We start from the raw sequence: 127,387 nt of genomic DNA on the forward strand, positions 1-127,387 counted from the left end.
GAGATTTGGATAACTCACTGGGCATCCTCTCCCTCCAGCAGGCGGCGGTAGGTGGCGATCTCCTGCTCCAGACGGGTCTTCACATCCAAGAGGATCTTGTACTCTTGGTTCTGCTGCTCCATCTCACAGCGCAGCTGAGCCAGCTGCTCCTCAACGTTGGTGATGAGCCCCTGGATCTGTGACAGCTGGAGACAGTAGCGACCTTTGGTCTCCTCCAAGCTGTTCTCCAAGGAGGCTTTCTGTGGATGGAAAAAAGACAAGTCTGGTCACCAAGGGTGGCCACTCACCTCCCATCTAGATGCTGAATTCACCCACCAGTTGCAACTCTCAAACCCAGGTTCCCAAGGCACCTACCATGCTGAGCTGTGACTGCAGTTCAATCTCAAGACTTTGCATACTGCGTCGGAGCTCAGAGATCTCGCTCTTCCCACTCTGCACCAGTTCGCTGTTGGAGGCTACCTCTCGGTTCAGCTCTTCAGTCTGAAATCAAGGAAAATGAGAGCTTCTCTAGGACATGCCTGATGTTAGGATCTCCTTTTAAGGAAGAGTCTTTTCTCCTCCCCTCAAGTCACTCTAGCCCCACCTACCTTGCTGAAGAACCAGTCCTCAGCATCCTTTCGGTTCTTTTCTGCCATCTTCTCATATTGCTCTCGCATCTCAGCCAGGGTTCGGCTTAGGTCCACGCCAGGAGCTGCATCCATCTCCACATTGACATCTCCACCCACTTGGCCTCTCATAGAATTCATTTCCTACAGATAAAGAAACAGCCTGAAATCACAAGTCTCCAGATAGATATCTCTCAATGCAACTTCCCTTATGGTCTGCGGACAATCATCTTTCTGTCATGATTTCTTCCTTCCCACCATCTCAAATTTTCATGTTCCCTCAAAATCTACCTACTCAGAGGCAGGACAATGGAAACAGAGGCAGTGGAGAGAGCATTGTCTCTTTAAGAGTCCTGAGTTCAAATCCTGGGTCCAGATTTCATTTTTGGTACCCTAATGACCTTGAGTAAGTCTGTTATACTTGATAGGCCTCAGTTTCCTCATATATAGAATGAGAGGGTTGGATAAAATGGTTTCCTGAGGTCCCTTTTCTAGATCTATGATCATGTGCCACTCAGGGAGTCTTTCTTTTGAAGTAATCAGGGCAAGTGACTTGCCCAAGGTCACACAGCTAGTAAATATCTGAGGCTGGATACCAGCTCAAGTCCTCCTGACATTCGGGCCGGTGCTCTATCTAGTTATCCCCGCTCAGAGAATCTTAATGATTAATAGTTCTTCCTCATGTTTATACAAGAATGAAGTAAGAAAAATTATCTTGAAGTGGCAGCAGGCTGATTTGAGGATTCCCTGCAGCTAGCTGCCTTCTTATGTCCTTGACTCTCACCTCCTCATGGTTCTTCTTGAGGTAGGCCAGCTCCTCCTTCAGGTTCTCAATCTGCATCTCCAGGTCAGCCCTGGACAGGGTCAACTCATCCAGCACTCTGCGTAGGCCATTGATGTCAGCCTCCACACTGAGACGCAGGTTCAGCTCAGTCTCATACCTGTGGTGGTCCAAGAAAGAAGCAATGAAACCTCTCACCTAGCCACAGTGTGTACATTGTCCCCTATTCCTTCCAATACTCTAGCATTCCCATCCTTGGGCTCCTCATGGCAAATGGTTAGGGAATGAATCATCAACCTAGAAATGGGAGTGGGTGGATAAAGATGCCTATTGATAGTTCAGGCAAGTCTGGGTGCCACTCAGTGAAACCTAGGTGATAATAACTACCTGAGTTGGGAGGTTCTGTGGCAGCTACAACTTTAACCAAATTCTTGATTTTTCTCTCTTGAAAGGGATAAGGATATGGACTGTACCTGTGATTTCAATGATACAGGAACTCCCAAGTGAGGAGCCTCTCTACTAATGCAGATAGGCACCTTCTCTGTAATTTATGGTCTTAGAGAGTTTCTTAGAATATTCAGAGGTTAAGTGATTTGCCCTGGGTCACACAGCCAGTATGTGCCAGAGGTAACTTAAACCCAGGCCCCTGAAAATAATTATCCCACTTCCACAAAGACTCTCAAGAGTGGGGAGTTTATTCATCTCAGTTAGGTTTGGGGTATATACAAAGATAATATGAATCTTTTCTGTCATGGAATTTACAGTCTTCTGCCTCTACAGAATTTAGAGCTTCTACTGTGATAAAGGTGGATTTTCCATGTTTATTATCGATGGACTTACTTGGTCCTGAAGTCATCAGCAGCCAGGCGGGCATTGTCAATTTGCAGGAGAATTCTGGCATTGTCTACACGGGCTTCAGATATCTGGTACAGAGACCAAATCACACATTCATAGAGGTCAGCACTATAGTCCACACACATCTCTTCATGTATCTTGCCAAAGTTTTCCCTTCCTCATCCAAAATTTCCTAGGGCCTACACCATGAAGGACCAAAGGCAATTTTCCAGGCAAGCCAATTCTGCCTATTGTTTCAGGACTTGGTGGCCTTCACTTCCTCATTTTCCAAGTGAACTGAGCCTGGGTTGTGAATAAGAGATTTCACTGCTGAAACCAACCATTCCAAACAGAATATAAACTCCTTGAGGACAGGGACTGTTTCTGGGTTTATTTGTTTGTTTTTGTGTCTTTGAGGTCTATCATAGTGTCTGGCACACAGTAGGTAATTAATAAGTGCTTGCTGCATTAAATTTAATTGTATTGAATCCAGGCCTGGGGAGAGGTGAAGAAGAGTATGCAACAGACTTAGAGAAGAGACCCCATTTGGGGAGAGTCTTCAAGGAGAGAAGGGAGGGCCAGAAGAAAACTAAGCAAAACTTGGATGGCAACTGTTGCTCCTAAGCTTTGGAAGAGGTAACAGGGGACTCAAACCTCTCCCACCACCACCATCATGCACATGTGTATACACACACACACACACACACACACACACACACGCACACACACACATACACAGAGCCAAGTCCTACAGGGAAACCTAAGCCTCAAAGGATTCCACAGAGTTGGGACAGACAGGGTAGGGCTAGGGTGGGTGGAATGCGGGGGAAGGGGCCCCACAGGGAAGAGGGAAGTGGGGGAGGGGAGGGGAATGGGCAGCTCTTTTTGCTGCTGTCTGCGGTTCACCTCTGTCTCCTCACCAGATCTAAGAGATGGCGCTCTTGGTACTATGTGTGCCTATTGGTGCAAAGTGCCAAGACTTTGGGCAGTGCCTGCCAGATTAACTGAATGAACAAATGAGCAATTTAGGCGTCTCTCTCTTGATCCCGTTACTCCCCGATTCCTTTGATATGGCAGAGAATAAAACAGAGGAACTCTATAAGTTCCTCTCTACTCTTCTTCTGGTTCCAGCCTCTTTTCCTCTTTACAAGATACTCCAGCAGAAAGGAGGCAAGTTTTTGTTAATAGATTTAGAGCTGAAAGAGACCATAGAGGTCATCAAGCCCAACCTTCTCAATTTACAGATGGGTAAACCGAGGCTCATAGATTTGAAGTGGCTTGCTCAAAGTCACACAAGTAGAAGTAGCCAAGCCAGGATTTGAAGCCAGGTCATCTGAATACAAATCCAACACTATTTTCACTACCATATGAGCCCTCCTAATGTACCAGGAATTGATCAAGTTTTGGGTGGCTTGATTCCTAAGCTAAACAAAAGCCATCTCAGCTAAAACTCCAGAGTTGAGCGTGACCCAAGTTTGAAGCTCCCAAAGGGATCAAGTATAGGATACCCTGTTCTGATTATCCTCTGCCTGGGGCCTACCTTGTTCCTGAGATCCTCAATGGTCTTAAAGTAAGGGCTGTAGTCTCTCTCTTCAGTCGGCCTCTGCCTCTGGTACCAGTCTCTGATCTTCACTTCCAGGTCAGTGTTGGCCTCCTCCAGGGCCCTCACCTTGTCCAGGTAACTGGCCAGACGGTCATTGAGGTTCTGCATAGTCACCTTCTCCCCACCAGCCAGGAGGCCATCCATACCACCATAGCCACCACCAAAACCACCACCAAGGCCCCCACCAAAGCCAGCTCCACCTCCATAGCCTCCACCAAAGCCACTGCCCAGGCCCCCTCCAAAGCTGCTGCTGCTACTGAAGCCCCCACCGTAACCTCCTCCCAGGCCATAGCCTCCCCCAGAAGAGAAGCGGGAGGTTGTGACTGACATGCCTCCAAAGCCTGAACCCCCATAGGCACTAGGGGCCCTACAGGAGCCACCACCCAGCATGGAGATACGGCTGGAGCCACCTCCAAGTCCACAAGAACCCTTCATGGAACTGGAAGAGGTGAACTGTCTGCTGCAGGAAGTCATGGTGTCAAGAGAGTGTATGAGATGTTCAGAGAAACAGATAGCTCAGAGAAGGTGCTCAGAGAGGATGAGAGCTGCTGCCTCAGAGACCCTGGGTCTTTTCTTTATAGGTTCACAGGAGGGTGGAGCTGGGCACTTTCCATTCCCTTTGGCTGCCAAACCCACCTCCCCACCCCAGCCCCAGGTCTGCGCCAACAGGATCACTTAACTGCCCCGCCTCTTTTATGTCTCTGTCATACTTTTCTGGAAACTCACTGCTAGTTTGGAGTGGTTTGGGGGGTGGGGTAGTTTTGGGTTTGGGGTTGGTTTTTTTTTGGCTTTCTTACCCCACCAGGTGTGATTCACCTTGGGGAAGTACAGGGCTATAGGCTATACTTTCCCATCACTCCTGGAAATCCAGAAGAATTCTTGAACCTGAATCCAGTTCCATATCCCAGGGGGAATGAGACAGCAACTAGACCTACTTATAAAGATAATGACCTGTCATTTTCCAATTAACTACATGGGTCTCTAAAGTCTGCTTAGGTCTGTGAACCTAAGTGTGCGAACCTAATCTGTGTCTTATGTCTTCTCTGAGGTCCAGAGAATGGGCATTACATCCATCCTTAGGTCCTTCAGAGACCAGTCTCTCTTTCCCCCCAGGAGGAGTGATTGGTTCATTCATCCAGGGACTCTCCCTTTGACCAGTGGAGTTTGTGTCCATGGGCTTTGGGGCTGACCTACAGGCTCTTTTCTTCAGGGGGAGAGAGCAACAGCAATGAGTCCCTGGGATCTCTGCCCTTTAGTATGACATTGTGCCTCCATTTCTGTTCTGGTCCCTCATGGCTTCTTCCATGGTCTTATTGCGTTTAAAGGGACATTCCCATGGTAGTCGTCCAGTCCAGGAGCATAAATGAGTAGCACCTCCAGATTCACCCCACTTTGATTTCATGTGACCTCCGTATTTTAGGGAAAATTGAGGCAGGCGGAAAGACTGTTAGCCCCAAGTATGGAAACTGAGGCCCAGAGAGCACTTGACTGAAGATAGAACAGCCTATTTTAGGCAGAGTCTCAGTTTGTTTTCTCTTGGCCCTAGAGACACTATTTACTTACTGATCTCTCATCTCCCACTAAAGCACTGTTGCCTTTAACCCTAAGGTGGGAGAGGGCAAACCCAGAAATGCTATCAGATTAGCTTATTATGCCTTGATCCAATTCCCATAGACCATATAGATAAGTAGAAAGCACAGACCTCTGTGTTTGAGGCCAAGGAAATGATGGTAGTCCAGAGCACCTGAGAAAAGGGCTAGGACTATACAGAAGGAGTAAGCAATGAATAAAGGCTGGGTCCTTTGGGGAGCCTGGAGACTTAGAAGGTGTTAAGTGGTATCCAGTCATTACCATGGCTGGATAATTTCAATGTAGTGCTTGTGCCACAGAAATCAGGGCAGTGGCCCAGGAGTTGGTGATAAAGCATTTCTTTCTTGGACTCTTCTAAATCCAGATTCTCATAGCCATAGAATGGAAAGCAGCTAGGTACGACCCCTCCAGCCAGTCCTCTCCTTTGCTCTCCCCCAGGGCCTCCAGCATTGTCTCTTTCCTCCCTCCTCCACTCCCTCAGTTCTTGAGTCTTAGGGTCCCTGGCAGGCATGTTGAGAGGAATGTGGTCGTGTCTGGGGCTGTCAGCAACTTCCCATTTCCCCAGACAGGCCCCAACAGCACAGTCCCTGCTCAAAGGCTGTACTGAATCTTCCTGGGATCAACCATTTGCAAAGGGAAGGATATAACTCCCTTCTTTTTATCCCACCAACAACCACCTCCCCCATTCGATCTCATAAGCACACTGAAGGGGGTGGGGGAGTGCAATGATCCTAATCCCTGGAAACCCACCTCTCCTTTGCTTAGGTTTAAGAACTCAGAAAGGAGAAGCTGAGGCCTCAGCCCAAGTCTATGGAGCTAGTCCCCCAATTCTGCAGGCGCTTAGGGTTTGGGAGGATGTGAGTAACCTGGGCGTCCTGCCCCACCCCACCCTTCACTGACAGAGGCATTTGATCTTCTGCCAAAAAATAGATCCCCCACCCCCAGGCCCAGCTCAGCAATTTCCCCCACTGAAAAACACCTGGGCTTTTGGCTAAGAAACAACTTCTGCTGGGAGATGTTGCCTCTTTGGCTTCCAGAGGCCCAGGCTCACTGGGGGGAAATACTATGTAGAAAGGAAACTGAGGGCACATGCATGGATGCAGAACCCAAGAATAGTCCTAAGGCACTAAGTCCAGTAAGAGATCTCAGGCACTAAGTCCAAAAACAGACCCCTAAAAGAGGGTAAAGGATTCGAGGACAGACCTCAGACACTCAACCTTGAAACAGACACCAGGCACCAGACTCCAAAACAGACCCAAGGCATTGCTCCAAAAACAGACTACAGGCACAGTCTTCAGGCCCTGGACCCCTGGCATTGATCCCAATGATTATACCCAAACAAAACTTAGACCTGGAACCCAAATGATCCGTATCCCCAAAACAGCCACCTCTGGCTAAAGAAGTTCCAGTTGTTAGAGTGACGCTCCTCCAAAGTCTCGGTTCCCCTAGCATTCAATCTCTGAGTGCAGAATCTGGTAGGAATGTCAGTGTGCTCAGTTCATCACTTTCTCCTGGGAAGTGCAACTGTCTCCAGTCTGGAATAATAATGAAGTGATTCTTTCTCTCCAGCTTGCCTCTGTGGAAGGGCGGGAGACAAGGGGACTGTGGGAGGTACTGTTAAGTTTGGTATGTTCTCAACTGCCAACCAGAGTCAGACCAGCCAGACGAGTAGAGAGGGCACAATTTGGCAAACAACACGAGTAGGGAGAAGGCAATGAATGTTAGGACTGGGGCACAGTTTGGGAGGAAAATCTGGAGGAAAGAGGAGACATGGTCTCTACCTTCAAGGCACTCCCAGCTGAGTGTGAGAGACACAGTTTCCCTGCCCTCTGGAAGCCTCTAGTCCAATGGGAAAAACATAGCATCATAGATTTACAATTAGAAAACTTCTTTGAAGACATAAAGTCTAATCCCTTTATTTTAAAGAGGCAAGAACCCAAGCCCAGAGAGGTTATGATTTGCCAAAGGTTACACAGGGATCCCAGGTTCTCTGACTCTAAATCTATATCTTCTGCCACAACAGGGAGGGAAAGGATTGAGGCAAAGGTCATAGAGCAAGACTAAAGTAAAAGAGTCAGGCCTCTGACCTCTCATGGGTTACTGTGTTCCCTCATAGCTTGGGAAATGCAGTTGCCCATTGGTCTTGCCACACCGTGTTCTCTCACATAACCTCTACACAGAGTGAAACTCCTACTTGCTTCAGTCATGTAACTGTGCTCTTCTAGGACAAGGCCCAGAAGGAGCCCTAAGTTTATGTCAGCTTTTCTTAGGTCAACAATGGGAAGTAGCCAAATAAGTAGGGCGTAAGGAAGAACCAGGAATGCAGCCCAAGACAATAAAGAACAGGGAAGCATCCATCCAAACCCTGAGGATTCTTGGTTATGTTTGCTTCCCCTCCCTGTCAAATTAAGTGCCCTCTGTGGGCAACGACTTATGCTGGGTGCCCAGGAAGACACAATGAAAAGAAAAACACCAGTCTCAGTCTGGCTTCATGTCACTCCCCTGTTTAATAGCCTTCAGGGGCTCTCCAGTACCTGCAAGATAAAATCCAAGCTCAGCCTAGCATTCAGGACCCTCTGCACTCTGACCTCACTTGAACTAGCCAACATTGCCTCTCACTGTTCTTCAACCAGAACAGAGGCAATGAAGTACAACAGAAAAGATGATGGATCTGGAGACCGAGGACACTTCCTACCTGTGAGACCTTGGGTAAGGAAGTCACTCAGCTTCTCAGCTTCTCTGGGCCTCAGTTTCCTCATTTGTAAAAAGGAGTTAGACTAATGATCTCTAAAGGCCCATGCAATACTAAATCCTATAATCCTACAGTCATTCAACATGACATCATTACCTAATTGCTTCATGTGTCTCTATTATCCCTCTATCTGTATACCCCTCTCTGCACCTGACACAGGGCTTTATAAATAACTAGCAATCATTAGCACGCTTACCTATATGATTGTTTTTCCTCTTCTATTGTAACATAACAGACTTGGATTACATGGTCATTAGAATTTGATTTAATCTGATTTTTTTCTTCCCAAGCAAATCAAAAATACCTGAATCTTTCTTTTGTTTGTTTTTTAATTGACTCAATGCCTAGCACAGGGTCACATAAGTGATCATGAGAGTAATGGGTCATAGCAGAGAAGGCAGGGGTCGAAATCCTGTTTCTATCATTTTTCATTAGGCAAGTCACTTTCTCTGTCCAAGCCTCCATTTCCTCATCTGTAAAATGGGATGTACCAGTGGGGTACCTCCCTCAAGATGGGGTATGTGTTCATCCTTTGTTGCCAAAGAAGACCATAGTGTCAGAAAAGTAATGACATGACTTGCACTTGACTTTGTTTTGAGTGAGGGAGGGCTGTGTAGGTCACCAGCTTCACTTCTCCTCTAGAGCCATCTGAATCCAGTGACCTATTCATCAGGATGACTGGAGATGACCCAGGATGAGGCAATTGGGGTTAAGTGACTTGCCCAAAGTCACATAGCTAGTGAGTGTCAAGTGTCTGAAGTGAGATTTGAACTCAGGTCCTCCTGACTCTTGCACTGGTGCTCTATCCACTGCACCACTAGCTGCCCCCTCAGGATGGGGTATAACTCTGGTGGATAGAGGGGCTGACCTTGACATCAGGAAAACCTGGGTTCTGCCAGTGACATGCTCCAGATCATTAGCAAGTCATTTACTCCATGCTTCAGGTAAGACAGCGCTGGCTGCCTACCCTGATGACTGGAAGGCACTTCCCTCTCAGCTCTGGCTCTCCATGGTCTGCCTTCTGCTTAAAGCTTTTCCTCATCCTTACAACTGTTAACAGTTAAAATTGGTGGCACAGTGAATAGAATGCAGTACTTGCAGCAGGAAGACAAGTTCAAATTCAGTCTCAAACATTTAATAGCCATATTGTTGTTTTTCAGTCATTTTTCAGTAGTGTCCAACTCTCCTTGGCCCCATCTGGAGTTTTCTTGGCAAAGATACTTAAGGGCTTGCCATTTCCTTCTGCAGCTCATTTTACAGATGAGGAAACTGAGGCAAACAGGGTTAAGTGACTTGCCCAGAGTTACACAGCTAGTGAGTGTTTGAGGCCAGATTTGAAATCAAGTTCTCCTGATTCCAAGGTCAGCCCTCAATCCACTGAGTCAGTAGCTATGTAACCCTGCACGAATCACTTAACCACTGTCTACCTCAGTTCCCTCAACTGGGGCAAATAAGAACATCTACTATGTCTTAGGGTTGTGTTGAGGATATAATGAGTCAATATTTGTAAAACACTTAGCAATTTACATGGGGCAGCTAGGTGGTACAGTGGATAGAGCACCAGTGCAGGATGTAGGGATGAGTGATGAACACTTGTTGACTGATAAATTAGTTGACAAATTGTAGCTGAGTAATTCATCTGCTACAGGTAGAGACAGTTTTCACCCTGGGAGTTAGTCTTCCAATTCCAGTGAAATCATAGATCAGGATCCAAAAACAAGTGCCTAACTCAGAGGCTTTTATGAGGCTCAAATAGGATATTGTAGATAAAGGGGTGTGAAAACTTCACGGGACCACATAAATGTTAGTTGTTATTTTTACTTAATAAAGATTGATTGAGTGAATGAATGCTGTAGGAGATACTGGATAAAACACAAGGTCTAGAGTCAGGAAAAACCTGAGTTCAAATCCAGCCTCAGATACCTACTAGCTCTGTGACCCTGAGCAAGTCACTTAACCTGTTTACCTCAATCTCCTCAACTAAAAAATGGAGATTGCAAAAGCAACTACCTCCTAGGGTTGTTATGAGGATCAAGTGAGACAATAATTTTTAAATACTCAGGACTTTTTATTTTTTTCCCAATTACACATAAAGACAATTTTTAACATTCATTCTAAATTTTCTCCCTCCCTCTATCACCTCACCCCTCCCTCAGATGATAAGCAATTTGATATAGGTTTATGCATGCACAATTATGCAAAATAGATTTCCATATTAGTCATGTTGTGAAAGAAGACACAAACCAAAAGAAAAAAAAAACATGAAAAAAGTAAAGTGAAAAATAGTATGCTTCAATCTGCATTCAGATTCTATCAGTTCTTTCTCTGGATGTGGATAGCATTTTTCAAAATGAATCCTTTGGAACTGTCTTTGGATCGTTGTATGACTGAGAAGAGCTAACGCATTCAGTTGATTATCATACAATATTGCTATTACTATATGCAGTATTCTCCTGGTCCTGCTCACATCACTTTGCAACAGTTCGTGTTAAGTCTTTCCACGTTTTTCTGAAATCAGCCTGCTCGTCATTTTTTACTGCACAATAGTATTCCATTGCAATCATATACCACAAGTTGTTCAGCCATTCCCCAGTTGATGGCATTCTCTCAATTTCTAATTCTTTGCCACTACAAAAATAGCTGCCATAAAATATTTTTGCACAAATAGGTCCTTTTCCCTTTTTAAAAAATCTTTTTGGCACAGATGTAGTGGTGGTATTGCTGTATCAAAGAATATGCACAGTTTGGTCATGCATATTTGAGCATAATTCCAAATTGCTCTCCAGAATGGTTGGATTGTTTCAGAACTCCACCAACAATGAATTAGTGTCCCAATTTTTCCACATCCCCTCCAACATTTACCATTTCCTTTTCTGTCATATTGTTAGTCGGATAGGTATGCGTTATTTTAATTCGCGTTTCTCTAATCAGTAGTGATTTAAAGCATTTTTTCATATGACTACATATAGTTTTGATTTCTTCATTGAAAAACTGCCAGTTCATATCCTTTGACCTTTTATTAATTCAGGAATGACTTGTGTTCTTATACATTTGACTCAGTTCTCCATGTATTTGAGAAATGAGGCTTTTATCAGAGACATTTGCAATAAAAATTGTTTCCCAACTTTCTGCTTTCCTTCTTATCTTGATTGTATTGGTTTTATTTGTGCAAAACATTTTTTTAATTTAATATAATTAAAATTATCCATTTTATGTCTAGCAATGCCCTCTATCTCTTGTTTGGTCTGAAATTCTTCCCTCCTCCATAGATTGACAAGTAAATTATTCTTTGCTCTCCTAATTTGCTTATGTTATCACCCTTCTTGTCTAAATCACATACCCATTTTGACTTTATCTTGGTATACAGTGTGAGATGTTGGTCTATACCTAGTTTCTATCATACTGTTTTCCAGTCTTCCCAGCAGCACATAAAAAGACTTTTAATAAATGCTTTTTCCTTCCTCTTTCCCTTCTCATGGAATCCTCAATGTGATCAGGAGTGGGGAACCTGCAGCCTCGAAGCCACATGTGACCCTCTAGGTCCTCAAGGGCAGCCCTTTGACTGAATCCAACTTCAGCCTGTAGGGCCACATGTGGCCTTGAGGCCAAAGGTTCCCCACCCCTCGTATGTCCTCATAGAGCCTAATGGGAGAGATACAGTGTCTGTCCTCAAGGAGGTCCCAGTCTAGCGAGGATATAAAAGAAACAGACAGAAAGACACAAAAACTAATTCCAAGGAGCTCAGTGAAAACTGATGGTGAGCACAGAGGGGACAGTCAAAGAGTTCTCAGAGTGGGGTGGTGCTCAGAGAGCACTTAAGGGAGAAGGTGTGTTCTAAGTCAGGTTTTGACACTGAAGAGGGCCATAGGTAGGTGGAGATGAAGAGAGAAGACATACCCAATTCCTGGTCAGAGGTGTGTTGTGTGTGAGTTCATCAAGGCCGTGAGGTGTGCAGGACACAGCAAATGAGATTGGCTAAACCGCAGAAGCTCTATCAGGAAGTAATGAGGGATGAGTTTGGCAAGACCTGAAGTATGTATGTGGCTGGGGAAGGGGCGGGTGGGGTCCAGGAGAAAGAGAAGGTGTTAAAATGCTTTCTCACGCTTGCACACACCTCCTCCTGATTTCTATAGTCCACCCCATCAGCCTTGGAGACTTTGGGAGGAAAGCAGAGAAGGAAAAAGAAAGTGAAAGGAAAGAGAGAAGGAAAGAAGAAAGGTGTAAGGAAGGAGGAAAGGCAGAAGAATGAAAAGGGAGATAAAGGAAGAGAAAAGGAAAGAAGAAGAAAGAAGAAGGAATGAGGTTAAAAAGAGATTGAAGGAAAAGAAAGTGGTAAAGGGAAGAAGAAAAAGAAATGGGAAAGGGGAAAGGAGGGAAAGGAAGACAGAAGAGACATGTGGTAGGAGGGAGAGAAAAAAAGAATCGTAAGATTATAGATCTGAAATGGAGGGGTGCTTAGAAGCAACCAAGTCCAACCCCCTCATTTTACTGATAAAGAAACATATCCAAATGAAGTGACTTGCCTGAGGTCACACAGCGTCTGAGGTTACATTCAAACTCAGGTCTTCCTGAATCCAAGGCCAGGGCTCTCCTCCCCTGTGCCACCTGGAAAGGGAAGAAGAGTGAAGGGGTGAAAAAAGGAACCAAACCTATGGCTACCCACCATCACTCTACATAATCTAGACTGATAAACATTTCCTAGACTTTCTCTGCTGTTATCTAGCTGGGTGGGCATTGATCTCTCTTCTCCCTTTCAGAACCAAGCACCACTGAGTTCTAAGCAAGGATTCAGTAACAACCAGGGAAGGGCAAAGTTTACATCACCTTCATGGCAACATGATACAACATGTATCTAGCAGCCAGATGTAGTAGAAAGAATGATAGATGTTAGGTTTGAATCACTTCTAATATGGTGAGTGGTTGTCTGACCATGAGAACATCACTTAATCTCTCGGACCCTCATTGTCTTCCATCTGAAAAATGAGAATAATAGCACGTACCCTGCTTCCCTCAAAGTTATTATCAAGAAAGCACTATGCAAACTTTAAAAACAATATGAGTTCAGATTACACAATAGTAAAGCAAGAAATCCATAGTACTCAAAATTAACAGAACAGTATACCTGACAAGTGCTATGCTTCTCCAGAAGGGGAACCATCTTTAGCTAGGAAATATAATATAATAACAATAACAAATAAAATAATATAATATAAATAATAAAATATAAATATTATATGTGTATATATAATAAAAATAATTAAATGATATAAATTAAATTTTAAAAATAAAACCATAATAAATATGACAATAATAATTAACATTTATATAATGTTTACTATGTACCAAGATGATGCTAAGTAGTTTACAAAAGTGATCTCATTTGATCCTCACAACAACTCTGGAAGGTAGGTGCTATTATTATCCCCGTTTTACAGCTGAGGAAACTGAGGCAAACAAGTGAAATGCCTTGCCCAGGGTCACATAGACTTATGTCTTGCCACTGGACTTCAATGACTCTGGAGGAGAAAGTGAGGCTGATGCCTCTGCAAAGTTCTGCTTCCCTTAAATCCACACACAGTGTTAGACATCAACCTCACACTGTCATTGCTCCTCTTTGGGAAGAAAGGACAAACAGCCACAATTGCTAGTTAAGTGTTTGAGGCTAGATGTGAACTCACTTCTATCCTGATTTCAGACCCTGTGCTCCTTGCACTATGGCACCACCTAGCAGTCTCAGTGGGTCTTCATCCCTGGCACCCATTGCTGTTTGAGGTTTGATTAAAGGAACAGGGACTGCTTAGACATAGGGAGAACATGACGATTATGAACAGATGACTCCAGGGGTACAAAAGCTGCCTTCAAGTATTTTAAAGGCCACCTCACATAAGAGGGAATAGGCTTGTTCTGCTTGGTCACAGAAGGCAGAACTAGGAACAATGGGTACAAGTTTTAGGGGCAAATTGAGGCTTGATGTTAGGAGGAAAAAAACAGAACTATGGAAAGAGGGAATGAGCTGTCTTACAATAATAATATCTAGCATTTACATAACCTTTTAAAACTGACAAAGCACTTTACATGGTTTTCATTTGATCTTCACAACAACTCTGTGAAACAGGTCATATTTATCCCTATTTTACAGATGAGGAAATTTCCAAGTTTGAAATCCAGGGATTTTATTATTTTTTACCTTGCATATTCCAAGCAAGCAAACCTTAGTTTCTATGAGCACTTACTCCCTTAATGCTCTCTTTATGCAGATGACCTGATGAGGCTCCTAGGTAAAAATCACAATTAATCCCCCATTTCCAGTCAAGCTACAACAATAATCATCATATTGTATATATAATATACTCATAATTATTATATGTAATAACATATATTCTATAATTATTACATATAACACATGTTATATATTCTGTAAAAGTTACACATAGCATATCTTCCACAATTATTATCTATAACACCATATGTAATGTTACATATATTATATATAATATCCTATTATATATAATAACATATATTCCATAATCATTACATATAATAATGTGTTATATATTCTATAATTATCATACTATATAATAACACATTCTATATTCTGTTATATATAATCTGTGTTATATGTTCTATAATTATTATATATAATAAAATATATACTATAGTTACTATTATATAACATAGTATATTCTATAATTATATAAAATCTGCAATTGTATAACATATAGTATCTATTCTATAATGCTTGCTATATATAGTATATTGTATAATTATTCTAGAATTACATATAGATTATATTCTATAATGATTATCACATATAAGAACAATCATGATAATCACTAAGGTTTATATAGTGCTTTCAGGTTTGCAGATCTCTCAGTCCTGGACTGCCCACTGTTAATGATACTTCTCACTTTCCCTACTCTCTTACTCTGCTCCCATCAACAAAGCACCGTAGAAACCTGTGAACAACACATCGGTTATTAAAAGCAATGTCTGTTACTGTATATACCACTCCCCGCTAAAGTTCACAAAAGGAAACCCAGTTCTGGACAGTTTTGGACATAAATAGCCAAAGAGGAAAGGGCTGGTTGCCAAGTCTCAGAGTTCAGGATAAAAGTGATATATGAAGGTCATGCCAGAAGCTTCCTGGGTAATAGATTGGAGGAGAGAGGGATTGGAGCAGAGGGACCTAAATTCTAACAGTCAGAACTAGAACAGCAGCTATGGGAATGGGAAGAAAGGGTGAATTTATTCTCACTTGGACCTAGTGAGGAAGTAAGCTTTAATGAGATCTGATTGCTAATTTTTTCCCCACTGTATAGAAAAGTGAAACCCAGAGAAATCTGTGATTTGCACAATGTCCATTAGTGAGAGAGCCAGAAGCAGAGTTCTGGGGCCTGATCCCTCTAGTTCCCGCAAATTTCAGTATCTTTATGCCTGTCTGATTCTTGAAGATTTATGGTGACTCCTTATTTCAAGTTATAGATTATACATCATAGAACCATAGACTTTTGCAGCTCAGGAAGACCTTTGAGATCCAGTTTAAATAGCTCTAAAGAAAAATGAGATGTGCAAATTTAGAGATATCTCTGCCTCAAATGTTCACATGGACTATTTGTGCCCAATCTATAGTAGAGCCTTCCAAGTTCCTACTGGTCTGAGCAGCCAAAGTCAGACACACCATACCTTGATCCCAATATAATGATGTCATTTTGGTCCTGTCCAAGAACAAAGGATGGTAACCAATCAACCAACAGAGGAGGAAACAGATCCAGAGAAAATGACTTGTCTAATGCCATAGAGACTCTTCATCTTTGGTCTGATTATTATTTCCCCTGTACCCATTTCAGAGTTGATTAATTAATTCCATATTTTAGATTAATTTTATCAATATTTTCTGTTTTTATATCAAGTACATTTATTAGCATATCCTTCCCTTCTCTGTCTCCAGGGGAAGGGGGGAATCAGCAAAACTAACCAAAACATCCAAAAAGTTTGACATTATATTCAGCATTCCACATGTATAGCACCCCACCCCTAACCTTCACCACAAAAAAGTGGGGATGTACCTTCTCATGTCTCTTCTGAAGTATTTGAGTCTCATCTCCCACTAAGGTCCTTATCTCATCCAATACATGTGATCCAAAAGAAAAATGCATTCACATCACACTCTAGGTCCTTTTACTGCAAGAAACAGAAAGATAAACAAGATATTCTATAACCTATCACTCTTATTATATACTCTCCTGGGAGAGAGGAAAGACTTCCAGCGTACTTATGGGACTAATGAACAGGTGTTTCACATTCATCTCAGATGTGTATTGTCTGAGCAGCAACACAAGGTTCGTATCTTCTGGCTAGCCAGGCTCATTCAACTCTCTGTCCTGGCAATGGCCTTCTTCTTCAAGAAGTATGTAGCTACAGAAAGCACTTCCCACTGGCCATGCAGCACACCAGATCTCTCAATGACTTTGGACCTTTTGAGCTCAGGAAGTAGCCACCAAAGCTAGGAACATCCATCTCAAGATCAATGTTCAGTCACCTGTGTTCAGAGAAAGGAATGCAAAGCAGAGGAGGAGCCAGACTTGAAATACAACCTCAGTCTCCTTTGGAAAAGCACACACTCTCACTGACATGCTCATATAACCATCATAGCTGCTGCCGAGGAGGAGAAAAGGCAGACAAATCCCTTCCCTTCCACTAAAAATCCAAGGATAAACCACAGAGAGATAGAGATATGTATAGGTATATAGATACGTATATAAAACACTCTCCAGTGTCAGACTGAATGACAACTCAATTTAAAATATTCTATGTAAATTTAGGTCTTCGTATTTCGTTTGATCCACAATCCTCTCTATACCTGGAGTATTTGGCTCCTTCCCGGGTGCCAAAAATAAAAGGGTATTTTCCATACCAGAAATTCCCCAGGCCAATTTAGAATTGGTCTACCTGGATGTTTTGCATCGAGTTCTTTCCACTAACCTTACAAGACTTATAAGGTTCACTCTCAGCCAATCAGAAAGCCTCCTGATCACAGAGGCTTCTATGTCCCACCCACATTCCAAGGTAATCTCTTTGGGAACAGAATCTAAAATCACAGAATCTTTAATTTGGAAGGGACCTCAGTGGTTTTCTAGTCCAAACAATACCTTAACAAAAACTCTCCATTTAGTGCAAGCAGCAACATGAAGCTCACAAACCCACAAGGCAGACCAGTCTATTTCTATATAGTCTAATTATTAGTAATTTTTTCTTTGTGTTGAGTCAAAAATCTTTTTTCTACCTGTTTCTCCCTTCTTTGGTTTGCACCCAAACTGTCTTTAACCATGTCTCTCTCTTCAGATACAATTACACTCTGCCACCTCTTTAAGAGCGTATGTGCCTTTTGACCACTTGCAGATTATAATCTGATTATTGAAAACATTTGTTTCATTTTTATCTATATAAAATTTAGATAAAACTTTGTGATTGTTTTAATGAAAAACACCTACATGTTTTTCAAGATATTTTGAATAATCAACTTTCATCACTTCCATTTAGCATGCTTTTTTTTCTTCTTCAGATGCATTTTATGTTAACAAAAGCCTTTTATTTTTATAATATGTAATAACGGTTGGATTGGAGCACATGTAACCATCTATCTCTCCTCCTGGAGCCAAAGGTATGAGTGCCCAGTTCCTTGGGAAGGGCTCCCCATCACAACATATTTGTAACCCTCCACCCGGGACTCCCACACTCAGGACTTATGTGGACCAATTTAAATATGTCTCTTATTTCTAAGGAGAGCCTCCATACCTTCAGGACTCCTATATTTATCACCCCTCCACAACCCTTGGTGTATTCTAGTTATTCCTCTGTGTTTGAGCAACTCTACAATAAATCTTACTGAATTCCCTCTTTTTCTGAGTGATAAAGGATGTAGCAATAACCCTCCCCTCTGCCCAAAAGGACAGTACTATATGAAAAACTATCTGATAGATTTTCCATTTCCTCCATCACCTCAAAAGAAAGAGAAGGAGGAAGGAAAGCAGGAAGGAGGAAGAGGTGAAGAAAAGAAGAAGGAGAAGGAAATGGAGAAGGAGGGAGAAGAAGAAGGAAGAGGAGGAGGAGGAGAGGAAAAAGAGGAAGAGGAAGAAGGAGGAGGAGGAGGGAAGAAAGGAGAAGGAGAAGAAGATGAAGAGGAAGAAGAAGATGAAGAAGAAAATACATCCCCCAAAGAATTCATGCTACTACCAGAGTTATCTTGACCAACCCACTTCTAGCTCCCATTTCTTTAACATACCCCAGTCAGAAATGGATTTTAGACAATAATTTATTGTGAACTTTACTTTAAAACAATAAAAAACTTATTTGTTATAAAAATTATAAATTTTACATTATAAAATAATATACTATTTTATATAATACATACTTATAAAATTATTAAAAACATATTTGTTTTATATATCTAATATATAACTTATTTGTTGTTATTTGGTCATTTTCCAGTTGTATCCAACTCTTTGTGAATCCATTTGAGGCTTTCTTGGCAAATATACTGGATGGTTTGCCATTTCCTTCTCCAGCTCATTTTTACAGATAAGGAACTGAGGCAAATAGGTTAAATGACTTGCCCAGGGTCACACAGCTAGCAAGATTTCATGAAAATGAGTGTTCCTGACTATAGGCCCTGCACTCTATCCTGTACACCACCTAACTGCTCCAATTAAACTTATATTAACTATTATATAAGTTTAAGGACTTTTAACATGCAGATACCTATGATAGCACCAGCTGCTCTCTCCTGCTGAGTGGCCTTCCTTGCATTCACAATGGTATTTGTGTATTTCATTTTATCTAATACTTGTCAACGTGAATAGTGATCTATTTCATCTCCACAATATGCTCTGCTTTCTTTTATATTTTTTATATTATAGTTATCTGTGCATGCCTCTTATCCTCAGACTAAATTGTAAGTTGCTTGCGGGCAGACACAGGGTCTCTCCCCTACCATCTAGGATAGTTGTCTACATACATTATATCAAACATTTATTGAATGAATGTCTTTCTCATTAGACTAGGCTCTCTCTAAAGGTAGATCATCTGTCTTTCTCACCAGACTGGGAGCTACCAGAGGGTGGGGGCTGTATTTCTTCTTTCCTTTACATTTTGCAAGCGCTGAAAACAGCATTCTGTGCAAAAGAGGTACTTAGTAAAGAATGAGGAGTGAGTATAGACTGACTCACTGACTGATCAGTCACTGTGATCTGAGGATGACACCTGAGAAAAGTCCTCTCCCTGACTCAGGTCTGGCCCTTAGAATGTGGAAGCTTGAGTCAGTCCCAAAAGACCTCACCCGCATTTCTCATCCTCATTGTGTGACCTTTGACAAATCACCTCCTTTCTCTGGGCCTCAGTTTCCAATGAGGGAATTGGGCTGATTGTGGTCTAAGGTCCCTTCCACTTCTAAATTCGGTAATCCTATGCCATATCTAGGCCTCACTCTCATCTGTTTAAAAAGAAAAAAGCAGACATAGGTCTAGATGTGCTCAGAGATCCTTTCTTGCTCTGACACTCACTGACTAGGCTAGCTTACCCTTGATCTCAAAGATATGAACCCTAGGGTCATATCCCTGAGACCCCTGCTTTGGGGGATCCTGAGGTTTGTTTCAGGGAGGCAGTAGGCAGAATGGAAGGTAGAGAGGTTCCTATCTGGTACCAATACCAATCTATAACACACATAGGCACACATATTGTCATCATGATTCTCATCAGAGCAGAGACCATGTCCCCTTCCAACATCCTCCCACTAAGGTCACTCCCCCTTTTGTGAGCTCCCCTCCCAGGTAGTTATTTTGCCCCGGACATGAACTACCACCCCCTATCAGGGACAGTTCTGCCCAAAGGTGATGCCCAGTTGGGTCACCCATACAATTTCTTCCCACCAGTAAGGATCTGAGTGACCAGATTCAGTTGTGTCTGACTTTTCATGACCCCATTTGGGGTTTTCTTGGCAAAGATGCTGAAGTGCTTTACCATTTCCTTCTCCAGCTCATTTTACAGATGAGGAATTCAAGGAAACAGGGTGAAGTGACTTGCCCAGAGTCACACAGCTAGAAAGTGCCTGAGGCCCGATTTGAACTCAGGAAGATGACCCTGACACTGTGCCAACCAACTCACCAAAAAGATATAAGCTGCACCTTGCCCACCATCCCTCCTTCCCATTCTCAATAATGAAAACGAAAGTGAAGTTTGCAATAACCAGAAAGCCAGCTTTATTAGACACCTATAGGAGGAAGGGTTGTACTCTGGGGGAAAGAGAGATAAAGTGGGAATACAAAAAAGTAGCAGAGGTTCCCAGGCCCATGAGCCCTGGAGCCCAGCTCCTCTCCACCATCAGGAGGTGCGAATGACTGGCTGAGCCAGGGGGGACAGGAAACTAGGCTTGCAGTCCAGCTATGGCAGGGTGCACAGGTCAGTTCTTGGTGCGCTGGCTTTGGCTGTGGGTGGTAGACACAATCTGCTCCTTGATGATGGGGCGGGTCTGGCGGCCGGAGTGTCCTGTAATGAGGGAAAAAATTGAAAGTGAGAGGAGCCCATAAAGCCGGAGACTGAAGTGGGAGCTAAGGAGAGAAAAGGTTATGCCGGGCCCCCTTCTGTCTGGTTAAATAAACAGAAGGAAAATCTCAAGCAAGCCTTCCTCAGAGGTGCAGAAAAATAGATTCAAACAAGGCCTTCCCCCCAAAAGAGCAGTGCCCATCTGGGCTTTGTTTTTCTCCTCAATAAAATGAGGGAGAAGGCCTAGAAGAGGAAAGAGCATTGGACAAAGAGTCAAGAGAACTCAGTCCGAGTCCTGGCTCTGCCCCTCAGTCACTATGTAATCAAAGGTGCATCATTTCACCTCTTGGAGAGACTCAGTTTTCTCTTTTGTAAAATGAAAAGACTGGACCAGAATCAGAAGTTCTTAACCTGAGGTCTATGAGCCTTTAAAAAAGTACTTTTTGATAACCATATTTCAACATAACTGGTTTTCTTTGCTGTCTTCTGTATTTTATGCATTTAATCATTTTATTCTGAGGAAGGAGTAGTAGGTTTCACCAGATCACCCAAGGGGACTATAGCACAATTAAAGGTTAAGAATTCCTAGAACCTCTAAGGACCCTTCTGGTTCAGGTACCCTATGAGTCAATGGGCTTTAAGAGGGAGATCCAAATGTGCAGACAAACCCAGAGAACCTTACCTTCCTGAGAGGTGTAAGAGGACTGGCCAGATGTGTACTGGGTAGGAATACTGTAAGCAAAGGAAAAGTGTAACTGTTAGAACAAGGCATTGTGGGTAAGGGAAATCCAGGATAAGTGGGGGGGAGTCAGGGGGAGATCAAGCTGAGAGGGACTTAGCCACTCACTGGGCATCTTCTCCATCCAGCAGGCGGCGGTAGGTGGCGATCTCCTGCTCCAGACGGGTCTTCACGTCCAGGAGGACCTGGTATTCCTGGTTCTGCTGCTCCATCTCGCAGCGCAGCTGAGCCAGCTGCTCCTCCACTTGGCCGATGAGACCTTGGATCTGGGACAGCTGCAGACAGTAGCGGCCTTTGGTTTCTTCCAGGCTGTTTTCCAGGGAGGTTTTCTGAGAGGGGGAGAGAGGAAAAAAGACAAGGAATTCAGTAAGAGTAGGGTCACTCCTTCAGGGGCCACACCACTGAGAGGGAACATGGAATTCTAGTCCCAACTCAGTTCTGCCACCAACTTGTGTGACCTGGAGCAAATAACTTCACCTCTCTAGGCCTTGGTTTTTTCTCTTATCTATAAAATGGAGCTAATAATACCTACCCTAACTACATCTTAGGCAGTGTTATAAAAATAAAATTAAATAAATGAAAAACATCTGTGAAGGGATATCGTTGTTATTGAGGTGGTAGTAACTAAAGACAGAAAAGTAATGGAATGATAGAAAGAGAAAAGGAAGGAAGGAAAGGAGAAATCCAGAAGGATAAATGGATGGATAGATGGATGATTGAATGAATGAATGAAAAATTATTTATCAAGCTGTTACTACATGAGTACAGAATTTGGCATCAGAAGATGTAGATTTGAAACAAGACACCTTAGAGACTTGGGTAGTGGATTTAGACAAGGTTTCTCCCATAATTCCCTTGGGGGCAAAAATTGGTTTTATTTCTGTCTTTCTACCCTGGCCCAATGCCTTCCACTTGATGAATGCTTATTGAGTTGAGGTGAATTACAATGAATCCCCCCCGACTCCCACCGCCATCACCTCCAAAGACGGCTATACCCATCTAAGCTTCAGTTTTCTCTTCTACTAAGTTAGGATCTAAATGGGAACAGATGGTGTCTTAAATGACCCATGATACCAGGAGGCTTGGTTCACCCACCATGCTGAGCTGGGACTGCAGGTCAATCTCCAGTGTCTGAACGGTTCGCCGCAGCTCAGAGATCTCGGTCTTGCTGCTCTGGACCAGTTCACTGTTGGAGGCTACTTCCCGGTTGAGCTCCTCTGTCTAAAATAGGAAGAAAAGTCAGGTTATTTAAGAGGTGGAAGTCATAAAGCCTTTTTATAAAGTAGGCTTACTCTTTCTCCAGAGGGCTCAGGAAGTATGGGTACTCACCTTGCTCAGGAACCAGGCCTCAACATCTCTGCGGTTCTTCTCAGCTATTTTCTCATACTGGTCACGCATGTCATTCAGCACTTGGCTGAGGTTGATACCAGGGGCAGCATCCATCTCCACAGAGACATCACCACCGGTGTGACCCCGCAGAGCATTCATCTCCTATAGAGAAAGAGAGACTCAGTTAGCTATGCACTATGTCCTAGGGGAGGCCAGAGTCCTCTTCTTGGCTTCTTTCCCCTATCCTCACAGCTCCCATAAACACTGAAGCTGGTTCTCCTAAAAGAAAGGTTTTTCCTGAGTCTCCCTATCCCCCAACCTTAGCTAGGGGTCAAAGGCTTCACCTCCTCATGATTCTTCTTGAGGTAGACCAACTCCTCTTTCAGGCTCTCAATCTGCATTTCCAGGTCAGCCCTGGCCAGGGTCAACTCATCCAGTACCCTGCGCAGGCCATTGATGTCGGCCTCCACAGTCTGTCTCAGGGCCAACTCATGCTCATATCTGTAATGGGAAAGAGGAGAGACGTAAGTGTTCACTCAGGAGTTGCCCAACTCCTTCTGTCCTCTGTCCTTCCTTGGGTTTTAGAAATTTCAGGAGTAGCCATCTCTTACCACCCAACCCAGATACTTTAACCTCTACCAACTGCCATCTTCCACTCACTTGTTTCTGAAGTCATCAGCGGCCAGCCTAGCATTGTCAATCTGCAGCACGGTCTGGGCATTCTCAGTTGTAGCTATCAAGATCTAGATAGGGGAAAATAACCCAGCAAGGCATGGTCCACCTCAAGGTCCACCAGTCCTCTCTGCTGACCACCCATCCCTAAGTTCTGGAAAGACCTATTCTTCTGGGCTCAGAAGGGGAAAATCTCAGCCACATACTGAAAAGTCAGGAAGAATCAGGATACAATCTTCTCCAGATCCAGAAATGCTCACTTCTTGTCAAGTTCAAAGCTAGACTATTTCAGGATAACTAGAGATGTTCTGAGAGGCTAGATCGACACACTTCCTCCCCTTCCCACTTTTCTAACATCTGAGCATTTAAGAAGGATGAAAAGCAATATACATAGTATGCTGAATTTGGAGTCAAGAAGATCCAGGTCCAAATCCCCTCTCATGATACAAATGAAAATGTGAGAAATTAAGTGACTTACAGAATCATCTGTAAAATAAGAGGCTTAAGCCAGCTGGCCTCGAAGGTCCCTTTCAGCTCTAAATCTGTGATCCTATGACTGGCAGAGACCTTCCCTCCCAATGGGAAAAGGTACAATTCTTTAGTGCTCATAGGGGCTGGGTTGATTATTATCCCCTATTATCCCCTCAAGACAACACAATAGGACAAGAATTGGATACAAAGTGAAAGAACCTGGTTCCAGTCTCAGTTCTGCCACTTTACTACCCAGGGCAAATTACTTCATCTTTCTGGGCCTCAGTTTCCTCATCTGAAAAATAAAGGGGTTGGCCCAGGCAGATGCTGTAGTCTCTTCTACCTCTAAATTTATGAACCTATCATCTCTTCTGATGTCCTTTTTTGTCCATTTATGTTCAGTTCTGCTCTAGATTCCAGAGCTGAGATTAGATGAGACAGGTAGGAGTACCAGGCAAGGCCTACCTTGTTCTTGAGATCCTCAATGGTCCTGTAGTAGGGGCTGTAGTCCTTGATCTCAGTTGGCCTCTGCCTCTGGTACCAGTCTCTGATCTTCACTTCCAGGTCAGTGTTGGCCTCCTCCAGGGCTCTCACCTTGTCCAGGTAGCTGGCCAGACGGTCATTGAGGTTCTGCATGGTCACCTTCTCTCCACCAGCCAGAAGACCATCCATACCACCATAGCCACCACCAAAACCACCACCAAAGCCCCCACCAAAGCCAGCTCCACCTCCATAGCCTCCACCAAAGCCACTGCCTAGGCCTCCTCCAAAGCTGCTGCCGCTGCTGAAGCCCCCACCATAACCTCCTCCCAGGCCACAGGCCCCCCCAGAGGAGAAGCGGGAGGTTGTAACTGACATGCCTCCAAAGCCTGAGCCGCCATAGGCACTAGGGGCTCTGCAGGAGCCACCACCCAGTATGGACACACGGCTAGAGCCACCTCCGAGCCCACAAGAGCCCTTCATGGAACTGGAAGAGGTATACTGTCTGCTGCAGGAGGTCATGGTATCAAGAGAGAGTGTATGAGATATTCAGAGAGACAGAGATAGCTCAGAGAAGGTGCTCAGAGAGGATGGGAAAGGATGAATGATACTGCCTTGGATCGCTCCAGCCTTTATATACCCAGCTTGAGAGGGTGGCACCCAGTCCTCCTGCTGACTCCCCGTTCTCTTGAGTATTTCAACACCCCTAAGGTCCTATGCAACTCCCAGCTACTGGATTATTCACCTCCTGGGTCTACTCCCAGATTTGCCATGTTTCCCACTCAGGAACTCCTACCAGCTAAGGGCAGCATTAAGACAGTGAGAGAGAAAGAAACATAAACGTAGAGTCCTCCCTGACTCAGGCTCGCAACTCGAGTTTTCCGAGGCCCCAGGCTGAGTAACAGGGAAACTGCCAACCCCTGCCCAGACTCCATTGTAGCAGATGGCGTCCTCTGGCTATGAGTCAGCTCCCATTAGTGCTTAATTCCCGGGTCCTTCAGTTTCATCTTGAGCTGATGTGGGCCCATGGGGAAGGATTGACAGCTTCATCTGACTCCATCTTGGGGCCATTTCTCTGCCGTTTCTGTTTCCCCAATGCCATCCCTTCACTGAGTCCCAGCAGTGAATCCCTCTCCCCCATTGGATTCTGGCCATGAAGACCCATTCACCAAACACCTACCCTGTTTCACCAGCATTGTTACCACCCCTCATCCCAGAGTCTCCATTCTGGTCAAGATGATAGCTTCTATTCTACTGACACTGATCTCCATATCCTTACACAGGTCTCCATCCCATGTTCCCCAAAAAACTCCCATTCTGGACGATGTCCTACCCTCTTTGACAATCCTTATCCTGATGCCCCCCAAGATCCCATTATTCTGGACTCAAAAACTACCAGAAGCTATCATGGGTTAACCCCATCCTACTCTTCACTCATCCATATCCAAATCTCCCAGATCCTGCCATTCTGGACTCAAAAACTGCACTCCACCAAGAAGCCCTCCTAGATTAACCCTAAGCCACTCTGATGTCTCCTTTACTCTGGTTGCCTATAACTAGGAAGAGCCTAAATGATCTCCAAGAACTCCTATAACTCTAAAAGAGGGGGGATCATGGATAGATTTTAGGAGGTCCATGAAGTTGAGTTTTTAAAAAATATTTTGATCACTATATTTTGATAAAATTGGTTTCCTTTGCAGTCCTATTTATTTTATCTTATGAATTTAAAAACTTCTTTTGAGAAAGGGTTTATAGGTGTTACCAGACTGCCCAAGGGGTCAAAGACAGGAAAAAGGTCAAGAACCCCTCCTCTAAAAACAAAGTTTTGTGAAGTTTCTAATTCATTGCTGAGTCAGTTTAAGTTAAGAGGCATGTACCCAATGCTCCCTATTGTGTTTAGTCTTCCCTCATTAAAATATAAGTTTCTGGAGGACAGGGACTGTAACTTTTCAGTTGATTTTAGCCTGTGTTTAGCATAAAGGCTGGAACACAGTAAGCACTTAATAAATGCTTATTTCCTTCCTCCCTTCCTTCTAAGGCCATGATCACTGTAATTTAGTGGGAAACGCGCTGGACTGGAGCTCCGTGAAACCTGGGTTCTAATTCTAGCACTGTCATTAATTCACTCTGTGACCCTGAGTAAGTCACTTCCTCGGAATGGAGGGAAAGGGAGAGGAATGACTGAATTTCCTACTCTGCAAAATGAGATTAGACTCCATGATCTCCAAAGTCCTCCTTCTGGATCAACAATTCTATAGTGTTTCTAAACTATTTTACTGTCTTCCAAACTAGATTATAAATTCAAGGACCACGCATCTCTTAGATCTATCCCTTCCAATGTGCCTACCCTAGCCCTTGACACCTAGAAGGCTCTCCACTCTCATCAAGGTGCTGACAGCCCTGAGAGAAGGGAGAGTGGTGGGATCGAGGTGAAAATGCTTCTGGGGAAAGCTGAAGTGCATGAACTGACCAAATAATCTTACTTTGGTGTATTGACTGAGGGTCTGAGCAGGAGGACAGGGCTAGGAGACAGTCCGAGTCTGCCTGAGCTCAGCACAGGAACACTGCCAAGAAAGGTGCTGTTAGAAATTCCCCCATCTCAGCACTTCAGAGATCCAGGGCTTTGTTCCAACCAGCTAAAGTTACTTGTATCTCCCTGGGAAATGAAGAGTAATCAGGGCACTCCCCACCAGACACACACACCCACAAGCTATCAGTCAGTCCATCACGCTCACACTTAGCCTTCCTCGACTTACCTCGCAGTTACCAGGCTATACTGTGCAGGTAGTGGTTATAGCTACAGCTACTGAAGACTCCGAAAAGAATATTCTTGTCACCAATCCTTAGCATTGGCAAGTGGTTCAACATCAGAAACTGATAGTATTTTATTGGTGGAAATGACCTTAAACAGAGGGCATTAACATTGGCTTTGCTGCTGCACACCCTGAGGACTACGGGATTTTTCCCATCTGACTTACAACCCAAAGTTTTCACGAGTATTGTTTCTCCCATTAGAATGTGAACTTCTTGAGAAAAGGGACTGTCTTCATTTTCCGTTTTGGAATCTCTGATGACTCTTAGTACAGTGTTTTGCACATAATAAGCACATGATTAATATTAATTAATTAATAATAATAATTCATTCATTTATCTGTCATAGGTTCTCCCCTTTCTTCCCCACCTCTCTTTCTCCATCCTCTGCAATCCCTTTCTCCTTCCTTTCCATTTCTTCCTCCTTTCCTCTTTTCCCCTCCCCATGCCCCAGCCTCTTTGATTTTGACATGTCAATGAGCCCCAGAAGACTGATACTCTAATTTGTGGAAGAGGGTCCCCTCTATAGCCTTCCTTCCTTCTTCTTCGGTATAAATTCAACTTCAGCTGAACTGATGAGATTATCTGCCCTTTCAAAACCCAGACAACCCTAGGAATGATCCAGAGGGGGCAAGAGGTCTTATTTCTACTTTTACCTTTATCCTCCCAATCAGCCATACTCAAAATCTCTGTTATCTTTGATTCTTTCCTTTACATACAAATAGATGCCAAGACCTCTCGAGATGACCTCCATATTATCTGTTTCTTCCCCTCTGAGTTCTAAACCAGCTCAAGAGGCTTACCAGCTGGTGACTCTAGACACATATCATAATGTCTGTCTGCCTCAGTTTCCTCATCCATAAAATAGGGATAGTAATAGGAGCTACTTCCCAGAGTTGCTGTATGTATCAAATGGGATAATATGTCAAACACTTCATAAACCTTAAAGCGTTATGTGAATGTCATCCATTATTATGATTCATCCTTCACAGAGCTTCCACAATAATCTAACCATGTCACTTCCTTGCTGAAAAACCTTTAGTAGCTCCCTATTACCTTCAAGATAAAATAAGAACTCCTCTGCCTGATATTTAAGGCTCCGCAGAATCTGGCTTCGATGTTACTTTTCTGTTTTCTTTCACATTATTCTTCTGGCACACTGATTCTAGCCCACCCCATCCCCATGCTTAACCCTCTGTTCTCTCTGCCCTTCATGTCACTCCACTCACCATATCTGAAAATCTACCTTCTTTTCTCTGTCTATTAAAATTCCTTTCCCTCAAGATGCAGCTCAGGCAGTGCTTCTTCCATGAAGCCTTCCCTCATCCTGCAACCCTCCAGATGAAAATTGCTGCCAGCCTGACCCAAACATTCTTAGAGTCCTTTCTTGGCTCTCCTCTTTCCCCCATCACATTCTACTACATATTGCATTTATTTGTGTATCTGCTGTATCACTCTACTACATGATAAACCCCTTCATGGAAAGGACCATTTGACTATTCATTTTTGTATCTCCGTGGCTCAACATGGTACCTTCTTCACAACAGAGCTTCATCAATGTATGTGGAATTTAACTGAATTGAATTAACTGAACTGAATTGAATCAAGGAAGGTGGTACTGTGTGAGAGATACAGAGGTGCAGATTCTGATCTTGGTCCTAGGGCCAAAAGAAGGATACAGGACTGGGGAAAAGACTTTTAGTTCTGATGGGGGCAACCTTGGTCATTCATTCCCTCACTGGGACTGCTCACTACCCAATGAGTCGGTGAGAAGAGAGGATGTTAACTCCATAGGACAAGAGAAAGAGAGAAATTACTGGCTGTTCCCAGAAGCTGCTGAAAGGAAAACAGAATGTACAACTATTTCCCTGCCCCGCCAAGCCACACCTGCCACTGTGTCTCATGTTATGATGAGCAGCAAAGGCTCCTTAGGTCCCCAGGTCTCTATGAGCAATGCCATCTTTTTGAACCAAAGTGATTGCCCTTGACGGCCCCCTTGGAGAGCTCCTGCCCTGTATCTGAGGAGTAATTCAGGAAGGGAACTATTTGGGGGGAGAGGATCAACAGGAATGACTCTACCAACTAATGCTACAAAGGTTGATATATAGCTCAAAGCCATAATGAGGAACCTTAATACACAGGAAAGTACCACAAATCAGGGACCCAAGTCACAAATGTACCCAATGCACCTTTAGTTGGAGGTTTGGGAAGATGGAAAGCCACCCATGGAGTGGAGACATGGATATTCTCCCCTCCCCAATAATAGGGAAGTCACTCACAGAGCAAAAGAGGCAGTAGAATATGAGCTTCTGGAGGGGAATCTGTTTCCTTTTTTGGAACTCCCCAGTTGGAGCTTAATGAATAAATAAATTGAGTAACTGAATGATTAATTGATTTGAGGGAAAGGGAGGAGCTCACCCCAGTCCATCATTTAGCAACTTCCCATTTTAACTAATTATTCTTACTAATCAAATGCTGAGCTCTGGGGTTTCTAGAATGACTGCAAATACTATCATCAGCCCCTAAATTCTCTGCCTTCTAAATGCAGTCTCCTGGAACAAAGCTCTAGTTGCCCCACCCTAGTTAACAGTGTTCTAAATCCATATTAACATCATATACTGCACCTCTCCCTCCTCACATGTATTTCCCTAGGCTCACTTTTGGGAACTTCCTTTCCTCCCTGCTTCCTACTCTTCTTATTTGTTAAGCGTGATTTCACATAAATAGGAATGTGGAACCAGAAAAGCATTACACAGTAGGATCCCACAGTCCCAGACTACCACTCCCTGAGGACAGCTCTGGACCCCACTACAGGTAGCCTTACATAGAGTATGTATTATTCTGGGCTTCTCAAAGCTGGCCTATCACAGCAACCCTGTGTCCTGAGGCCTATGCCTCAAGGGGGAATGCCAATGATTCAGGACTTCTGTACTGAGATGCTGAAGATATGCCTAAGATAATCAGAATTACACAATTTCAGGGGCAGTTAAGTGGCACAGTATTGTCTTCAGTGGAAGAGGGCTTAGCTCTGTTCTGCTTGGCTTCACGGGGGGGCAGATAGCAAAGTGGTAAATTTAGGTTTGATATAAGGAAGATCTTACTAACAATCAAAGATCTCCAGAATAGCAGTGGGCTGCCTCTGGAGGTGGGAGAGGTTCCTCATCTTCATCTGAGGTCTTCAGATGAAGGCTCGATGATTACTTACTAGGTATGATGTCTAAGGACTCTTGTTCAGGTATGTTATACTAGAGGGCTTCTGAGGTCCCTTCTGGGTTTGAAATTCTGTAAAATTTTTTGAAGCAATTAGGTTAAGTGACTTGCCCAGGGTCGCATAGCTAATAAGTGTCTGAGGCCAGATTTGAACTCAGGTCCTCCTGAACCCAGGGCCAGCAGTTGATCTACTGTGCCATCTACTACTATGACATGAGTTCAGTCCTATCTCCAACACATAATGGCTCTAATACCCTGAACCAGTCATTTAATCCCTTACTGCTCTATCAATCATCAAGTATTTATTAAGTACCTGCTATGTGTTGATTGTTGTAGGTAACTGTAAGACTATAAATTACAGAGAAGGTGTTAACCTACACTGATGAGGGGGGTTTTCTCACTCTTCTAGTGAAATCACCAATCTAATCTCTAGCCTTATACAGTATAAATACAAAAATACAAGATTATATTGGAGAGAAGGTCACTAGTAGTTTGTGGGATCAAGAAAGACCTGACACAGAAGGTGAAAAAAGCTAAGTTTTGAAGGAAATGAGAGACTCTAAGAGGTAGAGATGAGGAAAGAGTATTCTAGGCAGCAGAGTGTGCAAAGTTGTGGAGATAAGAGATGTGGTGTCATGTGTGGAGAAGAGCAAGAAGGCTATTTTGGCTGGACCAGAGAGAGTATGAAGGGGAACAATGTATAATAAAGCTAGAAAGAAAGATTGGAGTCAAATTGTGCTGTTGTTCAGTCATTTCAGTCGTATCCAACTCTTCATGACCCCATTTGGGGTTTTCTTGACAATGATACTGGAGTAGTTTACCATTTCTATCTCCAGCTCATTTTATATGTAAGTAAACTGAGGCAAACAGGATTTAAGTGACTTACCTAGGTCACACAGCTAGTAAGAGTCTGAGGCTGGATTTGAACTCAGGAAGGTGAGGCATTCTAGAATTTATGACCAAACAAGAGATAGGAAACATTATGAAATTTTAAGAAATGGATAATTTTGATTACAGTCAATTCAAAAGGTTTTGCACAAACAAAGTTAATGCAACCAAGATTAGAAGGGAAGCAGGAATCTGGGAAACAATTTTTAATAGCCAATGTCTCTGATAAAGACCTCATTTCTAAAATACAAGGAGAACTGAGTCAAATTTATAAGAACACAAGTCATTCCCCAATTGACAAATGGTGAAAGAATAGAAACAGGCAGTATTCAGATGAAAAAATTAAAGCTATCTATTGTGTTCGTCCTTCGTTGCCAAAGAAGGCCATACCATCAGAGGAGTGATGACATGACTTGCACTTGACTTTGTTTTGAGTGAGGGAGGATTGTGCAGGTCACCAGCCTCACTTTTCCTCCAGAGCTATCTGAATCCAGTGACCAGATATTCATCAGGATGACTGGAGATGACCCAGGATGCACTGGGAGACCTTGGGCCCTTTAGGCCAAGGTCTTTGCAGGTACTGGCTTAGGGTTGAGGCAAGGCCCATTCATTGAATAGGCCTGTTTAAGAAGGAGTCAGGGCACATGGCCCCTTTAATGAGGTCAAAAAAAAGAAAGACATCAGGCTGGGTGGGAACCAGCAACAATTATTATTGATAATCACTGTAAAGCTAGGAGGGTCCAGAAGAGCTTGGAGGTCCAATAGACAGGGGCCTATTGGAGTCCCACTTTCAAAGTGCAGTAGGTTTAAAGTAAGAGGAGAGGGGAGGGGAAGGGAGGGGACAGTAAAACCCAAGTCAACTGGGCAAAAGCTATCTGTAGTCATATGAAGAAATGTTCCTAATCAGTATTGATTAGAGAATTGCACATTAAAATGACTCTGAGGTCACACCTCTCAGATTGGCTACTATGACAGAAAAGGAAAATGATAAATGTTGGAGAAATGTGGGAAAATTGGAATATTAACACATTGTTGTGAATGATCCAACTATTCTGGAGAATTTGGAACTATGCCTGAAGGTCTATAAAACTGTGCATACCCTTTGATGCAGCAATACCACTACTAGGTCTATATCCCAAAGAGAGCATATAAAAGGGAAAAGGACCTACATGTACAAAAATATTTATAGCAACTTTTTTTTGTGGTGGCCAAGAATCAAAAATTGAGGGGATGCCCATCAATTGGGGAATGACTGAACAAGATATGGTATATGGATGTAATGGATATTGTATTGTAATAGATGTAATATAATATATTGTGCCATAAGAAATGATGAGCAGGCAGACTTCAGAAAAACCTGGAAAGACTTACATGAACTGATGTTCAGGGAAGTGAGCAGAACCAGGAGAATATTGTACACAGTAATAGCAACACTCTGCAATGACCAGCTTTGTCAGACTTAGTTCTTCTCAGTGTACAATGATCTAAGACAATTCCAAAAGCCTGATGATGAAAAATGCTGTCCACATCCAGAGAAAGAACTATGGGAGCTGAATGAAGATCAAAGCATACCATTATCTGCTTTGTTTGTTTTTGTTGTTTTTCTTTTTGCTTTTTCTTTCTCATGGTTTTTTTCTTTTGATCTGATTTCTTCTTTCACAACCTGACTAATGTAGAAACAGGTTTAATGTGATTATACATGTATAGCCTACATCAAATTGCATTTCTTCTTGAGAAGGGGGAAGAAGAGAAAGGGAGAAAAAAATCTGGAACTCAAAATCTTATAAAAGTGAATGTTAAAAACTAAAAAAAAAAAAAAAAAAAGAATAGTCACATTTAGAAAAGATGTGGGAGAAGAAAAAAAAAAGATGAGACTTCCTGACTCCAGGCCATATCCACTGTGCCACCTGGATGCTCCAAGCCAGGCAGTGAAAGGCAGAAGAGTTTGGGTTTGAAAAACTCAAAATCTCCCCTCTTAGCTTTCTCTTCCTCAGGCTAAACATCTCCACTTGTTTTAGTCAATCCCCATATGAAGCTCTTTGGCATCTCAGTCATATTCCAGTTGATCAATAGCCTTCCTACAATATGGTCCAAAACTGAACACAGTCCTCCAGAAGTGATCCGACCTGAGGATGAGATTTTTGAATGTAGGTCTACCTACTTGTGTTGTAGGTGGCTCTGCCACTTACTTCTTGTGTGAATTTGGACAAACCTCTTTGGGCCTCATTTTACAGATGAGGAAGCTGATGCTGAAAGAGGTTAGTCACAAGCTAGTTAAGTGTCTGAGGCAGAATTTGAACTCTGGGCTTCCTAACTCCAAGTCCTACACAGTATTTACTGGGCCACCTAGTTGCATCACCTCCATTCCCATGCCTAGAATACCCTGCCCCACCCTCCTCATCTCCACCTGTTAAATCCTACCTCTCCTTCAAGACTTTGCTCAAATGTCAGCCTTTTATACACAGTCCACAATGATCATACCCATAATTCTTTATTTGTCCCTCTTGAATGCATTATTTTATTTGGAATTAGAGTTACATTACAGTTCTCCTACTCGAATGTAGCTCCTTGTAGACAGGAATCATATCTTATTTATCTAGGATAAATACCTAGCTAGGTGGCATCTAGAAAGAACACTGGGCCTGAAGTCAGAAAGATTTGAGTTCAGACACTCTCTGTGTGACCTTGGGCAAGTCACTTAAACCCTATTTGCCTCAGTTACCTCATCTGTAAAATGAGTTGGAGAAGGAAATGACAAACTACTCCAATATCTTTGTCAAAGAAAACCCAAATGGGGTCACAAAGAGTAGGATCCAACTAAAAACAATCTGAACAAAAAGGTGCCTACCACTGTGTGTTACTTACAGAAGGTGCCTATTAAATGTTTGTGGCAGGGAAAAAAGAGAAGTGGAGAGAAGGAAGGAAGGAAGGACAGAAGGAAGGATGGAAGGAAGGAAGGAAGGAAGGAAGGAAGGAAGGAAGGAAGGAAGGAAGGAAGGAAGGAAGGAAGGAAGGAAGGAAGGAAGGAAATAATTGCTTAAAGTCTTTTGTGTATCCAAATATATACTTAGTACATAATGCAGCTTCCTCTTTCCTTTGAAAAAAGGGGGAAAGGGAGGATGGCTAGAATGGAATCTTCCTTATGGAAAGGAAACTCCAATTCCGTGATTAAAAAGGTTTAGGGCCAGACTCACAATAAGGAAGTTAAGGGTGGAAGTATGGATGGCAGCTGAGAAATGAAGGCTTAGTCCCAGTGGCATTCCAATGAACCCCAGGGACCACTTTAGGTGGAGACTTTGGGGTCGTAGAACTTTCTTATGCTTTTTATTTCTGCTGCTGTCTGTTTCCCTGTTGTTATTGGCAGTCAAAGCGTTCAGAAGTCTCTACTGGGCTGTGCCTTCATTTGAGATCCTAGAAGGTCTGGGAGAATCTGTTCCATTCCCTTCAGTCCTCTCTTCCGGGCAGCCAGGGAGGACAAAAGCAATGACGAAAGCCATAACGGAAGCAGACAAGTCAATCCCTAGGCCTGCAAAAGAAGAGAAAGGGGCTGCATTTACTGAGGAATGGTCAAACAAATGGTAGTACATGAATGGAATGCAATATTATAGCACCGCAGGAAAATTCAGAGAAACATGGGAAGTTAGGAACAGGTAAAGAGAAAACAAAACCGGGAAAACGATGCCCCCAAAGTGACTATACCAATACAAATAGGAAGAATAGAAAAGCAAAACTGAACAGTGTCATTGGAATGGCCAAGCCTGGCTGCAAAGAAGAGATGAGAAAACTTGCATGGCTCAGCGCTTCGTAGAAGTGGGGTGACACTGGCCTGGAACACTGCACACAGTCACACCCACTTGATGTGCTCATTAATTTTGTTGAACTGCTTTTTTTCTTGTTTAGTTTTTGATATATTTGATATGATATTTCATATATTTGGAAATGAACGTGATACAAATAAGTCATCAATAGGATTAAGAAAATATATGTATGTGTTTTTAAGAAAGAAAAGAAAGGGGTGAAAGGGAACAGGCCTAGCCTGAAAAGTGTTCTCAGGGTAACAATCAACTAATTAATGAATCAACAAGCATTTGTTAAGTACCTACAATGTTCCAAGCACTACCTGTTCTCGGTCCTTCATTCTCGAAGAGGACCATGACATCAGGGAGCTGATGCCATCACATGGAAGTGAATTGTATTTAAGTGAGGGAGGGCCGTGCAAAGTCACCAGCCTCACTTTCTCCCCCAGAGCCATCTGGTACAGTGGCGAGATGCAGATCAGGATGCCTGGAGATGGCCTGGCCGGGCACTGGGGACACAAGTACAAAGAATAAAATAATCTCTACTCTAAAGAAGTTATATTTCAATGAAGGAGACAAGTCCGTAAATAAAATGAATAAAGAAAATATACATAAAATCATTAAATACTAGGTAGTTTAGGAGGAAGGGTGCTAGCACTTGGGGAAGGGGAGTCAGAAAAGGCCTCAAGCAGCAGGTGATGCTTGAGTTGGCTCTTGAAAGAAGAAAGGGATTCCATGAGGGGGAGGAGAGGAGGGAGTGCATTCCAGGCATAGGGGGCTGATGCAAAATGAAGAAAGGACACAGAGAAAGTCAGTTTGGCTGGATTACAAGGTATATAGATGGGGAAGTAATATACAGTGAGGATGGAAAGGCAGATCAGAGCCAGGGTGTATGTTTATGCCAGCATAATCCCCAGGTTTTCTTACCAGAAAAGTGAGAAGAAAGAAGAGGAAGAAAGAAACAGAGAGGTCTTGCACATTGTACAAGCTTACTGCATGTCGAAATGAATTGAGAGAGTGTAAGAGGGGAGGGAAAAGGAAAAAGAGACAGAGACAGAGAGAGAAGAAAGAGAAAAAAGGAAGGGGTCAGGAAATCTCTCAGTGTGCTGTGACCCCATGGCATGGGGCTGACCAGGCCAGGAAGGACAGCTTTTTATTTTTTTTTCTTTTTTGTTGTGTACCCTAGTGATATACTCACTGTATTCCTTGGTTTTGGATTCAGTTAAATTTTTTTCTCCTATTGCCTAGGAGGTCTCAGTGATGGAGATATAAGTATATTCCCCTCCCCAACCCCAGGATACTAGTGAATCAGGTCACTGATGTTCCCCTGCCTCAACTTTCTACACCCAGAAAAGGACAAAGGAGTCAAGGTCCCACCTAAAGTACATGCCCCACTACTCCAGGAAAGAGAATTTCCTGCCTCCTTCCTCCTACCCCTAAGAGCTAGGCCTGGAGCTCAGGCATGCCCAAGTTTGTGTGGTGATTGAATACTGCGCCCAGGACCATCTCCAGGCATCCTGATCTGTATCTTGCTACTGGAACCAGATGGCTCTGGGGGAGAAAGCGAGGCTGGTGACTTTGCACGGCCCTCACTCACTTAGACCCAATTCACTTGTAAGTCATGGCATCACCTCCCTGATGTCATGGTCCTCTTCAAGACAAACAACGATCTCTGTAGGTGATGAGTTAGGGAGAAGCCAAGAGGCCTTATGACAGGACACACCAGGCCCAGGATATCCAGGACATCGAGAAGAGGAGGGCCATCTCTGTAGACCATGATCAAGGCAACAGTTTGGCCAGAGGGAGATGGATCCCCTGAGCCAGAGTAAGCACTATGGGGAATCACAGGGATGGGTCTATTGAAACTGTGGCTTCCACCATCCCCCAATAACAAAACTACATTAGGGTCTGGGTACGCCTCCAAGTTCCCTCTTTTATTCGTTCATTCCATAAGCATTATCAGGTGCCCACTATGTGCAATTCTCTCTACCAGGCACAGGGGAAGTACAATGATAGGTGAGATCCAGGGGTGGCACCTAGTGGCCAACATTCCCATGATGGAGCTCTCCAAACGTAACTGGCCTGGGCTTCGGGTAACAGATTCAAAGCCAGACACTGACCAGATCACTGACCACAGTCTTTCCAGCTTGCCAGGGCCTGCCACAGCTCGCACTCCTCCAGCATTCATTTTTAAAGAACAGAGGGCTCCCGCTGGGTAATTGGCCTCAGAGAAGAAATGGTGAAGGAGCTCCCTCCTTTTATCGGAGAGATGAGAGACTGCGGGCACTAAGTGTTACACACCCTGACTGATGCAGTCTCAATTCTGCTTAAATGTTTTCCTTTGGTTCATTAATAAAGGAGGATTTCCCAAAGAACCTGAGATATCAAAACAAGAAAAGCATTAATAGAGTTTTTTGGAGTTTTCCAATTTTATTTTATAGTCATTACATTCCTCATATTTCATCTGTCTAGTTATGTGTATTCTGTATACTACATTCATATCATTTATTTTTGTTCAAAACCTCTTATTGCACATTTCATATTTATTATATTACTTATAGTTTATATTTTTACTTGTATGTATTTTATAGATTATGTTTTTTATTCATCTTTATTTAAAGCTTTTTTATATTTTGTATTGATTACATTACTTTGCTTATAAATATATTTACTTTATGTATATTTTATATGTTATATTGCATATTGCATTTTTACTTAAAGCTTTAAAAAAATTTAAATAAAGTATTATGACATCGGTGTGATTAGGGAGGGATGAGAATCTAGATTCAAATCCCCACCAAAGTGGGGCGGTCTGGTCGAACTTTTACGAAGACGAATGTACATAAATAACTGATATACGGTACTTCATTTCATTTGAGCCTCACAAAAAACCATATGAAGTAGAAGTAGAACTAGCCCCATGTTGCAGGTGGGGAAACTGAGGCTCAGAGGAGTTAAGGGACATATGCACAGCCCCTTTGCTAGTGAGCATCAAGGGGTGGATTCATATCTAGAGTCTTCCTGCACCCAAGTCTAGTGGATGTTGAGTCGTTTCAGTCATGTCTAGCTCTTCATGATTCCATTTGGCAAAGATACTAGAGTGGTTCACTCTTTCTCCAGCTCATTTTACAAGTTAGAAGACTGAGGTCAACAGGGTTAAGTGACTTGCCCAGGGTCACACAGCTATTAAGTTCCTGAGGTTAGATTTGAACTTATGAAGATGTTTCCCTGATTTCAAGCCCAGTGCTCCACCTAGCTGCCCAACACAGTAAGTGTCTTTAGTCAGATAAACAAGGGAATCAATTAGGGCTAAATGCATCAAAAAAAAATTTTCAGAGGGCAAATGTCTCTTTTGAGCTATGGTTTGAAGAGTGAACAGAGTTTTAACAGGTAGAAATGAGATAAATATTCTAAGCAGAGGCAGCAAAAGGTTGGAAGTGGGAACATGCAAGCTGGGTAGGAGAAACTGTGAGTAACAATGTATCTGAGCAGAGTACAAGACAGGGAGAAAATATGAGATAAAACTGAAGAGATATGACAGGTACTGCATTATGAAGGGTCTTACTTTGTACATAATAGGGAGCCAGTGAAAGGGGTTTTTTTTATTTTTATTCATTTTGAACTTAAATACAAAAAGACCAAAAAAAAAATTTCCATGTACGTAGCACAACATAAGAAAGGATTCAATATAAACCCATGAGTTTCCACTTCACACTGTTTACTTTTTTTAACTATGTAATAAATACTACACATCATTTTCAAAACTGCCTTGTTTTCTGTGTTTCCTTCCAAATTTTCTTTTGTTCTCTGCTGTGCACTTTTTTCCTCCCTCCCTTCACACCCCACCCTAGAGAAGGCTACCATTAGACACAAATATATATATATACACACACACACACATATACGCACATATATACATACATGCATACACATACATGCACATATATATACATACACATATATATACACATACATAAAATCATACTGTACATACTTCTATTTATCAGTTCTTTCTCTTGAGGTGGATAGTATCTTCCTTCATAGATCTTTTGTAGCTGATTTAAGTATTTATAATACTCAGAATAAATTAATCATCCAAAGTTGTTCTTAGGGCAATATTTCTGTTACTATGCACAACATTCTCCTTGTGCTGCTCATTTCACTCTTCGTTACATCATGCAAGTCTTTTCCATGTTTTCCTGAAATCAACCAGCCCATCATTCCTTACAGTACAGTAGTATTCCATCACAATCATACACTGCAGTTTGTTTGGCCATTCCCCAACTGAAGGGCATTCCTGCAATTTTCAGCTCTTTGCCATCACAAAGAGAGCTGCTGTAAATATTTTAGAACATAGAAGGTGTTTTTTTTTTCTTTTTCCCTAATCACCTTGGGAAACAGACCTAATAGTGGTATTGCTAGGTCAAAAGTTTTTAACTCTTTAGGCATAATTCCAGATTGCTCTCCAAAATGGTTGGATCAGCTCACAGTTCCACCAACAGTGAATTAATGTCCCAATTTTTCCACATCCCTATCAACATTTGCCACTTCCACCTTCCAACATTTAGCCAATCTGGTAGGTATAAGATAATGTGGATTGATATGAACACATTTGGCTAGCTGAATAATATAATACAAATTGGTTTAGTTGGAATTTCACTGATTAGAACTCTCTTTTAATTGGCACTTCATATCTCTACAGAGTTAATTATTATTCATTATGATTACCTTTAATACTAAGAGGCCCTTGGGGTGTTTTTGCAATCAGTTAAGAAAGGTTGTTTTGCAATTCCTATAGTTATGGTAACGTTATTTGTATATTAAAATACCCTCTCTCCAGCTACATACCTATATGAGGACAAATTTTCTTCATAACTTCAATCAAAACAACTTAATCCAACTGATTGAATGAAGAAACAGATATGAGAATCCTGCTGTCTTCTACTGAGCAGGAAATTAAAGAGACTTGTTAAAATATATAAACCAATGCCAACCTCACTATTTTTTGTTTTGATATAGTTATTTTTCATTAAAATGTTATTTATGTTAACATGTAGAGGATTTATTATTATTTTAAATGAATTAATAAATATTTTAATTTTTTGTAAAGATTGTTTTATTTTAAAAAAGCAAGGCTACAGTAGAGTCTTTCATTAGTCTATCCACTGCCTAGCTGTGTAAGTCAAAGGTGTCCAACTCAGGACTTGTGGGCCAATATGTGGCCCTCAGGGATCTGTTTCTATTTGAGTTTGACGCCACTGATTTAAGTGATAACCCTGAAGTACAGGTCTAACTGTGTCACTCCCTTTCTCAATAAACTCTAGTACTCTTTTTACTTACTGGCTTAACTAAAAACATCTCTTTTTATAGCTGGCATTTAAAACCCTTCATAACCTGCCCCAGCTCATTTTTCCAACCTTATTATACTTTGCTCCTTTCTTCAAGCTCTAGCCAAACTGACCTTTTTCCTGGTTCAACACACGATTTGACATTTCTCATCTCCGTGCATATACCCTGGCTGTCCCTTCATGCCTGGATTGAGCTTTGAAATCACCATCTGTTAGATGAAGCTTTTTCTGATATCTCCAGTTGCCAGTCCCCTTCCCACCATTATCTTTTAACTTGCATTGCATGCACTTATGTTTTTATATGTTGTCTCTACCTGCCCCCCAATAGAATGGAAACTCCTTGGGGTCAAAGATAGGTTCAATTTTGTCTTTGCATCCCTCAGACATGCTTAATAAATGTTTGCTAATTGATTGTATTCAGAATAGTTTGTCGTAAATATAGTATTCTAATCCTTCAAAAATCAGGAGTTTTCTTTTTTACTAGTTGTAAATGAATATTGAGTATAAACTTATTTCATGCAACCAAAAATAACACACTAGCAAAACGTGCTTAATTTCTTCAGTAATGTCTTTTGGATAGTATAATATTAAGAAACTGAATAAAAACAAGTAGTAGAAAGTTATAATCTGATTTCCGCAAAATAATACAACATAAATGAAACAATTTTTCTTTTAAAAACCACCCGAACCTTCTTCTAGTTCCTTAAACCTTAAAAGGAACCTCCTAGTTCCTTGAAAAGTATAGATTCATTTGAGAAGCTTTGATATTGAACTGTTTTACTTCTGTCTTTATGTCTCCAGTGCCTAGCCCAGGGTCTTGTATATACTTAGTACTTCATAAATGTTTGTTGATTCATGATCGTATATTAAGAAAAAAAAAACAGAAGACTAAACTATTCCCCCCCCCCTTTGGCGCTATTGTTTTAATCTTAGCTCAACAGCTGGAAATTTCTACAGATATTTAATTACTCTATCTATCCAATAACTTTTCCAACTAAGAATGGAGCAGAATAGAAAAAAAAACTTTTAACCATGTGCTTCACAAAGATTGTTTTACTAGTAAGTTCTTGAAAGAGATAAGGTTAAAAAGTTGCTCGTAAACATTTTTTTTTATCAAAGCATATTTTTCATAGTATTTCAGTATTGAAAATTAGGTGTGTGTGAGTAGACAGTATCATATCAACACTAGAGAATTTCATAGAAGTTCTCTTGGCCTCAGTTTACTCATCTGTAAAATGAGGGAGTTAAACTTAGACGCCCTCTAATGGTCTCTTTCAGCTCTTCTAGCTGCAAGTTTGTGATCCCATGATCTTAAGCAGAATAAAGGATATTACTGTAGTAATGTAGAACTGAAAAAGGAGACAGGGTTTTGTTTAGTGAAAGCAATGGGTCCAGGGCAGTCATACATATCTGTAATTCCCATTCTTGGGGAAACTGAGGCTGGCGGATTTCTTGCACTCAGGAGTTCTGATCTTCTGTAGGCTAAGTCAGTCAGATGGCCTCACTACATTTGACATTAATGTCGTAAGTCCCTAAGAGCAGAGTTTGTGGAGAGGGAAGCAAGTTGCCTAAGGATGAGTCGTTCGACTTAGATCAGAAATAGGCCATGTCAAAGGTCTTATGTGGATTAGAATGGGACCTGTTCCTTGAGAAGCTCCTGCACTTCCAACCCAATAAAGAGACCTAGTCTTTGAAAAGAAAAGAAAAAAAATAGAAAGCAAAGGACAGCAAATGTGCTTCATTCAAACCATGTAAAAATTTAATTTGCATTTCTCTAATCAACAATAATTTAAAGTATTTTTTCATATAACTATATGTAGTTCTGATTTCTTTATCAAATAACTGCCTGTTCATACCCTTTGACCATTCATCATTTGGAAAATGACTCATATTCTTATAAATTTGACTATATTTGAGAAATGAGACTTTTATTTGAGAAACTATAAATTTTTTTTCCCAATTTTCTGCTTTCCTTCTAATTTTGGCTATAGTGGCTTTATTTGTACATATTTTTTTTAATTTGACTTAATATGATAATCAAAATTATCCATTTGATACCTTAAAATGCTCTCTATCTCTTGCTTATTTATAAATTGTTCTCTTATCCATAAGTCTGATAGATACTATGTTCCATGTTCTTCTAATTTTCTTATGATACTTAATATCTAGGTCATGTATCTATTTTGATCTTGTTAAATGGTGTAAAATATTAGTCTATGCCCAATTTCTGCCAGACTGTTTTCCAGTTTTCCCAATAATTTTTACCAAATAACAAATTCTTATCCTAAAAGCTTACCAATGATGCTTTTAGGGAAGGTTTCTGAGTAGGTCCAACTTGCACATTCAGAACATAAATTATACAGCTGTGTGTGAGATGGTTTGAAAAGGAAGCATAGGCTCCTAGATTGAGAGTAAGAAAACACCTCAGAGGTCTACTAGCCTTTTATTTTACAGATGAGGACACTGAAGCCCAGAGAGGTTAAGTGACTTCACCAAGGTCATCCAGAGAGTAAGCAGATCTAGGGATGCAATATCCTCTGACTCCAAATTCAGAATTCTTTCCACTGCACCCCATTAAAGAGGCTTTTGCAACGGTAAAGGTAATCGGGACCTGACACCTCTCCTCCCAAGGTCCAGCCTCCTTCCTTTTGACTGGCACCCAATGGCAAAACTGAAGTGAATGGACAAGGCTTGGTGACTGGATGTGAGAGGGGAAGAGAGTCAAAGATGACTGAGGGGATGAGCTGAAAGACTGAGAAGAAGGTAGAGCTGTCGATAAAAATCGTAACAACTGTGGGAGGGGCTTTCAAGGAAACAATATTAAACTCAATTAGAGTACATTAGTTTACAGTTTTGTATGTTTCTGTGTGAAAGATCTTCAGGCACATACTCTGTGCTTGTGTGTCCTGTCTCCCCAACCTCAGATTAGAAATTCTCTAAAGAGAGATACTGTGCCTCCTCTTCACACAGAGCCACCACCTTTAGTCTCCATACCTTGAATCTCTCCCCACTCCAATTCATCTACCACTCAGCTCCCACAATGAGGTCTGTCCATGTCACATCCATCTCCTATTCAAAACTCCAGTGGCCCTTAAATACCTACAGAATTAACCATAAAATTCTTCTGTTTGACTTTTAAAGCCTTTTGTAAACTACCTTTCTAATCTTCTTTACTCCTTTCTCCCCTCCCTCCCCCCATCTCTGGTCTGATACTGGTCTCCTTGGTGTTCTTCACAAGGGACATTCCATCTCCCAATTCCATGACTTTTTACTGACTGTCTTCCCATGTCTGGAATGCTCTCCCTCTATCACTTCTACCTACTGGCTTCCCTAGTGTCCTTCAATATCTGCTCACATCCCACCTACTGCAAGAAGCCATTCCTAGTCCTTCTGAAACTGGTATCTTCTCTCTGAGGTTACCTTCTAATTTATACTATCTTGTATGTCATTATTTCTTTACATATTGTCCCCACCCCTTAAAATGTGACTTTAAAGGCCAGAGCAGTCATTGCCTTTCTATTTATCCCCAGGGCTTAGCACAGTGTCTGTTACACAACAAACGTTTAATAAATGCTTGTGGATTGGCTGAGGGCAGAAACAATGTTTCTCCCCTCCTTAATCTCCCCCCAAAAAACTTCTCTTGTCCTCAGAAGTCACCAAGTCTGATGGAAAGGACACTGCTGGGCCCCCCCCCCTGAATTTCCCTCACTCCATACTGTATCCCTACCATCAGACTTGGTGCTTTTGGGCACAAGAGAAATTTTTCCCCCATTAGACTGTGAACTATCTGAGAACCAAGACTGTATCTTCCCTGTCATTCTGGGAGCTCCTTGGACGTGGAACTGGGCCTTCTCCCTCTGCTGGATTCAGTGCAGCACCTGGCCCACGGAGAGGATCGGGCTGGACAGGCTGACTGTCTGCTAACTGTCTGTCACTCCTGAAGCCAGCCACACTGGCCTCTGTGGGCAGTCCTCTTCCCCAGCCCTGAGTAGATGTACAGCCGTGTGCTCTTCTCAGGTAGAGTGTGGGCGGGTGTGATTGCTCCATCCCCAACACAGAGCACATTCACAGATCACAGGGCACCTGGAGGCAGGGCACAGAGCCCAGCAGGTTCTGGGTCATAGCCATGGATCTTTAAGTATTTGGGTCATACGTGGAAGGCAATGTCCTTTTATATCTCTGTGTCTCTGGTTTTTGCCCCTTACAAGATGTAAAGCCATGAAAATGTGAGTTCCTCCAGGGCAGAGGCCATATTCTTGCATTCCCTAGCCTTTTAAACAGTGCCTGGCACATAGTAGGTGTTTAATAAATAAGAATTGACTAGCTTATGATCTTTAGTCTTGTTGAAGTCTAGCCCACCCATTACAGTAGTGCCCAAAGTTGAAAGAAAAGGAGTATGGTGGCAGAAAATATTCCTGGCACTTGGGAAGGAAGGAGAAATGAAACAAGGAACCACCATCACCACCTTTTAGGACATCCCCTCATCGCCCCCCCCCCCCCCCGCCCCGCAAAAAAAAGACTTCTCAGTGAAGTTCTCACTGCCCTGAGCCCCGATACTACCATTCACAAAACAAAATCAGGGGGAGGGACTAAGGGGAGAGGAGGGAGAATTTCTCCTGCAAAAATCTGCTTTTTCTCCTATAAAAGTTTGCTCCCAGGAAAGTTCATAGCCTTTCTCTCCAGCTATCTCTTTCCCAGAGATGCTCCAGTCCCCATCCTAGTTCTTGTATTCTAGCCCCATAGTAGGACACAATTAAACTTGCCTGAAGGGGAGGAAGTCTCAGGGTAGAAATTATGTCTATTTGTGGTAAACCACACAGCCCGGCTGCATTCCCTAGTAGCTGAGTGTAAAATGAAGTCACCCCTTTACTCCCAATCTGTAGCCCCTTCTCTAAGGTCTGAGAGTCACTGCTCTTCTCATGTCTCTTCTTGCTCCCTCCCACTCCCCCAAACTGGGTTTTCCTCTTTCAGTCACCTAGGAGAGAAATCAAGCGTTCTTCTTATTTTTTTTAGAGGTAATCAGGGTTAACGCCTTGCCCAGAGTCACACAGTTACTAAGTGTCTAAGGTCAAATTTGAACTCAGGTCCTGACTCCAAGGCCAGTACTCTATCCACTATGCCACCTGGTTGCCCATAAAAATATTTCTACTTCTATTGTTGAGTCGTTTCAGTCATACAGAACTCTTTGCGACCCCATTTGAGGTTTTCTTGGCAAGGGTACTAGAGTGGTTTGCCAATTCCTTCTCCAGCTCATTTTTACAGGCATTTACATTTTTTTTATATTATGTTTTGCAGGCAAACAAGGTTAAATGACTTCTCTATAGTCATATAACTCCTAAGTGTCTGAAGGCACATTTGAACTCAGGAACATGAGTCTTCCTGATTCCAAGCCCAATGCTCTGCCACCTGCACCACCTAGCTGCTCCAAGATCAAGGGCTCTTATCCTGGGGTCCATAGACCACCAAGGGGTTGTTGAATTGGTTTCAGGAGGTCCATGAACTTGAATAAGAAAAGAAATTCCATCCTTATTTTCACGAACTTTTTGTTTCCTTTGTAATCCTATGTATTTTATTCTATGCACTTAAAAACATGGTTCTAGGAAAGGGTCCATAGATTTCACCAAACTGCCCAACAGAACCATGATACAAAAAAGTTTTAGAAGCCAGGAACATCTAAGATGCCTTCCTTCTCTTAATCCCATGATTCTTAAGAGAGCAGAGTATTTTCTAGTCTGGGTCTCAGATCCCCAACCTTTGGCTTAAACCTTCAACATTCCTTCCCTGCTGGCCTTGCCTGGGCCATGCCTCAAAGAGAGTTCTGATTAAACTTTACTCAGCTCATTAGCTGTGCCTCCTCCTAGATCAATCTACATTCTGTTCCCTTCTTCTTCTCCCACTTTTTATTTAAGATTTTTCTAGAGGACCCATTTATTTTAGTGGCACAATGGGTAGAATGCCAAACTTGAAGTCAAGAACACCTGAGTTTAATCACTGCCTAAGAGATTAATTAGCTGTGTGACCTTGGACAAATCACTTAATCTCTCAGCCTCAGTTTTCTCAACTGTAAAATGAAGGAGGTAGACTCCATATCCTCTAAGGCCCCTTCTGTCTCTAAATTTATGATCCTAGGAATATATTGCCTTCCCTCTCTTTGGCCCCCATCACTTTAGCATCCTAGAGCCTCCTCTACTTCTCTGAGGCTGACTGACTGAACCCTGCTACCCCATTAAAAAAACGACCCTAGTTATCTGTGGACTTCACTGTACATTGATCTAACTCCTGAGAGCAGAGTTCACCCAGACCAGCCTCCTCAAAGTATCTCTATCGTATTCCCTTCTCTTTAGTACAGTTGTATATTTCCAGTTTAAACATGTCTATCAACCAGCCCCAAACAATCTTAGTATTGTCCCCCCACTTACTCAAGCCCTTATTTTTATATTGTACCACTGCTTCCTCTAATAGAGCCCCTACCCAAACTCACACTCTAATTAACAGTCATTTTTTTCATAGTGATCTTCACCACAGGGAGTGACGAGGTCTGGGGCAAAAGTTAGTTTTGGCAGAAACATACCCAATGAAGTCTAGAACCTTCTAACAAGGCCTGGGTTTTCAGGAATTGCCATATAACCCTCATCACAATCATTACCCACCTTACCCCCCCTTACCCACCACTAACTCTTTCCCCATAGAGGGAAGGGGTGAGACCCTGGGCTCTGATCCATCCCATCAGCCACAATTTGAACAAAGCCCCCAGTTTGTAGGTTCATTCAACCTGCCCCAGTGCTCCTACTCCACCCTTGACATGCCCAGTGACACCGTGTGAGTCAAGGCATCTCTCTTGGTCTCAGTGTCTTAATCCATACAATGGGGAGACTTCCCAGTAATTTCTCTGCTCCTTTAGGATTGTTAGGAGGATAAATGAGATCACCTTTGGGTTACTAGGAAGGGCTGGGCAATGAAAACTTGGGACTGGTTCTTATGATTGGGAAACTTACCTCCCACCCCCAGGTGCCAAGTGAGAATGCTTTGATCTGCATCGGAGCTACAGAATTCTCTCCTACCAAGAACATTCTCTCCCTCCTCCTCCTCTCTTGCTCCTACCTCCAGATAAATCCTCAGGGTCTGAAAACAACCTACTACAAAAGAAGAAAAATATCTTGGCCTTTTTCTCACTCCTTCATTCCTTCCTAATTCTTCTTCCCCGTTCAGGTAAGATGTCTAGGCCTTCAAGGGTCCCTTCTTCTACTTCCTCCTTGGAAGGGAAACTTTATAGAGAGACCCTCCTCTCATTTACTGAGGTCTCAGCTATCCCAGTAACCTCTAGGGAAGTATAAGGGTGAGCAATAGAGGCTTTGTCTCTCAGGGTTCCAAAATTTAAGAGGCATAGAAATGTAACACGCCCTGTCCGAATGAGTACTAATTCACCCATCCCACTTAACTGAATTTGTTTTAATTACTTCTTACCTCTTTTACATATTACAAATTACAATTTTGCTTCAAGGGCCTCTTTCTTTGTGGTTTGTCCCAATCATCAAGATTGCTAATTAAGAATATTTTCCCAGCCTGTAGTGCTAAGGCTGCATACCTTCCACAGAACTAATCAAGCATGATCCCAGAATGTTAGGCCATAATGCAGTGTCATAGGCCACCTGGGTCCTTGTAGGCCCTCCCTCTGGTCCATGAAGTGGGCTTGACTTCCTTACTTAGGTTTTAATAGCTCATAGTTCTCCCTTTCACAAAGGTATTTCCCTTGTTCAAAATGGAAGGAGGAGAGACAACAGGAGGCAGCACAGATAGGCCTAGTCCATTCTTCCAAATGTTTCACATCTTCCGGGACCATTGACCTAAGTGACTCCATCTTTTATTCTAGTATCTTTCTTTGGCTAGTTCTTAAAGCTGTTTTATTTCTTATAGATAGAGAAGAACATGAAAGGAAGGGAGTGAAAAGGTAGGGAAAAGGAAAAAAGGGACAAGTTCTTTACCAAGAGTATGGAAGGGGAAAGATTCCAAACTCCAACAGAGTCACAGAGGACTGCAGCAAGCAGTTATCAGAAGATGTCACTCCCCTGATCCTGGAGAACAGAAGTGGGGGAGGGAGAGGCCTTTAAAGAAAATGGCTCTGGGATCAAGTCCAGGGATTTGTGCTGATTTTGCTACCCTGGGAACCTTTCTTTTTTATGCCTTCTGCCTAGGAAGGTCACAGTTGTCAGAGGTCTGGGCAGCAGAGGTGCTCCAGGGTCTCTTCTAGCAGTCCTCACTCAGGTTGTTGTTGATCAGTCATGTATAACTTTTCATGACCTCATTTGGGACTTTCTTGGCAAAGATACTAAAATGGCTTGCCATTTCTTTCTCCAGCTCATTTTCCAGATGAGGAAACTGAGGCAAACAGGGTTAAATGACTTGCCCAGGATCACACATCTAGTAAGCATTTGAGGCTGGATTTGAACTCAGGAACATCAGTCTTCCTGACTCCAGGCCCAGCACTCTACCCACTCTGCCACCTAGCTTTCACTAGTTATCATTTCCTTCTTGGTGTAGTAGAATGAGCACTGGCCATGGAGTCACAGAACCTGGCTTCAAATCCCACCTCTGATACTACTTGAGTGACCTTGGGCAAGTAGGCTTCAGTTTTCTCATCTATGAAATGGGAGCAGGGGAGCCATGGGGAGATATTTAAACTAGATTAAATTACCTCTGAATTCTCTTCTAATTCTAGATCTATAACTAGAAGACCCTTAAAATTCCTTCCAGCTCTCAATCCTGTGATCCAATGATTTCACTGGGAGTAAGTGGACACCACATGGGGCCTTTCTCCCTGTACCTCAGCACTACCATCAGTGCCATCATCTTATCTGTGAGTCTGATTTGGGGAAAGACTCCTGCCAACAATCACAGCCACCGCCCAAGAGAGGTATTTTCCTAAAAAGAAAATAGTCTGTCTGTGTAGGCTCCTAGACTCTCCTCCCTAAGCAGTGGGACAAACTACTTCCGTCTCCACCCTCCTCTTCCCTGGGGCAGTGGAGGGAGGAGAGTAAGACATCCAGTCAAAGGAGTCTACTGGAATGTCCCACATATCATCCCCAAAGGAGACAGTGCTCTCTACACCCTAGCCCAAAGCTAAGGCCCTTCCTGCTATTGCATGGGAGATGACGGTGCGTATTTCAAAAGGAATTGATCCCTTTTACAAAGCCAATCTGTGCATACTCCCAGAATGCCAGGTGTCCAGGCATAGCATCCTGGGGCCCTGTAGACCAGTAGGGCATATTCCCCTAGGCTCCTCCTGAGTTCCCTGCTCTCTGCCTTTGGGAACAAGAAGGGGTTAGGGTTGGGGGTGGCAGTGGCTACCTGTCCTCCTGCCCTCCTCACCCCTCACAGGAAGCTTAGCCTAAATTTCTACCTCAGATTCTGAGATTGGGAGACTATAAAATTGCAGCCTATGAAGATACTGCCTTGGCACTTGGCAGATGTGATGTGGAGAAGATAGTCATCTGTAAAGTTCTCAAACTCTGGAAAGACCTCTCTATTTTCCTCCCATTGGGGAATTATCTCTAGAGCCTGAGGTAATCTCCACCTCCATCTTTGGCACTTCTAGTTTCTGAAAACTTCTCTCTGAGCCCTAGACCAGGTCATAGGATTTAAAGCTGAGAAGATCAACTTGTCCATAGCTTTCATTTTACAAAAGAAGAAACGAGACCCTGGAGGTTTAAGTCAATCACCCAAAGTCATTCTCCTCCATAGCTGTAGGGGAAAGAGTTGGGGAGAGTATTAATGGGCCCTCTCTCCTACTCCATCCCCACTCTATCCACTCTACAATTTCTCCAAAGGTTTGCCCAAGACTCAGATTGGAACCATGGACCTAAGACTCATGGGGGTGGGGGAGGCGGTGAGCAGGGCCCAGCTACCAGCCTGCTCTCTTCAGGCTTTTCCCTAGAGCAGGGATTCTTAGCCACAGCTCCAAGATACTCCCCACCACCACCAAGAAGTCCATGTATAGATTTCAGGGTGTCTATGAACTTGAATGGGAAAAATAATGACATGTTTATTTTCACTAACCTCTAGCTAAAATTTAGCATCTCCTTCCATTATGAATGAAAGCAACAAGATATTGAGCTAAAGAAGCCTATAACCTCCAAAAAAAAGTTTAAGAAGCCCTACAAAGAGGGTTGTCAGATTTAGTCTCTGATCCTTGCATTTCCCCTGTCAGGTGGAAAGCTAGCAGCAGGGAAATGACATCTAAGGGACAGAAGAGGAAGAAAAAGAAAGGGAATGACAAAGAAACTAGCATACCACTCTAAGTCCCAAGTCAATGGATAATGACTTGTAGAATCATAGATTAGGAACTAGATGAGGGTGGGGGGAGGTAACCTCAGAAATTATCCAGCCCAAGCTCTTCATTTTACAGATGAGGAAACTGAGGACCAGGTGGTAGACTGTAGAGCTCTTTTAGGACTTGTCCTGTAAGAAAGGCCTAATGATACTCTGATAGAATTTATGTTTGTGGAGAATTGAAGTTTTGGGGTCCCCCTGGTCCCTAAGGGCACATTCCATGCTTCTAAGATGCAAGTACTTTAGGCAGAATGCCAGAGCTCAGGCCCCCTCTATTCCTTCCACCACAGTCCCAAAGGAAGAAGGTTCTCCTTCTCTCCTTGATCCACTTGTGGTGGTCTGACAGGGATTCCACCTTCTGGGGTAACATAGGACTCCAGTCAGCATCTCTGAGTCAACAAGCTTTATTAATTGAGAAGCTAGAGAACAGGAGGCATGGGTTGGGGTTTGGGGAAGGGGCTACAGAAGGAAGTTGAGGGAAGGAGAGACATAAGCAGAGTCCCAAAAAGCGGCTTTCCTCTTGCTTCTCACTCAGGCCGATGGGCCTCCCTTAGCGGGTAGATTGGTGGACCTGCTCCCGAGAAGAGATGACCTTGCCATCTTGCACCTCCTCCACAATGGTGCGCACCTGGCGAGTGGTCACAGCTGCAGAAGAAGCCAAGAGATTCAGACTCAGACGTTTAGTGACCTGGCCAAAACCAGGTCAGAACCCACCTTCTTGCCTACAGTAGAGCACAGGCAGCCAAAGCAGACTCATCCCCTGAAGTTATGCTCGCATTTAGACTGGGAGAACTTAGATGCCTCTTGTATGTTGTTCTAGTGTGTGCATAAAATTGTTTGTATTTTTTCTCCCCCATTAAAATATGAGCTTTTCTTTACTTGTGTTTGTATTCCAAGCTACCTTGTTCCTGGCACACAGTAAGCACTTAATAGATGTTTATTGATTGTTACTGTCTAATCCTTCCCACCCTGTTCCCCAGCCTGTAAAATCAACTCCTCAGCTTGACATTCAAGATTCTTCTACCAAGTTTCCCAGACTCATCAGTTCTTCCTTCCTCCCTTCATCTTTTAGCACGACTGATAGTGTTCTCCATCTCCAACCCAGATCACTCCCCTTGTTGCTTGTGTACCCTCAATGTGACCATTTCCCCCACAGAGAATGACTGGTTCAGCCTTCCACACTCTCTCCTTTATTCTGCTCCTCTGAGCTGATTCAGCCAACTATTCTACACTTAGAATACTGTCACATTTGGTTAGAGGATAGGGACGGTAGATGGGAATTGGACCTATTTTCATTAGTACAGGGAATTCCCAAGAGAGGAAACTCCCTCTACCATCACAGATCAGCACCTATTCTGCAACTTTTTGCCTTGGAGAGTTGTCTGGATCACTGAGAAATCATGTTGCTTACCCAGGATAGATAGTCAGTACATGTCAGGGGAGAGACTTGAACTCAGTCAGGTCTGCCTGACTTCCTGGCTGGCTTGTTATCTACTTTGCCATAGTACCTTTCATTGCTGAATTGGTGTTCTTAAATTATTCTCTTGTTTGTTCATTGTGTCTTTCCAACTAAACTACAAGCTTCTCCAAGGTAAAGACTGCTACATGGTCCATATCCATCTACCAAGTAGCCTGGGAGCCCCTTGAGAATGGGGATTTTGTTTCACATATTGGGCTGAGAAGTCCCAAAGGGTCAGACTCAGCTGTCCCTGCTGTCCTTCCTTTAATCCCTACACAGCCTGTATCCCAGGCCTCTGACTGTGGCTTCAGTGACAGTAAATGATGAATGACTAGCAATTCTCCTACTTTCTCACCCTGCCCATGTGCTTTTGTCATAGTTTCTAATGTCAACTGGACATAACTGTACAACACCCCACTGAATCTCTACAGATGTGCCCAGCACCCCAAGATCTTCCCTACCCTCCTTTCCAGATGTTACTGTACTTACGTTCTTTGGGTTTGTACTGAGACAGGCTGTGGGAGAAGAGAAAGACTATATTAGATGTGGGTACCTGGGATTTAGGCTCTTGAGACTCCTCAAAATCAAAGGAACCTGCCCCCTCCCACACATGCACAGTCTGGTGTTTGCACAGAGGTCACAGGCAGGGAGACACAATGGGCAGCTATCATGGAGACAAGCTAACAGATAGGGCCCAGTAAGGGACATTTTTTTTTTTTTACTATTTTTGACAAATGCATCTGTTTTTAACATCAGAAAATTCCACTCTCCCTGTCACAGAGGTATTTATTTTGCTATACATCAAGGCTTAAAGTCTCTGATGGATGGGAGCTGCCCTCATCCTTAAACAGGGCTCTCATCATCAGCCTTTCACCCATCACCTTCACCCCCTCAGGCCACCTCACTGCCTGGTCACTCACTGGGCATCCTCTCCCTCCAGCAGGCGGCGGTAGGTGGCGATCTCCTGCTCCAGACGGGTCTTCACGTCCAGGAGGACCTTGTATTCTTGGTTCTGCTGCTCCATCTCACAGCGCAGCTGAGCCAGCTGCTCCTCAACGCTGCTGATGAGCCCCTGGATCTGGGACAGCTGGACACAGTAGCGGCTCTCTGTCTCAGCCAGGCTGCCCTCCAGGGAGGCTTTCTGGAGGAGGATAGAAGAACAGGGAATCATCAACTAGTTCCCCATCCTTCAATGCACCTCAGGACTCATAGGGTCATAGAATTAGAGTTGTAAGGGACCTTAGTGGGCATCAAGTCTAGCCTTCTCATTTTACAGATGAGGAAACTGAGTCCCAAAGAGGTTACACGGCTAGTATCTAGGATGGGATTGGAACCCAGATCTATATCACACTGCCTCTTTTTTTCACTGCATCATGTAGGGACTCACAGCTAATAAGTGTCTGAGGTGGGATTTTAATTCAGATCTTTCTGGTTCCAAGCCAATCTCTCTATCCACTGCACCACCTAGGTCTAATCTACAAGCTGCGGTTAAGGGCACCTTCCATGAGACATCAAGCATGGGGTACCTACCATGCTGAGCTGGGACTGCAGCTCGATCTCCAGAGCTTGAACACTGCGGCGGAGCTCAGAGATCTCGCTCTTGCCACTCTGTAGGAGTTCACTGTTGGTGGCTACTTCTCGGTTTAGTTCTTCAGTCTAGAAAGGAGTAGGAGATACAGATTTACGAGGAGTCAGCATGAGCCCACTCACTATAGTCTGAGTTCAGGGCCCCTGATCCACCCTTCTATACCCAACAAGGCTGACAACCCTCCATAAAGCAGACCAGACTCAAATCCCACAAGGCCAGGCCACCAGCAGAGCATGTCAGGGTTCTGACATCCTCTCCCTCCCTAAACAAAAGCGATCAAGATAAACTTCTCTTCCTTAACCCATATAGGCCCCTGGCAAGAGCCCCAGTTTAGTGCCCACCTTGCTGAAGAACCAGTCCTCAGCATCCTTGCGGTTTTTCTCTGCCATCTTCTCATACTGGTCACGCATTTCAGCCAGGGTTCGGCTCAGGTCCACACCAGGTGCTGCATCCATCTCCACATTGATCTCTCCACCCACCTGGCCTCTCAAGGAATTCATCTCCTGTGGACAATCATAGGGGACATCTGGAAGGGACTCTTCAAAGACTGTATGGTCCAACCCCCTCATTTTACAAATTAAGAAACTGAGGTCTAGAGAAAGCTTTTATTTGCCCAATGTTACACACGTGGTAAGTAGAAGATTAGACATTTGAACCTAGGTGCTTAGATTCCAATTTCAACATTATTTCAGAGGTTTGAAAAAGCACTTTACATATGTTACCTCAGCTGATTTTCACAATAACCCTGTGGTATAGATGTTATTATTATCCTCATTTAATAGCTGAGGAAATTAAGAGCAGGTTATGTGACTTAAACAGCTGGTAAGTACTTAAAGTTGGAACTGAACTCAGGTCTTCCTGGATCCAAGTCCAGCTTCCTACCCACTATACCAGTTAGCTGCCTTAGATTGAGAGTTCAAGGATCAATGGGTCCAACCCTCTCATCTTATAGATAGGAAACTGTGTCCCAAAGAGATTAAGTGACTTGCCCAGGGTTAGACACCTAGTAAATGTCTGAAGTCTGCTTTGAACCCAGGTCTTCTTGCCTCCAAGGCCATCACTTTCCATTATTCCACACTGCCTCTTTTATAACTGCATTATGCTAGGACTTTCAGCCCTGGGGCATCACTGACCAATGGCTCCTTTAGTCGGGCCCCTCCTGGCTGCTTGAACTTTAACTCTCAGCTCAGCTTCTAATACCCCACACAGGAAGGGGGCCTCCAAGGTTAAGTTTTTTCCAGTTTTCTTGGGAGATTCAGGGCTCCTAGGTTTCATATGATCCTCTTCCAGCCATTCTTTCTCTGTATTTCCCTTCAGTCCCTTGCATCTCAGTTTGTACTTTATTTTATTTTGTCCTTGATCCTCTGTCTCCTCTGAGGTGTGTCCAGTCTCCCCGCATCAGACTGGGGACTCTCTGAGGACAAGGACTTTGTCTCCCCCCTCAGAATGGGACCTCTCTAAGGACCAGATCTCCCTTCCTAACCTTTACAAGGTTTGGCACCCACTAGCCCCTCAATCTTTGTTGACTGACAATGTGACTAACACTGAACCCTGACTATACCTTTCCCAGCTTTCCAGTAAGTCTCCTCTGGTATTCCTAAGCCCACAGAATGTGTAATTCACATTCTCTCCCTTTCACCCTCTCTTGGGCTCCCATTGCCCCTCCTTTAAACTCACCTCCTCATGATTCTTCTTAAGGTAAGCCAGTTCCTCCTTCAGGTTCTCAATCTGCATCTCCAGGTCAGCCCTGGACAGGGTCAACTCATCCAACACCCTGCGCAGGCCATTGATGTCAGCCTCCACGCTGGTGCGCAGAGCCAGCTCTGTCTCATACCTGCAACAAGAGCCAGAGATGTCAGGAAGATATGCACTGTATCTCTAGGAACCGAGCCTTCCCTAGTTCTTTACAGGAAAAAAGGGTCCCAGTCGGAATGGTTAGTCCTGGAGAATGACCATGGGAACTGAGGCAGGAATGTTGTTATCTGTGGACTCGAGGTAACTTGGGCGAGGGGGGTCAAAGTACTCTTCCTTACCCACCCTTCTGTCTTCTCTCTCACTCCTTTCTTACAAAATAATAGGATTTAGAGGTAGAAGGACCATTAGTCATTTTACAGATGAGGAATCTGAGACCCAGAGTGGTTTAACAACTTGCCCAGGGTTACGCAAATAATAAATAAAAAAATGATTCAACCCCAGATTTTCTGATTCCATATCCAACAGTCTTTTCCCTCTACAGTGCCACCTTCTCTTCATTCTACTTTTCTTTTCTTCTTTCCTCCACCTGAGATCTTCCAGGCAGTTTCAGGGACCCCATTAACATAAAAGTTGCTGGCCTAGAGACTAAGGGGCAGAAAAGAAGCAAGTCCTCCCTCATCTAGGTTCCCCCTCCCTGGTTCAAAGACCCTACCAAGAACTCAGGAAAATGACCAGCCTCAGGAAAACCTTCTCATTGGCTTGTCATTGGTGCTACCAGGCCAGTAGAACAACTCAGTTGGCCCAGCCCCTCTGAATGAATATGCCTGATTGTAAGAGACTAGGGAGGCCTCAAGCCACCCCCTCCAACATGCACATGAGAGAGAGAGAGACAGAGACAGAGAGAGAGAAATGGCAGGGTGCTCCCAAACCCAACCCACAACTCACTTGGTTCGGAAGTCATCAGCAGCCAGGCGGGCATTGTCAATCTGCAGAAGGATGTTGGCATTGTCCACAGTGGCAGTGAGGATCTGAGAGTAGCAGACAGAGAGCGAGGGTGAGTTGGGGGGAGGTAATAGAGACAGACTAGATCCCAGATAACTAGATTGTCCTCTCCTCATAAACTGTCCTTCACAGCCATCAGAGAAACAGCCCCCCATACGCACACATGCCCCCTCTGGCCTTAACTGCCATACTTAATGCTGTTTATGAGATAGGTTTTCCTACCCAGGGGCACCGGATATTAGTGTCTCCTCCACTCAGACCCTCCCTCCCTAACCACTCCTCCATCCCACCAAGATAATTGCTTTGAGGTTGCTTCAGGGAGCAGACAGGAGCTGAACAGGAGTTGAATTAGTCGAAACTTGTCCCCTTTCCCCCAACACATCCCCCCACCCACGCTCTGACCTCTGTGGAGAGGAGGCTATACAGGCCAACAGGGAAAAAACCTGAGGGACTTGAACTGGGGACAGCAGACCCCAATACTAGGTGTTGGGTATAGGGTGGGTTAGCAATGTCAGACCGAAGAACTTAGAGATCAAGTGCCTTAGAAATCAGTTGTCAACTGGAAGACACCTTGGAGGTCATCTAATCCAACCCCTTCATTTTACAGAGAAGGAAACTGAGGCTCAGAAAAGTTAAGTGACTTGCCCTAGGGCATCCAGATAGTAAACTGTTCAAAGCTGGACTTGTCAAACCTAGGCCTTCAGACTCCAAATCCAATATGCTTTCCATGACTTCATTCTGCCATTCTGACCCAATCTCCTTAAGGGTAGGAAAGCTAAGGCTCATAGAAGCTGCCCAAAGGAATTACTGATGAAGACATCAAATTCAAACCCACTGAAGCTTGGCAAATAACCAGACAGCATCCCAGGGATGCTTCAACCTGCAGATTCTTCCTTTGAGCTTTCTTCCTTTCAGGAATGCACAGAAGAAAAAAAAAGCCTCTGGAAGAGGAAACCAAGGAATGAATCCCTGAATTCTCCATATAAGATATTAGAGATAACTACAAGACATTAATGAAGCCTTCAGCAGCTTTGAGTCCATCTTAGCCTGAATCGTTCCTTAAATGGCAGCATTCACCTCCTCCTAGTAGCAGGTGCTTTGGCCCTAAACCAAGTTGTATTAACCCATCCCCAACCTTCTTCCCTAGTCCCAAGAGATCTGGGGAGGGTCAAAATAGGACTACGACATGGAGGGATCCAGGGTGATGACTTTACCCTTGGCAAGAAGAGGTGGCTATTTGTCTCCCATTGCCCCCAGCCTCAAGGAGAGACCTGAGTTGAGGACATCTCTAAGGCACAGGTGGTAAGCTGTTCCATCCCTCCCCAAGGGACCAATCATGATGCTTCAAGGGAATCCTACTTCCAAGGATTGTAGATTTAGACCTTGAAGGGAGCCTCTAGAGATCATCCGTCCAACCCCCTCATTTTACAGATGAGCAAATGAAGTCACAGTAACATTAACCCCAATGTCCTATAGACAGTTAAGTATTCCATAGTGGGATCCAAACCTAGGAATTTTAGCTCCAAGTTCAGCTCTCTTTCTACTGGATACTGCCTCTTTTTGCCCTCTCATCTAAGAAACCCTTGATACCCTTTTCAAACCCTTCTCTCAGCTCTGGCAATATGTAATATCAAATTGAGAGACCTGGGTCTTTGCCATTAACTAAACTGTATGCCTCAGTTTCTTCCTTTATAAAAGAAAGGGATCAGAGGAGATGTTCCTTCCAGGTCCTAGGATTTTATGAGACATATGCATGTGTGTGTGTGTTCTGGGGGTGGCAGGGTGATACCTTATTCTTCAGGTCCTCAATGATCTGATAGTAGCCACTGTAGTCCTTGGCAGGGCCAGGTGCCTGCTTCTGGTACCAGTCCCGGATTTTCAGTTCCAGATCAGTGTTGGCCTCTTCCAGGGCACGCACCTTGTCCAGGTAGGAGGCCAGGCGGTCGTTGAGGTTCTGCATGGTGGCCTTCTCCCCACCAGCCAGGAGGCCATCCACTCCACCAAAGCTGCTCCCATAGCTGCCCCCCATCCCACTACCAAAGCTGTAACTGCCAGAATAGCAGCTGCCTCCATAACCTCCCCCTAGACTTCCTCCTGAGACCAGCCTAGAGGAGGAGACAGAACCAAAGCTGCTGCCTGGGGCCCGGCAGGAGGCTCTGGAGGAGCTCCCACCGAGACCGGAAGAGCCCTTGATGGAGCTGGAGGTGGTGTACTGGCGAATAGTAGTGGTGGCCATGGTAAGGGAAAGAGAGAAAGCCCACTCTGTTTTCAGTCACACGAGGAGGAGCTGGGACGGAGAGGTGTGTGTAAGCTGTGGCTGCTCTCCCCCTGCCTTTATACCCAGGCCAGTGGGCGTAGCGATAAAAGCCTTCGCTTTTTTTGTTTCCATTCTCCTCGGCTTTCATCACCGCTTGGCCTCCTGCCAGCACCCAGGTGGCTTGCTTTCCCCCCATTAGTATCCGGAGGTTTGCCTTACTTCTTCAGATCCTCAAACTGGGCGTTTGTTCGTGTGTGTGCGTGTATGTGTATGCGTGAGCGTTGTTCATGAGTATGTGTACTTCTCTGTGCTCAGATACCGTCACCTGTGATTCAGGCTGGACCAGGCCCTGGGGCTATGCTTTCCCATGACCTAATGAGGGAAGAGAGAGGAGCTCCAGAGAAGTCATGAGTAGTGAGTGCCCTCCCAGGCATCAGCAGCATCGGGAGAAAGGGAAGGAGGTAGGAAGGTCTGGCTATGTTACTCCAGGCACTGGATCTCAGGTGACCTAGATTTGCCAGTGAGCAGTCCTAGGTTGGGTTTGCCTTATAGGGAAGGAAGAGGAAACATTCAGCTACCAAAAGAAGCAGTCCCACAGCATGAGTCAAGAGCAGGGAAGGCTCACCCCTGAGTTGGTCTGATCTTCTCCAAATATCTCTTAACCCCAGCTATGGCTAAGGATCCCGGATCCTACACCAGAGGTTAAATATCTCAAGCTTCAACCCCTTTCCCTGCCTAAATCAGTCAGCACTGACTGGCCCCACCTGGTGACAGTCTGAAGAAGGGTTAACCTTAATTCCCTTACCCAGCCTTGCCCACTTCTTCAGAGCCATAACTAGAACTAGGCTCATCTTGGGCAAAGGGAACAGGGTCTGGGAGGAGGGAAGAACATGGCAGAGACACAGAAGATAGGACAACCACCCACAGAGGGGATGGACCAACCCTCACCAGGGAGCAGGAAGGAAAGGCAAGTCCCAGCTTGTGACCACAAGGCAAAGTGCCTGGACAGTGCCTACATGGAGGAAGCACCCCCTTCACATCAGCACCCTAGGGCAGTATTCTATTCAGCACGCCACATCATGACTCAGATGCCACCATCTCCTAGGGCAGATCCCTGGTGGCCATGTCTCCATTCTGCCAGGATTCCACCCCTGGGCCCAAGTCCCTCCCTCACTCATACCAATCTAATTCTTGACTTTTCAGAGAAGGTACCAAATCCATCCCTCATTATAGACTTGGCGCAGATATCAATCAGCCAACCAATATCTATTAATCATCTGCTCTATACCAGACATTATGCAAAGCATTGGCGACCCAAAGGCAAAATGAAAGTCTTTGCCCCAATCTCTGCTCACTCCAGGTTTCCAGTCCTTATAGTAGGCCCACTGCCAATATGGATGGGCTAAACCCACCAGGGTGCTAAAAAGAGAGTTTTTTATATGTATTGGGGAGGAGGGAGCGAGAAGAGGCATTTATGTAGCCAGGATGAAAGGAAAGGGATGGGCAGAGAGAAGGGGGAAGGAAGGGATAAAAGGAAAGTCATGGTGAGGAAGAATTTGCTCCTTCATCTGCCCTGATCACACAAGGACCAAGTAGATTCTAGGAGCCCTGGTATGAGTGGTGAAGACCCTGGACACTAAAGTTCCCCAGCCTCAACTGTTTACTTGGGGTTGGTGGCTGGGGCGAGGAGGTGGAGCGGGGAGGAATGAGGTCTGGCTTTGACCCTGAAGACACTGAATCAGCAAGAAACTAAAGGAACATTTCAGCTAGGCCCCACCCTCCCTAAGAAGAAAAGGTTCTGAGCTCATCTCCTCCTAGTTTCACCATCAACCATCATACTGTTGCCAAGAGATCAGATGCTGCTTCCTATAAATCAAGGTTTCTTCATTTGAAGTCTGCGTGCTTGAAACTTTTAATATTGTGATGCCCGTGTTTCAGTAGAATGGATTTCCTTTGTAAATGTCTATATTCTATTTTGTTCATTTAAAAACATTATTCTGAGAAGGAATTCATAGAATTCAAACTGCCAAAAGGGTCCATGCCACAAAGAACATTAGGAACTCCTTTTCCAAACCTAAAAAGGGAGAAGAGTGAGGCTACTTGGTCTCAGCTTAGCCCTCAAGCCCTCCCCCAACCCTTTCTTTACGTTCCCAGGCCCAGCCCTGGGTCCCAGGGTCCTGGGCAGGCAGGCTGGGCGGAATGTGGTCGTGTCTGGGGCTGCCAGTTGCTTTCCCATCTCTTCAGGCAGGCCCAGACAGTCCCCTATTCTCAGCCAGACGAGATTCCTCAGTGGCCCAGGGACTGCCAGAGAGAAAGAACAAACAGACCGCCCTCCATGCAGGCACACACACCCACACCCAGCCATTGAGGAGGGGAAGAGCCAGTTGGTCCTACATGGTAATGCTGCCCTCTCTAAAAATACCCCACAGCTCCTTGTCTCTGCGAATCAGGCACAGTTTGGAAAGTGGAGTTGAGAACGGGACTGCAGTGATGGGGGTGGTATCTTCAAGAAGCACTCCCTCCCTGTATCAGGAGCCTCAGCCCCCATCTTTTCTTGAAGACCAGCGGTTTAAATAAGGGCTAGTGTTTTTTAGGGGTTTTGGGGCACCAGAGAGAGGTCACAGTTTACAGGTAGGGAGGAAGGGCTCCTCCCACCTCAGTCACTGGTGGGGATTCAAGCTGGCAGGTAAGCAATAGACACAGACTTAGTTGGGTGTGTGGGTGACAAGTCGAAACCCAAGCCAGACACCTTTGAAAAGAAACCATGACAAGAGATACAAACTTCCCCCGCCTCGCCCCCCACACCTCTGATCTCATCTCCCTCTGCCTTGAAATGGGATGAGGAGAGGCCAGAGGGTCCTCAGCTAATAAACAAACCAGACAATAACAATGATAGAGCTGCAGAAAAGCTTTAATAGGGTATAAACCCAGTGGGGTGCCAGGGGAATGGGGCAGCAGGAAGTCAATACAGGAAAATATTAGCTCAGAGACCAAGACGCTGGCAGGGACACCCCTGCCACAGTGATGGAGGAAATACCCCCTTTTTCTGTTGCCCAGCAAGGTGCCTACTGCAGGCTTAGTGAGTAGAGCGGTGGACCTGCTCCCTTGAAGACACTACTTTCCCATCCTGGACCTCCTCCATGATGGTACGCACTTGGCGGCTGGTCACTATGGCTGTAGGCAAGTAGGGAAGCAAAGAGATGGGAGGTAAAGGGTGAGGAAAGGAAGGAAACAAAATGAGGAAAGCCCTGGCAGGGAATCCCTGTCTCTGCCCAAGCCTGCCCCAGGAGCCAGCCCTACCACCTTTTCACTTGTAATCATTCTCACCCCATCTTCTCTGCAAAGATCTCCAGACCACCCCAGCAGAGGGGACTCTAGGTTTCATACCAGCCCAACCTCTACCCACCTCCCCAATCAGAACTATTCCCTACCCCCTCACAGAGAGAGACACTCTCTTCTAACCACAATGCCAACCAGCTATCCAGATATACAACAGGTCAGGATGTTCGCTTACCGTCTCGGCTGGACTGGGAGCTCAGAGCAGAGGAGTATTGGGAAGCCAAGCTGTAAGGGTAAGAGGAGGGCACCAGTTAAAACAGTGACTCTAGTTTGGGGGCCCAGGAAAGTCTTCTTGGGTACCATACTCTGATGCCCTCAGCTCCAAGGTCTCCATCCTTCCCTGCTGTCCCTCCCACCTCCCTTAGAAGAATTCTATAACACATGGAAAGTGAAGCGAATTAGAAAAATCAGTTCCCAAAGGATATAAGGAAATAAAGGCAACCCAGCATCAAATATGATACAGTAGCAGCTGAGTACAGCAGGTAGAGCACCAGGCGTCGTCAGAAACACCCCAGTTCAAACCTGGCCTCAGCCGCTTAATAACTATATGTCAGTAAGCTTCAGTTTCCTCATCTGTTAAATAGGAAGAATAATGCATCTACCTCAAGGGGCTGTTGTGAGGATTAAATGAGATCTGAGGTAGAAGAGCGTCTTTACCAACTGAGAGGGAGGACAAGGAAAGGCTTCCTGAAGGAGGCATTTTCCCTTATCACCATGGCAGGAATCTCTGCCAGGATCTTCGTCTCTGAGCTAACACTTTCCTGTATCGGCTTCCTAATGCCCCATTCCCCTGGGATCCCACTGGCTTCATTCACTATTAAAGCTTCTCTGTAGCTTGATCCTTGCTATCGTCTAGTGGGTTGATGTATTTTTGTTAAAATTGTTCCAATTCATTTTAGTCGTGTCTGAGTCTTCATAACCCTACTGGGTGTTTTCGTGGCAAAGATACTGGAGTGGTTTGCCATTTCCTTCTCCAGTTCATTTTACAGATGAGGAAACTGAGGCAAATAGGATGAAATACATAGGGACAAATAAGGGAGGGACAAGAAAATTATATCCAAATAATAAGCGAATTAATCACACACCAACTCCAAGAGCTGATATACCCAATTCTACCATCCTGATCTTTGGGAGCCAGGGTTTCTGAAGTAAAAATTTGCTAGGTCAGTTGAAGAATAGCCCAGAGGTCAGTGTAAACTAATGGTCTTCTTCCATGTGGCCCTACTTCTCTAGTCACACTAAGCCAGGGACCCATACTTCCATTCATCCACACATCCATCATCAGTGATTGGAAAGGGCTTCCCTCTCAGTTTGCCTGCACTCCAGCCTGCTTCAGACAGCTAGCCCAACTCTTCCATTCTGTCACAGAGCCACCTGCCCTCCCCAGTGAGAGCAGAGTGGTCACTCACTGAGCATCCTCTCCCTCCAGCAGTCGACGGTAGGTAGCGATCTCCTGCTCCAGACGGGTCTTCACATCCAGAAGGATCTTATACTCCTGATTCTGACGCTCCATGTCACAGCGGAGCTCACACAGCTGCTGCTCAATGCTGCTAATCAACCCTTGAAGTTGGGTCAGCTGGGCCCCATAGCGAGCCTCTGTCTCTGCCACGGTGCCCTCCAGGGAAGCTTTCTGCAAGGGGGAGAATAGAAGCTGGGTGGGCGATGAACACTAGTACATTTTGCCCACTGACCCAGCAGCCAGCATGTGCTCAAACAGCTCAGAGGTCACAGAACAAGATTATGGACCTTGATCTAGAGGGGGCCTCAAAGGCCAGTCTAGTCCAGCCACCCCATTTTACAGGTAAAGAAACAGCACCAGAAAGGAGAAGTGATTGCCTAAGGTCATGCAGTTAGCAAAAGCAGAGGGATGGTTTTTATCCAAGTCTTCTGATGATAAGCTTTTGCTATGATCCCAAACCAGGCTTGGAAGGAGAGGAAATGGGGAGGACAATACCCACCATGCTGAGCTGGGACTGCAGCTCAATCTCCAGGTTCTGGACAGTGCGTCTCAGCTCCGTGATCTCTGTCTTGCTGCTCTGCAGGGCTTCCGTGTTGGTGGCCACTTCACGGTTCAGCTCCTCTGTCTAAAATGAAATGTCCCTTTGGCTTAGACTATCCCCAGTAGGAAACAGGCTGGAGGCGGAGGGTCAGGGGACAAGACTTTGACTTCTCCCCAGCCACTGACTGCACTTGAAAATTTCCGATCCCCTTTAAGAGAGTACTGTGCATCCACATACAATAACACTAAACCTCCTCCTCCTTTTGTTCAGTCATTTTTCAGTTATGTCTGACTCTTTACAACCCCATTTGGGGCTTTCTTGGCAAATACTAGTGATTGGCCATTTCCTTCTTCAGCTCATTTGACAGATGAGGAAACTGAAGCAGAGTTAAGTAACTTGCCCAGGGTCACACAACTAGTAAATCCAACTGAGGCTGGATTTGAACTTAGGAAGATGAGCCTTCCTGACTTTAGTCCCAGCACCCTACCCACTGTACCACCTAGCTGCCTATGCTAGGTCTTAAGGAGACACAAAGTTTAGACCAAATACAATCTCTACTTTCATGGAGCTTAAAGGAGAGCAGATATCATCACCATCCTAGTTAACACTTATACCAAGCACTACATTAATTAAGTTTCTGTTACTATTATTATTATATTATCTCCCTTGATTCTCGCAACAACCCTAACAGACAGGGGCTGTTGTTATCCCCATTTCACAAGTGAGGAAACTGAGGAGAACAGAGGTCAAGTGATTTGTCCAGAGTCACACAACTGGTAAATGCCTGAGACCAGATTTGAACTCAGGTCTTCCTTACTCCAGGGCCAGCACTGTATCCACTGCACCACCTAGATGTAACTATAATATGCAAACAAAAATACATAAGCGTACTAGAAATGTACAGAACAAAGTAACATGTGAGCTCTGAGGGGTAGGATCTTTACCAGCTGAAAGGATCAGAGAAGACTTCCTGACAGAGGCATTTGAATCGGGCTTTGGAGGATGGGTGAATATTCAACATTCATGACACTTTGTTCACAGTTACCTCATACTCCTGAAAATCCTGAATTGTATTGGTATTTGTGTGTACATCATCCCCTTTATTAGAAAGTTTTAGGGCAGGGATGGTATTTCTTTCATCTTTGCATCTCTTTCAGTCTTTTGCAAGTGTCTGTGAAATGAAAGAAGGAAGGAAGGAAGGAAGGAAGGAAGGAAGGAAGGAAGGAAGGAAGGAAGGAAGGAAGGAAGGAAGGAAGGAAGGAAGGAAGGAAGGAAAGAAAGACACACCTTGGTGAAAAACCAGTCCTCAGCATCCTTGCGGTTCTTCTCTGCCATCTTCTCATACTGGTCTCGCATCTCCGATAGGATGCGACTCAGGTCCACCCCAGGAGCTGCATCCATCTCCACATTGACATCCCCACCAACCTGCCCACGAAGGGCATTCATTTCCTAGCAGAGAGAAGAGTAAGAGAATCAGTCACACCACTAGACACAGGTCACAAGGACACTGCTTCCTCAGCGCTGTCCAGGGCTGAAGACGTTTACTGGCAATACCCTCAGAGCCCATCCCCAGTCCCTTAGTAACAAGACTGATTCTTCCCCCATCCCATTTCAGGTCAAGTGTTCAAGGAATACCAACTCATTCCCACTTCAGAGCGAGCCAAGCACCACCAGGAATGTTGATCTGCTCAGGGGGCAGAGGTACTGAGGGAGGTACATAATGAGCTTCAAAGCAAAAGCGTAAATGCTTTGGGAATTATCTGCCATCAATGCTTAACCATTACTAGATAGCAAACTGTATTAGCTTAGATATTATCTGGCAGAGAGCCAGGTCTGAAGGGAAGTGGACAGCAGACACCAGGTATCACCTGGAGTAGAGGTGGCAACTTTTGATGAGGGAAGTGGGAAATAGAGATGGTAGAGGATTCAGGAAGGTTGGAGGTTGATCTGCTGCCCAGGGAAGAAAAGCCTGCCTTGGGGTTCTTGCCACAGTGAGGGGAAGATGTGAGCACACCAAGCACAGGTACAAAGGTCACAACTTTTCTGAGGTCCAGCCTTACCTATTTTTCATGCTAACCCTCCTAATTATACCAATCCCTTGGGGTTCTAAGGGATAGACTTAGAGAAGGCACAGAGGCATCTCCCTTATGGGGAGCGAGGAGGATCCACTGCTACCATCAATGGTTAGGTAGTAGGTAATGGGGCTAGGATCCAAACTAGAACACCTGGGGAGCAAGGGCATAGGATGAAGAACCCAGGCCTATTCAAAGCAATTCTCTAGAGTTCATTCTCTGACTGAATTATGCATAAAGAACAAGGAATGGAAAGACTGAGAAGGCCCTGGAGGACGACCTCCACCTCACCAAGGAACCATCCCAACCAGACTCTCCAGTTCTTCTAAGAGTCCCCCACCTTCCATGGGCCATTATTTGAGCATCCCCACCCCACCCCCAATTTGTCATGAAGACTCCCCTGAGGGAAGATGAACCCTCCCCATATCACCTCCTCATGGTTCTTCTTGAGATAGGCCAGCTCCTCCTTCAGGTTCTCAATCTGCATCTCCAGGTCAGCCCTCGCCAGGGTCAATTCATCCAGTACTCTGCGTAGGCCATTGATGTCAGCCTCCACACTCATACGCAGGTTCAGTTCAGTCTCATACCTGGGAGAGTTGGAGAAGGTGAATCATCTAACACTATGGACTCAGAGCATTATAGAATCTAGAGAAGAAAGTGTCTTTGAAGTAGTTTATTCTCTTCATTTTACAGATAAGGTCACTGAGGAATCTATCAAGTTCAGATCTCTGTATCTTATCCTCTCACAAGAAGACTTCCCTCCCCTTTTACTCTCTCCCTGTCAACAGAATCCTAACTCACTTGGTACGGAAGTCATCCGCAGCCAGACGGGCATTGTCGATCTGCAGGACCAAGCTGGCATTGTCAATGGTGGCGGCCAGGATCTGGGGATGAGACAGGCATAGAGCTGAGGGATGAGCAGGCAAACTTGAACAGCCCTTCTGTGGCTTCTTAGTCTGCTGGGGTGGGCCAAATGACCCCTCCCCTCCCCCTCACCATCTCCCAAGACTTCTGCGAAGTCTCTGTTGACAGTATTCCCACCTGTAGCTTTCTGGCCACCCAAGCTTTTGTAGGAGGTACAAGAGGAGGAGCTCTAGATTCTAGTCCGGGCTTTTCTAGAATCAAATCACCTTGCCTTTCCCAGACTCATCTATACAATGAGGACCTTACATTCCTTCCAGTTCTGAGTCACTGAACCCACACAATACAATGGAAGGAGCACTGATTTCAGAGTAAGACCACCTGAGTCACTTAACCTTCACTCAGCCTCAGTTTTCTCATCTGTAAAATGGGAAATATAATAGCACCAACCTCCCGGGCTATTGTGAGGTTTGACCAAGAATATACATAATTTGTTCTGCATATCTTAAAGTGCTATAAATGCTAGCTATTATTATTTATTATTATCATCATAATTATTCAATCGTAGTTATTGGCTGAGATTCTTCTGGGGTCTCTTTCTGCCCTAGGACTATGGCCATCCTATGAGGATGAAGTTCACTGTGTTTCAGTTTTCCTGTACATCCTGTACAACCTGAGGAATCTCATTCTCCCCCAACCTCCTTCCCAGTGATGCTAAGTGAAATGAGTTAACAGATACAAGAGCCCCTGGAAGAATCCAGGGCTACACAAAGAAGGGAATTTTTTTATCGTTGTTGTTGTTGTTACATGTCTGTTATTTGGTGGAATGAGGCCAAGGCTCTGGAAGCTCCCCCCATAGACACACACCTTAAAAGGGGCCTCTTTTGCTCAGATTTAGACTCTAGACAGCCGGGGATCCCCTTGAGGTTTTCCCCCTTGAATAGACTAATTAACTTATCTGATCTGGCATCTTGGGTTCTCTCCAGTTCCAGAAGGGAGATTCTCAGCCCTGCTAGTGAATGGTAAGAGCTGAGCCAGGACCCTCAGCAGGGTGAACAGGAGAGCCAGGTTAGGGCTTTTTTGGCACAAGAAACAGGGCAAGTCCAGCCAAAAGTTATGATTCTGCCTTCTCCCCCCAGTCAAAGTCCAGCTCTAAACCGACTTTCAGAAAACCTTCCTTGATTTACCGGCTTTGTGGTTTCCTTTGCTACCAGAGGTCCTTTTGCCCTCCTATGTTATATTGCTTATCTGTGCCATAGGAGAAGGGACCTGTGCCCATGTGCAGGAACTGTATCCTGTCTGCTCTGCCCATCAGAACTTCCTTAGGGGAGGCACTGAGGCTCCCCTCAACAAGCAGGTCCTCCCCCATCAGACCCAGAGGTGGAGAGGTCTCCTGCTCTTGGGATAAGCAGCCCATACACACTCCAAACAGAGACAGAGGAAACACTTTTTAAAACCGGGTACAAACAAGTGCAACAGAATGGAATAATACATGGGCATGTAGGTGCTGAAAAACCCCAGAATAAAGGAGGGATCAGTGAAGTGTACGGTTAAGCCAAGCAAGCTTCTTGGAGTGAGGAGGAGGGAGGATTAACCCTAAGACAGGCAAACAGGCCCTTCTAAAAAGTAGGAATGAGAAGGACATGCTGGGGGGAGAATAGGAAACTAAAGTCATGATAGGGGACAGAGAGTAGCTGAGGGCTCCCCAAAGGCTTCCAATGGCATGTGTTTCCCCTTGGTCCTCTTGCTCCTACCTTGTTCCTCAGGTCCTCAATGGTCTTGAAGTAAGGACTGTAGTCACGGGCAGGCCCAGGACCCTGCTTCTTGTACCAGTCCCGGATCTTGAGCTCCAGATCAGTGTTGGCTTCCTCCAGTGCACGCACCTTGTCCAGGTAGTTGGCCAGGCGGTCGTTGAGGTTCTGCATGGTCTCCTTCTCGCTCCCTCCCAGCAGGGCATCCCCTACACCATAGCTGGTACCAAAACCCCCTCCTAGGCTACAGCTGTAGCCACCACCATAGCCACCACCATAGCTGCCCCCCAAGCTGGAGGTGAAGCGGGATGAGGTGGCCGACATGTTCCCACAGCTGCCAGCCCCCAGGAGGCTCGGAGCAAGGCAGGCCCCTCCAACCCGGACGGAAGACACCCGGGAAGAACCACCACCCAGTGCACAGAGGCCTTTCATGGACCCAGAAGTGGAGTATTGTCTGACGGTGGTAGTGGTAGCCATGTTGACAGCTCAGTGTCCAGTTCAACTCAGCCTGACTCTGGACAGCAGGACCCCAAGGCAGTCCCTTTATACTCAGGCCAGGGTGGGGGCCAGGCACTCTCTCACTCTTGAAGTCAGGGCCAAAATCTCAATGGTATAATTTATTTCCTCACTCATTCCAGCATGGCGCCCCAGGGCTCCCAGAAGGACAAGCAATTTCTGACCTCCACGGAACATCCTTCTCTCCCTCCCCAGCTGCCCTAGGCCAGAGGCAAGGCAGAGATCTTTTATTTTATTGTCTCCTCCAGAGACAAAGGAGGACATAATCATCCTGGCTGACTAGCCCTGGGCAGTAGGAAAACTAGCGGGAGAACAGTTTCCTGGAACTCACAACCTTCAATTAAGAGAGAGATGAGCTCAAGGAGCTGGTGTGATTTGGAGGGGAAAATAGCCCTGGTGATGGTGGAAGGAGGAGACACCACCACCTTCCTTCAGCTCCAACCATGACATAGGCACCTTCCACACAGAACCAGCTGGGCACCCACCCCATGTTGTTAAGTCATTGGTCACTCCTTTCACTCCTGTTCTCCCCAAACCACAAAACACCTCCTAAGGTCTTCAGGCAAAGGCTGAGGAGCCTGACCCTACCCAGTTGAATGAGGAGACAGGAAACATATAAGAAACAAGATTTAAGAGGATTTAGACAGCTACATAAAATAAACTAAGGTAAAGGCAAAGGATGAAATACTGAAGACCAGAGTTCAAATACTGCCTTTGATGAATGTATTACCCTGGGCAATCACTTGATTTCTCTGAACCTCATTTTCTGCATCTGTAAAAGAAAGGGAGTTGGATTTAATGGGCCCTTCCAGCTGTAAATCTTTCATCCTATAAATACGGCAGAAGCTGAGTCCACAGGTACTGGGGAGATGCGGAGAACAGGTTCCCAAGGACAAGGCCTCTGGGCAGGGTCCAAATTATCCCCCAGTCTCTGGGAAATGAAAGACAAAATTTGAATTGAAGTTCATCAGGAAAGGTTCCCAGGGGAGAGTTTGGGGCCAGGTTTGAAAAGCGCCAAAGACCATCTGTGATCATAAGGCAGATTTCTTATCCTTAGCCAAGATCCCCACAGCTCCCTGACCCAAGCTGAGCAACAGGAAGGATATTGCAAGCTACTGGGTGAAATCAGACAATTGTTGCTCTAGGAGGGAACATAAGATACAGGTAGGGATTTAGAGCTTAATCTTCCTGCTGCTAATGATTTATCAGCTGCCAGGAGAAGCAAGCAGGGCTGGGTGGCTCCCCTGGCTTGTTTGGGGCTGAAACTTCCCAGGCATGGAAGCAGCAGGGTGGCCTGCCTCCCCCTCAAAGGTGGGGTGCAGCTTGCCCGTGTCTGTCCCTGTCTGGCACAGCCCTGGGTGGCAGAGCTCAGAGGCACTGGGAGCTGCCAGGAGCATCAGGGTGGGGTCCTAGGGTGTCAGGACACCCTACTCTTGGGCCTCAGGCTGGTTTCCACTGGCCAACTCTTTGCTTGGTGGTAAAGGGAGGCCAGGTGTCATGGGTCAGGTTTTCCATACCAGCCTTGGGGTCCTCCTAGGCCTTTTGCTCCCACCTCAAACATAACCCTACTTCTCTCTTTCTTTGCTCCCCAAAACACCTGCCATCATTATTCCAGGATCCTCTGGTTCCCAGGACCAGTTCCTCTCCAAGAATACAGCTAGAGAAATGGCACTTAGAAAACAGGATGGAGGGTAAATATGAGAGAGAAGAAGGACATCTCATTTTCTTGGAATCTCTGAGAAAAGGAAAGATTCTGTGTGTCTGTCCATATGCTCAGAGGTGGATGAAATGACCTCTGGCTCTCTCCTGCCACTACATGGAAAGTTCAAAAAAGTTGAAATTCTGGATAAAGCCAGAACTGGATAAGGGCCAGTGTCCTTGAACCTGACCAAGCCCAAACCATCCTCTCTCCCTCTTCTTTAGTCCCCTGAAACCACAGATGAGGTAGGATAGTCACTCCAGAGGCAGGTGAACATGGGACATCCAGAGGTTCAGGATGCTTTGTTCTCCCCCTATCTCCATAAAGAAAAATAAAGAGCAGATGTTCCCCCATCACCACACACACATACATCCCAGGCTGTGGACACAAGCCCACTGCTTCTTCTGAAATGTTCCTCTCTGACTTCATCCTCAGCATCTGAACCTTTCCCCTAGGCCCTCCACTGTGGAGGAGACAGGCTTCCCCACCCCCCCCAAAACAGAGGTAAGGGAAAAGCTCCTCTCCTTCCATCTCTAGGCAGGCCCCAACACAGCAGCTGAAGACAGCAAGAAGCAGTCTCCCAGGGCTCGTTCACCATTTAAGGAAGACCCAGAGGTTTGGCAGCTGAGTGGAAACAAAGACCTTTGTATCTCTGCCTTCTCTGACCCATTCCTCTAACTAGCTTACACCATTCTCCTCTCTTCTCCCCAGTCCAAGGGGATTATAGGCCCTGAGGATTTTGAGCTGAAAAGTACATCTGAGGGCATCTAGTCTAAATCTGAAGAAACTAAAGGCCAGAGAGATGAAATGAATGAGCACTTTCTATGTGCTTTTGTTGTTGTTCAGTTGTATCTAGCTCAGTTACCCCAATTGGGGTTTTCTTGGCCACAATACTGGAGTAGTTTGCCATTTCCTTATCCAGCTCATTTTACAGGAGAGGAAACCGAGGCAGACAAGGGAAGGTGACTTGGTCAGGATCACACAGCTAGTAAGTGTCAGTTCAGATTTCAACTCTGGTCTTCCTGACTCCAGGTCCAGCCCTCTATCCACCACACCAACTAGCTGCCTTAAGAAAGCACTAAGTGCTTACTCCACGGCAAGCACTATTCTATGCAATCAGTAAATAAAAAAGGCAATCCTTCTTTCAAGGCGCTCACATTCTATTGGGGGAGACAAAATATGTTGGTGAGAAAACTTCACGAAGGTCACAGAGCTGGGATTCTAAGCCCGGCTTCTGTTTTCAGACTTCGTGTTCCTTCCCTGTATGACATGGCTTTACTTCTCCTCCTCCTCGGAACTTTCTCATCCAAAGTCCCCCAGAGAGAAGATCACATGTTCCAGGGAACCCAAGGGTCCCAGACGAGCAGAAAGTAGCAACCTCAGATTTAGAGTAGATAAGGCTAAGAGAAATAAAGATCCAGGGCTCTGCCCTGGGGGAGCTGGTTCCCTCAAAAAACAGCGTTGTCCCTCCTTCTTTTTATCTAGTACATGACCCCTAGCCTAACCTAAGTTGGCTCCCATTACTGTCATCAGTTCTCTCTAAACCTGTTTCTTCATCTGCACAGTAAGCGGTTTAGACCAGAAGGTCTCTCACGTCCCTTCCAGCACTGGGATTCACTGGCTCTATCATTATATCTCAAAGATCCCCAGATCTGAAAATTGATTTCCCACTGACCTTTGGGGCTCTCACACATGAAACAGCAGCATCTCATCCTGCACTGAGGACAGAATGAGAGGAGATCAGCTGAGACCACAACAAGAGAGGGAGGAAGGAACAAGCATTTATTAAACACTTACTATGTGCCAAGCACTGTATTTAATACAAATATCACTTCATTTGATCCTCACAATAACCCTGGGAGAGGAGAGCTGTTATGCTATATGCTATTATGATTCCCATTTTAATAGGTGAGGAAACCGAGGCAGATAGTGGCTGAGTTGCCCAGAATCACACAGTTGGTAAATGTCTGAGATCAGATTTGAATTCAGGTCTTCCTGACTCCAGACCCAGCTCTATCCAATGCACCACATAGCGGCCTTATCCCCATAGGATGGGGGATTAAGTTAGACATCAGGTGGAACTTTCTGGAAGTCTTATCTCCTAAATGGGAAACAGAGAATTGCCTTCTTTTTGATAGAGGGAAGAAGGTTGTCCTAAAGCATCATGGGGTAGGGAAGGAGAGGGGACTGGAAGTACAGAGGACATATCTAGGGTAGGCTGAATACTGAGAGATAAATAGAAGGGCTACATGACCTTTGTATAAGTCTTCCCAGCTATGGGATTTGGGTTCCTGTCCTGGCCTGTCCACCACCCCCAACAGGGAGAGGCTGCTGGCAATAACAGTTAGGGCAGCTCCCCGGGCATCTTGCCCTGACCATCTATCAGCACCTCTACCCAAAGCAAAAAGGAGGAGAAAGGCAAATGAGTTCTCTCTACCCAGGTCTTGGGGACTCCACTGACTAGGGGTATAAAGAGAGGTCAGAAGGAGTGCCTGCCCTGGAGAGGTAAGGGAGACAGACACAGAGCTCTTTGTGTATACTGTTCCCCATTCTTCGTCTCTTCTGGAAGAGGATCATCCTAGCTAGTTCAAGGAAGGGGGAATCACAGGATCAGAGGAGTGTTTTTTTAGGCAATCGTGGTTAAGTGATTTGTCTAGCATCTCACAGCTAGTAAGTATCTGAGGCTAGATTTGAACTCATCTCCTCCTAACTCCAGGACTGGTGTTCTGTCCACTGTGCCACCTAGCTGCTCTGAGAGTGTAGATTTAAGACTGGAAAGAACACTTTTAGTCCAAACCTTTTATGTTACAAATGAAGAAACTCAGAAACAAAGGGGTTAAGTGACTTGTGCAAGGTCATGTGTACGCCCAAGCAGCACAGATAGGATTTGAGCCTCCAGATCCATCCATCACTCTTTCCACCACACCTTTCTATACAAGAACACGGCTCATTCTTGTCTCATTTGTGGATAAATGGCTTCCCAGGGTTGCCCAGAGGATATGGAGGGCTGCGGGGAGGGAAGGGAGAAACAGAGTAGTTGACTATGAGTCCTCAAGCCCCTATTACACCATAAGCTCTATGAGGGGAAGAGACTGTATCATGTTCCTCTTCCTCACACATACAAAATTCTATCTCCCACTCTGTGCCTTTATAAAGCTGTTCACACACACACACACACACACACACACACACACACACACACACACACATACACACACACACACACACCCCTCCTAGATTATAAGCTCCTTGAGAGCAGAAACTGTCTTTTGCCTCTTTTTGCATCCCCAGCACTTGGCAAGGTACCTGGCACATAGTACCATATTAAGCACATAGTAAGTGCTTAATAAATATTTTTGATTGATTAGAATCCCTAGTTCCCTTCAAAGTTCAACTCAAGCCACCCCCTACAGGAGTTCCTTTCTGATCCCCGAGACCCCAAAAGTATCTTGCATATAGTGCACATGTACAAGATGTGTAAATGTTGTTTTCCCCATAGAATAGAAGCTCCTTGAGGGCAGGCACTGCTCCATTTTTCCTTTGTGTCACCAGTGCCTAGCACAGTGCATGACACAGCATAGGGACTTCATAAGGGCTTGTTGAATGAAGGGATAGATAGATTCATATTCACAGACATATTTGAAGGAACAAACGTTAGTTTTGGTGACTGAGAGGACAAAGGCTGGATAGGATTGGGGTGGGGGGAGTGCTGGATGGTAGAAGAAGGCTAGAGAACACTGGCATGAGATTCCCTATGTTTCAGGGCCAAGGTGAGAAGATCTCCCTCCAGAAAGAGAGAAGGCTCAGAATGGGTAGTGTGACAGGCAACATTCCACTAACAATCCCAACAATCACACAGAGTGGCAGCTCTATCTCCCTAAAGCCTGCTGGCATTGCTGGGTATCACCGACTCCCCAGTCCCACACCTGAGGTCCTGTTGCTCTTCCACCCTCAGCCTGAAGTGAGGCCTCAGCCCCCGGATCCTTCACAAATCACCTCATTCCCTCCTCATCACTTCCTCAACAAGCCCACATCACTGTCCTGCCAGGATTCAGACTTGAACCAGTCACAGCGTCCTGCTCTAGGCCCCATGCCACCCCATCCCCATTACCTCACCCCCAAAGCATGCCAGAGTGGCCTTGTCCTCTTCCCCTATCCACACCCTTGGCCCCACAGTCTACGCTCTCCTGATTCCCACTGCCCTGCCCAATTATAGTATCCCCAGCGATCAAGGAGGGCCTCAGCACCTTCACCCCACCCTCTGAGCTCTCCTATTTCCCCACTTCCACTGCCCACTCAGAAGATTCCTTTGTCTCCTTGTTCAGCTATTGAGGACCTGACTTAGAAGGCCCTAGGGCTCAAGGCTCACCCACTAAAGGCTTGTTTCTTCCTTCAAACAGAGGAGGTAGGGTGCCTCCACCTCCAGCTCCACCCTTCACTTTTCCCTCTGGTGATGCTAGACTAAGAGGCAGGGAACATTCCAACTCTTCTAGGGAGATTTATCCCTGGAGTCTGGGACTAAGACCTGCCTCTTCTTAGACGTGAGAATCCCAGGCCCAGTCCCACCCCTTTCTGGCTTACATACTCCTCTCCCTGCTCCCAATCCTGGCCTCTAGGGACTCAGGAAGCAGAATTCTAAAGGAGTCCCAGGGAAAAATCACTTCAATTCAATCCAAATCTAATTCAACAAACATTGTTTGGGCACCTACTATGTGCCAAGCACCATGCTAGGTACTGAGGATAGAAAGACAAAAATGACATAGTACCTACCCTCAAGCAACTTCAATTCAATTGGACATAGACTATGCACAAATAAGTACATGCAAAATATATCCAGAGTAATTAGAAAGTGATGGCAGCTAGGTGGTACAGTGGATAGAGCTCTGGGCCTGGAATCAGAAAGACTCCCCTTCCCGAAGTCAAGTCTGGCCTCAGACACTTACTCGTGTGACCCTGGGTAAGTTACTTAGCCCTGTTTGCCTTAATTTCCTCATCTGTAAAATGAGCTGGAGAAGGAAATGGCATACCACTCCAGTATCTTTGTCAAGAAAACCTACAAAAGGGGGGACGAAGAATCAGACAGGACTGAAAAACAAATAAACAGCAAAGGAAGTAAGCAATGGAAGTGGGGTGAGGTTAGAGAATGAACAGTTGGGTAGATGAAGGAATTCCTCCCTTAGGAGATAACCACTGAGCATGCCCCCTGTAAAGAGGCATCTGACTGCGAATTCCCCCTCTGTGGATCTCAATCTCCTCTTCTAAGCACGTTGGACAAGAGATACCCTGTAAGCTAGGCTCTAAAGAAAGCTGGAGACTCAGTGAGGCCTTTGTTGGGTGGGAAAGCATTCCAGGCATGGGGGGAGCAGCCTGAGCAAAACAAGATGGAACGTTATGTACAGGGAACAGCAAGGAAATTCAGGAAATCTGAGATAATGCCAGTTGTTACCACTCTGAATTGGGATGGGATATCAAAAAAGACATTAGATCAGCTACCTCAGGACATTTGGAATGATTGCCTGTATTCATATGCCAGGGTGATTATGATGAAAATCTGAACGTGAACCATCCGATGGCTTGGGAAGATGCCAATTTGGATGGAATTCGGAGTATATGAGGGGGAGTAATGTGATTCCGGCTGGAACCATAGATTGAAATCAGATTACAAAGGGATTAAAATGTCAGAGGCATTTTTTTAAAAATCTTAGACAGGAAAGTTAGGTGGTGCCATGAGTATAGCACAGGATCTGGAGTCAGGAGGACCTGAGTTCAAATCCAGCCTCAGACATTTGACGCACCCTTACTTTACTGTGTGACCTTGGACAAGTTGCTTAACCCCAATTGCCTTGCCTTCCCACCTCCAAAAAACAAATTCAGAGTCAATATGGAACAATTTAAAGAGAATAACATCTTCAGAGCTGTGCCCAGGAATATCACTTTGACAGCTATGTAGAGAATGGATTGGAAAGATTGGAAGCAAGAACAATTAGGAGGCTAATGAAATAGTCCAGGTTGTTGCCACTCTTTTTGTTGTTCAGTCATTTTGCTTATATCCAACCTTCTGTGACCCCTTTTGGGGTTCATTGGAAAAGATATTGGAGTACTTTGCCATTTCCTTCTTCTCATTTTACAGATAAGGAAACTGAGGCACACAGGGTTAGGTGACTTACTCAGCTAATTACTGTCTGAGGCCAGATTTGAACCCAAGATGAATCTTCCTGACTTTAGGTCAGCATTCTATCCACTACATCACCTGTCTGCTCCAGAAATTTATGACCCCATTTGGGATTTTCTTAGCAAAGATACTGGAGTAGTTTGCCATTTCTTTTCCCAGCTACTTTTGCAGATGAGGAAACTGAGACAAACAAGGTTAAATGACTTGCCCGGGGTCACACAGCTAGTAAGTATCTGAAGCCAGGTTTGAATTCAGAAAGTTGAGTCTTCCTAACTCCAGGCCTGTCACTTTTTCCTCTATGTCACTTGGCTGCCCCAAATAACCTGGACATGGAGTTATAAAGGCCAGAAATAATGTCTAGAAATAGACAAGTGAAAGTAAGGTCACAGATGAGTAGCCAGAGAATCAAAGGGACTTGATGGCTCCTTGTATAGGCTTGAGGATGACTCTGACTGTGAATTTCCCCTTTGGGGATCTCAATCTCCTCTTTGGAGTGTGTTGGACAAGAGCAGCAGTTTTCAAAGGGTGAATCCTGGGAGGTCCAAGATCCTTCCAGAGGGTCCATAAAGTCCAAACTATTTTCATAATATCAAGGTATAATTTGCCTATCAAAATATTCCTCCCTTTTCCAATTATATATCTGTGTGAGACCAGATTTTCTTCATATGCTCTAGCTCCTTGGCAATTAATTGAATGCAAAAGCAGATATAAGAATCCAGCTGACTTTGGTTAAGCAGACATGAAAGAGATTTGGAAAAAAAATGTAAAACGATATGACCCTTATTAAATGTTTTTGTTTTGGAAAATACAGTATTTTTTTTTTTCAGAAAAAAAACACTATTCAGGTTAACATTTAATGGGCTTGTTATTTTTATTTTAAGTGAATTAATGAATATATTTAAATTTTGTTTTAATTTCTCATATGGTAAATTTCAATAAATGTTACCCACACAAACAAAAGCAATTGGAGAGTCCTCAATAATTTTTGAGGATCAAAGTTTGAGAGAACAAAATGTTTGAGAATTACTGGATTAGAAGATCCCTAAGGTTCTTTCCAGTTCCAAATTCATTGGATATCACTACAACTTTGGCATGAGAAGTGCCCTCCGTCAGAGGCAGAAAGGGATACTCCCATGGTGGAAGTCACCAGGGCCTTGGGCCATTGCTGCTCCCTCACCCTGGGAAAACTGCTTATAAGACAAGCCTCCCTAATTCAGACCCTTAAACAAATTCCCCACTGACACCATTTAGGGAAGTGGTACCCTAAGATTAAAACATGATAATGTCCATCCACCCTGGTAAGGAAATTCTAAACCATCCCATCCCTTTCCACCCCTTCCCAGTACCACCATCCATATCACTTACTGTACAAGGCAACACCCTATTCCCAGTCCCTCAGGCTCAAAACATAGGAACCATCCAGGCCTCCTCACTGTCTCACACCCCTCCATATTCAAGCTGTTGCCAACATCTATAGATTTCTTTTCTGAAATATCTTTCTATGACCCTCCCTCCCCTTCCCTCCTTTGACATTGTCATCACTCCAGTATAGGCCCTCATCACCTCACTTTGGAATAATTTCAAAAACCTGCTGATGTACCTGCCTGCCTCATTTCTCTCCCCAGTCTAAACCATCTTCTATTCAGCCAACAAAGTGATTTTCCTAAAGCATAGGTCCAGTTACTTCACACACTTTCACAATAAAACTCCAGTGGCTCCCTATTGCCTCTAGGGTCAAATCGGTAATGCTCTGTTTAGCATTCAAAGCCCTTCATAACCTAGCACTTCCTACTTTTCTGGTCTTCTTCCACCTTACTCCCTAACAAATACTCTTTGATCCTGTGACACTGGCCTCCTGGCCATTCCACAAACATGACACTCCATCACTCAGTTCTGGACATTTTCTCTCAATGTCTCCCATGCCCAGAATGCTCTCTCTCCTCATCCCTGCCTACTGGCTTCCCTGTCTTTCTTTAAGTCCCAATTAAAATCCCATCTTCTACAGGAAGCCTTCCCCAACCCTTCTGAATAGAGAGAGCCTTCCTTCTGTTGATTATTTCCTATTTATTCCGTCTATAGTTTGCTTGTATGTGATCTCCCTCATTATATTGTAAGCTCTTTGAGGGCAGGGACAGGTTTTGGCCTCTTTCTGCATCCCCAGCACTTAGTACCATGCCTTACACATAACAGGTACTTAATAAATGTTGATTGATTGACTGAGAAGCAGTAAGACTTGATCCAGAGCTTCCAGCCCAAGCAATTGGCAGATTCCTTCTGCTCCCCAGACCTTTGATGCATCAACCCTGGCAGTCTTTTCCCATCACAAAGTGAGCTCCTTGAGGACAGGAATAGTTTGCTCACTTGTATTTGTGTCCCCTGGCACTTAGCACTATGCCTGGCAGAGAGTAAATGCATAATAAGTGGGATTTTTAATTCATTTATTCATTCACATGGAATAAGACTGTGAGGCCAATACCCTTTTCCATTCAGATAGAGAGGGAGACAAACAAACAGAGAAAGAGAGGAGGAGGAGGAGGAGAAGAGGAAGAAGAAGGAAGAAGAAGAGCAGGAGGAGAAGAAGAAAGGAAGAAGGAGAAGAAGAAAAAGATGAAGGAGGAGAAGAAGGAGAAGGGGAAGGAAAAGAAAGAGAAGGAGAATAAGGAGGAGGAGAAGGGAAAGGGGAAGGAGAAGGGGAACGAGAAGGGGAAGAAGAAGAAAAATGAGGAAGAAGAAGTAAGAAGGAGGAGAAGGGGAAAGGGAAGGGGAAGGGGAAGAAAAGAAGGAGGAGAAAGAGAAGAAGGAGGAGGAGGAGAAGAGGAGGAAGAAGAAGATGGAGGAGAAGGAGAAGAAGAGAAGATGGAGGAGGAGGAGGAGGAGAAAAAGAAGACCTAATTGAGTCCCCAGCAGACTGGGACATCACTGGGCTCAGGAATGGCCTTTAATTCCCCCTATCTTTTGTTCTCTCTTTTCTAGGTCAGTCTCTTCAAGTGGGAATCCTCTTATTTCTCTTCCTAATTCTCATCCTAGTCCACAATCTCCCAAGCCTGTGTTCCAACTAGGACCAAAGACTATTCACACCAAGGAGCCCCTACACACACTAGCACCACCACTATCACACCCCCACTCACATAATGTATTAGAAGGCTGGAATGACTATGGCTTGAGGTCATAAGTCCAACTCCTTGATTTTAAAGATGAGGAAACATCCAGAAAAGTTATTTGCCCAGAGTATTTAGTGGCAATTGAGAAACTGTTCTGACTATTCCTAGGCTCCTACTCCCCTTTGTCCTAGTATGACTTCACTGCTATGACTCGTCTTTTAGAAATCATCTTCCCTAGGGCGGGGTCAGGTGTCACTCAGGCTTTGGGCTCAACTCTTGTCCCTACCTGAATTCCTACAGATGTCAGCTTCCCCAGCCCAAAAAATACCCAAGGATCAGACTGGGGAGGAGGTCTTGGGGAATCCTATCCCTCCTACTCAAGAACTGTGGTGTGATAGGAAGAGCATTGGATTGGGGACCTGGGTTCCAATTTTAGTTCTGCCACCTATTATCTGTATGGTCTTTTGGGCAAGTTGCTTAATCTCCCCAGGGCCTCAGTTTCTTCATGAATAAAGTATAGGGACTGGCCTATGGGGTTTCTAAGGTATCTTCCTATTCTACACCTTCTGATAGGAATGAGCCCAGAGCTCAGTCTAAGGAGGGGAGACCAGAACGTGCTACTAAGAGAGTGGGGGAAAGAGAGGAAGGAGAGTGGGATCAGAACAGGAGGATGGGAGGTTGTGGAGGGAGAGAAGCCCAGGGAACTTGAAGAGAGAACCAGGCCCAGGGACACAGAGACACAGACATGGGAAAGGGAAGTAGGAAAGGACAGAGGAAGGGGATAGGAGATTTCTGAAATGGAGCTCAAGTCCCAAGGGCAAAACTGGTGCGGGAAGTGAAGCTTCCTGGAAGTTCCAGGAAGTCTTCCTACTCTGAATGACCAGTCTGAGTCCCCTACCACAGTGCCTCCTCACCAGAGTGGAGTCAAGTGGTCACGAAAGTATCTGGGGAGTCTCCTTTTTTCCTGTGAAACCTCAATGCCCTTCTTATGTGAAAGATCCTAAGATCACAGATTTAGAAAAGGGAAAGGACCTCTGAGATCATCTAGTCCATCATTCTGTAGGAAACTGAGGCTAAATGTTCACACAGGTGAACTAAATGTTCACAGGCAAGATTTGAATCCAGGTTCTTTGACTCCTGAGTCAGCTCTCTTCTCTGTCTCTGTCTGTCTGTCCCTCCCTCTATCTCTGACTGTCTTTCCCCCTCTGTCCAATCTGTCTTTGTCTCTCTGACTCTGTCTGGCTCTGGCTCTGTCTGTCTGTCTATCTCTCCCTCTCTCTTTCTCTGTATCTCACTTTCTGTGTGTCTCACTTTCTCTCTCTGTCTCTGTGTGTCTCTGTCTCTCTCACTTTCTCTCTCTCACTTTCCCTGAGTCTAGGTGTGTCTGTCTCTATCTCACTTTTTCTGAGTGTGTATGTATGTGTGTCTGCCTGTCTCTCTGTCTCTGTCTCTGTCTCTCTGTCTCTGTCTGACTCTGGCTCTGGTTCTGGCTCTTCCTCTTCCTGTCTAACCAACAAACTAAGAAGCTCTGAGCTATCCAAGTTCTGAGGAACCTATGAAAGGAAATTAGTTCAGTCTGTAGGTTTCAAATCAAGGTCAAAATCAAAAGCTCCTCCAGGAGGTCTTCCTTGATTAGTTCCACCCTATTCTAATGGCTCTTCCAGTTCCCAGCCCTCAGGACTGGGCTTTCATCCATTAATTTGCACTCATTTGTAAGCTGACAGTTAAATACTCTTAAGTGGTTTCCTCTCTATAACAGCCCTGATTAACTTCGGATAGGAAATGCACCTCCTCTGCCTTCTGAATCATTTGCGCACCTAGGGCCTCCAAAGAACAGCAGTCCCTAACCCTACCCCCACAATCCCCCACCCCACCCCGTCCATGGTGCCGAGACTCTTCCCTGCATCACAGAGCTGTCGAGACCAAGCGAGATCACAACTGTGATGAAATATCATACTGACAAAAGCAAAAGGGAAGGGAAAGGGAAGGCCAACGATGTGTTTAGAGCGCAAGTCATCATCATATTATGGAAATGTGTTGGGTTTGGAGTCCAGGAGCCTAGGGTTTGAATCCTGGCTCAACAAGAGAATTGGACTTTAAGGTCCCTCCCAGCCCTAGGCTTACAATCGCATGATCCTACCTCACCTATAATGACCTGGATAGCTTCAAGGAATAGAGAGGGAGCTAGGTGGCCCAGTAGATAGAGTGTCAGGCCTGGAGTCAGGAAGACTCATCTCTGTGAGTTCGGATCTGGTCTCAGACACTTACTAGCTGTGTGACCCTGGGCAAGTCACTTCACCCTATTTGCTTCAGTTTCCTCATCTGTAAAATGAGCTGGAGAAGGAAATGTCAAATCACTCCAGTATCTGCCGAGAAAACCCCAAAAGAGGTCTAAGAGTCAGACACAACTCAACAACATGTCCCGCTATATGCTGTCCTGATCACAGTCCACCTGTAGTATTGTACTTAGTCTGGGGAAACCTCACTTGGGAAGGGGAGAAAGAAGGGAACAAACAGTTGTTAAAACATAATGCCTACTATGTGTCAAGCATTGTGCTAAGCACTTTACAAATATTATGTTACTTGATCCTCACAAAAATCCACAGAGGTAAATATTATTATTCCCATTTTACATATAAGGAAACTGAGGCAGACAGCATTGCCCAGGGTTACACAACTAGCAAGTGTCTGAGGCCAAATTTGAACTCCAGTCTTCTAAACTCCAGGACCATCGTCTGTCCATGGCACCACTCAGCTGGGCGTTGTGAACTCGGAGTCAGCCGGATGAGAGTAACCAGAATGATAAATGATGGCACATTTACATATCGCCTGGAGGTTTACAAAGTCATTTGCATACAGTAACTCGTCTGATTCTCCTGACTATGGGGTGAGGCAGGTGCTACTTATTAGTATTCCCATTTTACAGGTGAAGAAACTAAGGCTAAGCAATTTGCTGGCTATGTGGCTGAGGCAGGATTGATTCCAATATAGATCCTGTGGTCTCCAGGTTCAGCACTCAGTGCCTAGGCTACCCAGCCTCCAAAAAGGGCCTGTAGTTTATGCTATGTGCAGGTTAATTGAAGCACTTAGAGATGCTTATCAGAGAGAAAACTCAAAGGGGATGTGACATCTCTAAGTGTTTGAACGTCTATCATGTGTAAGAGGGATTCAACTTCTTCTATGTGACCTTAAACAGCAAAATTACAAAAATGTAAGTTTTCTAGGGGCAGGTATTGTTCTCATTCTCATCTTTGTATTCTCAGCCTATGGTATGCAGTTGAGGCTTTAAAAAAATGCCTGTTAAATTGAATGGAACTACTGGGAGCAGTGGATGGACTAGATGGCTAGGTGGTGCCATAGTGCACAGAGTTCTGGGACTGGAGTCAGGTGTTCAAATCCAGCCTCAGATACTTACTAGCTATGTGACCCTGGGGAAGTCATTTAATCCTGTTTGCCTTAGTTTCCTCATCTGTGAAATGAGCTGGAGAAGGAAATGGCAAACAAGTTCAGTATCTTTGTCAAGAAAAACCTCGAATGGGATCACAGAGAGTCAGACACAACTGAAAATGACTGACAACAACAAATAGATGGATGCTGAGAAAAAGTGATGTGGGGTCTATAAAAGGAAAAGTAGACTACTCATAAGATCTGTTCCCAAGTGGGAACATTCTGCTGTAGGAGGGCATGGATTCCTCCTCCTTTGAGCAAAGGTTAGATGACCAGTTGAGGTGAAATTCATCAGGTATGGGCTGGATTCGGTAACCCCTGATGTTTGAGTCAGCTCTATCACTATACCACAATTCTTTTTTCAGAGAGGTTCTACAAGTACTATCGAGGCCCTTTTGGATGCTAAGTGGCATAGATGGCATTGCATAAAAATCTGACCTAAGACACATAATTAGCTGTTGGGTCCTGGGCAAGTCCCTTAACCTCTATTTTCCTCAGTTTCCTCATCTGTAAAATGGGGATAATAATAGCACCTATCTCCCAGGGCTGTCACAGGGATAAAATGAGCTAATGTTTGTAAAGTGTTTTTGCAAACTTTAAAGCACTGTCTAAATGCTAGTTGTTATTTGTTGCTATGACAATTTTACATCACTTTATACACATAAGCCATTATTGGTAATATTTAGCAGCTTCCTTTCCACCCATTGTATCTTCAATGACCTTTTAGTCATTTACAGTTGGGAATGTTCTGCAATGAATGAGTAAATGAAAAAGCATGTATTGAGGGCCAACTATGTGCCAAGTCGTGTGCTTTGTGATCTTGGCAGGACCTACGGTGTTTCATGATTCACAGTCATGAAGAAACGCCGAGAGAATATTGGTATGTGAAAAGAAAAGGTGGTTGTTTTTTTTATTCGGGCATCACAGAATCTTAGATCTAGACATGGAAGACCATCTATCCGCCACCACCCATTTTGCAGATGAGGAAACTGAGACCCAGAAATACGAAATGACTTGTCCAAGGCCACACAGAGTGGGGCTCAAACCCAGGTCCCTTAACTCCTGAGCCAGAATTTTTTACACTGAAACATAGAGCCTCCCTAAGCATCATGGGATCTCAGATATAATCCAGCACTCTTTCCACCTCTGGGTTAGTTTTGGGCCCAGCCCGTTGTCCATCAGCCACATCTGTTCAAAAGAGAAACCACTGACAGGCCAGCTCACTAAGCTGCTCATTCTGCTTTGAGATGATCTGGATGATAGGCATCCTTGTGGAGAAGGTTCTGCCATCCCTGACACCACCAGTACCAAATGCTAAACAATGCCACCCACAGGCAGGAGGCTCCCAGACCTCCAGCCCACCCGCCTTCTAAGCCCTCCTTCAGCAGAGTGACCCTTGGGGAGATGCATCCCAACAACCACTTCTGCAGTTATTGCAGCTCCCATCCAGTCAGCAGGCACAGTTACTGAAGACCTAGAAAACAGGACTCTTATCACCCAAGTCCTAGTACTGCCAAATGGGTCAACACTCAATGTGGATACTGTTTTATCAGTGGAAATTACATTAAAGATGAGACCTATATCCAAGGAATCCTGGGCCTTTCCATTCATCTTCTATATGAGTTGTCTCCACCCATGTATGGGCAGTTATGTGGAGAAGTGAATAGAGTTCTGGACCTGGAGTTAGGAAGACTCATCTTCCTGAGTTCAAATCCAGCCTCAGACACTTACTAGCTGTGTGACCCTGGGCAAGTCACTGAACCTTGTTTGCCTCAGCTTCCTCATCTGTAAAATGAGCTGGAGAAGGAAATGGCAAAGCACTCCAGTACCTTTGCCAAGAAAACCCCACATGGGGTCAAGAAGAGTCAGACATGAATGAAAATGTGACTCAACAATGATTACATTCATAAGCTCCTTGGGAGCAGGCACTGTCCTGATTCTCTGTCTGGATTTCTTAACACAGTGCTTGGCACAGAGTAAGTACTTAATAGATGCTTTTTTCATTCATTCATTATCTCCACTCTCTCCCTAGGAGTTCGCCCTGGAACCACCCTGGGATTCGACAAACCATCTTTGGCCTTATCAGGCTTGGTCCAGGTCTCTGCTGTCACTTTTAGGTATGCTTGTGCTCTCTGTTACATTGGGACCATCATCTCCTCTCCCTCTCACCTGAGCATGGGACTCCCTTTAGCTATCCTGGGTTTTGATAGACCAGTTTGGGCTTTATCAGGCTCAGAATCTGAGGCTTAGAAAGGTTAATAACTCACTCATGGTCACTTTGACATAAGTGGCAGAGGTAAGATTTGAGCCCTATTCCCTCCTGACATCAAGTTAGGGCACTTTCTCAGGCAAATTGAACCTTGCAGAGGTTCAGGGGCCAGTAGAACCTTTTCTGAAGGAGGAAAGGTTGGGAGACCCTGGGAGGATGCCTGGGGCATTGCCCCAAACCTGGGTTTCAGGAGCTGACCCTGTCCCTATAGAGTGCCTCCCTTTGTTTCCTCCCTTCTCTGCTTCAATGGGACATATTCTGTCTCTGCCGAGAAGTCGAAGATGCTCAGTTTCTCTGCACTCAGGTGGTAGCTGTTGCCATGGTTACTTTGCATCTTTGCACTCCCAACATTCAAAACTCCCTGGAAGATGGAGCCCCATCAGACCTATCCTAGGTCCTGAGCTCAGTCACCTCCCTGCCAAGAGTAGCCCTATTGGGAACACATGATAGCCACCCAGAGGAAAACAGATGAACTACCTAGGCACCCACCCTGAAATGCTGAAGCCGCCAACCGTGGTGCCCAAATCTTTTACAGGCCCTCCCTCTACTGGTTTTTTGGCAGTATTACAGTTGTGTTCTACTGTGATTAAGAAAAAAGATAGTCGAGGATGTAAGTCTGGATATAGCTGGAATGAATTCTGAAGATTAGAACAAGAAGTGAATTCAGAAGTCAACCTCTCCCATTTTACAGATGAGGAAACTGAGGCATAGGTGGAGGAACCTGCAGCCTCAAGACCACATGTGGCCCTCTAGGTCCTCAAGTGCAGCCCTTTGACTGAATCCAAACTTTGCAGAACAATTGTTCTCAAGGCTACAGGTTCCCCACCACAGGACTAAAAAGCAATGCCCAATATCATCCATTTAGAAACTGTCAGAAGTTGGATTTGAAGCCAGGTGCTCTGATTCCAGATCATCTAATTTAATACCACCCTCCAAAATTTTGCAGGTGAAGAAACTGAGGCCCAGAGAGAAATGACTGGCCCAAAGTCATACAGTAAGCAGTCAGGATTTGTACCCAGGTGATCTGATTCCTAACCTGAGGCTCCTTCTACCACACCTCATTGCTGTGGACCTTCTGGGAATTCCAAGCAGCTGTACAGTAAAGGAGAAGGCAGGTGCAGAGTGGTTGGGGGAGGTAGCCAGCAGAGCGCAGACATCGAAGTTCAGGGATTAGAACAGGCCTGCAAAAAAAGGCATATATGTCTATCCATCATCCCCAAGTGGGGAGACACCTAAAGGGAGGGGAAGAAAGAGAAGCCGATTTAAGGAATTAGGGGAAGATTTACTTTTCAAAACTACTGGAAACTGAGCAGAGAAACTGTCTGATATCCATCACCCCCAGAGGGCAGCACTGAGCCACCTGCAAAAAATATGAAACTTAGGTGCTTGGTAATAGCAATGGAAACTCAAACTCATGTCCTCTGATTCCATTATCAGATGGGCTACCTCCTACCTGTGTGACCAGTCTTTCTGTGTCTCAGTTTCCTAATCTGTAAAATGGAGAGGTTGAGCTAGATGGCCTCTGAATTTCCTTCCAACTTTCAATTTAAAATCCAGTAAACAATTGGGGAATCCAGGGTTCAAATTCTCCTAGGCCTTTAGAGAAAGGGGAAAGAAGGAATGATGCTGGGGGTGGAGGAGATACCTTCAGAATCAGGAAATTGGAAATTCCCCACATTCGTTCACCTCATTGATGGAATCATCAGTATCTAACTCCTCATGCCCCATACCTTCCACACCACCTACCAAACCATGGACGCTGTGTCCAGGAGCGTTTGTCCCCCATTAAAGTCTTCGTCCCTCTCCCCCTGTCTTGTGTAGATCTTGCCCTCTTCTATTAGAAGAAGGCAATGGAATATCTTCAAAGCCCTCTCTCCTGCTGTACAGGTCATGAGGCAAGGGAGAGGAAGTTAAGAGCTTATCCCTCAAATTCAATAAACATTTATTAAGAATATAAGTAGAATATAAGCTACAAAGAAATACAATAAAATAATAATAGCCTATGTGTATGAAGCACTTTAAGGTCTGCAAAACACTTTATATACATTGACACCCCACCCTACCCAAGCTTACAAAAGGTCAGCAGCTAGACTTGGAGGAGCTGGACTTGGAGTATGGAAGACCCAAATTCAAATCCTGCTTCAGAGGCTTGCTAGCTAGTTGTGTCATTCCAAGGCAAGTCATTAAAAAAAAAAAACTGTCTGTGACTCAGTTTCCTCATCTGTAAAATCAAGATAATAATAGCACCTACCTCAGAGGATTGTGGGAATCAAATGAAATGATACATGTAAACTGATTTGCAAACCTTAAAGTACCATATTATTGCTGTCCAGCGTTTTCAGTGGTGTCCAACTTTTCATAACCCCTTTGGACTTTTCGTGGCAAGGATGCTGGAGTACTTTGCCATTTCCTTCTTCAGCTCATTTGACAGATGAGGAAACTGAGGCAAACAAAGTTAAGTGACATGTTCTGGGTCACACAGCTAATAGGTTGACCTTTCCTTCTCCGGCTTATTTGACAGATAAAGAAACTGAGGCAAACAAGGTTAAGTGACTTGTCCAGGGTCACACAGTTAATAAGTGTCTGAGGCCAGATTTAAACTTAGGGCTTTCTGATTCCAGACCAGGGAAGCCTAAACTCTTACACAAAAGATAGGGATAAGGGAGAAACCTAAACAAAGTACCCTAGGAAAAATAGGATAAGAGGGGAAAAAACATTTTCATCTGAGGATAAGAAAGAGACAAGGAAGGTAATCTGAGAAAGCTTCATGGAGGAGGTAGTATCTGAACTGGGTCTTAAAGGCAATGTACAATAGCAATGATAGTACTTTACGGTTTGCAAAATCTTTTCTCATAACTCCATGAGCTGGCCTGTCATATATTATTATCCCCTTTTTACAGATTAGGAAACTGAGGCCAACAGGGTTCACACAGCTAATACATATCTGAGACTGAATTTGAACTCAGATCTTCCTGATCCCAGTACCAGCGCTCTATCCACTAAGCTAACCATAGTCAAACCTACCAATCTGTTTTTAGACTGGATGTATGATTTCATTGGTGTGGGAAAACTCTCTCTACCAATGCAAATCTGCTCCTTTTCTGCAGCTTAGAGTCTTAGAAAGTTGCCTGGAGCCCCAAGAAATGAAGTGACTTTCTCAGGGTCCTACAGCCTGCATGTGTCAAAGGCAGGATTTTCCTGACTCCAAAGCCAGTTCCCCAACTCCCCATGTCACACTGCCTCTCACATTAGGGTCATTATTTGGGTTTTGTCAACCCCTTCCTCTATCAACATCCATTCACTACCTCTCTTTGATCTCAGTCCCTGAACTCTCTTATAAGACTAGGCTTTTCTCCCTCACAGGAAGTGACGAGGAAGTTCTACAGCTCCCTTGGATTCGATAAGTGTCTTGAAATCTCCCCAGATGCTCCTGTATCCTGGGTAAAGACCCTTTCTTCCTGTGCTATGAGGAGAAATATTCCCCAGAAGACAAACTGGGAAATACAGTCTCCAACTCTTTGAATAGGCAGTCAGATGTCAGCCACACCCTGATAAATGGGTTCTAGAAGGGAGCATGCTCCATGGAAAGAACAGTGTCTATCAGGAGACTTAGGGTGAGTCCTGGCTGAGATGCTAGCTAGCTGTGTGATCTTAGACAGATCACTTCCTGAATCAATCCTTCCCTCTCTCCTATCTCAATTTCCCTGTCTGTAAATTGAAGGGGAAGATCTCTAAGGTCCCTTCTAAGTCTAACATAAACAAGCAGCTAGATGATGCCATGCCTGGAGTTGGGAAGACCCCAATTTACATGTGACCTTAGATACTTATTAGATCTATGCCCCTCGACAAGTCACTTAACTTCTGTTTGCTTCCATTTTCTCATCTGTAAAATGGGTATGATAATAGCACCTAACTCCAACGGTTGGTGTGAGGATCAAATGCGATAATAGTTATAAGGCTCTAAAATATACACAATTTAAATACTGTTGTTCAGTTGTGTCTGATTCTTTGTGACCCCATGGGCCACAGAATGCCAAATGCTGTTCATGGAATTTTCTCGGCAAAGATGCTGGAGTAGGTTACCACTGCCTTCTCCCCTGGCTTAAGGGAAACAGGGTTAATTGACTTGCCCAGGATCACAGAGGTAGTAAGTGTCTGAGGCCAGATTTGAACTTAGGTCTTCCTAACTCCAAGCCTAGCACTCTATCCACTGAGCCACCTAGCTACCTCTATATGAATATGTATATGTGTAGACATAGATAGCAGAGATAAATACATGTATGCCTCTATATATGTACGTATGTATGTGTGCTATTAATATTAAATCATTATCATCCCAAGTATTCTCTAGTTTGCATTGGGGTCTAGAAGGCCCCCTAGGTTAGCCCCAGGGACTCACTTTGCGCCATTAAAGGGGGACCGTGTGGGATGAAGCAGGTTTCTCATTACTAGCCTCTCTCTCTAAGGCCCCAGGACACCAAGGAGAAGTAAACATCTTCCCTGACCTGGGTGCTAGGCCCCTCTTTAATCCCACTCCATCCCTGTACAATCCTAAAGAAAATAAAGAGACCTTGGAGAACATTACTGGCTCTATCAAATGTCAAAGGCTACTGCCCTGGATAACCCATGACCAATCTCTGGGAACTGGACTAAGCTTTATCTAGTCTGCAAAGCCAGAGGAGGGGAGCTGAAGAGAAGTTAGTCTTCTCCAGAGGGAGGCTCTGTGAGGGGCCTATCGGCCCAAGGGTCAAAGTGAGAAAGAGCCTCTCCCAATTTTACCCATTAGTGCTGAGAGGGGGAAACTGGATATAGAGGAGCCAACCTAGAGAGAGAAGGATACAGACTAGAGGGGAGGAGGCACTCGGAGAGAGGGAGGTAGGCTGGGCCACACGAGGAGAAAGAAAGAGGCTGGGGAAACACTGGAAGGTAGGGGAGGGGGCTGGGTGAGGGACTGGGGGCTACTGGAGGATTAGGAGAGAGGCCTGAGGGAAGAAGAGGGGCTCCAATGGAGGAGAGGAAGCCGGGGGATGTTGGTGGAAGGCAGAGGTAGGATAGTAGGAAAAAGGGAAGATAGCAGGGAGACATTAGGAGAGGGGGATAGGGGGAGAGAGAGAGAAGGGAATCACAGGAGAAGAGGGGCAAGAACCAGGAAAACATTTAGGAAAGAGGGGCTGGGGCTGAGGCTGAGGCCTTCTCTCTGCCCATGTTTTACAAGCACATTCTTGAGCTGGGTTGGGGCCTGGGCAAAGTCCCAGAATTCGGCCTTGCTAAGCCTGTAGGCCTCCTACATTCCAGGAGCCACACCCTGCCAGGTACTGAAGTCCTTTCTCACTAGTACCCTCCCTTCCCCAGAATAGCCTGGTTCTCATGCCTCCAGCCTTCAGAGTGGGCTTTGGGGGCCTATCCCTATATCCATTTCTAGACAGTAAGTTGCTCCCTCTCTCTGGACTCGGTGTCCTTTTCTGTAAAAATGTACTGATTCTAGAATGACGTAGAAAAGGAGGATATTGGATTAGATGGTCTCCCTCTAAGACTCCTTCCACCTTCCTCTTGAAAGGACACACAAATTTTCGACATGGCCAATGTAGGAATTTGTTTCACTTTATTGTGCAAATTTGTACCAGGATTTTGTTTTCTTTTCTTTCAAAGGGGGAGAGGTGGGAGCAAAGGAAGATAAATGTTTGTTACCTAGAAAAAAAATATTTTTTAATTTTTTTCTAAAAGGGCGAACTGAGGAGATCCCCCCAGGTCAGAAGCATAGTCTCCTCCTAGAGAAGTCCCTGGACTCCTGACCAGGCCTAAACCTCAAGACAAAACAGATATTCTTTAAACACAATCCACAGACCCTGTGCCAGTATCTACCACCCTAAAACTTCCATGAAAGCTAGGCCTACTCATGGCAAGGGGAACTAGGCTCCTTAAGAATTCTTGCCTGAAAAATATAGGGTAATGTCCCATGAGTCCATGGGACTCCCATCCCCTACCAACAAACTAGGTCCTCCTGGTCCCAGACTAATTTTTTTCTTCCCCATCCATGGCACTATGGCAAATGGCATTGCCTCAGTTCCCTTAACAAGCTAGAGAGTCAAAGAGGGAGAAGATTCAGGCATGGAGAGACAAGCATATTCAATGACTTAAGGTCTTTACCATGGGAAGAGGTGGGTGTTACTCTGCCCCTCTTCTATGCCAGTACAGGTCATCTGGACTTTCCTAGGCAGAAAACCATTCTGAAGCTATAAGGAAGAGAGGTAAAGGAGAGCCACCAAGGAAGGGCTAGAAAGTTCCCCTCCATGGAAGCTGGAGAAATCAATCAATACCTTTGAACCTTACGACTCCAGCCCTAATGTGGGGAGGACAACCCAGCCTCTCTCTTGGCCCCTCATCCCTTTGCAAACCTCACAAACATCATACTAGATCAGGCCCAGAGAACCCAGGCCACTGCTCTTCCTCCTCCAGAACCCTCCACTATCACCCAAACAGGAGGAGGGAAAAGGTGAAGGGAACTAACCACTGGCATACACTAGAAATGTACTTCCTGGACAGAATAATTTTGTTTTTAATCAGAACTTAACAAAAACTAAATTAAATGAGCTTTCCACATGTGATGGGGAAAAAAAGATGATTGTTCATGATGAAATTGCAAATCTCTTAGATGTGGCTTGCTTGTCCTTTTAAGCATATAATAAATTCAACATGTGACTTTCAAAGCTAGTCTTACTTATTTGTTTTTCCTTTTCTTGGCAGAACTCACAAAGGGAGCTGAAACATCTAGGTGGTATAGGGAACCAATGGGCTGTCAGACCTGAAGTCAAGGTGACATGAGTTCAAATCCTAGATCCAATACCAGCTGAGTGATCCTAGGCAAGTCACATAACCTTGCTTTTCCTTGGTTTCAGTCATCTGCAACACAGTTCTCAAGGCTATTGCAAGACCCAAGTGAAATAATATATGTAATGTGTTTTGTAGACCTTAAACAACTATACCAGTTTTAATTATTACTACTTACTCAAGACTGCCCCCTCCAGATCAAGAACCAAAGGCACTTCTGTGAGCTACTAGCCCGACCCACCCCCAGCTCAAACCAAGCCTGTACCGCTACCCTACAGTGGGGTATGGCTCAGGAGCTGGTCATTCATAAAATGACCATTCCATAGATCTGGAATGAACCTTAAAGGTCTTCTCACCATGGGCTCTTAACCTAGGGTTTGTGAACTTTTTAAAAAAATATTTTGGTAACTATATTTCAATACAATTAGTTTCCTTTATATATTTATAAAATATGTATATTATTTTGTGCCTTTTATTTTATTTTATGATTCTGAGGATTCCATAGATTTCACTAGACTGGCAAAAGGGTCCAGTGTGGTTAAGGAATCCCTCTCCCAAGTCTAGATAATGTCCAAGGCCTCTTCCAACTCTAATATTCTATGAGTGTAGAAATGTCAAGATAACCTTGTCAAGAAAACCTTGGTGACAGGATCAGAGACAAGGTGGGAAGGTGGACTAAAGTTCAACTTCATTTTACAGATGAGGAAACTGAGGTCCACACAAGTGAAGTGACCTGCCTAACATCATTAAAATAGAAGACCTGGGTTTCAAAAACCACATCTGGTTCTAGATCTAGTGCTCTTTCCCATTACTGAGTAAGTTTCCAGGATTTCTTTGGCTCCCTCCTCTTTTCCTCCTTCACCACCACCCTCCCTTCTAACACCCATCCTCCTCCTCCTTCAAGCTGGCATATCTCCCTCCAGAGAATTCTCAGACCCTGTCATAGGCCTCAACCCTTGATGAGGACTGGAGACCTAGTTAATGAGTGATTCCCACTCTCTTATGGGAGCCTCCCTCCCTGCATTGTTCCTGAGGCACACCCTGGCCTAACCCAGCTGGAGGGGCATGACTGAGCTGAGCTGGGACTCTGGGGCAGGTGTCAGAACCCAGCACAAAGGCTTCTAAGCTCAAAAACAGCTGAGGCCACTAGAACTAGGCAGGGAGGATGAAACTCACAGGTTGGTGCAACCAACTATGCCGTGAAATCTACAGAAACAACAACTCTACCTAATACCCTCTTTCCCTTGACTAAGACAATTAACTAGACAGGAACCAAGGCATAAGAGACCCTGGTTGCATCTCCTCTGTCTCTGACTTCAGTTCATAAGAATTGGAAAGGACCTCACTGGTCATGAAGTCAGACCCCCTCACTTCACAGATGAGGACACCGAGGCCCAGGGAATGGAACCGACTTATCCCAGGTCACACAGATAGTAGGCATTCAAAGCAAGATTTGAACAAAGGTCCTTTCCATACACTGCCCGAAATATGCTTCTGTTCCTTACCCAACCCACTAGCTTTTGTTCCTTCCCAGAGAGAAAGCTTTCCCAAAGGGCAACAGGGCCTGTGCTTAGAGGAGAAGTTTCAGTATTTTACCTTCTTTTAGGGGGAGAAGTGAAGAGGGTAGGTGGCTCAAGTAGCACCATGATGAAGGGTAGGTGCCTAGTGGACACCGAGGAAGTCTCAACCTGAGAGGAAAAAGCAGGCAGAGCTCTCCCCGCCAAAAAAAACTCATCTGCCATATTGCACCAAATGCAAACCCAGTTTTCCCAATGAGGGTAAAGAATGAGAGTAGGGACAGCTTGGCTGATTCTGGGGTAGTGGCCATTCCAGAAGCTCTCCCTTCTTCTATTCCTCTCCACAAACTCCTTCCTCAGGCACCAGCAACTTCCCTTCCATCAGAATTAGAATTACCATACTCTTCTTCCTCACTTTGCTTTCAGATCCTAACACTTAGCACAGTACCTCCCTGGCACATAGTAGGTGTTTCATAAATGCCTGTTGACTGACTTATTTCTTGTATCTCCAGAGCCCAGCTCAGTGCCTAGAACATAATAAACACTTAAGAAGTCCTTTTCACTCACTGACTTCATGAGACCTGAGGCCACGTGCCTCTTTCAAGCCATCGGGCCCTTTCCCTGCTCACAGAGCCAGTTAGGGGCAGGGAGGGGCCTCTGAACTGGCTGGTACTAAAGCATGGAAGAGAAAATCGAGGGGATTGACATAGAGGATAAGACTCAGGGACAAAAAGAATCCAAAGATAGAGCTGAAAGAGACCTGAGGAGTCATATCATTCAATTCCTTCATTTTGTTGTCGTTCATGTCTGACTCTTCATGACCCCATTTGGGGTTTTCTTGGCAAAGATACTGGAGTAATTTGCCATTTCCTTCTCGTTTTACAGATGAGGAAACTGAGACACTCCAGGTCCAGCACTCTATCTACTGAGCCACCTAGCTGCCTTTCTTTATTTTACAGAAAAGGAAACTGAAGCCTGGGATGGTTACATGACTTTTCCCAGGCCACACACCAGAAGTAAGCAATCTGAGATGAGATATGAAACCAGGTCCCTTAATTCCAAAGCCAGTCAGTTCTCCTTCCACTGGGCCACACTGCTTCCTCTTCCTTAGTCCTAATTTTTCTAGTGCTTCAGTTTGTCAAACCTTACACTTTCTTTACAACAACCCTGTGAGGTTGGTAGTGTCTCTTTCTACCTACTTTTTACCTCAGAGGTACAGAGAGTTTAAGTGACTTGCCCATATTCACAAAGCTTGGAGAGGGACTAGAACCCAGGTCTTTGGGGTCCTTATGAAGGGTCTAGGCAGATGCATTCCATATCACCTGCCCCCACTTCCCTTCTTCGAAACTTGAGTTCCCAAATATTTAGTAACCCCAACATCCCTCCTCACAAACAATCTGTTCTTCCGAAATTCTTAGGCACCCATGTTTCCCTTCATGTAGTGCCCAAATCTTCCCAAGCCCCATGACCTACCAGCTCCCTAGTCTCAGAACTAAAGGGGGTTGGATGGGTAAAGAAGTTTCAAGGTCAGAATGTAGGTGCCAACCAGAGGGACCACCAAAGGATGCATCTATCCTAGGGTTTTCAGGGGCCACCTCCTCCCCCAAGCCTGCCAGTGCTAAGCCAGCAGTTCTCAGAGCCCAGCCCCAGCTCAAGAACCAGCCTGTTACCTTACAAGGTCACAGAGCTGAGCTGGCCCCAGGCAGGATGATGAGGCGGAGGCTTTGGGAGGGGTGCACACACCTGGCTTGGCCAAGCCTGAAAAGACCTTGTAGCAGGAACATGGGCGCCGCCCAGACTCGTACCCTGGGAAAAATGCCCAAACCCCTGAGGCTCCCACCCATCCTTTCTGTCTGACTCATCCATGGGGAGTAAAGAAAACAGCTGCCTCAGCAGAACAAGAGACTGTCCCCACCCCAGCCCTTAGCTTCCAGCCCCAACCTCTCCAGGCCTGGGAAAGACCTAAGATTCTCAGGTTCTTGGGTCTCAAGAATAAGGTCAAGGCAGAGAGACCTAGATCCCACAGGATACCAAGACCTGGGGCCGGGAAGAAATAAAATATTAAACATGACCTTTTTGCTCTTTTCCTATGGGGAAAGAAGAATACTGATATGTTTCCTGGACATCCTGTCCTGTGGGCTGGCATGGGGGGGAGGAGGAGTATCCCTGGCTAACTGGGAGAGACAAGGAGGATATTTCACCCTAGGGTGACCTCCAGCAACTATAAAGTTAAAGGAAGGGTCTGTTAATTCCCCCACCTCAACAGAAGCAGCCTGGGGAAGGTGAGGAAGAAAGAGAATAGGGCAAGGGTCTGCCAGGCTGAGGGCTAATGAGTTTCCCAGTTCCCAGGAAAACAAAGACAGAGGGGTTGGCCCCTTGCTAATCTTGGGCCCAATTCTAAGAGACTGGAATGACAAGGGAGAGGAATCAGTCATTTATATACAGTGTCTTCCACATGTGATTCCCACTACAGGCTCCTGGGAGAACAGGCCAGAACAGACTCCTCCATTCCCTCTGTTCCCAGACTATGCAGTTTTCTTCAGCCCCCAAAGCCTCTGTCTTCACTTAGAACTCTGAGAGTTGGAAATTGGAGAGATGGCTGCTACTGACAGGCATTCTGTACTCTAAAAAACTAGGAAAGAAGTAGAAAATGAGGGTTGTGTTGCCCAGCTGGCTGGACAGTACAATGGGCATTAGTGTCTTTCCCTCCTTAGGTTTTAATGGATTCACCATGCTGTTGTTTCTTAATGGACCCATTACCAGAGACTAAATTTTGTACTTAAACATTTGCGTGGAATACTGCAATGTTCTTAAACCCACAACTGTAATAGTGTGACATTTAGACCTAGATCATTTTGGGTTTTGTTTTTTAATAAAACTGCTATTTACCTGAATTACTTTTTGGGAGAGTTAAAATGCATCAATATTAAATACTGCTTGCCATATCTGTTTTTTAAGGTTACCTGTTCAACATACTTGCACATTCTAAACACTTTTGTCCATTACATGTTCTGTATTTGAATACATGGCCTATGGCTGGGTCTTATATACTTTGAACTTTAATTTTTTTATAATTTATAGGAATTCTATTTTTTTTCACTTGTTTCTTTTTGTACCTATTTGAACCACTAGGGAATAATTGACATTTTTATGCCATAGTAAGTATTTTTGTGGTAAGGTACTATTTTTTTTTAGCTCTGGGAGAACTAAAGAGAAACACACTGTCCAGTTTGGGAGACCTATAATCTTATTTTTGTTGTTGTAGGATGAGCACAAAATAATCAAAGAGTTCGGGGCAGACGGCAAGGGAGTCCAGTGGTTTTTGTCTGGTTATTGTTTCCTTAAATGTTCATTTATGATCACTTCCTGTTTGGTATTTGTGGAACCAGAATCTCAGAGATGGAAAAGCTCATTGCGTTTAGCATGTGCAGTGGTCTCTACACTCACTGTGGGATTTCAATATTTTGTTACAAAGGATGAAACTGAAATGTTTTACTAACATTGCTCCTGGAAAAAAAAAATGAATGCATTTTAATGCAAATAAATCTTTTTGAAAGACCTTTTATAGAATCTATTTGCACGAATGAACACTTTCTTATGGCATTTGACCTAATATTTGCTACTGTATATACTGCTGTTTTGGAAGGTGGCAGAAATAATCTATTTGAGCAACATCAAGTCATCCACGACTATGCAACATAATTTGAAACAGATATGTTTTCCTGTAGCTGAGCTTCATTATAATTTTGAAGACAAAAATGTACTTAAAAGGCTTGGTTTGTACTGTAGTACCTGTCCCATCTCTTCAACCTCTATAGATTTCAAACTCTCTGAGGATAGAGTTTTTATGCCTCTCTTTGACTGGAAACTCCAGTGGTGGTACACTGGACTCTGACTAGGCTCATTTATCTGAGCCTCCCCACACCTCTTTCCCTAGAGAGGGAAGGCACGAAAGACACAAGGAAGGAGCAGTAGGGGCCTTTCTTTCCTGAACACCTCTATTTCCCCAGCCCGCCAGCCTCAACACATGGGCCTATGAACAGTCTCAGTGAGCTGAGGACCCCCATGCTGGGAGCTGTGTTCAGAGACCTGAGTTCTAAGCCTGACTGCAGCTAACTCTTTGGGCGATTTCTTCTCCTCTTGGCCCATGTGTTGTCTGGAAAATGATAAGAGTCTTAGCCTGAAGTAAATTCCAGCTCTTATCGCTCAAAAAACAATGGGAAGCAAGGGCCTTCAGGCTGATTAGGTCTCTCCATCCCTCCCCTTTCCCACAAGCAAATTAGCCTGTTTCCCTCTCAGTATAGATTGGGGGTTCTCTTATTTTAAGGGAAGTCACAACCTCCCTTCTTATCCATAATTCCCCAGGATCATGACCCTGAGAGGCAGGAAGGTCTATCCCAGGAGTGGGAAAGCTGAGACCTGAATGTCAGGTGAAGAGCCACACTTGAGGACCTAGAGGGCTACATGTGGCCTCAAGGCCAGATTCCCCACCTCAGTCTATCCAATAGCCACACTCAGCTTTTCTCATGAAAGACCTTTTTCCTCTCATTCTGTGCTTTCCATTTGTTCTCACTGAGCCCTCAAAGCAACTAGGGAAGAGAGAATGTTAGCCTGAAGAACCACAGAATTCAAGGCTAAAATTAGAGCCTCTTTGGGAGGGGGAGAATTATGCTGTTGGGTTCTAGTCTCATGCTGACTCTGTCTTTGAGGTATCGTATAACTTTCAAAAAACATCAAAGTCCCCTTTTCTGAGCCTCAGTTTCCCCAACTAAGACAGGAGGAGAACAGTACTGGCCCTGTCACAGGCAATGAGACCAGTGATTGGAACCGAAAGGAGCCAGCCTGTACTGAGCTCTGGAAGGCATAGATAGAAAGGAAAGAAAGCTGTGGGGAGAGGGCTTTGGGGAGCAGACATATAACCCATCCTTCATCCCCAGGCTCCTGCCCCCTCCCCACGGGTATTCAGACTGGGGTGTATGTGAAAGGGGTGAGAGGGAGAAGCTAGAGACAGTGTTTGTTGGGAATCGCCTAAGGTTGCCAGGGAGGAGATGGAGGGATGGGCTGACTGGTGCTAAGTTTATGTTTGGGCCCTAGGCAATAAATGTGGGTGGGGAGGGGGAAAGAGGGAGAGGCCAACCTGCCTTGGCTCCCAGGTAAGAGGGCCCAAGGCCAAGGAGTACCCTGTTGGGGCAAGCTGTTCCCAGGCAAATTGAGACAGGCTCTTCGTTCTCTGCCTTTCTGCTGGCTCTGGGAAACTTGAGTCCTTGAAAGATTGGGTGGGGCAGGACATAGGCTATCTTACTGAAAGTAGAGAGAGGAGGAGCACAGGAAACAGAGTTCTGGGGGGATTAGACTCTGATGCTCCCACTGGGTGGTCTTCCAAATCACTCCGATCCTGAAAAGCTGGCTCATAACAGCAGCAGGGAGAGAGGACTCCTGGGTCTTAAGGACTTCCCCAAAAGATTGGATCTTCCTCACCTCATAGACCCTGTACCTGGAAGGATCTTAGAGATCATCTTATCCAACTTTCTAGTCCATTGTGCAGATGAATAAACCGAGGCTCATAAAAATAATGGGGATGGCAGGCAGTGTGGTTCAGTGGGTAAGAGTACTGAATTTAGAACCAAAAAGACCTACATTCAAATCCTGGCTTGGCTACCTCTAAGACATTGGGTAAATCACTCCATCTTGGACCTCAGTTTTCTCCATAAAAAGAAACAGATGGACTAGGTGGTCTCTAAGGTCATTTCCAGTATTAAATCTATGATATTGTGGCTTCTCCAAAGTCACAGAGGTAGCAGCCTTGTATTATAGCTATTTTTGTGCAGGGTCTTTAGTTCTGCCTTTAGACAGTAAGCTCCCTGAAGACAGGCATTGTTCCCAAATTCACCTTCACATTCCCTTTAGGGCCCAAGCAGTGTTTTGTATGTGGTAAGTATACATTAATTAATGATCTTTGAAAGAATGAATGGAAGGGCACACAGCTGAGGCAACTAGCAGGCAAGAGCACTGATCTGGGATTAGAAACACCTAGGTTCAACTAGCTATGTGACCCTGAGCAAGTCATTTAACTTCTGCCTCCATTTCCTTATTTGTAAAATTGGAGTAAGTGCAACTACCTCCCCAGATTATTTCAAGGATCAAAGAGATAATATTTGTAAAACACTTTACCAACCTATTGTTATTACTATTGCTGTAGCTGAAAAATATTGGACTTTAAGCCAGAGGACCTGAATTTGAATCCTGCCTCAGATGACTTACTAGCTATGTAACCCTGGGCAAGTCAATTCTCTGCACCTTGGTTTTCTGATCTATTAGAAGAGGGAGTTGGGTTAGATGACCTCTGAAGATCCTCCCAAATATAGATCTATGTTCTTATGATTCTGTTACCCAAATGAAGAAATGTAAAGTCCAATGAAGTAACAAAAAGTCATTTCAGCATGGAGAGGATACTAATAACCAGCCAGATCAACTGGGTGCTTCACATCTCCCACCCATGGCTTCTAGTTCTACTTTCTAGGATCAAACAAAATGAGTCCAATCCCTCTTCCACTAAGAGCCCTACAAAAACATGGACTGGGCTATTGCATCCCTTGTCCAGGCTAAAAATCCCTAATGGATTTCAATAGATTCTCCTTTAACACAATCTGGAGACCTTTCCACTCTATCCTTGTTGCCCTCTTCCAGATCCTTTCTGGGTTATTTAGATCCTTCCTAAACATACAGTGCTCAACCAAACCTAACATTCCAGCTGTGTTCTGAGCAGAGTAATATGTATCCCTCTAATTCTGGGAGTGGTGTCTCTGTTTATGAAACCCAAGACCATGTACCTTTTTGAGGGTACCAGATCACACTGTTGACTCATATCAAGCTTATAGTTCACTAATACCCTCAGATTTTTTTCCAGTGAATTTTTCCCTAACCCTACCTCCTCCATCTTGTAAAAGGAAGACTACATTTAGCCTGAGAAATTTTGTCTTATTGGATTCAACCCTGATGTCTGACTGTCATCCAATGTTTTAACTAACCTTCATAACTTTGTGCCATCTGTGAATTTAATGAGCCTTGCTATCACTTTTATCCAAGTTGTTGATCAAAATGTTCCATGATGTGGAGCCAACCACAGACCCAGGTTGGCTAATGTTCCATCATGGAAGTCACTCGCTTCTCATTGATTTGTCAGTTGTCTTGTTTTTATTTTGACAGTGCTATTCCTCTTCAATCCCATCTATGCAACACCTACCACCTAACTACAACCATATATACACAGACACATACACACCATACATGTATACGTGTACAAACATATATAAGAGGTATATTATAAACTATGGTATGCTGGAAAATGTTTAACAACCAGCTCTCTGGGAGGGATGTACACATAGCACACTCTTAGGTTTAATCTTCATTATTAACATTTTGTCTATCCTTTTCTTAAATCAAGACAATTAGTAAAACAATAAATCAAGCCTGACTGAAATATTTTCCAATTTTCAAAGTATAAGTGCTTAAACTGAAAATTTAATGATTGGCTCTCATGAACTGATTTAAACTGGCTCCAGCAAACTTTATACATGTAGTCCAAGAAGCAATGGAACTTAAATAATAGAAGACTTCAAATCCAGCCTTTGCCACTTCCTATAACTATAACCTTGGGTAAGTCACTTTCCATCTCTAGTTCTCAGCCTTCTCCTCTGTAAAGTGAGAGGATTAGAGAAGAACAAAGTTCATCTTTTTGTGCATTGGATCCCCCACCTCACTCCACTTTACAGTCTGGCAACATCTATGGCCTCCTTCTTTAAAAAATGTGTTTTAAATACATAGAATTACAAAGGAGAGCCAATTATACAAAAATGCAGTTATCAAAACATTTTTTAAAAACAATCTCCCAGACTCCAGATCTTTTAGGTCCCTTCCATCTCTAATTTCTGTGATTTACTGTCATAAAGAACACAATGGTGATTAACTCTAAGAGGAGGAAAGAAAAAGTTAAGACCTCAGATAGGAGGGATCTCCTCCCCACCTCTAGCCCCCCACTGAGAATAATAGTCACTAGCTCCCAAAAACATATTTTGGATGAAGCGTGTGTGCTCATTCTCATCTAATCCAGGCTTAGGTCACCAAATTCCTGGTTTGCAAAAAGAGAAAGGAAAATATACTTGTCAGCACATGAGCTTCCTGCCTCATCTGCCTAAACAAGGCCCTTGCAAGAGGGAATGGAGGAGAGAGGAATTTGGGTACATGGTCTTGGGTTTGGGACTTATTCACCCCACACAAAATATTAAAAGCCACTGAAGATTATCATGACTGAACAAGGAAACATTTAGAAGTTCTATCACAATCTGCATACCCCCAGTTCCTCATTGAGACCCCAGAATAGAGAAGGAAGGATATAAGGATATGGGGTACTTTTCCACCTCTCCCCTAAATACCTCCCAAGATGAAAGGATGCACAACTAGCCTTCCATCTGCCAATGATTCCTGTTCCCCAGTTTATATCTAGGGTTGGGGTTCTCAGTACTCAGTCATAGCCAGCTGGCCCCCTCACAAGACTTTTCCCTTTGACTTGGGATGTAGGTAGAAGCTAGAGTTGACTCAGAGCAGAACCAGGCAGGTGCCAACTGGCCAGACATATGGGTGAGGATAGGAGAAGCTTCCCCCTCTCCCTACCTCCTTCCCAGAGTTCAGTTTCCCTTCTCTCCTTCTGAACAGGGCTGTATGCAGCTGGACAGAGCCAGAACTCAGCTTGGTCTGGGGATGGATACTGAATGACTTGACTGGAATAAGATAATTAGGATGCTGTTCTTAGTCTACTGAGACATCATTCTCAGGATGAAGAGATGCTTTTGAATTATTGCCATGCCAGGAAACTGAGGGGGTTTGTCCACCCACGCATTCTTAAGCCTGAGCATTGAAAGAGTTGGAAGGAAACTGAGAGACCATTTAGTTCCAATGCCTCAAATTACTTACCCAAGTCCTCACAGGTGATAAGTATGAGAAGCAGAATTTGAACTCAGATCCTCTAACTGCAGGGCCAGTGCTCTATTTCCTTTCCCTTGATACCTCCCTAAATCCCATCTTTCCAAGTACTTGGTGCTTTCTGTTCTCATTACTTTGTCCCACAACTAACCCCAACCTACAGCTTGGGCATTTTAAAATACAAGCAATGTAGGAGCTGACAAATCTTTACCTCACTTCCCTTATCTTATTATTTTTATTTGGTGAGGCAGTTGGGTTTAAGTGACTTGCCTAGAGTCACACAGCTGGTAACTGTCAAGTGTCGGAGGTGGTATCTGAATTCAGATCCTTCTGACTGGAGGGACTGTGCTCTGCCTCCTGAGCCATCCAGATGCCCCCTTTACCTTATTTCCTTTAAAACCCCCAGCCTAAGAACCAACACACACACACACACACACACACACACACACACACACTATATTTAACCACAATTTTGTAGGATGACCACACTCAGCCCACCGTACAAAAAAACCCAAGGGATCATCCTAAAGTTGAGAGGGCTCAGGTCTAACTTCCCTAGTACTGCTTCTACATTCCTGTTTCCAAAACTTGCTGCAATCTAGACCTGACCCTTATCCCCTTAAATCACTAAAAAGGAAGTGATATTCAGAGAATTTGAACTCCCCCAGCTCCTACATAAACTTCCCTCTAAACAGGAAAGATTGAAAGGGATATGTATTTAACATATAGTTATCAAGTCCCTACTATGTTCAAGGCACACTGCACTAGGCCATAGAGATACAAGCATGATTAAGATTAAAGCTCTACCTTCAAGGAGCTTATAGTCTTCAAAGGGGATGATTCTAAAAGAGAGAAGAAGAAGGAGGAGGAGGAGGAGGAGGAGGAGGAGATGGAGGAAAAGGAGAAAAAAGAAAGAAAGAAAGAAAGAAAGAAAGAAAGAAAGAAAGAAAGAAAGAAAGAAAGAAAGAAAGAAAGAAGGAAAGAAAGAAAGAAAGAAAGAAAGAAAGAAAGAAAGAAAGAAAGAAAGAAAGAAAGAAAGAAAGAAAGAAAGAAAGAAAGAAAGAAAGGAAAAGAAACAAAGAAAGAAGAGGAGGGGAAAAGGGAAATGGAGAAGGGAGAAGAGAATAGAGTAGAGGAAAAGAGAAGAGGAGAGGAGGACAGGAGAGGAGGGGAGGAACAGGGAGAAAGGGAGGAGAGGGGGAGAAAGGGAGAAAAGAAAAGAGGAGAGGAAAAGAGGAGAGGAGAGAAGAGAGGAGAGGAGAAATAAAAAGAGAGTCCCAAAAGTCTTAGTACAATTTTAAGCTTTTAAAAACAGAAAATTACACTAAGACTTCTAGGACACCCTGTATAATAAAAAGAATGTAATAGGAGAAACAAAACACCCAAAGTGTGCTAAGAAAACTGAAGAACAAATATCATTTTCAACTGGGGGTTGGAAATGAGGGCTTTCCTGAGCCTGGCCTTGAAAGAGGATTCACCTAGGCTGAGATAAGGAAGGTGTGTGGCAAGGTGGAGCAGCGCACAGAGCACATGCGGTCCTGCTCTGGCTTCCAGAAGACCTAAGCTCAAACTCTGCCTAGGACATTCACTTGCTGTGTGACCACAGGCAAGTTGTTTAACCTCTGTCTATCTCAGTTTCCTCATCTATAAGATGAAAACAAGCAAGATATACCCTCCTCCCTGTGTTCTTGTGAGGATAATACTAGTAAAGTGTTTCATAAACTTTCAAGTGCTATTTAAATGTTAGCTCTTATTAAAACACCAGTACAAGATGGAAGAGGTGACAGCAGTTTGTCTGAAAATGATCTGGGGATCCAAGGGAGCTACAAGTTTCATATGAGTTGACATGACTAGCCAAGAAGGTTAAAGCTAATGCAATTTTGGGCTGTAATAAGTGAAAAATGGTGTCCAAGACTAGGACTTCTGTTCTCTGCCCTGGTCAGACCATGTCTGGAGTACTGTGCTGTTTATACCGTGTGTCACATTGTAAGAAGGACACTGACCTTCTGGAGCCTGTCTAGAAGGGGGAAATCAGGATAATGAAGGGCCTCAAGTTAATGCGACATGACAGTTCACTAAAAGAATTGAAGTGGTTTAGTCAGGAGAAAAGGAGCAAAAATGTGAGACATGATCACTTTGTTCAAGTATTTGAAGGCTGATCACTTGGAAGAAGGATTAGATGTGTTTAACTTGGGCCTAGAGGGCATAAGATGGAGTGGAGGGGGGAGGGGAGATGTACAGAAGAAGATTTACTTTTGATGTCAGGAAAATCTTCCTAACACATAGAACTGGCCCAAAATGGGAAGGGTAGCCTTGGGAGGGGCTGGTATGCCCTCAGTGGAAATCTTCAAGCATCTGCTATTTAAACACTAGTGGAATGCAGGGTGAAGGGGATTCTTGTTCAGTAATGGGTTGGACTGGGTGGTCTCTGAGGTCATTACTAATGCTATGCCAATCCCCATGCGTAGTTGAGGCTTGAGGGATGATCTTTATGAATCCATTGAGGAAGAATTTGGCAGGATGAGATGGAGGAACAGGTAACACTGCAATCTGCCTGGAATATAGAGAGAAGAGTGGAGATTAATCAGATCATGGAAGACCTAGACTGCCATGGTAAAAAGTTTACACTTTATTCAATAGCCAATATGGAGCCAGTGAAGGCTCATGGGAAGCAGAAACATGATCATACCTGTATATTAGGAAGACTAATTTGGCAATGATATGGAAGTTGGACTGGTGAGGAAGAAATCAGTATGAAAATCCAGCAAGAATTAGGGTGGTGGCCATATGAGTGGAGACAAGGGAATTTATTGTGAGAGGAAGAAATGTTGTGGAGGTAGAACTGATAGAATTTGGCATTTGATTAGTATGGGGGTGAGAGAGGAATCAAAGATAACTGAGGTTTCAAGCCTGGGCTGATTGGAGGTAGGTTTTCGGGGCTATCAACAGAAACAAGGAGGGACAGCTCTAAAGGGAAAGTGAATGCGTTCCATTTTGGATTTGCTGAGTTTGAGGTGCTAATGGAATATCCAAGAAGAGACATCCAGCAGGCCACTGGAAATGCGAGACTAGAATTCATGGAACAGATTGTGACAAGATAGATATGTCTTTACATCCCCCAAGAATATAGCTTTTTCTCAAACAACCCAGACCTTAAATGCCCTTCTTTTCTTCCTCCTCCCTTCTTTCTTCCCAAAATCTCATAAAATACTACCTCCTTCTTCCTGGAGGCAGTGTGTTTTCATGGAAAGAGCAATGGCAAGGATCTCAGTTCAAATCTCATTTCCAGTGCTTATTATCTCTATGACCTTGGGAAAGTTCACTTAAACTGTCTAGGCCTCAGTTTCCCCATCTGTTAAATGAGAGGCTTGGACTTGATCACCTCTGAGATCCCTTCCAGCTCTAACTTTATGATCCTATGATCCTCCTTGTAATTTCCCTTCCCTTACCCCCTTCCAGAGTTGTCCCTCTAATCTCTTCTATCCCACCCAGAAAATCCAAATGGAAGATAAAGGTGAAAGAAAACAATGTGACCTATGTCAAGGAGAGCCATGGATTTAGAGTCAGAGAACCTGGCTATTCAAATCCTGGCTCTGCCACTTAACTAACTGTGTGACCTTGAGAAGTTCTTTGATCTCTCTGGACCTCAGTACAATGAAAAGTTTGGACCGGAACATCTCTAAGGTCCCTTCCACCTCAAAATCCTCCAACCTTCTGCGATATAGGAGGAAAGACAGAAAACAGCAAGCAACCAATTTGGATTCTCCTGTATTGTCAGAAGCATTTTAGAACTAGAGCTATTCCCTTATAAGGCAGTTAGGTGATGTTATGGATAAAGTACGGGTGATGGATTCAAGAAGACCAGAATTCAAATCTCAAACAGTTACTAGCTATGTGACCCTAGGTGAATCACTGAGTCTACCTCAGTTTCCTTAAGTGTTAAATATAGATAATAATAACACCACATCCCATGATTATTGTGAAGATTAAATGAGATCATACTTGCCAAGTGCCTGGCACACAGTAGGCACTTAATATTTTTCTTCTCTTTTCATTCGATAGAGAATGACCAATTCAATGAGAATGACCAATAAATTATTGATGAAGCACCTACTATGTGCAAGGCACTGTGCTAAATGCTGGGGATACAAAAAGAGTCAGAAGACAATCTTCTCCAAAGTAAGGGAGGGCTTGGTGTGAAGGTGACCAAACTCCCCCTCAAAGGTCGAGGCAGGGGGGAACATGGGTTTCTACAGTTTGAAGTAGGGACAAAATTCAGAATTCAACTCATGGACTAAAGGGGCCCTGTGGCCAGCCCAGCTCACTCCTTAGTAGACCCTGAGCTATGAAGAAGGCCTCCCTTCTCCTAATAATAATATTAATAATAATAAGTAGCACTTATATAACATTTACTATGAGCCAGGCCCTGTGCTAAGCTTTTTTTACATTTGATTCTCACAACAAACTTTTGAAGTTGTAGAAGTAGGTGCTTAGTATCCTCATTTTATAGATGAGGAAACTGAGGCATACAGAGGTTAAGTGACATGCCCAGAGTCACACAGCTACTAAGTGCTGAGTACAGATTTTAATTCAGGTCTCCCTGACTCCAGGCTCAGAATTCTGTCCACTGCATCACCTTGCAGTCTCAAACCTAGAACTCCATCTCGATAGCCTTAGATTACATCATATTTTATATATTATGTAATTGTGTCATATGTTCTCCGTGGTTACAAATTTGCTTCACATATATTATCCCACACAACAATCCTACTCGGTAAATAATGCAGCTATCTATCATGTCCATTTTACAGATGAAGAAACAAGCTCAGAGAGGTACCTTACCCAAAGTTACACAGCTAATAAGTGATAGAGCCTGGATTCAAAACCAAATCTTCCAACTAAGGTTCCAGGGCTGTTTCAGGTTCTTAACCTAGGGTTCATGAACTCATTTTTTTAAAAAATATTTTGATAAATGCTTCAATATAATTGGTATCCTTTGTAATCCTATGTATTTTCTTTGATACATTTGAAGATATTCACAAGTTTTACTAGACTGTCCAAGGGGTCCATGACACAAAAGAAAATTAAGAACCCCCTATTAATGAGGCAGCTAGGTGATATACTGAATGGAGCACAGACCCTGGAGTCAGGAGGACCTGAGTTCAAATCAGGAGGACCTAAGATACTTACTAGCTTTGTGATCCTGAACAAGTCACTTAACTCTGATTGCCAAACACACACACAAAGATCCCCTGCTCTAGATATTCTCTAGCTTTTTATAACAATACAAAACAATGATAAAACTTTGAATTTGCAGAGCATCTTATATATTTTCTCTCCTTTGATCCACACAGCAACCCTGTGAGGTAGGTGCTATTTATCATTCCCATTTTGCAGATGGGGCTGAGAGAGGCCAGGAAGCAACATAGAAAAGTAGATAAAATGCGGAAGTTGGAGTCAGAAAGACCTGGGTTCAAGTCCTGCCTCAGACATTTACTAGTGTCATGTGACATCTCTAGTATCTTTGCCAAAAGACTCCCAAATGGGGTCAGGAAGAGTCAGAAGTGACTGAACAACAACAGCTTGACATCTCAGAGCCTCATTTTCTCTAAGGGGTTAAACTAGATGCCCCCTGAGGTCCCTTCCATCTCTAAATCAATGTTCATAAGTGACTTGTCCAAGGTCATACAGCCCATAAGTGACTGAGGCAAGATTCAAACTCATCTTCCTGACTCTACTCGTCAAATTCGTTATCCAGCACTCTAACTACTAAACAATCTGGCTGCCTCTCACTGGCCTTCTTAATCTGAGCACAAGATTCTTCAGCAGCAGCAGCATGGCTAATGTTTATAAAGAGCTTTAAAGTAGACAAAGTGCTTTTGCATATTATCAGGTTAGCATCCTAGAATGACCATCTCACTCTTCAACAGGCAGAAAGACTCGAGAAGTCAGTGTGGCTGAGATGCCCTCCTGGGCTAGCTGGGCACATCCCATAATGTTTGTCAACCAGCAGAGTTGGGAGGGAGGGGAAGGAGTCAGTCCCTATATGCAAAGCCCCAGCCCCATGCAAAGACCAAGAAAATCAGGGAGATATGCTAAGAACCCAAGAACCAGAAGTATGTTGTATCATGGTCCTACATCTTTTACCTCCCTACTTCACCATCATCTCTGCGGCAAAGCAAAACCCCCCAAATTTTCTTGCTCTGGGGACTTGAAACTGAGACCAGCAAGAGAACACCTAGGCCTTGGTCAGTCCCTGGCTCTGCCCTGCTCCTCCCTCCCCCTCCATCCGAGCTGGAACTCTGCGCAGAGACCGAGAGCCTCCTGCTGGCTTACCAGGTCTACATGGGAGAAGCTGAGCCAGGTAGCATGCTAATTAATATTCTTGTACTGCCACCTTGTGGCTTCTTGGGGAAAAGATTCTCAAAGCACCCCAGATGGAGTCTGGCCCAGCCCTACCCAGGTCCAGCCCTTCACAATGCTGACCATTAAACCTTTGAATTTGCCCAGCCTGACGGGGCGATACATAGACTGTAGCCAAGACTAAAATAACAGAGGGCCCCTCCATACTGTGTGCTAGTACAAGGCCTGCGTGTGGTGTATGGTGGAAGGGACCTTTTTTTAAATTTAATTTTTAGAAATATTTATTTTTTTCCAATTACATTTAAAAAGAATTTAAACATTTTTTTAATTCCCAATTCACTCTTTCCTTCCCTCCCCTTCCCCCTCATTGAGATGGCAAGCAAGTTTATATAGTTTACTCATGTACAGTCATGCAAAATATATATTTCCATATTAGTCATGTTAGGAAAGAAAACAGTTCAAAATAAAAACAAAAAAAAGTTTTCTAAAAATATGCTTTGATCTGCATTCAGACTCCATTAGTTCTTTCTTAGGAAGTAGACAGAATATTTCATCCTAAAACAGGAAGGTGGTGAAAGAACTGAAAAGCTGAAGATCACATATATAGCAAAGGGCAGAGTCAAGATTTGAATCCAGCCCATCTAACTCCAAACCCAGTATTTTTCCCACTATTCCAATGCTAGGCTTGACTCTAATGCTGCCTCTGATACTTACCAGCTATCTGATCATGGGTAAGTCATCCAAACTTCTCCAAGCCTTCATTTCTTCCTCTGTAAAATGGGGTTTATAATCCCTTTAGTACCTATCCAACAGGTAATTTGTTAGGAGATTCAAATGAAATCATATATTACAAATCACTTTGCAAAATTGAGAGTTATTTTTATAAATGTATGTTATTATTATTCACTGGAAAACAGTTGCATAATGCCTTCAGAATCCTCAGGGAACTGCCCATGGATGCTGAGAATCCAAGAACCATAGAATTTAAGAGTCCAAAGGAGCCTCAGAGAGAGTCTAGTGTCATAAAAAGAGCAAATTGTATCAGAAGATGAAACACCTGGGTTCAAGGTCCAGCTCTGCTATTAATTCATTGTTGTTGTGTTTGTCCTTCATTCTTGAAGAGGACCATGACATCAAGATGATGACGTGACCTGCAGTTGACTTTGAAGGCTGTGCAAGGTCACCAACCTCACTTTCTTCTCCCTAATTGATTATGTAATTTGGGGCAAGTCATTTTTTTCTTCCTAAATCTCAGTTTCCTCATTTGTAAAATAAAGGGTTTGGACTAGATGACCTCGATAGGGTCCCTAGCAGTTCTAAATCTATGATCATATGTATGACCTTTGAGCTCCCTTAAAGTCCTAAGATTCTATGATTCTAGTCCAACCTCATAGTCCATGCTGGTGAGCCACAATTCGGTGAGCCACATTTTTATTAAGTATCTACTATGTGCTAATCCACATAAACTGTATCACAGGAACTATTTATGCCCAACTTGTGTTAGAGTCTTCTGAACTCATGTTGGTCTGATAACCACGGCTGAACATACTGTCCCTTCACCCCAACATAATAATGTCATTTTGGTCTTCTTCAAGAACCAAGGACAGCAACTAACCAACCAACCAGCTATGTGCCAGGCACTGTGCTAAGCGCTGGGCGTATGAAGAAAGGCAAAAGGCAATCCCTGCTCTTGAGAAGCTCACAGTGACAACAGGCAGACAAGGATGTGTAAACAAAATACCTACAGGAAAAAGTAAAGATAGTCACAGAGGGAAGGGAACGGCATTAAGGGAGATCATGAAAGGCTTCTTATAAAAGGTGGAATTTTTGCTAAGACCTAAAGGAAGTGAAGGAAAGTGGGAGGCAAAGATGTGGGGAAGAGAGTGTTCCAGTGTTCCAGGCATGGGACCAGCCAGTGAAAAGTCCCTGAGTCTGGAGATGGAGTACCTACAAAGATGCCAGTGTCACTAGATCATAGAGGAAGTTGGGGGAGCAAAGCGTAGGAAGACTAGAGAGGTAGGAAGGGGCCAGGTTACGAGGTGCTTTAAAAGTCAAAGAGAAGATTCTATATTTGATCCTGGACTTAATAGAATAGTTATAAAAATGACTACTTTATAGAATGTCTGATCTGACTTCTATTTGAATACCTCCAGCAATGGGCAGTTCCTTACTTTAAAAGGTAGGTAGCCCATTCATGCACAATGAACCTTTCCTAGTCTTTATCCTTCCTGACCTTTCTGCATTCTTTGTCAATACTGACCTCCTCATCCTTGAAATTCTCCCTTCCATTGCTATAATAGCACTGCTTTTTATTGTTCTGTTCCTACTTTTTTATCTTTTTAATTCCTTGTCTTTCTCCTTCATTTCTTCTCTTCCTCCTCCCACAACTTAAAGGGGGTGATACCTAAGGATCTAGCCTTGGTATTCCTTTCTGCATGAGATTCCTTCCCAATGACCTTACCTGCAATCATGTTTTCAGCTGTCATCTCTATATTCATAATCCCCAGACCTTTACTGCCAAGAGCCTACCTCTTTCCTGAGCTCCAGTCTAGCATTTTTCAACAACAGTACATTAGGCACCATGACCAGACATCTAATGAGGATCTCAATCTCAATATGCCCAAAACAGAACGCATTTTCCAAAACAAAACACCCTACTCTTCCTCCCTGATGCCATATTCCTATTAATGGCACCATCAGTCAATCTCCCAGGTTTAGGAGACCCTGGCCTTACTCAAGTCCTTCATGTCTCTGAGAATTTTTTTCATGTCATCCAATCTTCTCCCACCTCACCCTCATATCTGCCTTTTGAAACTCTGCCCATTCTCCCAACTGAAGTGATACGTCCTCCAGTAAGGAATGCCTTGCTAGAAGTGACCTGTCCTTCACCTCCATGTCCAAACAGCTGTTGAATCATGTTGATTCTAGCTCTCTCATTAATTCTCTCCCTCTCCACTCGCATTGCCACATCTAGAGTTTTAGTCTGTCTGACCTCTGGTTTAGACCATTGAAGGCTGAGAACCTGTCTCTTTGCCTCCAGTCTCTCATCCTATAATTCATCCTTCACACTGCTTCCAGAGTCATCTTCCTGAAGAATATCATTCTCTTGCTCTAAAACTTCCCCAAAATATTTCAGAATTACAAAAATTTGAAAATAAATTATATTCTTATCAAGTTACCATATTAAAGTAAAAAATAAATATCTAACATGCTTAGGAATCATGATAAGGATTATGGGATGAATGTGAAACTGACTAAGGGTCTGTCAATGTCATAAAACATATAATAGAGTTTCATTTGAGACTATTGTAGTGCTTCCTACTTCATAACTGGTCATGTCAAAGTCATAAACACATCTGAAAAACGACTTATAGTTAGTCACCCTTAGAATACTTCATATGGGGTGTTTCATTTAACACTGAAATAACAACTTTTCACTGCATTTAGAACTCCTGTAGAACTCGGGTTATGTTTCCTCGTTACTTACATTCACTTGCTTTTAAAGTCCTCTACAGTCTGGACCCAACTTACCTTTCTCGGTTTATCTAACACTACTCTTCCTTTAAGTCATCAACATTTTAGCCAAAATGGACTATTCAGTGACTCCATTTCTTCCTTTCATATCTCTGTGTTGCTCATGTCATCCAATCTTTTCCCACCCCTACCCCTACATCTGCCTATAATAACTCTGCCTGTTCTTCAGGTTTCAACTCAAATGATACATGATCTCCAGCAAATTTTCTCTGGTCCCCTTAGCAAAAGCAAACTCTGTCCTTTCCTGACATCTCAAAGTTTTCTCCTAGTTCCTCTTCTATGCAATTATCATATATGTGTATATGTATGTATGTATGTATGTGTGCGCATGTACACACACATACATGTATCACCTCTCTGGGCTACTCTCCCAACTTAAATTTCCATTCTCAGGTTGGGTCCCCAGAGGGTAGCTACTGCCTTGGGTTTTCATGGTAAATCTGTGGGTCTATACTTCTAATACTATAGCTCCTGAGCCCCCACTGGTGTGCTTCCCATTTTAGCTATCAGCCAATAGATACAACTAGCTCTTAGCTAGGATATTTACTAAAGTAACAGTAAACAGTAAGTTCCTTCCAATAAATTTGTGGTATACTATCCCACAAATACACTCAGCCCTTATGGGAAGAGCAGGCTCAAACTTATAGTATAATGGTTTGAGACAGGCATATAGAATACATATGTGTCTAAGACATCCCACAACTCTTGACACTACAAGATCTGCGAGTCTTTTGTTTAGACTCTTCAAATCATTTCCCTTGGGTGCAGTATCTCTGCTAGATGGGTTGCTCGTCAGATACCCTAAGGTCTGCTGTTCTCTATGGTTGGCTTTTCTCTCTGATGCCACAAGTCACGTTCCTCATAGCTGCTTCCTCCCTTGAACAATTGCCTTTCTGTGTGGAGAGCATGTGTTGCTGCTCCTTCAACTGTGCCTCAAACTTTCCTTAACAGACAAATTCTCAAACTTCTGGATGTAATGTCTCCTACTGTGCTGTTAGATACTATGGCCAATAGGAGAGAGCATCCTCTCCTCCTCCTTCAGGAGTCTCCTCCACAAAAAATGTTCTCAAGATTGTACTTTAGTAGAATAGGACTCTATTCCTACTGACAACTTAGCTATTTAAAGGCCTTTTTGTACAATGAAGTTGAATTTGGCAATTCCATCAAGAAAAGTGACCACACTTCCAAGGAGGTGGACTTAGAGGCATCTTTACAATTAGTTCAACATCTCTTTTATACCTTATGATTACATTCTGGGCTTTCTGATATGAGATGACTGGAAAATGAGAGCCAGTCCTTAAAGTATGCTTATTTGCCCTTCCTGGTAGTTTTATACAGAGCATGTGCAGTTGCTCAGTTGCAATCCAATATATTGGAAGGTTGAGAAGCCTACTTCCAGCTTTTGGGTGACCTAGGAGGGGTGGGGGAGTGGGGGACTGGTGTTGTGTGGTGATACAACTGTTAGATCTTCTGGTTGGTTGAAGAGCCAGAAGCATTGTTGACTCAGGAGGCACTGAGACAGAACTGAATTCACGTTCAAAGGGAACAATACTCTGTCCTTCAGCATTTTTTTCCTGAGGCAAAAACTGCTATTAACTGTCAGATGAGAGAAAGGGCAATCAGCTGACCTATCTCCCACTTGGCCACCATATGTCCCTGAATACATGGCACCTCTTTTTTTTCCCTTTGTTTACTTTCCTGATTTTAGGCAAATGGATATTTTAAGAGGGGAGTTCCAAGACAACCTGTGAGACCTGGAGATTCACCAAAATCATTAAAGATCCAACCAACAACCAGAGCCAGTGGAGCAACAGCTGAGTCTGGTGAGAAGTCTGAATAATAACCAAGTGAGCCATCACAACAGAAGATTGACCTGTAAACCAAGATATGCCACCCTGCAAGGAGTCAGCCCATCTGAACAACGGGAGTCACTTGTCCTTCAAAGATACCTGACCTAGAAATAAGCTTGGCAGGGACTCTGCAAGGAATAAAAGGACTCCTAAGACAAAGAGGCATGAGATATCCTTTGGCTCTATATGTTTCAAATGTACAATATACATATTATACTATATATTATACATATTTATACACTACATATGTGTGTACAAATCTTACACATACATATATACATGTGTGTATAAATTTTATTTATATGCATGTATAATTTTATTTATATATTATATTTATTAATAATAAAGATATTATTTATATATTTATAAGAAAATATTATTTACATATTTATTTATGCTACTTCATTGATATTACACTTTAAATTTGAGCCCACTATCCCTAGGAACCTCCTGTGTGTGTGAAGAAGAAGATGTACCTCCTAGTTTGAGGGGATTGTTTTGTTATAGTGTAGGCAACTAGGTGGCACAATAGATAGAGCTCTGGGCTTGAAATCTGGAAGATTTGAGTTCAAATCCTACTTCAGACACTTATTAGTTATGTGATTCTTGATAAGTCACTTTTCCTCTGTGGGCCTCAGTTTGCTTATCCATAAAATGATGAGGATAGATTCAATGGCCTCCAAACCTAAACTCCTAAATTCTTGCTATGCCTTCTTAGTGTAAAAACTGGTGGATAATAATTGGTTAATTGGTACTGGGCAGCACATAGAATGAGGGCTCATAAGCAACAGCAACAAAAACCCTAATTTCTTGGAGTTCCCCCTAGAATCCTGAGGGAATCGGTATTCATTGTCCTCTGGGAAACCTAAACAGTATATATACTGTGTGTGTGTGTGTGTGTACACACACATACACAATACACATATCAACATAGTACATGCATTTCAACACAGACATGTCTACACATATATGACACATGTGTATACACATGCACACATACAACTGCACATATATGCCACATATACATATGTTGATCTTTGACTAGCTGGGGTGAAAGATGAAATACAAAAAGGACACTTCTTACCTAGAGCTGTCTCTTTCTTCAGGATACATCAGAATCCTTTGAAAATTATGAAGTAGTAAGGATGGATAGAAATTCCAAGAATAAATCAACATACTGTAGATTTTTGGAGAAGTAAACTGAGGCAGTGTGGTGCTAGATCCGGACTCAGAAAAGCTGGATTTCCATCCTAGTTCTGCCATTTTCTAGCTGTGGGACCTCAGTTTGTTAATATGACCATTCTTCATATTATTCGTACCATTTCAACTCTACTGGGTTTTTTAAATTCATGTTCTAATATTTGTTGTTTCATTTCTGCCTTTTTTATATTGTCTCCATTTGTTTTCCTTCCAATGCCTTTTGCTTTATTTTCTACCTTCTGTCCTAAACCTTCAATTCCCCTTTTTGTCCTTTCAAATTCCTCCTGAATGGCTCTAATTTCTCTCCTTATATCTTCATTTAATTCTTTTATTAAGGTACTAACCCACTTTGCATGTTCCTCTGGTCATTTCTTTCTTAATTCGGGGGGACAAGTTATTAATACAGCATGGTTCCTTTCTCCTGGAGATTTTTTCATCTTCTTTTATTCTGTAGTATTTAATAAAAACATCAAGGCCTCCTTTGTTAATTCATTTTCCCAATCTTTCTACTGGTTTTATGATGACAATTTATGTCCTTTCCTCTTTTTGTTGTTCTTTTACTTTGGGAGGTGATGAAGAGGAGCTGTTCTTAGACCCAGCTACTCAGCCATCTTGCCAAAAGTGTCAGCTGTTTGACTTTGAACAAATCTCATAACCTCTCTGAACTTTGGTCTCCTCTACTGGAAAATAATGACAATTATCATTGTACTGCCAACCTCATAGGGTTGTTGTGAGACACTTTCTAGCTGTGTGACTCTAGGTTTTGTACATTTTAAAGTTAAGAAACATGATCTTGCTCTAGGATATCTGATTTTATCACTTCAAAACAACTCTGTGAAATAAGGAGCACAAATATTCTTATTTTCACTTTACAGGTCAGAAAACTGAGGCTAATAGAGGTTAAGGGATTTGTCCTTGGTCACACAGCTAGCAAGCCTCAGGAGTAGGATCTGAACTCAAGTCTCTTGACTCCCTTTTTTAAAAATGTAATATCTTATTTTTCCCAATTACATGTAAAAACAATTTTTAACATTCTTTCTTTTTTAATTTGGGGCTCCATATTGTCTCTCTCCCTTCCTCCTCACTGAGAAAGTAAGCAATCAGACATAGGTTACATGAGTACAATCATGCAAAACATTTTCATATTTGTCATGTGAAAGAAAACACAGACCAAAAACAAACAAAAAATAAGGAAAATGTTGAAAAGTATGCTTTGATTTGCATTCAGACTTCATCAGTTCTTTCTCTGGAGGTGGAGAGTATTTTTCATCACAAGTCTTTTGGAATTCTCTTTCTCCTCACTCAATACATAGCACCAATGACCCTGGGAGCCAGTCTACAGTTAATCAAGTAGTCAATTATTTCCAAAGTATTCCTCTAATTGCCTGCTAATCCAAACCTATTATGTCTTATCTCAAACATAACGGCAAGCAAGGCAAACAAGAAAGTTCTTAATAGACCAAATTTACAATTCTCTCAATTTGTCAATGCGGACTCAACAGTATAGAACATGCTAGCAGCTCCCTCTGCTGGACATATCCTGCACTGTCACTTCTCAGTTCATCTTATCACCACAGCTCTGACCCTCTGGGATAGCTTAGAACCAAAGGGAACTGGAAGAGATCTTGCAGGACAATATAATCAGGGGTTCCCACTGTATTTCATTCTGTATCATCCTTTCAACAACAACAAATGTGACATGATCTACCAAAGCAAGTTAAACTCATAATATTCTTTACAATTATTTACTGCTTAAAATTCTATTAAACAATTTTTTAGTGGGAACCCCTTGTACCATCATTGGGAATCCCCAAGCGATTTATGAACCACTAAATGGAAACCACTGATCTAATCCAACCTTCTTAGATTACTGGAAGAAACAGTAACCTATTGCTTGTTCTTCATTCTCAAAGAGGACCATGACATTAGAGGGATGTCTTCTAGGAGGGCTCAGTTATATGAGTGTAGATATAGAACTGGAGGGATCTTAGATCACTGAGTTCAACTGCCCAAGACTAGAGTTGCCCAGAGTCAAACAGCTAATAAGTGCCTGGAATAGGATTTGAACTCAGGTCTTCCTGACTCTAAGCACAGTACTCTATCCACATACTTATAGAATCTTCTTGTTCTACGTTTCTAGTTGCCACCCCCCACCCCTCCCGCATTGGAGGCTACAAGTTACCTTCTGATCCATCCTTGAAAACGTCATCACCACCTCCAACCTGTCCTCTGAATTGGCAATAAAACAATATACTATCAGAGCTGTAAGGGAACGTAAAGAGTATCTAGTTTGAACCCTTCCTCTTACAAAGGGGAAACTGAGGCTGAGATAAAAGTGACTTTACCAAGGTCACACAGCTAATCTTTAAAGAGCTGGAAAGGCTCTCATCAGCTTTGTTAGATGTGCTCTTATCTTGAGATAAAAGAGGCCTGTCTATGACACAAGGAGGTTAGCACAGCGTCTGGCACATAGTAAGTTCTTAATAAATAGATGCAATCAAAGCTATATATAATCATATTAATAGATGCTTGGTGACTGATCTCTCCTTCTCCTCCCCTACTCAGCTTATAAGTTTTACCTAGGAGAAGAATTACTTGGCAGTAATGGAATTTCAGTCCTAAGGAGGGAGGGGAGTATAGCTTCAGCCACTCTGAACCTCTTACCTCTCCTCTAGGAAAACAAAGGAACCCTTTCTGAAACCACCACCCTCCACCACCACTGTTCCCCTCCTGACCACACACTTTCTAACACCCATTAAACAGGACTGATGATCCCTCTGCTTTGCTAAAACCCTGGGCTTATTAGAAATACTTCTGAGTCAGGCCAACGTCTGTGCCTGGGGGAGCTTCTCAGGCCTCTAGGATTTCTGGGCTCAGCAGCTTTATTTGGTTTTATCAGTGGCTAATTCATTCCACAACCTTGGTCTGTGCTGCCATCATGTGGCCTTTTGGTGAAGTGCACCTTTCTGGTCAATTACCGTCAATTACCATTAATTAATTGGAGGGAAGGGAAAGGGAGGGAATAAGCATTTATATAGCTCCTCCTATGTGTCAAGCAACATGTTAAGCACTTTGCAAGCATTATCTCATTTGATCTTCACAGTAACCCTGCAAGGTAGATGCTACTATTGATACCTGTTTTACAACTAAGGAAACTGAGGCAAACTGAGGTCAAGTTAGTCCTTGAAGTAATCTTGCAGGACAATCCAATCCAGGGGTTCCCAATGTGTTTCCTTCTATATCATCCTTTCAATGACAGCAGCAACAAATGTGTCATGATCTACCAAAACAAGTTAAATTCATAATGTTCTTTACAATTATTTATTTACTGCTTAAAATTCTAATAAGCAATTTTTTTGTGAGAGCCCCTCGTACCATCAATGGGAACCCCCAAGTGATTTATGAACCACTAAATGGAAAGCATGACATCAGGGAGATGTCATTAGTAAGTGTCTGATACCAATTTGAACTCATGTTTTCCTGATTCTTCGCCCCACATACTACAATCAGTTTCCAGACCTTGTTTCTATCTTTGCCCCATCTCCTGACTCCAACTCCTCCTCCCCATTCACACAGCTACTACTTTAATTCAGACCTTCATTCCCTCTCTCCTAGTGCTCGTTGGCGCTCTCTCTCTCTCTCTCTCTCTCTCTCTCTCTCACACACACACACACACACACACACACACACACACACACACACACACACACAAGTTCCTCCTCACCCCAGTCCTTCCAACACACTGCTGACAAGATAAATTTCCTAAAAATCTGACCATGAGATTCCTGTAATCAGCTTCTAAGATAAAATATGAACTCTTCTCCTTAGCTTTCAAAACCCTAAACAAGTTGGCCCCAACTTATCTTTCCAGCATCGTTAGCTATTTCTCTTGTTTTCACACTGGGTGAATGAGCCAAACTGATCTTCATTCACAAGACACTTCATCTTCCATCTGCATGGCTCAACAGTGACCATCTCCCATGCTTAGAATACCCTCACTCCTTACCTCTGCTTCATAGAATGCTTCTGTTCCATCAAGATGTAACTCAAGCACCATCTTCTGTATGAAACTTCTCCTGATTTCCCCTCTAACTGCTAGACCCTTCTGTCCTAAACTAGGTTGCATTTAACTATGATCATCTATCTATCTATTTTTTCTATCTACCTATATAATATATATTTGTATGTACATCGATATTACATATACATATCTGTTAGCTTTATGTTTATGCTGTACATATTTTTATATGAACTTCTTGTCTCCCCCATTAAAATATAAGCTTCTTGTGAGTAAAGATTGTTTCTTGTACTTGTCTCTACAATGATTTGTACTCTACCTACACATAGTAAGGACATTGAAAAATATTTGTTAATTGTTTGAATGAATGAATGAATAGTCATTTCCACTCTCTGCTTCCATCTCCTTCTGCTAGGCTATTAGAAAGGGCAATCAGAACTTTGGGAGCAATTTTCTTTGCCTAATTATTCATTTTCATCATTTAGTCTCTAAAATGTAAAAAAAAGAAAAAGAAAGAAAGAGATCTGGCTGGTCAACAAAATCACAAGCTGTAATGCTCAAATATAGGTAAAAGGAGAGAATGAGAATTTCCCCTTCTAGAGAAAGAGAGGTGAGTTTTGTGCAGCAAGACTGGGCTTCGGGCTGGAGGCTAGAAGTCAGTGCTATCTTTCACAAGCCAAAGGGATGCCCAGATTCCTTTCTTTAAGATACCTCCTCTACAGAAAGGAAGACTGCCCTGGACCCACATGGACCTCTGGAATTTGGATATCCTCCCCTCCTTTCCTGCTCTCCTTTCCCTTCCCCATACCCCATCTCTATTCTCTCTCTCTCTCTCTCTCTCTCTCTCTCTCTCTCTCTCTCTCTCTCTGCCCCTCCTCTCCTCTCAGTGTTTCCTTTCTCTTCTCATATCTCACTTCAGCCCAAAACTACAGAGGATTTCCTAGCTTTATGTGTATCTGTCACTATTCTCACCCATCTACCCTACCCCTGGAAACATTACACCTTTTTTTTTTTCACCCCTGGGAAGAGGAGTAATAGCTAACAATGCTGGAAATACAATTGGGGCCAGTTGTTTGGACTTTAAAGGCTAAAAAGAGGAATTTATATTTTATCCCAGAAGTTGATTAGGTGAGCCATATGGTTAGATTTTTAGGAAAATCTCCTTTTTTTTCTGGTAAAAGAAGCAAAAGCTAGAAAATGCAGACTGTGAAGGAAAAGAAAAGCCACTACCACTTCATTGAGAGGCTTGGGGCTTCCCCACCCTTGTTTCAAAAGACAACCTCTGGAGAAAAGGGGGGAGCAAAGACGCAGCCCAGAACCTCACATTCAGTTGGCCAAATGAAGCTACCACAGCAACCGGGCAATGTTACTAGTGTCTAAAATGGATTACGAGCTCCCCCAAGTGGTTAGGTCGGAAATGAACTGAATTGAATTGAATCAAATGGGATGCCTGAATGGGAATCTTACCACCTTAACTCCATCGGATCTCAAATCTTTATTAGCACCCAGCAAGAAAAGAAGGATGGGAGTCCATTTTCATTACAAAATCCCGGGTTTGACGGAAATCTCAGAGGGCATCTAGCCTAACCAATTCTGAACAAATATCTTCTCAAAAACGTACATGACAAGTGATCCTCCAGCCTTTGCTTGAAGACCTCAAGCAAGGAAGAACTAAGGGTCTGCTGGAGACAAATGCAACCAGTAAATAAAAATGAATTTATAAATTTAAGCATTAACAACTCAGAAAACTCCAAATCAGATACTGAATTATTGTTTTGTTGATTGTCTTAACTTAAGAAAGTGATGGATGAATAGTGCAGACTAAATTTAAAAGTCTGTCATGGATGCTTTTATTTTTGGAGAGCCTATTGTTAAATATTTATCAGTACACCCCTGGAAGGAACCCACTATTTCCCAAAGCTGCCCATTCCACTTTGGGACAGTTCTTATCAGGAACTTTTTCCTAACCTACACTCTCCTGGAAGAATGCAAGGGTGGGAATGAGGAAAAATTTGGATGGCACCAGTTTTGTGTGGGCACAGCTACAACCACTTTATAGTTTTTCTATAGCTGAACTTCAGCTTTTTCCTGCTTTATCTGGGAACATTCAGTCCTGCTAATTCAGTCACAGGAGCAAGCAGCAGTAGCAGCTGTTGGCACATTGCTGGACCTGGAATCAGGAAGACTTGAGTTCAATACAGCTCAGACACTTACTAGCTGCATGACCCTGGGCAAATCACTTAACCTCTGCCTGCCTCAGTTTTCTCATCAGTAAAATAGGGATAATGACAGCACTTACCTCCCAGGGTTGTTGTGAGGATCGAAAGAACTGCCTAGCATATAGTAGGTACTTAATAAATGCTTATTTTTAAAAATAGTGGTAGGAGCTATGCATGGGGCTGCCCCTCTTTTCCATTGCTTCTCAAACATCCTAATGTTATCACCTCCCTTGAGATCTCTCCACTTCCTCCAACTCTCTTAGGAATAGGGAAAGGCTAACTCCTCCCAGACTCGTTAAATAAGCACTGCACAGTTGTCTCTAATATCTCCCTATATCTGCTAGGTGGCACAGTGGGTAGAGAATCTGGATGACCTACGTTCAAATCCTACCTCAGATACCAACTATCTATATGAATCTGAACCAGTCATTTATCCTCTGTCTGCCTCAGTTTCCTCATCTGTAAGATGAGCATAATAATACTACCTATCTCCCAGGATAGCTGTAAGAATTAAATAGTGAGATATCTAGGTAAGGGATTAGATAAACATTTCCCAGTTGAGTGATACTGGGCAAGTCATTTATCCTCTGCCTCAGTTTCCTCACCTATAAAATGCAGATAATAACAGCACTTCCTTCCCATGTATCTTGGGAGGATCAAATGAGATAATATTTGTAAATCACTTAGCACAGTATCTGGCACATCGCAGGTACTTTTAAAAATACTTGTTCCATCTGTCCTTGAATTTATCAAGGAATTTTATATAATTTTGACATAGGCTTGGAAAATACCTTCTTGGAGGAAAACCATTAAAATCACATTTTGCTTTACCAAATCAAATGCTTTCTTACAGTCAACAAACACCAGCCACAGAAGTATCGCATATTCTCCTCCACTTTCCGTCAATTGCAGGACTATTTCACAGAATCTTACAGTTGGAAGGCACCACAACAGGAGTCTAGTCAAACGCCTATCAATTTACTTCTCAGAAAGAGCAAGTATTTGAAGCCTGAGTGGTTTCTAGGCTCTTTGAGTGTCCTTATTGTGGCAAATGATTTTGCATCATTTCAATTTTCTTTGAAAACAGCAATAGCCCATAATTTCATACATTCCCCATTTTTCCATATCAATAGCTTATTTAAATGGATCAGTTTGGGATTGTTTTAATTGCTATACTATTATGTCTTCTCATTATTATCCTTTCTTCCCATTTGGGATTGGGTTCTGCCCTTCCTCTAATGTACATTATATCATAAAATATGTGTGTGTTGGTCCTTTGTTTTCGAAGAAGACCATGCCATCAGAGAAATAATGACATGACTTGCACTTGACTTTGTTTTGAGTGAGGGAGGGCTGTGCAGGTCACTAGCCTCACTTCTCCTCCAGAGCCATCTGAATCCAGTGACCAGATATTCATCAGGATGACTGGAGACGAGGGAATTGGGGTTAAATGACTTGCCCAAGGTCACACAGCTAGAGAGTGTCAAGTGTCTGAGGTGAGATTTGAACTCAGGTCCTCCTGACTCCTGCACTGGTGCTCTATTCACTGCACCACCTAGCTGCCTCATCATAAAATATAATATATGATATAATGTACATTATATCATAAAATATAGTATATGATATAATGTTGAGTATATCTGTTAGTATTGTTGTAATATATTGAGAAGAGGCAGCTAGGTGACAGAGTGAATAGGCCTGGAGTCAGGAAAACCTGAGTTCAAATCCAGCTTTAGACACTCATCATATAACCATTCTGTCTCAGTTTCCTCATCTGTAAAAATTAGCTGGAAAAAAAAAATGGCAAGCCACTCCAGTATCTTTGCTCAGGGTCACTCTGATAGTAAGTGTCTGAGACTGAATATGAACTCACGTCTTCCTGACTCCAGGCCCAGAGTTTTATCCACTCTGCCATCTAACTTTACTGTCCTCTATTTTGAGAAGTTGCTACATTTTGGTTCTTGGTATACCTTCTGAGTGGGGAGCCAAGAGGCTCAATGGATAAAGTGCCAGGTCTGAAGTCAGAAAGACTTGAGTTCAAATCCAGCCTTAGACAATAGTTGTGTGACCCTGAGCAAGTTGCTTAACCTTATTTACCTCAGTTTCCTCATCTGTAAAATGAACTGGAGAAGAAAATGGCAAACACTCCAGTATCTTTGCCAAGAAAACCCCCAATGGGGTCATGAAGAGTTGGATACAACTGAACAATAATAACTTCTCAGTAAATACCACTTTGTAAAAGTTGATATTAGTTGGTTAATTGATATTGGGGAGGTATTAACTGGCAATCATTTTTAGGAGAGGCAGAAGACATGGGAAGTCACAAACAATAGTATTAGACAGCATCCCCCCCCCCCCAACTCCTCAGGTTTATCACTAGAACCCTGCAAGGAGATGTATAGCCAGTCACCTTATGGGCATCTGACATGCCAGTTCATATGAGACTGGGAACCTATGAGGCAGCTACAAACTTACAGGGTTGTTGTGAGGATCAAATGAGATCATATCTGTAAAGCCTGGTGCAAAGTAGGCACTCTATAAATGCTTGTTCCCTGTCCTTCCCCCCATACTACACGTCAAGAACTCTGCTCAATGCAATGACCATAAAATACTCCAGAGGATCTAGGATCAGGTATACTTCATCAGTTAAGTCAAAGATTAGACTACAATCAGTTTTCCTGACTCCAACACTGGGCCTCTCTCCACTGAATCACACTTGCCTCTTTTATTATGTGTTGATTTAATTTGAAAGAGCATAATGATAGAGCACCAGCCCTGGCTGGAGCCAAGAGGACCCGAGTTCAAATCCAATCTCAGATACTCAGTGGCTGTGTGACCCTGGGATGTCAATTGCCTAACAACTGCCAGAAGGAAAGGAAGGAAGGAAGGAAGGAAGGAAGGAAGGAAGGAAGGAAGGAAGGAAGGAAGGAAGGAAGGAAGGAAGGAAGGAAGGAAGGAAGGAAGGAAGGAAGGAAAGGGAAAGGGAAAGAACATGGTGCATAGTGACCTGGCCTTAGAAGCAGAAAGATCTGAGTTCAAATCCTGCCTCTGAGACTTACTGGCTGTGTGACCTTAGGCAAGTCACTTAATTGCTTAGCGTCCCAGCAAGTGGCTAAGACTATAACAACAGAGCAAATGCCAATCAGTTTTAGTAGAAGGAGTTTCCTCACCATACTAAATAAATCACAGGTCTAGACCTGCCCCTCCCTCTTAAAAAAAGAAAAACTAGACGATATTACCTAGTTTTTCATAGTATCTCTCTATCTCTCTCTTCATTTTCTGCAACAGATGCTGGTGCATAAATTACAATTACAGTCAGTTCTGCTGAAACACTTGCTTTGAAAGCTCAGATTTGTTCCAATGGGACTGATAGAATGGGGAACAATTTGAACATAATTAGAATTTCAAGTTTGCTGATGCAAGATTTTCTTTTCTAAAAACAGCTGATGAGAAGACAGAAAACTGCACCACTTCCTAAGCCTGCCTCCACAAGCAAACTAAGGTTGTTGTCTTTTTCAAGGCAAAGTGTCCTATTTATTGTACATCTTCTAGTAAAGTAGGAACTGTGGGTGAAGGAGGACTGGTCTGAAGCAAGGCTTAGAGACCAAGAGTTTCAGCCTACTCAACTTGGGCAAGAATTTGTTAGTCCAGGCCCCATGAGAATTGGGTGTGGACCAAACTATATTCACTATTTATTGTAACATTTATGCATTTCTTAATCATTTAATATGTATAAAATTGTGCTTTTTTATTAGGTTTTTTATTAGGTTCCTGTCTTTTTTACATGTCACTGACAAAGTCTTGGAGCATTGTGCCCATAAGCCCTGTGGTTTTTATTTGGTGATTTTACATAGCAAGATGCTTTGGGGAAATGCATCTATCACATAATAGCAGAACTGACTATATCATCATGGTCCTTGCTTGTGCTGTTCATGAACGCTCTGGGGTGAGGCATGAGATGCTATCCCACGCAGTAATGGCTCTTGTGACTTTTGTATGCACCATAAAATCAACTCCAGCTTCTTGGTGTGTCTCTCCAAGCAGAACCTGAGCCATCCTTCCATTTGGTTGCAGTTTTTCTTATAACTTCTGGTTTCATTCACAGCAAGAACATCAATATTGCTAAGACCCAGTTATTCCAGTAGTATGTCTATTAAATAGTTGACCACTGAACAAGCATCTCACTTTGAGGATACTAATTGTTAAGATAATGTTTATAGATGTTCTAAAAACCATGATTTTTAGTACCCTCTATTCCCTTCTCTATCACCTTGCAGTTATCAATTTGGAAGCAGAAAGGGGTCACACAAAACACAACAATTGCTCTTTTCTTTGTTTCATAGATTAACAAAATGCAAACAATTACTGAGGACTCCACTATGGGGTCCCTTCTGGACCCACAGAGATGAACTAAGTTCATTGCCAGGGAGCAATGAACTCTTAAAGAGAAGACATTGGGAGGGAGTTAGACTCATCCTAGAAGAAGAAGAAGAAGAAGAAGAAGAAGAAGAAGAAGAAGAAGAAGAAGAAGAAGAAGAAGAAGAAGAAGAAGAAGAAGAAGAAAGAAAAGGAGGAGAAGAAGGAAGAAGAAGAAGAAGGAAAAAGAAGAAGAAAGAAAAGGAGGAGAAGAAAAAGGAGGAGGAGAAGGAGAAGGGGAAGAAGAAGGAGAAGGAAGAAGAAGAAGAAGAAGAAGAAGGAAGAAGAAGAAGAAGGAAAAAGAAGAAGAAGGAAGAAGAAGAAGAAGGAAAAAGAAGAAGAAGGAAGAAGAAGAAGAAGGAAAAAGAAGAAGAAGGAAGAAGAAGAAGAAGGAAAAAGAAGAAGAAGGAAGAAGAAGAAGAAGGAAGAAGAAGAAAGAAAAGGAGGAGAAGAAGAAAAAGG

General features: G+C 43.7%; 4 protein-coding genes across 4 annotated transcripts in view; all 4 read right to left on the reverse strand.

Annotated features, from left to right (window-relative positions):
- Positions 1–4,382, reverse strand: part of LOC140528532 (keratin, type I cytoskeletal 14-like) — a 5,817-nt gene extending 1,435 nt beyond the window's left edge. The window contains exons 1-6 of the mRNA XM_072646434.1: positions 3,761–4,382; positions 2,227–2,309; positions 1,390–1,546; positions 588–749; positions 355–480; positions 19–239 (exon numbers count right to left, since the gene is read on the reverse strand). Coding sequence (XP_072502535.1) covers positions 19–239; positions 355–480; positions 588–749; positions 1,390–1,546; positions 2,227–2,309; positions 3,761–4,297 — 1,286 coding nt within the window. The 5' untranslated portion in view covers positions 4,298–4,382. The remainder of the gene's footprint in view (positions 1–18; positions 240–354; positions 481–587; positions 750–1,389; positions 1,547–2,226; positions 2,310–3,760) is intronic.
- A 16,008-nt stretch (positions 4,383–20,390) lies between these two features.
- On the reverse strand, positions 20,391–25,005 carry LOC140528535 (keratin, type I cytoskeletal 16-like). Its single transcript, XM_072646436.1, has 8 exons — positions 24,379–25,005; positions 23,431–23,513; positions 23,115–23,271; positions 22,771–22,932; positions 22,537–22,662; positions 21,550–21,770; positions 21,385–21,434; positions 20,391–20,705 (listed from the first exon to the last, which is right to left on the reverse strand). Exons 1-8 carry the CDS (start codon positions 24,913–24,915, stop codon positions 20,620–20,622), a joined length of 1,422 nt encoding a protein of 473 aa, XP_072502537.1. The 5' UTR covers positions 24,916–25,005; the 3' UTR covers positions 20,391–20,619.
- A 26,156-nt stretch (positions 25,006–51,161) lies between these two features.
- On the reverse strand, positions 51,162–58,920 carry LOC140528536 (keratin, type I cytoskeletal 17). The gene is made up of 8 exons (XM_072646437.1): positions 58,307–58,920; positions 56,461–56,543; positions 55,498–55,654; positions 54,162–54,323; positions 53,763–53,888; positions 53,153–53,373; positions 52,722–52,747; positions 51,162–51,418 (listed from the first exon to the last, which is right to left on the reverse strand). The coding sequence occupies exons 1-8, from the start codon at positions 58,751–58,753 to the stop codon at positions 51,324–51,326; spliced, it is 1,317 nt and encodes a 438-aa protein (XP_072502538.1). The 5' UTR covers positions 58,754–58,920; the 3' UTR covers positions 51,162–51,323.
- Positions 58,921–61,669: 2,749 nt separating this feature from the next.
- Positions 61,670–115,239, reverse strand: LOC140528537 (keratin, type I cytoskeletal 42). The gene is made up of 9 exons (XM_072646438.1): positions 110,403–115,239; positions 68,801–70,085; positions 66,987–67,069; positions 66,616–66,772; positions 65,401–65,562; positions 64,072–64,197; positions 63,523–63,743; positions 62,289–62,338; positions 61,670–61,948 (listed from the first exon to the last, which is right to left on the reverse strand). Exons 2-9 carry the CDS (start codon positions 69,272–69,274, stop codon positions 61,851–61,853), a joined length of 1,371 nt encoding a protein of 456 aa, XP_072502539.1. The 5' UTR covers positions 69,275–70,085; positions 110,403–115,239; the 3' UTR covers positions 61,670–61,850.
- Between the last annotated feature and the right edge of the window lie 12,148 nt (positions 115,240–127,387).

The sequence above is a fragment of the Notamacropus eugenii genome, chromosome 2 (assembly GCF_028372415.1).
Source record: "Notamacropus eugenii isolate mMacEug1 chromosome 2, mMacEug1.pri_v2, whole genome shotgun sequence".
In the NCBI taxonomy this organism is placed as follows: domain Eukaryota; kingdom Metazoa; phylum Chordata; class Mammalia; order Diprotodontia; family Macropodidae; genus Notamacropus; species Notamacropus eugenii.

Bases quoted from the DNA above. Each gene is read 5' to 3' on its own strand.
- LOC140528535 (XM_072646436.1), bottom strand. From the start codon at position 24,915: ATGACCTCCTGCAGCAGACAGTATACCTCTTCCAGTTCCATGAAGGGC. The intron at 22,663-22,770 runs GTGAGTACCCAT...TTCCTATTTTAG, and splicing joins AGGCCTGGTTCCTGAGCAAG to ACAGAGGAGCTCAACCGGGA. The intron at 20,706-21,384 runs GTAAGGTTCTCT...CCCTCATTACAG, and splicing joins CTCTTACACCTCTCAGGAAG to GACACTCCGGCCGCCAGACC.
- LOC140528536 (XM_072646437.1), bottom strand. From the start codon at position 58,753: ATGGCCACCACTACTATTCGCCAGTACACCACCTCCAGCTCCATCAAG. The intron at 52,748-53,152 runs GTGAGTGACCAG...CTTCTCCCACAG, and splicing joins CTGGAGGGAGAGGATGCCCA to CCTGTCTCAGTACAAACCCA. The intron at 51,419-52,721 runs GTAAGTACAGTA...CTTCTTCTGCAG, and splicing joins TCAGTACAAACCCAAAGAAC to CTGTGACCACTCGCCAGGTG.
- LOC140528537 (XM_072646438.1), bottom strand. From the start codon at position 69,274: ATGGCTACCACTACCACCGTCAGACAATACTCCACTTCTGGGTCCATG. The intron at 66,773-66,986 runs GTGAGTTAGGAT...CAACTCTCCCAG, and splicing joins GCGGATGACTTCCGTACCAA to GTATGAGACTGAACTGAACC. The intron at 64,198-65,400 runs GTGTGTCTTTCT...ATTTCATTTTAG, and splicing joins AGGACTGGTTTTTCACCAAG to ACAGAGGAGCTGAACCGTGA.